This window comes from Poromitra crassiceps, assembly GCF_964638095.1.
Source record: "Poromitra crassiceps genome assembly, chromosome: 5".
In the NCBI taxonomy this organism is placed as follows: Eukaryota; Metazoa; Chordata; class Actinopteri; order Beryciformes; family Melamphaidae; genus Poromitra; species Poromitra crassiceps.
The window spans coordinates 46,004,838-46,149,016 of NC_139642.1; the positions used below are offsets into that span (position 1 = coordinate 46,004,838).

At 44.7% G+C, this 144,179-nt stretch overlaps 1 protein-coding gene across 1 annotated transcript; it reads left to right on the forward strand.

Moving 5' to 3' along the window:
• Nucleotides 1–31,540: 31,540 nt before the first annotated feature.
• dph1 (diphthamide biosynthesis 1) lies at nucleotides 31,541–114,821 on the forward strand (the record flags this gene model as incomplete). The annotated part of the gene is made up of 12 exons (XM_083637786.1): nucleotides 31,541–31,592; nucleotides 32,701–32,850; nucleotides 47,150–47,213; nucleotides 82,244–82,365; nucleotides 92,452–92,606; nucleotides 94,088–94,209; nucleotides 97,504–97,572; nucleotides 98,267–98,423; nucleotides 101,970–102,070; nucleotides 109,524–109,602; nucleotides 112,455–112,589; nucleotides 114,009–114,821. 12 exons carry the CDS (start codon nucleotides 31,541–31,543, stop codon nucleotides 114,087–114,089), a joined length of 1,287 nt encoding a protein of 428 aa, XP_083493912.1. The 3' UTR covers nucleotides 114,090–114,821.
• Nucleotides 114,822–144,179: the final 29,358 nt, after the last annotated feature.

Genomic DNA, 144,179 nt, shown 5'->3' on the forward strand with positions numbered 1-144,179 from the left:
TCAGCTATAGAAATACAGCTGAAAGGCTTCTTTAGCCATCCATGTCTCTCTCTCCCTATCTTTCTGAGCCACTCTCTGTGAGGATCCCTCTCATGTTTTCTGCACTGCCCTAATAGAGTGTACATCAAACCAGTGGCACATTAAAAGGCCTACAACCCAATGCGTGTGGACATAAAGATCCCTCCTTTTACTGAGCAGTTTGATCCTTCTCAGGCGGCACGTATTACATTACTGTAATGTTCTCCCACAGACCAGAGACGAAAGAACGCCAGACCCATGTTCTGTACTAACTGGTGTGTCATCCGTGCATCAGCCAGAGAGAGAGAGAGAGAGAGAGACACAGAGAGACAGAGGGAGAGAGAGAGAGACTGAGGTGAGGGTACTCAGATATATGGTAACACTGCATGCATTTTTCATCTGCCAGCAGCTGTTTCCATAACCTTTTCTCGGGGCAGCCACTGCGGTTTCTGCAGTGCCAGAGAGTCATTGGCACGTCCACCTTGGCGGCCATGGGAATGTGAACGTGTGTGTGAGAGCAGATCGAGGCGGCGGGGACGTTGGCGAGGGGCACAGGTCAGCTGCGGGGGGACGCGTGCCTTCATCTCTTGGGTCTTGGCTTATGTTTGAGAAGACAACGGGCGTGTGTGTAATGGTGAAAGGCTGTCCCTGGCAAGAGACGGGATCTTTATCCCTGGAGGAACGGCCCAGCCCTCGCTGCCAATTTGGGAAAGAAAAAGATCCCCCCCCCCCCTCCTCCTTTTTTCCTCCCCCGCGCAACGTACCCTGACCCGAATACAGATTGAGACGAATAATACTCGCCCTGTGAGGAGGGCAGACACGACTTTTTGAGCATTCATCATCTAAAATCTCTCTCTCTCTCTTTCTCTCTCCCTCTCTCTCTCTCTCTCTCTCTCGCCCCTTCAAGGTGAGATTTTGGGCGTGAGGACTGCAGAATGATGCTCCAGCTTGTGAAACCAAGTGAGAAAGCAGGAGGGGAGAGAAAAACAAGCAAATGTGACTGCGCAGTTGAGCGCTGCAGCCCCAGATTCACAATCATACTGGGAATCACAACACTTTTTAATAATTCAGGATGAATAGAGGAGAGAAAATTCTGCAGCAAGCAAGGCAGCCAAGGAAATGACGAGGGGGAAAATAATCCAATGTCTCTCCATATAACATCTCACGGGCTGGAGATACATCCAAACAGCTGCTACACCTTTACGGTATATTACAAACTAGAAGATTGTTTTCTCTGTTGTTCTGCTGGTTATTGATGGCACAGTATCACTCACATCTACTCCACTGACGTCTTTATTTTCATTGCACAGCTATCATGGACGACCCCTCCCACCCAGGTCATGAACTCTTTGAGGCCCTCCCCCTTGGCAGAAGACTGATGTCTGGCAGTACCAGAACCACTCGTCACAGGGACAGTTTCTACCCAACTGCCATCCGCATGTTCAACTAGACACAAAAGCCCCCACAAATAAGGACTTTATCACTCCCCCCCGCCCCGCCCCCGATGCCCCCTGAGCACAGCCAGCTTGGTAACAGACCGGGTTCCCCCCAATGACATTATCCTATCCCCCCCCCCCCCCCCCCCCCCATCCCCCATCATATGCCACTTTAAATGACTTTATATTTTGTGGTTGTTTTTCTGTGTTGCTTTGTCTTCTACTATTGACGTGACCGCTATGCTGCATACCTGCACCAAGTCAAATTCCTCATTTGTAATCTATTGAAGTCAACCTTGAATCTTGAATGCTTAAGGATGGAGGCTGTTCTTAAAATTGAGTGCCAATTACAGTGAAGACATCTAGTCAAACAGCCCAACGTGGGTGGGTAAGTTGGACCAATACCTAAGGACTAGGCTAAATGAGATTTTGTACAATTGTCTTGGCTCGATTTTTCAATTTGTCAGGGCAGCTGTACGTTTCTCTCACAATACTTTTCCTTTTAGCGTGGAGTTAAATTCTAATTGAATTTGTTCACAAATGAATCAATTCATTTGGTGTTCTACTCTAACCGACGCTGGCCCAAACCACATGTCATTAAGTTCCACCATTCTTAACGTCTCACCACTGGCAAGAAGGTAGTGAGTGAAAAAAGAAACAACATTTGCCAATTAGTCTGAGCCCATGTGATTTTGCCACTCACAATAACGATTTTGCCGCTAACAATTCCAATTCACATTAATTATTCATTTTGAGGCCGCGCACACAGTTGTCCCTGCCAGGAGGGCTTGAAAGAGAGGAACTGCTGCGGTGAGATTTAATCGTGTGTGTTGACGCTGTCCTATTTCAAATACCACTTAGCAAGCCACTGTCCTGTGTCCTGGCCTTCTACTTAACAAGCCACTGTCCTGTGTCCTGTCTTTCTACTTAGCAAGCCACTGTCCTGTGTCCTGGCCTTCTACTTAGCAAGCCACTGTCCTGTGTCCTGGCCTTCTACTTAGCAAGCCACTGTCCTGTGTCCTGGCCTTCTACTTAGCAAGCCACTGTCCTGTGTCCTGTCTTTCTACTTAGCAAGCCACTGTCCTGTGTCCTGTCTTTCTACTTAGCAAGCCACTGTCCTGTGTCCTGTCTTTCTACTTAGCAAGCCACTGTCCTGTGTCCTGTCTTTCTACTTAGCAAGCCACTGTCCTGTGTCCTGGCCTTCTACTTAGCAAGCCACTGTCCTGTGTCCTGTCTTTACTTAGCAAGCCACTGTCCTGTGTCCTGGCCTTCTACTTAGCAAGCCACTGTCCTGTGTCCTGTCTTTCTACTTAGCAAGCCACTGTCCTGTGTCCTGTCTTTCTACTTAGCAAGCCACTGTCCTGTGTCCTGTCTTTCTACTTAGCAAGCCACTGTCCTGTGTCCTGTCTTTCTACTTAGCAAGCCACTGTCCTGTGTCCTGTCTTTCTACTTAGCAAGCCACTGTCCTGTGACCTGTCTTTCTACTTAACAAGCCACTGTCCTGTGTCCTGTCTTTACTTAGCAAGCCACTGTCCTGTGTCCTGTCTTTCTACTTAACAAGCCACTGTCCTGTGTCCTGTCTTTCTACTTAACAAGCCACTGTCCTGTGACCTGTCTTTCTACTTAACAAGCCACTGTCCTGTGTCCTGTCTTTACTTAGCAAGCCACTGTCCTGTGTCCTGTCTTTCTACTTAGCAAGCCACTGTCCTGTGTCCTGTCTTTCTACTTAGCAAGCCACTGTCCTGTGACCTGTCTTTCTACTTAACAAGCCACTGTCCTGTGTCCTGTCTTTACTTAGCAAGCCACTGTCCTGTGTCCTGTCTTTCTACTTAACAAGCCACGGTCCTGTGTCCTCTCTTTACTTAGCAAGCCACTGTCCTGTGTCCTGGCTTTCTACTTAACAAGCCACTGTCCTGTGTCCTGTCTTTCTACTTAACAAGCCACTGTCCTGTGTCCTGTCTTTACTTAGCAAGCCACTGTCCTGTGTCCTGTCTTTCTACTTAACAAGCCACTGTCCTGTGTCCTGTCTTTCTACTTAACAAGCCACTGTCCTGTGTCCTGTCTTTACTTAGCAAACCACTGCCCTGTGTCCTGTCTTTCTACTTAGCAAGCCACTGTCCTGTGTCCTGTCTTTACTTAGCAAGCCACTGTCCTGTGTCCTGTCTTTCTACTTAACAAGCCACTGTCCTGTGTCCTGTCTTTACTTAGCAAACCACTGCCCTGTGTCCTGTCTTTACTTAGCAAGCCACTGTCCTGTGTCCTGTCTTTCTACTTAACAAGCCACTGTCCTGTGTCCTGTCTTTCTACTTAGCAAGCCACTGTCCTGTGTCCTGTCTTTCTACTTAACAAGCCACTGTCCTGTGTCCTGTCTTTCTACTTAACAAGCCACTGTCCTGTGTCCTGTCTTTACTTAGCAAACCACTGCCCTGTGTCCTGTCTTTCTACTTAGCAAGCCACTGTCCTGTGTCCTGTCTTTACTTAGCAAGCCACTGTCCTGTGTCCTGTCTTTCTACTTAACAAGCCACTGTCCTGTGTCCTGTCTTTACTTAGCAAACCACTGCCCTGTGTCCTGTCTTTACTTAGCAAGCCACTGTCCTGTGTCCTGTCTTTCTACTTAACAAGCCACTGTCCTGTGTCCTGTCTTTCTACTTAGCAAGCCACTGTCCTGTGTCCTGTCTTTCTACTTAACAAGCCACTGTCCTGTGTCCTGTCTTTCTACTTAGCAAGCCACTGTCCTGTGTCCTGTCTTTCTACTTAACAAGCCACTGTCCTGTGTCCTGTCTTTACTTAGCAAACCACTGCCCTGTGTCCTGTCTTTCTACTTAGCAAGCCACTGTCCTGTGTCCTGTCTTTCTACTTAACAAGCCACTGTCCTGTGTCCTGTCTTTACTTAACAAGCCACTGTCCTGTGTCCTGTCTTTCTACTTAACAAGCCACTGTCCTGTGTCCTGTCTTTCTACTTAGCAAGCCACTGTCCTGTGTCCTGTCTTTACTTAGCAAGCCACTGTCCTGTGTCCTGTCTTTCTACTTAACAAGCCACTGTCCTGTGTCCTGTCTTTACTTAGCAAGCCACTGTCCTGTGTCCTGTCTTTACTTAGCAAGCCACTGTCCTGTGTCCTGTCTTTACTTAGCAAGCCACTGTCCTGTGTCCTCTCTTTACTTAGCAAGCCACTGTCCTGTGTCCTCTCTTTACTTAGCAAGCCACTGTCCTGTGTCCTGTCTTTCTACTTAGCAAGCCACTGTCCTGTGTCCTCTCTTTACTTAGCAAGCCACTGTCCTGTGTCCTGTCTTTCTACTTAACAAGCCACTGTCCTGTGTCCTGTCTTTCTACTTAGCAAACCACTGTCCTGTGTCCTGTCTTTACTTAGCAAGCCACTGTCCTGTGTCCTCTCTTTACTTAGCAAGCCACTGTCCTGTGTCCTGTCTTTCTACTTAACAAGCCACTGTCCTGTGTCCTGTCTTTCTACTTAGCAAACCACTGTCCTGTGTCCTCTCTTTACTTAGCAAGCCACTGTCCTGTGTCCTGTCTTTCTACTTAGCAAGCCACTGTCCTGTGTCCTGTCTTTACTTAGCAAGCCACTGTCCTGTGTCCTGTCTTTACTTAGCAAGCCACTGTCCTGTGTCCTGTCTTTACTTAGCAAGCCACTGTCCTGTGTCCTGTCTTTACTTAGCAAGCCACTGTCCTGTGTCCTGTCTTTACTTAGCAAGCCACTGTCCTGTGTCCTGTCTTTCTCACTGTGTGGAAAATGCTCTATAGGCCTCATCTATTAATACTGCAGCTGCAGTATAGATCGTCTCATCTTGAATGTACCAGTCTTTGTTTTTGGAACAAAGTTTTTCTGATTTACCCCCATTTTCTCCCAATTGTACTTGGCCAATTCCCCCTGCTGTCCCGGTCGTTGCTCCACCCCCTCTGCTGATCTGGGGAGAGCCGTAGACTAGCACATGCTTCCTCCTTCCTACATGTGCAGTCGCCCAGGCGCTTCTTTCCCCCTGACAGCGAGGTGTTTCACCAGCAGGACGTAGCGCGTGGGAGGATCATGCTATTCAAGGGGCCCCTGACTGACCAGAGGAGGCGACCAGCAGACCGGCTTCCCACCCGCAGACACGGCCAGTTGTGCCTGTATGGACGCCCGTCCAAACCAGAGGTAACACTGGGGCTCGAACCCGTGTCCCTCGTGTTGATAGGCAGGGAATCTACCGCTGCACTACCCAGACGCCCTGTAACTGTCTTTGTTGACACAATATGTTCGATATGCCTTGTTGCCTACGTAGCTGCTGAGGGCAGATGTTGATGATGGCTCCTAATTCTCTGTTTTGTAATTGTATTGTGTCTGCTGCAGAATGTGTCTGTCTGTGTCGTGCTGCCAGCATTCATATTTCCCTGTGAACAGTGAACACCCCACTGCGTCTGCAGCAGCACTGTTCTTTCGGAGGCTGAGTTTGTTTGTGGGTCAAGTCTAGCCTCATAAATCTGCATTTGCGTGAAGCAGAGCCACCAAAGCTTTACTATAAGAGGCGCTGGATGAGACTGACACAAACACATTGGCCCATTGTTTATATGCTCATTTGTTTTCAAGTACGCCTTGGTTATTGTTGTGACTGGAGATGAGCTGGAGCTCCGGGAGTGTTTACAGGGCTGCAGGGGATGCTGGGTTGCAGGGCTGGGGCTTAAGAGGTCATGACCTTTATGTTCAGACACACTCTCCAGGGAGTACCGCCTCTACCTAGCCTAGGTCTAAATGCAAATGCTTGCTAACACACACATATTAATATATACACGTATTCACTTCCAGGTGTTGTCTCTCGCTCTTTCTCTCTCTTGCACATATACAAAACACACGCACGGACGTGCACACACACACACACACACACACACACACACACACACACACACACACACACACACACACACACACCTTAGACGTGTCTTATTAATCATAAGGCAAAGGAGATAGAGAGTTTTTAATACACATAGCAGGACAGTGTTGCTTATCTAAATATGGGCCTAGTTTGTCTACAGAGGCATGGGGAAATACCCTTCCATAGGTATGCAAAACTTTGCACACATTGTTCAAATCAAAAGAAATATCTGGATGTTCGGGTAGTACAGCAGTAGATTCCCTGCCTACCAAACGAGGGTCGCGGGTTCGAGCCCTGGTGTTACCTCCGGCTTGGGCGGGCATCCATACATGCACAATTGGCCGTGTCTGCGGGTGGGAAGGCGGATTAGGGGGATGTTCTGGTCACTGCACTAGTGCCTCCTCTGGTCCCACCCGCTCTTCCAGAAACTCCTCGCTGTCAGGTGAAAAGAAGTGGCTGGTGACTGCACATGTATCGGAGGAAGCATGTGCCGTCTACAACTTTCCCCAGATCGGCAGAAGGGGGGGAGCAACCTGGACAGAAGAGGGAATTGGCCAAGTAGCCTACATGTGGGGGAATGTCTAAGAATCATTAATTGAAGGAATGTGTGCAATTTGAATACAAATTATGGCTTTTTTGGTTGGATTTTTCAGGTCTCTTTCTAATCAGCAGGACTTGATATAATCGTTCTTTATTAATTATCCCTGTGCATTTGATATTTTACACTGATTTACATCAGAGACTGAGAACAAAGAGCAAAACTGACACTTGAAAGAGATATCTTTACACCCAACATTTTTGCTTTCTCTTGTTGATCTTCATTTTAGATTAGCTAAATTGCATTCTAGCAGCGCACTCTTCAGGAGAGTAATCAGTGTTGTTATTACAACAGATAAGCTGTAATGCTGACACTATGAGACCTGGTGTAGTGGTAATTAACTTTACCACTATTCCTTCAGAAGTTGTAGGTGTCATAGTTGATTGCTCTATTGCTGACAAAAATGTGTTATTGTAAGTCGCTTTGGATAAAAGCGTCTGCCAAATGACGTAATGTAATGTAAATGTAAATGTAAATGCAGAGATGAGTAAATTATAAATTATCCAATGTGGGTCATTCCCCCTCATTGATTGATAGTTGATCTGAAAATAGATGAGTAAAATCTCAGCCTCATTTCAGAGGTGGGTCAACTGAGTTTACTTGGGTTTACCCACCCCTGTAAGAAACAGACTTACTATTTTTACAATTTTTCTTCTGCCATATGTCAACTTCAACTTCTGTTTTATTTTAGCTCTGGAGAATTTGTTGGGACACAGAGGTACCTAACTCAGCTACACTCCAGGCTAGATCACAAAATAATCAAGTATCCATTTTGACAAGAGGTTTTCTGCAAACATGCATATTGTCTGGTGTGACAAGGCAGCACGCTAAAGGGGACATCTTAATATAACCCGCCATCTTCCCTCAGTCAGCACGCTTTCCACTTGAAGGATAAGCTGACTGAAGGTGTACGAAAAACACTGTCAAAACTTTGAACATGTAAAAGTGCCGCTGACCACAAAAGCAAGACTAAAAACAGCGACAGCCAAGCAAGTCGCAGTCGTCAGTTGTGCCGCATTTTATTTCAAAAAGCAAGCTTGGTGTCAAATGAGAAAAGAGAAACAAAGGGCAGCGGTGCCGTAAAAGGCTCGAGGAGCGAGTTTGTGACCGGAAGGTCGTCGGTTCAATCCCCTGGACTGGCAGGATAAATCTAGGAGGAGAAAGTGGAAAAGCAGCGCTTGGCCCTCCCTCATTACCACCACTGAGGTGGCCTTGAGGAAGGCCCTTAAGGTCCGAGCAGTATACAGTGAGCTACAGTCATGAAGTTAGTAAGTATCGCCATAGAATGGACGCCAATGGTACACCCGTTCAAAATAACCAAAAACACGCATCTGATAGCGGCAAAATACATGCTTCGGGTACTCACCACGAGATGAAATATAAATCCATAGTTACAAGAAACGTCATTTTCGGAGTAAATCCCCACATCGAGTTACTTCCTTGTTTGCCTGTAAAGAGCGCTTCCGCTGTACCTGGCAGCCATGTTTATAAAGTAATTCCGGCTATGTATTTACCTTAAAAAAAGATAATTCCTCTGCATTTGGATTGATATTTCATCGCGTGGTGAGTACCCAAAGCACAACATGTATTTTGGCGCTATCAGATGTGTGTTTTTGGTTATTTTGAACGGGTGTACCATTGGTGTCGATTATATGGTGATAACTAACTTCACTACTGTAGCTCACTGTATACTGCGCGGACAGTGACGGTAAGGCAAAACTCCCGAAAAAGTGGCGTATCCCTTTAACCCCAAGCGCTCTAGTGGAGCTGATCAGTGGCCAGCAGAGAGTGTGGTTGTACTGGAAATTTCAATGTGATTACCCTGGTTAAATAAAGGTGGATGATGATGATGATGATGATGATGATGATACCCTTACAGAAAAACCACATGAAGTTCACTTGTGAAAAATCACATGTGATCATGTTAAATTTCACATGTGGAACACATGTGCAACATGTGCTTTGCCTATGGGAAGCATGTGGTTTTGGAAGGTTTTCACATGTGAAATGTGTGAAACCCATGTAAATTCCCATGTGATTACATGTGAAACCTATGTGATTACATGTTAAACCCATGTAAATGTTGTTTTCCACATGTGAAAATGTTCCAAAACCACACGCTTCCCATGGGTTTCACATGTGTACCACCTGTTTTCACATGTTTTCACATTGGTGAAACATGTGGACACAACCTCGTGTGTTTTTTCTGTAAGGGTAATAATAATAAAGACTATTACAAACTGATCACATAAATGAGAAAACAACTACTATGTATCATTATTATTAATGATGATATATCATCATATCCTTAGGGAGGATTGTGTGAGCCATCATGAGTAGATGAGATCCAGGAAATACTGTAACACTGTACAGAGAGAGAAAGCTGAAGCCTCTTACTTTTCCACAAGTGTGTGCACTTGCTACGTGGGAGGCATCGAGCTGGAGAGTGCTCAGATGCAACAATAACAGAGTGATTCTCTGAGAGGGAGAGGGAGAGAAAGAGTGTGAGACAGAGAGACAGTGTGTGTGTGTGTGTGTGTGTGTGTGTGTGTGTGTGTGTGTGTGTGTGTGTGTGTGTGCGTGCGTGCGTGCGTGCGTGCGCGCACCTGCAGCCAGATCACCCCAGCTGCTCCCACACAGCGCCAAGAGCTATTCCAATCAGCAGGATAATAGTGGCATCATCGCATGGTTTCGTAAGCCTGGGAACCCCAGGCACAGACTGGGTAAATGTATGCACTCTCACAGTCACAAACAAATGCTGTGTTTTTGGCGCGGCCTGTGGTGAGGGGGCCCCTGACAGCTTGAGCTGTGGGCTCCTTCTCACTGCCACATCAAATAGTGTGTACTGTGTGGAGACTTTGGGACAAGGATGATGTTTAGATCATAAACAAGGTGTGAAATTTGAACACAGTGTGCTGAAGTGTTCTCCCTGCAAAGGGGAAGGAACTGATGCATCTTTCCCCAGCACATCCTCGCTTACTGTCCACATGTCTGTCTGTCTGTCTGTATATCTGTCTTTCTTTTTCTTTCTTACTTATTTTCACAGACACACACACACACACACACACACACACACACACACACACACACACACACACACACACACACACGTATGTAATGTACACGGCCAAACGATAGACACCCAATGCACCGGATGACGCATGTCATATTTCTGTTTTTTTTTTCTGTTTGAGTGATCATATCTGTAATCCCGACTAGACATATCATTACAAATATCACACCTTTACAGCAATCTTGCTACAGTGCACCACAAGGTTCTCGCAGCACTGTCTATTTGTTTGAGAGGAATTATTTGGAATTATACATAACATGAGTTAGTTCCGGCCGAGCAAAGTGATTGGACAAGAGGCATTTCATGCACGCTGATATACAGTATAAAAGCATGGGACGCTTCACTGTGTGTGTATCACTCCGCTTCACAGCTGTTCTAATGTAAGCCTTTGTTCACATCATAGGCAGAACATAGGCAGAACTCAAGCTTGAGGCAGGCTCAAGCTAAACTGACGCTTAACCGGTCACACCAGGAACAGTCTCTTTTCCCCAGCGTCTTGCTCGGCACGCCTTGAACCCACCCACAACTCCCATTGAATTCATGTCTGGCAGCTTCAAGCTTCATGCGTCACGCCTGGAATATAGGACTGAATAGCTGAACGATTGCTTCAGCGCGGCTTCAGCGCGGCTTCAGCGCGGCTTCAGCCGCCCGCAATATGCAATGAGCTAAGCAGATTGAAAACGTTAGCTCAGCTGTGGGGACGCCAGCACTGCCTTGGCGCACAAGCGCACAACTTTCTCTAACGCTCCCAACTTTCTCTATACACGCTCTGCATGCGCACACGCCGGCCAAAAATCACTATTAGTCTACTTGATGAAAAGCTTTGTTTATACTACAACTGTTGTATAAAAGCAATATCACACTCTAGGTCATGCTGTTCCTGGATATCAGCAAGGTTCTACGACTGAATCCAGCTGTGCTGACATACAGTAGGCCGACAGCATCACTCCCTCTTGTGTGATATTGCATAAATAGTCGATCTTTTGAGCTACCTGATAGAAGCACTGAATGGCATTGTACAGTACCCAAGTGTTATATTAGTGAGGCCTTTTCAGCATGGCTTTCTCACATTTTTGAGGAAGAGAATAGGCTGCAGCTGCCACTGCAGGGCTGCTACAGATGCACAGTTCTGTTAGATGGGGGTCTCCTGCCTCCTGCCTCCTACTGTGGCATCTTCTATAATATTGTATTCTTACCAAATCAGGCATAGAGAGGACGGTTGAAGATGAGAAACCTATGCAATAGTTATACAAGAGAGAATCTTGGCCTGGAAAGTAACGGCACAGAGCCAGAGAGTGAGTGTGTGTGTGTGTGTGTGTGTGTGTGTGTGTGTGTGTGTGTGTGTGTGTGTGTGTGTGTGTGTGTGTGTGTGTGTGTGTGTGTGTGTGTGTGTGTGTGTGTGTGTGTGTGTGTGTGTGTGTGTGTGTGTGTGTGTGTGTGTGTGTGTGTGTGTGCGCGTGTGTGTGTGTAACAGCGATTGTAGCCTATTTGCTCATGTGTGCACACCTATAATGTATGTCCCTTGAAAAAGATGGATGGCTTTACCTATGGTTTTATCGTCAGTCTCAGGGGTCAATGTGCTTTTGGCGTCTATCAATGTCAACACCTCCGGCACATATATACTCCCCCCCGTCATCATGACAGCTCGCTCCACTCTCCCTTTCTCTCTCTCTCTCTCTCTCTCCACCCTCCCTCCTCTGCTTTCTCCCTCTCCACCAATTCCAACAACTCTTTGTACTTGCTTCCCCCCCCCCCCCCTAACCCTTTGATCAGTGTGGCACAGCCTCCTCCTCAGCCACACAGTCTGTGAATGTGTTTAGAAGGAGACTCCACTGGCAGGCGTCATACTTGACGTACCTTCAAAGTGTGCCTTTTCTCTATTCTCCGGAGAGTGTGAAACTTGAGGGTGTGCAAAATGGATGCAAGTAGTGAATAGCCCTGTGAGACCACATGCCACCAGCTGCAGTACTGTATGGCCATAAGGACAATAACGCTATAGCACAGGTCTCCGCTAATGTTGCTACAATGAGAGACAGCGGGGTTAAAACGCATCACGTCCAGCGTGAGGGTGCGCGTGTGCACCATGGTGATACAGAGCCTGGGGGTGTCTCGGATTGGTTGACTGGCTGATCCACCACGCAGCTACACCAACGCTTGGAACTGGAAAGTGGCTCCAGAGGATGTCCTGCGCTCGGCTCCGAAACCCCTCAGTGGCTCCAGAGGATGTTCTGCGCTCGCCTCCCTAACCCTCAGTAGCTGTTAACCTCCCCATCCGTCAGTGAACAGAGCAGGCGTGACACAAAGAACCTGCTTCTTCCATTAGAGACCCGACAGAGCCTAATGCCTCGACTTCTCTCTCCCTGCCTCTCTTCCTCTCTCGCTGTTCCAATATAATGAAGTCTTCGAGCTCGTTCTGCACCTATGAAGCCAGCAACCAAACAAAATGTGTAATCATTCAGTTTTGTTTTGTCCCGTCACCTTCTTCCCAGCTGCCTCCTTTGTTCTTCCCATGACGCCTCTCTTCTTTGAGGAACGAGGGGGACTTACACATTGTAGTGTGTGAATTAGCACACAGACACACAGCGATAAAAGACCAGTTCTTATTACGGCCTAAAACGCATGAGCACACTTGTGGGAATATAGCGCTGCGTAAATGAGCTCCACACACACGCACACGCACACGCACACGCACACGCACACGCACACACACACACACACACACACACACACACACACACACACACACACACACACACACACACACACACACACACACACACACACACACACACACACACACACACACACACACACACACACACACACAGTCTTTTCCGGGCTGTTGTTTAGCTCTTTTAAATAATTGACAAGGTTGTGCTAGTGAAGACAGGGACAAATCTGCCGAGTTAATATCCCGGCCAGAGGAGTTTTTAAGCACCAAACGCTATCAATCCCTCCCGCGTAGAATTGTTACCGCCATGGCAGTTCATAAATCTGATGTAACCCCGGCTCAGCGCTATATAACAAGCACATTCGGCCAACATGTTGTGTTTATTGTTTCTCTGTCGAGCTGGCGGAGGTTGACACCGGCTGTATGTCCCCCTCTAGATTACGTTCCATTGACAAACAACACTTTAACGTCGAAGGCTAGGGGACATATTAACCTGATTGCCGTGAGGGCAGACTGCAGTGAGCTGTTTCGACCACCCGGGGAAACACACGCTTGTAGTTTCAGTAAGGGTTGGAGCTGTCAGTGCACGGGCACGCATGGCTTACACACTGATCTTATATTGGGACTGTTGGGGCAGAGCCGTGGCAGTGTTCCCTGTCAGGCTGAGGCGTCTCTGTGTTTCTCACTCTCCCTCGGGACCGGAGCAGTGCGTGATTGAGGCCTTGACTGGAGGAGCAGCTATACGAGACACAGCATACCTGCTAGCGACTATCTATTAGTCTGACACTTTTTTCTTTCTTTCTCGCTTCTCCTTCCTTTTTTTATCTCGAGGCATGGCAGGATGCGGCTTTCTCTTCAAGGTCTCCTGCCAGCAGCAGCAGCAGCAGATGGGTGGAAACCTCTCTCAGGGATAAAAACGGCACCGAGCGTTCCCCCCCTTGTGCTCCGTTAACAATCCCAAACGCAATCTACTCCTGCACTGCCGAGACGAAAATCCATATCTGTAGGTGTCATTCAAACCGCCTTACGTACACGTCGCCTTTAGACCACAATGTGGTGATATTATGTCCATGCATTGCACATGGTCCCTAGTGACGGGTATGAACAATAACGACAAATCCTCCTCAGGGTAGATAAGAAGAACAGCTATCTTATCTTCCCAACGTGAAAGCTAGCGCAGCTTTTACCAGCTAGCGCAAGGTGCGATGGAAAGCATTTCATTAGAATGCACGACTGAAGCCAGCTGCACGACCACGGTGATTTGAATGTAAAACAACTCGCTACCAGCCTCGCTACTCCTAACGCACCTCTCTACCTCATCCATCCTGTAAAGCAGGGTGTCCCCAGAGTCGCACCTCTTGTCCAAGAAAACAGCTACAACCCGCCGAGCATCAGTTAAGGAGCCTGGGGTTGCACAAAACCAACATACCCCACACAGTCAGGCTGCACACAATCCAATTCAGCATACCGGTCCGGTCCAGTGAGGGCCCGGCTCTGTACTCTTTACCAACTGGAATAATTAACACCCTTATCCGCGGCGCACAAAACAACACCTGGCACCTCCATTGTGAGTTTGATGCCCCGCCGTTTATGATGCCAAGGTCTTAATGGCTAGAATGGCTTCTATTAGTGAGGGCCAACACCGAAGAGCAGTGACTTGTTAGAGAAGGAAAACAACATGGAGAAAATGTCAAGGACTTCACCCTCATTCAGAAATACAGAAAGAGTGAGTGTAGGAGTGCTTTTCTGTACCAGAAATAGATTTCAATTCCAAGGTATGGCTGTTAAACGCAGGTCACTTTTACTCAGGCAGATGTGTGAAAATAGAGTGTATAAATGAAACTGCTAATTCCATCTCATCCCCATTGTATGAGCCTTAATGAGGTCACAACATGGTGCTGCTGCTGTAAATGACTGGATTTAAGACCACTCGAAGACAATGGCGAAGGATTTGCATACAAAAAGATATGTGATTGTAGAAAAGACATTGGCCCATATTCTGTAATTACAACTCCATCTGTCTCGGTCCTGCTTTTTAAAAAGAACAACTCTAAACTCTGTGTTGGCTTCCACACTAAAGCCTCGTGTCCTCCTCAAGCCATTATACAAGACAACATCTGGTGCCAAGCAGCCCTGCATGTCATCATTTCACTCTTGAAATATTTAACACAGTATGGAAATACTGTTCTTACTGCATTCCGACAATATAGTGAATATAATAATTCTGAATATGAGATGAAAAGTCCAAACTAATGTAGTTTCAGTAGTGTCTTTTTCATCAGTTGGACACCAGCCCAGCAGGATTACAATGACACTCCACAATTAATCATCCGTTGTCATTCTAGAGCCAATCTTCCCAGGTGGGGAAGGGAAGGCTTTGAGTGCTGCTGTAGCTCGCTCTGCAATATCACAGTCCACTTTGTACACATACTGTAGCATTGCAGAGTGGCATTCATCTTCACAGGTCACAGATCATCATTTAGCTGAGCCCTGACTGTCCGTGTAAAAGTCACTGCCCAAGCCCCGCCAGAGGTACGAGCACAGATAAGCATTTTCTGTGATCAGATTGCAATCGGAATTAGCGCTTGGCCACATTAACCTGATTTAATTTACACCTGGTATTAATATGTGCCTCCAGTGTCCACATTGAGATCTGATTGCAATTGCATCAGGGAAGCTCCATCGTGTCGAGCGGCAGAAAAACACTGGTGACTGCTGTTGTGTGTGGATTGAGAGGACGCATTGCATTCAATGTGGTCACAATGTGTCCTTGACCACCTCCGGAGGTGGTTTGGCCAATCAGATCGCAATCCGTCCTCAATGTGTCTTGGGGGCCTTTCAAGTGGTCCGGCACTATCTGATTGCAATCTGATCACAGAAAAGGCATGTTAGTGGCAGGTGTAAATGCCCTCATTAAGGGCGGGGAGGAGCAGGGCACCTCTAGTGGAGCTGTCTGTGCAGCAGGAGGGCCAAAGACACAAGCCCTGGAAATGGAAGGATGATTATTGTTTCTTTCCCTCCACCATATTCCCTACTGAATGTTTTTAATTTCACCCGGCCTCCACAGCAGAGACTTTCATTTAGAAGCATCTTTAAACCTGCATTACAAGTGATACTCTGGAGAATGAATCCTATTGTTTTCCCGTCAAACATCTCGGAGTAAATTAGTTCTAAATGTGACATAGATGGAGTGTGAGATTAATTTGAGGCATAATAGACAAGATGAATCAATACTGGGAGTTGCAATCAGTTCAAAGCTAATGTCACGCAGGAGACCGTGTGCGTGTGCGTGTGCATGTGCGCGCGCGCCTGTCTGTGTGCGCGCGTCTGTGTGCCTGTGCAGTACATGCCTGTGCTCGTGAGTGTGCACTGCATACAGACCCAAATGTGTGCATAAAAAAAATCTGTGCTCGTCTCCAATAACAAAATATATTTCAAGGTGAACAACTGCTTTCTTAACCTCTGCTCCATCTTGCCGTGAAGTGCCACTCCATCTTGAGGACTGGCTAAGTCTCAATGACAAAAGGGCAGATGCCCAGGTGCTGCTGTGGCTGAAGTGCTGTCCTCAGCACACAAAGCCAATGTCGCCTGGGGAGGACGGCTCAGGCACGGAAGGGGGAGAGCTGTCAGAGTAACAGGAGAGCACCTGGGATTACTGTCAACAGTCTCCTGGACTGTCTCCCTCCACACACACACACACACACACACACACACACACACACACACACACACACACACACACACACACACACACACACACACACACACACACACACACACACACACACACACACACACACACACACACACACACACACACACACACACACACACACCTCCGCCCCTGCCTCCGTCGTGTCCCCTAAGATCTATGGCGTTGTCATTGACATTGACCTTTAAACTCCAATTAGCCACTTAATCAGAAATTAATTATTAATATTAGAAAAACCAACAGGGCTTAGGTTGTTTGTCTCTTCCAGCTCATTATCATCTGCTAATGACCATCCATCCCTGCATCTCATTTGCACACCAAAGGGGAGGAGACGGCATTTGCGGAAGCATCGGGTACTTCTTTTTAAAGGGCAAACTCAGATTGACACATTTTTCCATGCGTGTTCTGTCATTTTCCCTTCTAACGAACTGTTAGAATGTCCTGTGGATTCAATTAGTCATCCTAATGTGTCGTCAGACTGCATTTATACGCCTATTTCACATGCCACCCAAAGCAGCCATTTTGTGTCTAAAGGCAGCAACTAAAACAGGTGCAAGCAAGACATTGATTAGAGCCCCGGGACTGGACCCATTTAGGCGTTTCAGTCCCGCGGCTCTAATCAATGCCTTGATTGCACCTGCTTTACTTCCTGCCTTTAGACGCAAAATGGCTGATTTGCATGGGATGTGAAATAAGCTAATTAGAGTCCTGAGCTGCATAAGCGCACAACATGCGCCTCTGAACTCAGAGCCTTCGTGGCCTATTTCAGTGTGAAATGGTTGACAGGGAAGTGTGAAAATGGCTGCCAGAAAAAGAAGAAGAAGAAGAAAGTTGATGGCAAAAAAGTGACATGCACACCAGTCAGAGTTGTCTTCTCCACACACTGACTCGTTAATTATTTTGTCATCTTCTGTTAAGCGTCACGTGGTGGAAGAGTGCCGTCGGCTTCCATGGTAACAACACCGCAGACTATTGGCCACTAAATAAATGGCTTTTGGATTTGAGCGGTCTCTTTTGGATAAATACGATGTTTGGCATCATGCACTGACAGAGCCAGAGGAGGATTGCATAGCAGTGTAATAAATGGGACTCAGCAATCCAATAATTGGTAATGTTCTGTCAATTACCCATGATGCACTGTTTTCTAGGCTAGATCTGCAGACTACAAATAGGCCAATCAGTTTGTTCACAAGTTTTTTGGTTGCCTTATCCAATTACATCAGAGTTTATGCAAAACGGTGCACCAATTAAAAAGGGTGTGAGTGGGTGAATGTGTTTGCTTGTGAATTTCAGTTTACTCTTGGTCTAATTCATCTGTATCTGCCTGATGTTTCGATTAGAAGATTCCACCATTTCAAATGGGATGTGTTCAAAGTCTTCAAATTTACATTTTAAAATGAGACAGGAGGAGAAACATTGTCCTCCCCTCATATTTGCTTTCTATTTTTCCAGGCGGCTTAGAACGATTTAGGGGATCAGTTAGAGGTTTTTTATATATTGCTGCTCTCCTCTGCATGATCCTCTTCTTCTCTCCAAACATGTTCTCCTCCAAGCTCTCAGTCATCATCTGTCCACACTGCCTCTCATCCTAAGGCAAACACAAGTCAAAGCAAAAAGTACAACAATACAGAGTTGGCAGGCAGAAGCATGACAGTGTGAGAGGATTAGAGAGATGATCATCTTTTCTGTTCAAACAGAACTCGAGCTGGATTTATGCTGGCTGAAAATGGTAACATGTGACAGATGGGTATAGAGTACCGCAGGGATGACGTATTTTTGTAGGCTTTATCCAGAAATAGATTTTTTTATCCCATTTTTAATCCACGTTTGGGCTCATTTTAATTTATTTATCCTGGTTGCTGCTCCACCCTCTGCCAATCTGGGGAGAGCCGAAACTGGCTCCATGCTTCCTCCGAGACATGGGCAGTATAGCCAGCCGCTTCTTTTCACCTGACAGGGGAAGCTTCACCGGTAGGACATAGCACGTGGGAGGATCACGCTATTCCAACGAGTTCCCCTCCCTCCGAACAGGCGCCCCTAACGACCAGAGGAGGCACCACATCAGCGACCAGGATATTGCATGTTTTGGTGTGGGGTTCCTATATGAAGGAAACCCCCAGGGGGCATGGGGAGAACATGCAAACTCCACACAGAAAGGCCCTTTTTTGACGACCCCACCCGGCGGCGGGCACTCGAGGACATGCGGACGGGCCACCATTTGGTTCTTCAGTGGAAAATTCTATGGGGTTTTAGAATGGGTATTTCACTTAAATGCAAAAATAAGGTCTGTGTTTAACACAAGTTTAGGGGAACGCGAATTTGGGTTCAGCATGATATTCTTCACAAACGTGAATAACTTTTATGCCTTTTGAAGCATTTTATAAAAATTGTGTTTAAAAAAAAATCATTTACGTTCCAAAAGTCATAAAAGTTAGTCACGTTTGTGAAGATTATCATGCTGAACCCAAATTTGCACTCCCATAAACTTTTGTTAACCACATACCTTATTTTATGCATTTCAGTGAAACCCCCATGTTAAATCCCATAGACTTTTCCTCTCAAGAACCCAGAAGTATACTTCCGGACTCATTCCTGCGGCTCTCTACATGCTCTTGTGCAAATTCATATAGTGATATCAAATCACTTGCATGGGGATGCCTTAAAGAGCATGGTGCAGGTTGAAGACCACATTGCATTAATATGTGGGAGGCGTATAGCAATGGGATTTGGCGGGGCGGGGGGGACGTTAAATCACACATACAGTAGATGCATCTAGACAAAAAAAATTGTAAACTGCAGGGGGCACTGTTCCTGCAATGGAACTGCACACCTGTGTTGTTATAGGGATCCAAACTAGTCACCTTTAAGTGACAGTTACCTTTTTCATCTGGAAATAGAAGGATTTCGAGTGGTTTTATGTTTTGCCCTGGTATCATATCTGTCATCTTTTTCACTATCCAGGACTTTTGCACATGCGGCAAAGAACCACGGGTCGGATTCGAACCCAAGTCGGCCGAGCGAAGGACTAGGCCTTTGTGGTACGCGCTCTACCAGGTGAGCCACCGGGACACTGCTGCTGTATCTTGTTTGATAACGAGAAATTCAAAGTACCTAAAACTTCACTCCTATATTATTGCATGTCTAATTACTGTAGGGCTGCAGCTGATTATCTTCATTATCGATTCATCTACTGATTATGTTTTCAATTAATTGATTAGTCATTTAGTCTATGAAATTCCATCACAAGTTCCCATAGCTAAAAGGTGATTATTAAAATGTCTTACTTATCAGACAAGCAGACAAGCTGACAAGATATGAAACAGAGAAAAGCAGCAAATCTTGACACTTAATTTATCAAAATTATAATTGATTAATTATAAGGGCAGGGTTGACTAATCGATTAATCAACTAATTGTTTCAGCATCTTTTGGGTGAAAACATCTCCCTCCAGTATTTTGATATTATGGAGAGCAGTGTTGGCTGAAGGCACCGACACTCACCAACCCTGAGAGACGCCTCAACAAGTGAGAGAGCTGGCAGGCTGCAGAGCGGGGGCCACAGGCGTTTCCTAGCTGCCTTCAATGTCTTTCACCAGAGAGCTTTAATATAGAGACACCCCACTACAGGCTCCGCCAATAATAGGAAATGGTGATCTTCCGGTCTCCTAAATGGGCATGTCATCAGCTTGTGACTTCACTGGCTAACCAGTCTCCTAAGGCAATGGCAGACGTGGAAGTGGGTGGAAACCGGTGGCACACATACAGGAAGTGACTGGATTGTTCTTGTTGTTTTTTGTGTGTGTGGGGGGGGTGTCTCTATCTATATTAAAGGTCTCTGGTTTCACTGAACTCATTAGCGTAATGGCAAAGTTCTCTCCAACAAGGCTACTGTATGAGCAATACACTAAATCTCAAAGATGGGGACTTGAGACTCGTCCTTAGGACTTTTTTGGCGCATTAACATTAAGGAAATAACTACTGATGATAATGTCAACTAATCAATGCTGATACTCTATGCTAATAGATAAGGATAATTACATGCTTTGAATTCCTTAGTTTTAGCCATGCAGTGTTCTAAGAATCAGTGTCTGCTTAGAATCTAAGCGAACCGGATGGCATCCAGCACTAGCAGATGACAGAACGCTCATCCAGAAGAGATGAGACTTGACTTGGACTTGGACTTGTGACCAAAGATTTGAGACTTGACTTAGACTTGTGACTTGACTTGGACTTGTGACTGGACTTGCCCCTCAAAGACTTGAGACTTGACTTGGACTCTAGCTCAAAGACATGCGACTTGACTTGAACTTGCAAGACACCTGGACATGTCGGCATGTGTGGGAACGCCCACAAAATGTTATACGGCTGGCGCGCGAGTGGGGTAAAACCGCCCATATATCTCAATGGGCTGACTCACCAAAGGAAGGTGCTGCGGCTCTAACTACAGTTTTGGGGATTCTAGAGCAGAACACAAGACGTCTATTCAGATGTGCGTTTACTGGGGTGGTTGAATCCCTGATTGTGGCTGACTGGGCTGGGCTATCAGCTAAATTCTAACTTTGCAGAATGGATAGAACGGGGGATTTATCCCACACTGACCACACCCCCAGCCAGGCTGAGCCAGCTAACCAGCTATGACGAGACATCGCCTCAACCTATAGGTACAGTTACAACTGATTTACAAAACATTATATAAATGCTATGCTACAATATTTGATAAATGCTCAGAACAATAATCTCTGCATATTTTCAATTCATTAGCATTCATAATGTGACTCAGTGTGTGCAATTATAAAGCTTGCATGATCTGCAATGTTCTTACAATCCCTTTTGTTCTGTCAAAGCTAAATTTCATTATGGAATGCTCATCATGTTAAATGAAGTCAATGCCAGTGCGTTTCTCAATTAGGCTTATCTTGCAAGTCTGACTCTTGTGAAAATCATTGTTTGTGTGTGTGTGTGTGTGTGTGTGTGTGTGTGTGTGTGTGTGTGTGTGTGTGTGTGTGTGTGAGTGTGAGTGTGTATGCGTGTGTGTGTGTGTGTGTGTGTGTGTGTGTGTGCGCGTGCGTGCGTGCGTGCGTGCTCGTGCGTGTGTTTATGTTTGTGTGAGGGGGCAGTGGGTACTCATTTCTAATTCGGTATGTATGTGAGATGCATACTGTGCTATGTGCATTTGTGTGGATGATTGGTTGTGTGCAAACAAATGTACAAAACAAAAAGGTAGCAAAAAGTTCATAAAAAGCCATAGCTGAACCTCCAAATGAGCCTGGATGCGGCAGCAAATACAGCACGTCACAGCATGGACAATTACAGCACGTCACAGCATGGACAATTACAGCACGTCACAGCATGCAAGATTCAGCGGACATCTCTTCCTCTCGACATAAGAGCTATTCTGACACAGCATCCCCTATGACACATCATCCCCAGCTCTACAGTATGGCTGACTGGGTTTGGGAAAGAGAGGAATAGTGAGAGAGAGAGAGAGAGAGAGAGAGAAATGGACAGAAGACAGAGATAGAGTGACATGAATGATTGCATGTAGGCCTATGCCGCCGCCTATAATATGCCCCCCACACACATACGCACAAAACCGCATGCGCACGCGCACACACACACACGCGCACACACACACACACACACACACACACACACACACACACACACACACACACACACACACACAGACACACACACACACACACACACATCGGAAATGCGCATATTGTTGTCAGAAACCAGATACAAGCACAAGCAGAATGACAAGCACCGTTCTGACTCACTGTTCAAACAGTGATAGGCTATATTGTAGAAGGATCACGCAGGCACATCAGCATTTGAACACAGCGTAGCGTAGCTAATGCTCCACATGTCTAGACAGAACATACTATTTGTGCATGATATGCAGGAGCACCACGCCTTGGCCAGTGTCAGAGCAACGACCAACCTGTTCAAACTCACTACACAGAATAGAGCATCAGCCATCGAGTGGCTCTCAGAAAAAATATGAACCAAAAGGCCATGATGAAATTCCCTATCCACTCCATTAACACGGTAATTAAACACAGCTATAGCCACGACGTGAAGCCAACCTGAGAGTGAGCGTCAGCATTCTTTGTGTTGTGAATGGTGGACGTGTCACACTAAATGGTCCGGAGGAATCAGCCAGCCTCTCTGGAAGGTGTTATTTTAGGTGCAAAAAAAGAAAAAGGAAAAAAATATGCAAATCCACCAGAGAACTTCTGCACTGTTCCTGCCAATACTGATGCATCTCTGCCTCACTATTATAGACATGACATGCTGGCATATACTGAGCATGTTGGCAGGCCAGTGAAATCTATACTTTGAAGTCATTTGTCTTGAATTAAGTGATTTTCTGCCGGACACTGTGCAAAACAGACGACCGACTCCCATTCAAACACCCTGGACAGAGCAGGGATAGAACATGTTTGAGTACACAGTCCTCGTACCAGCTCCCCATTTAGCCCTGGATATACAGTAAGTGGGAAATGTATGTTTGCTGTGGGAAGTCCTCCCTCTTGTGGCTCTCTCTCTGCTACATTATCAATAGCAATATAGCTGACGAGCATGTCCATTAGCCTGACACCACACAGACTGACTGTTGTGTTCATACATTAAACACCATCTGCTGGAAGTCTTGTCTTGACTAAGTTTCCTGCAAAATCCAAATAGCCTAACGGGGTTCTTGTATTGCCTAATCATTTCTGAGAAGCTGTCAGGACGCAGGTTTTGACAATATCCTGTAAGATGTTTTGGCAATGAGCGCTCATCACCATGGCATTTCATCTCGCCTGTTGGAACAGTATGATAATCGATCTGTGGCAGCCAGAAAACATGTTGTTTGTCTCTGCCCCGGAGGCACACAGCAGAAACACACACACATAAAAAACAGATGGTTTTTCACATCTAGACAGAATACATACAAATACAACACAGTTATATACATTTTAGATTCATGTTGTGTGTGTGTGTGTGTGGGGGGGGGGGGGGACACATCACATTGTGGCATTGTCAACATTAATCAAGCATGTGAATTGTAAATTGATATTGCATAAGCCTGTACAAAAAAAAAAAAGTTTGCTCTAACTCATGAAAAACCAATGTGAAAGGTGCACCCTAATTTAATGGTTCTAGTGGGGTGCAGGGGCCTCCAGGCGTCCCTAAGGGGCCTCCAGGGGCCCCCAGTAAAATGAGGGAGAGTTTAATTAGGCTACACTATTAGTTCACTGCTGTATTCATTTTACTATTCTGATCAGAGGTTTTGTTCTCATTTTACCTACCACACCTACAGTAGGCTATGCAGCCTAGCCTATTAAATCAGAACTGCGACCATCACCAATATAGATGCGACCATCTATATTCGTGGGTCCTTGGTAGGCAATATTAAAAGTTTGAGAAGCCATAGACAAATGTATGGGGTGTTAAAGGTTTTCAGCTTAGTGAATAGCCACCCGAGGACAACCTTGTGAACTGCGGTTTATTGGTCCCATCTCCATTACATCCCCATGTAGGCTAGCTAAGACACACAGCAAAGTGTAATGTAATACTTTGAGAGATAGCCTTGTGACCCGGCGGGTACAACTCATAAACTGCAGTGCGGCATCAGCTGTTAATATCAAATACCCCCCCCCCCCCCCACCACCACCACCACCACCACCACCACCCATCCATCCCTACCTCCCGGATTTCTTTACAGAGATGTATATATTTTATTCACAGCGCTGCGTATCGAGTGCGTGTTGTGCAAATTCAAAATGCACTTCATTGGCGCATCGCCTGCAATAACACATCTAGGGGCAACGTGGTACATGTGTAAAAATAACAGTTTCATAGTCATAAAAGTAGCCAGCATGCATACATTAAATAGAAAAGTCCTAGCAATGTTTACCACACTATTGGCGCGTCGCTATCAATAGCCTAATTCGTGTTATTAAAGTTGAGAATCCTTACCCCTTTTGAACATTTTGTCGGCCTAAGTGTATTTCGTCTTCGGTCCTCTGAGAATCATCTATTCTTATATTCCAGACTTGAACTTGGGCGCGTTTTTGAAGTTGATCCGCTTTCGTGGGTCGTCTTGTGAATGTCAATTGTCGCTCCTCTGGCTTTTCTGGAGATCCACTCTGCAATGTTGAGCTGCGCTACAGACTGCCGTGGGTTTGATAAACATTGACAACAAACAATATCGCCCTTTTCCACAAAGTCTGGGTGACATTAGTCGGATCTGGGAAATTAAGCGACATGCATTGCGAGACAGATGCAGTGAAATCATCCCCTCGTCGCGAAATAATGTCGCCTAATAACTCCAGTAACGTTATGTGATGAGCACAAACCCGCTTCGTTCAACCGTTGACAGCCAACATTTAGGCTGCTCCTCGGACGCCGATGATAAAAAGAGCTGCAAAAAAATCAGTCCTGGTGACAAGTCGACGGTGAACCCGCACACGGTCAGTCTCCAAAAAACACACACTGGTGTTTTAAAATGTCAAATAGCCGAAAAGCATTCTCTCGGTGGTTCAGAGCCGTTCAAAACGCACCATATTCGTTGAAATCTCTAATTAACAAAGTTATTTTGATTCACATTCCGCCTCTGATGTCGAATTATAAACGCAGTCTTCAAATCCTCCTTAATAATGCAGACTTTGCCTTCGGCTTCCAGAATCCTGTTTTCAGCGCTTCCCTCTCCACTTGTATTTCATTTTTCTTTTTTATATTTATCTGATCTTGTCTGTAGCTATGGATCTGCTCTCCACCTGCAGAGGTTGTGGACTTTGATCATGATGCGCTCAGGGAGGGAAAACGTGTGTGGATTGCCTCAGCTCCTCCACCGGGCAGCATGCTCTATCTCTGACTGCTGTCCCTCTCTGTGGTAGCCTACCCAAGCCTCTCTATAGCCTACTTCCCTCTTGCCATTGACACTTGAGTCTTAATATTGGATGACAAAATACAGGCCGAGCAAGCAGTCTTACCAAGATAGTGATAGGCTACTGCCTCATTCTGCAGCCATGTAGGCTACTTGCTTAAAAACCAAAGACACTCAAATAGGCTATTTATAGTATTCCCATGACATCACAAGCATTTTCCTACCATTATGGCGCTACAATACACACATCTCATTGGCTGGTTATGTCACTTGATTGTAATCACCTGTTAATTGATTACAATCACCTGCTATTTTCCTACCAAGATGGCCGTGTGGTGATGTAACAGAATACTATCAATAGGCTACTTCTGAAGAGATACTGCCTATGCATTATTATATCTCTCTCTCTCTCTCTCTCTCACACACACACACACACACACAGTGGCGTAGGGACGTCATGAGGGGCCCTAGGCCCCAGTGCAAGCAATTTTGACAGGGCCCTACTCGCTAGTTACGAAGTACAAACACGCAAGCAGCGTGCATAGCGTGGGCACACACACATTAAAGGCTTCACATACTTCCGCGTCAAACCCCTCGGCAAATGCGCCGAGGGGTGCGCCTCGGCCCGCGAGCCTCCCGGCGCAGCCTGCGTGCAGCTCCTCAAAAATGTGATGGAGATAACAGGAGAGAGTGAAAGCTATTACCAAGTATATGCATTACATTCTCTCCTTCCATGGGCTAACTTCTAGTCACACACTTCACTCATTTTGCTGGGGACTCTCCTGCGACCCCTCGTCAAGCTGACGTTAGAGTATATAGGACTAGCTGCTGCCGGCAAGGCTACAAGTCAAGGCGGACCCAGAAGTATATTTAAGCCTTTAGGCATATAGCCTATATATATATTTTACCAGCATGTGTTGGATTTTACAGTTGAATGAGTTACTTCAGTTATGGTGCTTTCTCACTGGGGGCGCAGGAGCGGAACCGAACACACTTGTCCTCAAATTGACCCCAGGTGCGGTTCGTTTCATGAGTGTGAACGTTGCGTTCCGTGTCCGGGGGCGGAACAGCGTACTGTGACAGGGTCCACTTGAAAAGTTGGTCTGGGGAACACTTTGGCGTGCCCGGGGATGGAACACTTGCGAATGTGAACGCCAACCTTACCGAACCACAGGAGGATACACTCCAGGCATAGTTGATGACGCAAGTGTACTCTGCAAGTGTTCCATTCCGTTCCCGAACACGAAATACATTTTGTAATGTGAAAGCTGACCAGCGGGGGAGAGAGGAGGGGGGCAATCGTACTCGGGCACGGAACGGAACGAAAGCAATCGTTCCCAGTGAGAAAGCACCCTTAGACTATGGTATGGGGAAAATAGAGAGGTCATAGAGCAAGCAAGCTATCAGAACCATGGACAGCACTGTGACACCCAGTAACAGACAGTAAAGATAAGCAGAGGAGCTGTCTCCTTCAATGTGGTTCTGAAATGACTGCTGACTTTAACATGTTTAATGTTGATGAATGTTGATTTTACGTTGAATAACTTAAGCATCATTTTGTTATAGATTGCTACTGACTATTTTACAAGAACACAGGCGTGTTTCTGGGGAGGTAATTTGAGTCATTTGCAAGGGCCTGCTCTCTCCAGGGGCCCCTCTACTCCAGGGGTACAGTATGCCCCTGCACGCACGGCACGCACACACACACACACACACACACACACACACACACACACACACACACACACACACACACACACACACACACACACACACACACACACACACACACACACAGACACACACACACACACACACAGATTCACTCACTCACTCACTCACTCACTCACTCACTAACAAGACTACTCACTCACTTTTAAAGCCCCTTAGTTTAGCGTTCGGCAAACAAAACACGTGCGCCAACGCACCACATTTTCTCCGTCAGTCATTCACTCACTCAGTCAGTCAGTCAGTCAGTCAGTCATAATGTCACGGAAAGGACACTTATCTGGAAAGGACACTTATTTTGGGGTCGCTTGGTTTTTGTTTCCCAACGGGGTGGTGTTTTAATCGTGTTCACCCCCGCCCACTTGCAGCGCTGCGTGAACTACAACGAGCGCACCCACACACACACACACACACACACACAAACAGCGGACTGGACTGGAGCTGGATCCGCGACCGAAAGATAGAGAGGGAGGGGAAAGAGAGAGAGGTGGGAGTGATGTTGCTATCTGAAGTGGGGTTTCAGGTTACAACAGAGAGAAAGAGAGACAGAGAGAGACTACAGACCTAACTACACAACATTGTTAAAACACTTTGTCCTATTGTGGTCATTCATTCAGTGTTTACCCCAATCCCAATACATGGACATGCCATGAACAGTTGTCATGAACACATTACGTTATACATTTATGAGGTTATAAACTTACAATTATATGGGAAAACAAAACAACTTATGCTTAGAATAGTGCAGACGGTGAGCGACTTCAAACTGGATCAGCTGGTGCCCCTGCCACGCTTATTTTGGTGAATTTTTAATGTGAAAATTAATCGATAACTTCATTCTCATACAATGTAGTGTCACCAAAATCACCTCACACATCAATTTGGAAACAGATTATTTGGGTTGTTGTTTTTTTGGCTGATCCCAAAAAATAACCACCCCTCCGCCCCCCCCCCCCCCACACACACTGTATTATACTTACTTGAATATTGGTGGCATGTGTCCTTTATCTCACCCTGTTAGATCTTTGCGTTCATAATTAGACACTGTACAAGAAGTACCACCAATTGAATGGAATAAAATTTGCCACGATTTGGCCTCATGCCATCCGTGCCGGTACCCCATCTAGCCACATCCCAGGTAAGCCTGCCCCCGCAGTTGCTACACGGCGCACGTGGTCCTGGGCCGAATTTGCCCTTGTTGACTTATAGGCAGCATTTCTACATGTTAACCTCAAGTTTTGGAACTTTGACCATGTTTAGCCATAGATATCTGACATCATAACAGTAGGGTGGAGACTGGAGATGATGCGCCATGGCTGCAGTTATGGAAATCACCCGCTCCACAGGCTCCCAAAATCGCGACTGACAGACAGACAGACACTGCCCACCCACCCACCTAGGCGCCATCGTGCAACTGTGCGTCATCGGCTCATACTACATCGGGGTTGCTTGAGTGACATCGCTGATGACATCACAACTGCCTAAGTGACATCCAGTTGAGCAGTTGGTCAAGTGACAACACTGATGACATCACAACAATTGCTCGAGTGACATCACTGATGACATCACAATCGTGACCCACACACACAGCCAACCACTTAGCCAATTTTAATTAAGATATTAGTTGTGTCTCTCTAATATGATACACTGGTTTGAATATGCAGTAAACCATTTAGAAATTACAAAAAAAATTTTTTTATGTATTTAAAATACACAAAATACAAGGTATGAAAGTAGTTTGATACAAATGACATCTTTCTGGGTCCAGCCAAATACAAATGACAAAATACACAAATGTATTTGAAATACATGTGTAAGCTATTTTTGTGGAGGTGCTATAATTTAGGTTTACGTTCTGGACAGCTATGCACTGTATTGTAACGAAGTGGGTATTCGTCCAAGGAACTGGAGACTTGAAGTTGGTACAGGCTTTTTATTCTTGTCTTCACAATACACGCTCCTAGCAGCTAGCTTCGCTGCTAGCTCTAAACCACCCGGTCAGCTCGCCCACCCTGGCCTGACTGGCCTCCGCCCCGGCCGCTGGTCACATATATCCCCTTCCCCCTAGGAACACACCCACACATATCAGTTCCTAGCCAAGCAAGGAAACACCCCAATACACGTAATTACCCGATACGTTACACATCCCCCACACAAATTTAATGTCGCTTCCACGCGACATGCACAACCCACACACATCCCCCTGTACCAAAACACACCCAACACAATATTTTTTTCCCATCACCACATCAAATTCTAATTCCCCAACAAACAGTCTTTTCTTTTCAGCACCCCCGTCATAATGTCCAGTTTTTCATTAGGTACTCCGTAATGTCTAGTTTTCCATTAGGTACCCCCATAATGTCTAGTTTCCCATTAGGCACTCCATAATGTCTAGTTTTCATTATTTCCTTTCTTTTTCACACATTTAAATTCAACCCACATTTCCCACATTTAGTCCCTTTTAAACCCCATTTCCATCCCCCCTTTTCCCAGCTTCACCAATTCCCCTGAAGCACTCTTTTCGGTCCCCCCTTTTTGTTTGTTCCAGTAGCAAATGCACGAACGAGCACCGGATCGACATCCTCGTCCTCCGGTCTCCACTCGCGCCCGTCGACTCTCCAGCTGACCCTGGCGTCGTCCTCCCGGCCTCGCACTCGCTCGTTTTTCCGTCCCCCTCCTCCAGGGTTGAGGACAGCAGAGCGAACACCACCGGCGTCGATCTTCCCCTCGGCTCTCCGCTCGTTTTTCCGTCCCCCTCCTCCAGGGTTGAGGACAGCAGAGCGAACACCACCGGCGTCGATCTTCCCCTCGGCTCTCCGCAGTGCAACGTTAGGGGGTGTATAGCGGTTAGGCTGGGCCGGTTCCCCCGGCGGTAACCCCTCTCGCTCACTCGGAGACACGAGCGTCGCTCTCCCGACTGTAACAACGCTGCAGACGATGTCCCTCTGGCTGTTCCCCTGCAGCACCGTTCTCCTATCCGTCACCACGTTCTCTTCTCCCCGGCTGCTCACGCTCTTCCCAGCCTGCGTCTCACCTCCGGCCTCCACACTCTCAGTGCAGTCCCTGGCCAAGTGCTCCGGTGACTGGCAAGTCCAGCAGAGTCTCACCTGTCTGCCGCCTGCACGTCTCTCTTCTCCCGCTGTCCCCCGATCTCCGACAGCCTCTGGACACTCTCTGGCTAGATGTCCGATCGCGCTACATGCCCAGCAGGCTCCCTGCTGTCCATGTCGTTGTCCCGCATACCCGGTCCGTCTCCCGGAACCGCATCCGCACCACCTCGCCACGTGGCCCGGCTCTCTGCAGGTCCAACACAGTCTCTTCCGTGGCTCTTCCGGCCGCTCTCCCCGCTGCATTACCTCCGCGCTCATCAAGTCCACCCGCTGCATGACTTCTCGCAGCGCCCGCATCACCTCTACTGCCCAGGCAGGAGTCTCTTGCACCAGCCGTCCGACCTCTCTCAACACACGGGCCTCCATGCCCGCCAGCATCGAGCTGATCCCCGCCGTCAGCTCTCCTTTCCTCCCGTTCACCGATGGCCATTCTCCGGAGATACTTGATTCTCCGCGCACCATCGCACGTGGTTTTAGCAGCTAGCAGTTAGCACCCCTGGTAGCTAACTTACTAGCGCTAGTTTCTAGAGCCAAAAAGCCGCACCACCCGTCTCTTTTGCCGTTCCTTCTCACCCTCTCCCCTCTCGGCCGAATCAGAGGCGTTACCGCTTTACTGTCTGGCACCAATGTAACGAAGTGGGTATTCGTCCAAGGAACTGGAGACTTGAAGTTGGTACAGGCTTTTTATTCTTGTCTTCACAATACACGCTCCTAGCAGCTAGCTTCGCTGCTAGCTCTAAACCACCCGGTCAGCTCGCCCACCCTGGCCTGACTGGCCTCCGCCCCGGCCGCTGGTCACATATATCCCCTTCCCCCTAGGAACACACCCACACATATCAGTTCCTAGCCAAGCACGGAAACACCCCAATACACGTAATTACCCGATACGTTACAGTATGTTGAAGGCAGGAAACGGAAGTGTGTTGTGTTGTTGGCGCGGGCTTGACCATTTGTGCTAGACCCAGAAGAGAAAATAATAAGGCTGACCGCTGACGTCTCGAGCTGAGATTGTTCAAGAGTGGAGTTGCCTCCGTTTATTGTTTTGTATATCAAAGTATAGGCGCAGCAGTGCATAGCTGTCCAGAACGTAAACCTAAATTATAGCACCTCCATACAAATAGCTTACACATGTATTTAAAATACTGCCCATCTCTGACAGTTGGCATCACTGTCATAAAGGTGAGGCTACACTACTTGACTCTCTGCCAACAATGCCCACAAGGAAGGAAGGGACTTTACATTTCTGATTTCTTATGGACAACACTGGCAGACACTACAGGAAATAAGCTATGTTTCAAACTGTTCCCTAGCAACACATTTCCGTGAAAACCTACCATACTTCACGTTATCTCAGTGGTCCGTTCGCTTGCATCGGTGCTCGATTCCCTCCCTCCACTGTTCTCTTCACTCGATTGGCTTTGCCTTTGTATTTCTCACGTGTTTAAAACATGGCAGCGCCGCAGAGTGAAACGCAGATTGTCTCTGCCAAAAAGACCAAAGGTAAGTGGTAAACCTCGAATAACGTTACAGCATATTTAATCTGAGACACACAGAGATGGATTTAACGTTATAATGACAAGTTTCGTCCGCAGCATGCTGCGACTAGCTATAACGTTACTGGGACGGTTATTCAACACAACATGACTGCTCAGGCTAGGATGCTACTGTCAGAGTGAACACATAGCGATTAAGCTATGCATTGTCACGTTAGGTAACTAATTAAAATGATCAATTACTAAAATCTCTAACTATGTTTGCATGCAGAATAATGCTCTAAACGCATGTATTGTTGTTAACTACGGTAAGCAACTAACGCGAGCTTTAACTCAACCGTGTAAAGCTAATTACAAAAGTTATGAAACTGAACGGCGTTCAGTTTGATAACGTTTTCGAAATGTTACGAAACCTGTGAGGAAATGTTATGAAACCTGTGTCCTTGGGCCTATTTCTGTCTACTCTGTTTAAGTGCTGTAAATAGAGACAGTTAACTGGGATCGTTTTCTTGTTTTGAAATCATTCATCTTGGCAGCTGTCAATTATAGCCTAGTTATGATGGCAACGTGTAGCTTAGCTAATGTAGCTCAAGTTAAAGGGAGTTTCTTGACTTTACAGACAGAAATTCACATGATGTTCCATTGCAGGCTGTCCGTTATTACATACTGAAATTAACACAAGGAATTCATGCCCACACTTTTAAGATGCCTCCTAGCTTGAGAAGATTCCACACACAGCAAGTAGTCATCACTTTGCCAACTTGTGTCAATCTGACAAGTAGTCAGTCATGATGTACAGTAACCTAATCCTACTAACTATGTAATGTTATATCAAGACAGATTAGTGTTGGTAAATACAAAACGTGTTGTGAGAAAATAAATTGGTGCTGGCTAGCATATTTCCTTATCATTTCCCACTTCTTGAATTGTAGATAGCTACAAGTAGACACTTTTTGTTTATGTACTTATCATGTGTCCATGTGCATGATTGTGTGCCAAGTATGACAGCTTTGGTTGTAGTCTCTTGACGTAGGTCTGTCAGGTCATGCTCCATCCACTTTACCTACCTACATTGCCTTTGTAACAACAACTGAATCATTTAACTTTCCCTTCAGTGCGGGGACCACGGCGGGTAGCCAATCAAATTCCAGATGAAATCCTGCACGACCCAGAGTTACAGGAGGCGATCAAAGCCTTGCCTTCAAATTACAACTTTGAGATCCACAAGACGGTTTGGCGGGTGAGACAAGCAAATGCCAAGAGAGGTGAGCTCAGTTCTGTACAACACATGATTCATTCAGCATATGATTAAATTGATGAGGCATCATCAGATTCAGGAAGAAAACTGTTTCAGTCTAGAGCAGGTCAGTCAGAGCATAATCTGTTATTGACAGAGATGTGTTTTATCATGCATTCAACTTCATTCAGCATATGATTAAATTGATGTCAGAGGCATCATCAGATTCAGGAAGAAAACTGTTTCAGTCAGCATAATCTGTTATTGACAGAGATGTAAGTTTTATCATGCATGCATTCATACTGCACTGCACAATATGCACATACATGCATGCATATACAACAGCAGCTTGATGGGTCACTATTTCTGATGGGACTGGAGACTCTCAGACTTTCATCCACATAGTCTTCTCTCAATCACAAAGTTTTTAACAGGCAAATCAAGTATTTTTTCATCTGATTTAAGCAGCATGATTATTGCACACTGCACAGGTCTGCCTATGGGCTGGTCATAATAAAAGGCCACTCTAAAATGTGCAGTTTATCTTGAAAAAAGGCATTTATTCAGCATTGAACTATGGATCTCACATACATGACTAGGGCTACAGACAGATATACATTTTTTCAAGACCAGTCAGTATCTGGTGATAAAACGGTGCATTTTAGAGTGGCCTTTTTGTCATAATGGTGGTATGGTGAGGACCCAAATGTAGACAGCGACACGGAAGCAGATTGCACTATTGAATAATTATTGCACATGAAGTTATTGCACATCACTGTATTGCACAGTTTAGATGTACATTATAAAATAATATGGGTTATGAAGTTGCTGACAGGTAAAGTAACAGCATGAAAACATTTCAGCGTCCTTGTTAACAGGTGAGACCCATCACACTAGCTGCACGCCACGCTACCCTGAAGCGACGCTGCATGCGTTTCTGGTCTATTTTTCGCAAGCAGCCAGGCATGAAGTCAGTGTAAGTTGTGAGCGAGGGCAGGGCAGCACCGGGCAAAACAGAGCGAGGTGTGGACAAAACAGTGATTCTGGTGTGAATGACAAGGCTCCTGCTCAAAGCTCGTGTGAAGCGCTGCTCCTGAGATGTCTGTGGTGTGAACCAAGCGTAAGTCTGAGGCTAGTCTATTGACTCAGAGTGTCTGAAGGCTGCTTTATGCTCACCATGCCGTGAAGGGCGCGGGGGTGGAGCGAGGGCCGGGCGCGTCAAATGACGTAAATTTGTTGGGCGTGGTTGGGTGCTACCTCCGTAGGGCGCCCACCGTGTACCTGAAGATTTTTCTCACAGCGCGACCTCCGCACGGCTTCTCTCCAAACATGGCCGCTTTCAAGCCACTGAGCCCTGAACACTGGGCTGTGTTTTCACCACATTTCTTGACCCATGTGGTAGGCTAAACTTTGATTTGCAACTGTTCATTTTTAGTCATTTCACCAAGTAAATGTGTTGTGTTGAGAGCATGATTGAGAGAGATTAAAAGCAGCACCGAGTAGGCTATCAGGGCTGAGAACTGAAACGGCTATTCAGTAAAAACAAGTTTGGTGATTCATTCATGTGCTGATGTGCGGTCGTTTGAGAGTGAAAGCGCACTCAGTACTGCACATAATAGCGTTTCATTGCGACTTTTTCACGGGCTGTTCTCACTATTACCATTATACAATACATGCTGATCACTTGGCTGATCACTTCTGAGTATAAAAGCATCTGCCCCAGCGCCAGGTCCGCACGGTGACTCGCGGAGACTCGCGGAGCTCCACCCCACGGAGCTCCACCCCACGGAGCTCCACCCCACGGAGCTTGCTCGAGTATAATGAGCCCTTGACACTCTGAGGGAGGAGTTAAAGAGTTTGATGGCCACAGGCAAGAATGACTTCCTGTGGTGCTCTGTGGTGCATCTTGGAGGAATGAGTCTTGCTCTGAAAGTGCTCCTGTGCTTGGTGGGGAGACGTCCAGGATGACCCTGTAGCTTGGGCAGCACCCTCCTCTCTGACTGTACACTCAGACCACTGCTTGTTGCCGGTCCTCAGCAGTCCTCACCAGGGGGTGAGTTGTTCAGACAGCACTGCAGATACCAAGTTCGGTTCTGGCTAATATATCAAGTTTGTAGTTTCCGTGGAAAAACTAAATTTTCTCATCTTGATTTTGAAAAAAGATTTCACAATTGAAGTCAGCGTGACTTGTACATGCTAGTCAGCCAATGAGTCACCCAGTGACATTTTGAGAGATTGTTGTTACGTGACTGAAATGTAGAAGCCACAACTACTGCAGTAGAGGCTTCAGTGTTTTTAGCCCAGTCCAGTTTATTGTCAATGTACAATCCAAGGTACTTGGATTACTTAGTTATGTTAGACTACTGAAACTATTAAAACGGCATAAAGTGCCATATTAAGAGTTTTCTCTGCTCCTTCAGTGCCGAAATGCATTCAGAGGATGGTCAAAATGATCATTGTTGGAGGTAAATTATCATACAAATACGATAATTATCGTATGTCTGGTGTTTTGGAAAGTTTTCTGCTGTACACATTGACTGTTATTATTATTACAGTAAGTACAGTATCCCAAGTGTCGTCACAGGTGTTATCTGCACAGATGGCTGCACTTTATGCAGTTTTAATAGTTTCAGTAGTCTAACATAACTAAGGGTATAGTATTTGCTCCAATTAAGTCTTCGGTTGTTGCTTCTCCTTCTATTTCCACCCTTGAAGGTACCCCCATTGAGTTTATTGAGACCTATAAGTATCTCGGCATCTGGCTGGACAAGAACCTGGATTTTAAACACCATGTCGATGTCCTAGTCAAGAAACTCAAATTCACAATTGGTTTCTTTTACAGAGTAAACGCGTGTTTTTCTCCCTCCTCCCGCCAACAGCTGGTTACGGCCTTATTTCTGTCACAGCTGGACTATGGTGACATAGTCTATAGATTTGCTTGTCCCACTGCCCTGGCTAAGCTTGACCCTCTCTACCATGCTGCTCTGAGATTTATTACTAACTCAGCATATAGGACGCACCACTGCACGCTCTACTCTTTGGTTGCTTGGTCCTCACTTGCTACACGCAGGTTGCAACACTGGTACATCTTTATTTATAAGGCTATTCTTGACAAGCTTCCACCCTACATCTGCTCTAAGTTCGTACTGATTCAGAGTTCTGTGAATCTCAGATCCAGCGCTTGGGTGCGCTTTAGAGTGCCACCCGCGCGGACTGATGTAAGCAGGTGGGATCTCTTTTTTACTTTGGCCCTTGGTCCTGGAATGACCTTCAAACCCGCCTTAAACTTGCCTCTCTGGTCTCTTTATATAGTTTTAAACAAAAACTAGCTGAGGTCCTTGCCACCTGCTGCTCCTGCTTTGAGGTGTAGCACTCTCTTCTTGACTTTTTACTAGCTGTCTCTCATGTTGATGAGGCATGCTTTTGATTGTACTGTTTTATTGCATTGGTCTTTTAGATCATTTCTATTCATCTTAAATTTTCTCCATTTTGAGTTGATGGTGGTCAAATGACAGAAATTTTTGTATATGTATTTGTACTTGTGTATTTTGTACGACGTGAAACGTGCTTTTGCCCTCTTGGCCAGATCACCCTTGAAAAAGAGACCTCGGTCTCCATGGGTTTTTACTTTCTGGTTAAATAAAGGTTTGATTGATTTTTACATGTGCATTATAATGCCACCTTTTTCTCCATATTTCTGCCCTGGGGTTAATTTTATTTTTGCTTTTTTGCGGGTATTTTCATAAGAATCTTGAGTCCTAACTGACCCACCTGTCAATCACAGCAACAGATGTGTACACGTCGGAAACAAATTTCTGAAAAATCGACCTTGGTCCGGAAAAAAATCAAACGCCGCAATAACACTCAGCGAAACTTTGCCGTTGGTATGCACGTGCATTGACTGATTCGGACTAGGTTCGGAAAATATTATTGACGTGCGAATTAATCGCACGAAAAAACCGCTCCCCATGTGTAAGGACGTTTACTCCCTTTCTAATGGAAATGTCAAAAAGCAGTCTTTCACTGTTTCATGTTGTGGGAGTGGAATATGCAGATGGCATGGCAACAGAATGGAATGATTTTTTCGATGTCCCAGTGGGCAGCTTGTGGTGTACCACAGCCTGTGATGTTTTCATTAGAGCTGATCGTCTCTCTGTGAACTCAGCTCACCTCATCACCTCTGCTCCTCTCTGCCCCCCTCCATCCCTTTGTGTCCATCTGCTTCTTTGTCAGCCTTTGAACTCCTCTTGAATATCAGACACTTTATTTCTGAAACAGTGGACTGAGTAACAAGCCGCACTGTTTGATTTTGTCTGCCTAGCCTCTGTTGTTGAGTGTATATTGCCTCCGCCCATGGAGATGGGCGGGGGTGATGTTCTTGTCCCATTCCGTCTGTCTGTCTGTCTGTCAGCTAGTGTTGTCACGATACTAGGGCTGCTCGATAAATCGATTTTGAATCGTAATCAAATGAATTAGTTAGGACGATGTTAAAAAAATGAAAATCGTAAAATCGATTTTTTAAACTAAGGTAATTACGTTACGGCGGGGCGGCTCTCTGTCATGTACGCGTGCTGTAGCAGCACGCGTACATGACACTATTCGTCCATTCTCCCCGCTGTAAAGTCTCTCTGGAGGCTGTGACTACTGCTGGCTACTAAAGACAGCAGCAATGAACTTATTTCAACCTCTCCAAAAAGCACAGTGTGTGAGCACTGAGCAGTGTGTTGCACTGCGGGGCGGGCTGTGCAAGATAACGATTACCACAACACACACGCGCGCGCACGAACAAAGACGTTATCACTGGACGCTGAAATGTTGCCTTTAGTTCACATAACAACATTGAGGCCACCGAGTAACGTTAGGACTCCCCTCCAAAAGGGCAAATCCACCAGTGTCAAGTGACTGCAGGTTAGCAAGCAACAGCCAGGAAGTTAGGCATAGCAAGTTAGGCTAAAACAGGAATTTGGGTTGTTCTGCCTTCAGAGTAAAAGTGTAATTTGTCACTTATGAAAAAAAGAGGGAAAAAAGAGCTCTGCAAGGCAACATATGTTTAGAGAAGTATAATAGTATAAAAAAAATCGAGTTTTGAGAGAAAAAATCGTCAATTTAATGCGATACTACCAGCCAAAGTATCATGATACCAGGTAGTATCATGAATACTGCAGTGTATTTACCTACACAAATTATAATGTATTATAAATATGGCATGCTTCACATTGTCATTCCTAGCGTGCCTCGCTTGCATGCACACTTTGCGTGCTCGCCTGCTTAACTGCGCACGCGGGAACCCCAAGTTTATCCTGCTTTGACAAAATGGGTGCTGTGAAAAGGATCTATTTTACTGCAGGCTTTCATAATCTGTGCCCCAGAGCTGGCCATGTTGTTGTTGTTGCAATTTCTTTGCTCCCAACAGATGTTGATAAAAGTAATAGATTACTTAATGCCCTTTTAAAACGTTTTGAACATGAAGACATCCAGTAACCCGCCTCTAGCCACCTCTCAGAATTTCTTATTCAATGTCAACTGTACACGTTGACCTTGTTTTTCCATCTCATTTCTCTTTCGTTCCTGCTGTTATATAAACTGTGTAACGGCTCCTTTCTCACCAGAGTTGTTCAGCCTTGCACATTGAATGACAGAATTGCACTTGCAAAAATTGAACAAAGGCAACTCGACATAGGGAGATAGGGCCAAAAGAGACAAAAAGCAAGACAGCCTTGAGTGTCTTGAGTAACCTTGAATCCATGAAAGTTTTTCCCTGGAGGGATAGTGAAATGCCCGGGGAGCTGTTCTGTCTTCCAAGGTCTTCCCACAAGTACACTTCAAGTAATCAAAAGGTTAGCACAGCTGTAATTTCCCTTTTAGATGTTTCCTTGAGCTGTATTTATTACAATAAGCAACAAGAGCATTTCATTCGTTCTTTTAGTTTCTCTGAATTATCCACATGGTACCTTTCAGTTGCAGAGGGTGTGGGGGAAAGTGCAGTAATCTTAATAATGTAACCACAAAATTCCTAACTCAAAATTCCTAGAATACATTTTAAATTGAGGATTGTTGGTTTATGGCTCATGATTAGGGATTCAGATGAGGCTCTTTTGTTATTGTCCGTGTTCAACTGGAAACTTACAAACAAATTGGTGAAATGATCTTGTGACCTAACATCCAGTATGACCTGTTTTGGAACTACTTTTTGCAGTAACTAGTAATCTAACTAATTACTTTTTACAATTTAGTAACTCTATTACAGTTACTGAAATAGTAACTGGGCTAGTTACTAGTTACTTTAGGACATGAGAATAACGGACAACTTCAGGGGATTATCTGGTTGCTGATCCTCAGACCTAGTCCAGGGAGAGAAGCCACCTCCCTGCCCGGCAGAAATGCTCCACATGCTGCAGCCAGAGCCCCAGAGGCTAAGGACCTTGAGTAGGCTATAAGCCCCAGAGGCTAATGACCTTGAGTAGGCTATAAGCCCCAGAGGCTAATGACCTTGAGTAGGCTATAAGCCCCAGAGGCTAATGACCTTGAGTAGGCTATAAGCCCCAGAGGCTAATGACCTTGATTAGGCTATAATCCCCAGAGGCTAATGACCTTGAGTAGGCTATAAGCCTCAGAGGCTAATGACCCTGAGTAGGCTATATGCCCCGGAGGCTAATTACCTTGAGTAGGCTATAAGCCCCAGAGGCTAATGACCTTGAGTAGGCTATAAGCCCCAGAAGCTAGTGACCTTGAGTAGGCTATGAGCCTCCCTAATAAGTGAATGTTCAAGAATCCCATGCAGGTGCAATGATAGATACAATTTGACAGTATGTCTTGTCCCACACTGTCCCACAGCAACACTAAAATAATGTGTGCAATGTGTGCATTAATATGACAATCGAAGCATACTTTTTAAAGTAAAGCAAAAGTTACTTTCCCTAGTAACTAATTACTTTGAAGTAAATAGTAACTTTAAAGGAATTAAATTACTTTTTGAGAGAAGTAACTAGTAACTGTACTTACCAATTTTCAGTAACTTGCCCAACACTGAGTATGACACATAAAGACAGGGTAATTACACTGAGTGAAGATCAAATGGTGTTCTACGCAGTGTTTCCCCTAGAAAAATGTTCAGGCCTGGAGGGATTTCGAAACGTCCACCGACCGCAACGGTGGGGGCCCTCGCTGGCGACGCTAATCTTTTAGCTAACCAGTTTGCATCTATGTTTGCAATGGCATCCCAAGTATCATCATACTATTATGGGATGCGATGCGAACAGTTGTATTATGGGATGTGCGTTTCCCAGGCAACGACACACGTTGACACATTTTGGAACAGTGCTGCACGCTGGCACAATGCTCCTAAAAGCAAAATGCTTATTGTTTTTGACTGATTTGGCATCTTCTATTACTGTAAGCACCAGTAATAGTATGCCATAAAGGTTTACTGAGATTTTGGGGAAAAAAAAAAAAAAAAATGCAATTTCTTTCTGGCCTGGCGGGCCCGCCAGGCCTGTAGAATGGTAGGGGAAACACTGGTTCTACGTTAGCAACATAAAGCCTCATAGGAGGGGAGGCATTTGACCTTTCATACAACATACCAGATTCACAAAGAATAAAGTTTTTCATGGCTGGTAGCACCACTCCACCCCCCATTCTGAAACAGACCTTTTCTGAATTCACACACTTCTAACACATAGTCTCTATGGGCATCTCGCTGACAGCGGAACTATTCCTCTCTCATCCACAAGTGCAGAAGGACTCCTTGACTGGCAGCTCAAGACAGCCTTTTCTCATCTGTCTGTACATGATGTACAAGACATGACGGTAGTGAGAGTGTAGGCTGCCAGTCTAAAATTTAAGCAGATTATAATCAATATCTACAGACATACTTAAAGCATGTTGTGTCCAAGCTTTGTAAAGATCAATGGTGATACACATGTGTGGACATGCATGCGTGGCATTGTGATAGGCGTGACATATAACAACATCAGTAGTGGTCAGTATTATTACATGACATTTCTCCTCGCATTTGAAAAGAATGGACCTCCCCTTATTTTTTGAGTTGCTGCTATCTGTATGAAATTACCCTGAAATAAACACTTTTCTAATTGGGACACTTAACATCCTCAGCATTCGTAAAGGAACAAGAATGTCATCAGAAACTTATGAAACATCGTAAGTTTGCTACAGCAAGTCATTTGAAATTTGAAATATCCTTCATGGAGCAGAGTTTCTGTTTCCGTTTTGACCTGTGTGATTGCACAACTGCTCATGTCGCCATTTCGCCATGTTGCCAGATGCGCAGCAACCAGCGCATTCATTTCATTCATTAATCTTGCTCGGAGGAAAAATGGAAATAGCAACCAACGTGTTATTTAAACGCTCAATTATTTATCTCCATTCAAGTTGGCAGAAGGCTAACTGGAAATTAGCCAGCTAGGCCGGACGGAAGTCTCTGGTGCGCATGGTGCAGGCTGCCGCAGGAACATCCCCGGGCAACAGCAGATTGAAACTCTGGTCTACTGCGGAATAGACCCCTTTCACAACAGCCATGTTGATGTGTCAAAGCAGGGTAAACACAGGTGTAACCAATAACATTAATGATGGTTCTACTTCTATTCCCTTTAGGTGTTCCAGTGCCAGGGCTCTCATTATGTTATCGCTTACACCTGTGTTTACCCTGCTTTGACACTCAAAATGGCTGTGACGAAAAGGGTCTATACTGAGAGAGGTCCTCTATGTGGCGCTGATGGGCTTAATCAGCCTTGTGGGAACTTGTTTGGAAAGGGCTTAAATGTAACAACAAGTTCACCCCAGCTTTAAAGGGACAGCTCACCCTAAAATCCAAAATACATATTTTTCCTCTCACCTGTAGTGCTATTTATCCATCTAGATTGTTTTGTGTTAGTATTCTGGGTTTTGGAGATATCAGCCGTAGAGATCTGCCTGCTCTCCAATACAGTGGAACTGGATGGCACTCGGCTTGTGGTGCTCAAAGCGCCAAAAAAAAAACAATTGGAAAAACTCTACAGCAATGTCTGTTTCCAGAAATCATGACCCAGTTACTCAAGATAATCTTGTGAGCAGATTTATGTAGGAACTATTTTCGACCGAACTACACCCGCTACCTATGCTGCTAGTTAAATGTAGGAACTAGCTAGCAGCTAGTGAGTGTAGTTTGGTCGAAATAAAATACTTCCTGGACATTGCTGTTGAGTTTTTCCAATTGTATTTTTTTGGCTCTTTGAGCACCACATGCCGAGCTCCATCCAGTTCCATTGTATTGGAGAGAAGGCAGAAACTCTGCAGCCGATATCTCCAAAACCCAGAATACTAACACAAAACAATCTAGATGGATAAATAGCACTACAGGTGAGAGGAAAAATATGTATTTTGGATTTTCGGGTCAGCTGTCCCTTTAAGGTGATGTGCTCTTTGAGGCATTTGTGCACTTACAAAGGTACAAGTACATTACCCCACACACGCACACCCAAACACGCATTTGACTCACCTTTAGCCGAGGGAAGCAGGGGGAGACAGCTCTTTGCCTCTGTCAGCTGCAGCCGCGCTGTGCTCCCAAACCTTTCTCTGCTAATAAACTCGCCCTTTCCTCAGTAATGACCTGTCTCTCTCTGTCTGCACGAGCGCCTGCTGATCCCCTAACCTTTCCTCAGGAAGAAATGTCCTCACTCCAACTCTTCCTACTCCTCCATCTATCAGTCCATCTCCTCAGCGTCCTCCCTCGTGCTCCCTGGCCTCCTTGTCTGTTCTGGCTTTTATTGTTGAATGCCAGCAGCACCGGGCATTGAAGTCCTGAAATTGTTTCAAGCCTAGCCATGTGAAAATGTTTGTGTGCTGAATTTAATGTCCCTGAATTGCAAGTGTCCACTGAGGCATTGATGGATTTATTGAGGTAAGGTGTGACAGTGAGAAAATGTCATGGTTGATTCATTGAAACAAAGCCGACCTGTCCCCAGGCGCTGGGCCCAGCTGTATGTGTCCTACTGTGTGGCAAAGCCTCCACACTGCATGTGTGTATTAAGTGTACCCCACTAGTCCATCTGATGGATATTTCCTACATTCGCGTATGGGCCGTTTCGACATTTTTTGAGTAAATGGTCTGAAATTAAGGCTAGGTATTTTTTGGGGGGTATTTGACAAAAATCAATCATATCTATCATCTTTCTACCATCCTAAGACCTTGTTTCAAAAGTACACCTCAATTTACTGTTAGTCCATCTGATGGACCCATTGACTTCCATTGAAAACACTCTATTGGTACTCCCAGCAAAGTTTTACAAAATTAATTTATTTCATTTGTTTCAGCGGGCATCCTGGACCAAATACCTTGAAATTTGACCTTAATATCTAACCTTGGAGTTGGTAGAAAATTTGGGGGAGTTACATGGTCTCAAAGTCCATTGCATAGTTGTCCCATTGGAAAAAAAACAAAAAATTTTTTTGACTCCCAGCAAATTTTTCAAAAAATCATTATTTCCTTGATGTTACACATCTCACCTTGACTCAAGCGGTTAAAATTGTAGTTTCTACTGTGTTTGGCTATTTCCCTATATTCCCCCAGTTTTGGCATAGCAATCAATTCCATACAGTTTACATGAAATGTAAAAAAAACTGATTCCTATGCCAAAGATGGGAAAATATTAGAAAACTGAATTTGACAGTCCACACTACTGATTTGAAGCCTTTAGACCAGGATGGATGCTGGACTAAAGCTCATTTGTGTGTTTGGGGAAAATGGCTGGTAGTCCAAAACATGCGCTTTTTGGATTTTTGGCTCAAAATATGAAAAATATTATTTTTACAAAAAATACAAAAACCCACTGATGATGTCACAATGTCTGTGAAATCATCAGTAATGTCATCAGTGACATATTGACCAAAATCATCTCATGACATCACTGATGATGTCATAGGCTAGTGATGTCATAGGTATTGTGACATCATTCCTGCCAATCTTTGACACTAGGCATCTTGCAGTGGTGACTTTTGTAAAACACCCCCCCAACCTGCACATAATATCAGACCCAAATCCAGTTTGTCTTTTGAGGGGTTAGAGTAGAATCATTAAAAAGATAATGTGGAGGGAGGAGATGAGAGTAGAATCATTAAAAAGATAATGTGGCAACAGTCCAGGTGGACCCAATCCTTTCCTTATGTACAGTACACATGATGAACTTCTCAATCTACTGTTCCACCTGGTCCACATTTGTCTGTTCATAACTACAAAGACATATTGACAACGAAATCACCTCAACCATCAATGGTTCCATATATTAAAATACAATATTATTCCGAAGTGATATTTCACAGAAAAGGAGAAAAGTTCATCCCATCATTCAGTATTTTGTTGCTTTCAGTTGTACAAGCCCAAAAGGTCTCACAAGTTGCTTCCTCTGATATCCTTTGCCACAACTTACAACACCATGGCTTTCAGTGTATTAGGATTGTCATGTCTCGTTTGCACATAATGTAATACCATAGCATACTGTAATGAACCTTTTTTTATGTGGATGGCATTTTAATGTTCTGCAACTCTGTATTATAGTCTTATTTTTGTTCGTCCTAAATAGAAAGAACCACAGGGGCACTCCAGTCTATTTATGTGTGGTGTGTTGAATTTGGCAAAGTGTCTCATATTTGATATGTGCTCACATCTGAAAATGATTGATTTTCACAACATATATATTTGTAGCCATAGCATTGTAGCATATTTGTAGGTTGTTCATGTGGGAGGGTGAAGATAGCTCCGTACCACCTCTCAGGGTCGGTGCGCATCTGAATGAGAACATAGGTGGTTCTGTCAACAGTGGTTGGAGAGATACGTCGCTCTGAAGAATGTTTCAGTTGTGTTGTTGAATGATGTTTCTTATTTGAGATGCTTGTTGTTAAGTTTGTATTTTGATCTGTGGCTTATTGATGGATAGTGGTATGTAAGTCCCCATCATCTGTTTTTGTGATTTTCATATCTAGGAAATGTATTGCTGTATTCTAGAGATACAGATCAACTTTGTTATCCCGCATGGGGAAATTCATTTGGTCCAGTGTTCCAGACATAAAAACATCCATAGAGTCCATGATGCAGACAATGGATAAACATAAGACAACATAGCTCTTCACTATCCGTATTCTGTGCCAAAATATTTGATTGGTACTTCTAAGGCCTATAAAACTCTAACTCCTCAGGCGGAGGCAGAACTCGCCATCTTCGCTGCTCGGAATCCTCTCTGCTCCTCCCTATGGCTGTGCAACAGTCTCTGACACGGGATGACTGTCACTCATTCTGAAAGAGTGGAAGTCCCCCTCTCCAACTTCTTTTCAGCTGTGGCTGATGGACATGGTCTCAGTTATACATATGGAGAGACTCAGGTTCCTGAGGACCAACTCACTTAAGACATTTTCAACTATCTGGGACCCGTTTCTGGCCTACTTCGACGTGGTTGGGGGCGACGGGTGATTCGCCCAGCTGATTTCTCGTGGGCCCCTTGCGTGTGATCCCATGCACAACATCTCTTACAAGCACATACGCACCTTACGTGGCTGGTAGCACCACGTTGTGGTGTTGGAACACTGATGATATATATGTGTGCTTTTTCGTTCTTTTCTTCTCCTGTGTTGGAGTCTGTTTTTGTTTTCATGTTCTGTTTTCATGTTGTTGAAAACTGAAAAAAACAAACATAATCCAACATAAAATATATACACTCACATTCACCAATAATAAAATAAAACATACAAATAAGACTAATAAAGTATAATAATAATAATAATAAATCAAGATAGTTTCTGGCTCTTTATTGGCATTGGCATTGTTCAAATATTTATGAAATTCAAGAACTACATGTTCTTCACATCTTCACACAATATTAGATTGTCTATGTAGGCTCCAAACCATTTTACTTTGTCCATGTAGGGGTTGGATGAGCTCCAAATGAATTTCTCCTCCACACTCTAGAAACAGGTTGGCATGGGAAGGGGTCACGCCCATTCCTGTGCCTCACGACGGTCTCTACAGCTGCTCCTGGAAGAGAAATACATTATTCACCAATGGCCATATTGGTGAATGATTAAAAAAAAATCTGCTAAATTATTTAGAGTTTGGATTGAAATTAATAGAAACATGAATTATCTTCAAAATAATTCTTGTTCATTAGAATGGTTGTGCAATTTTAAAATTGCAGGCCCAAATGAGAAAAATGTTCAATGAGAAAAATGTGGTTATGCCATCTGAGATATTTAACCATTTTTCTCCAGGTTTTCCCAAGGAGTGTGTGCCATTTCACAGCACCATTTAGTCCAATATCCCCTTCTCTTTCCCTCTACTCCTCTCTTTCATCCTTCTCAACCTAATCTCACCCATCTTCTCCTTCTCATCTTCACACTGTCTGCTTCCTGCTATGTTTTTCCCTGTCTGGTTGATCTCGACATCATCAATATCTTAGTAGTCTGTGATACCAAGATGTCATCATGTTTATTTGATGATCCGATGGAGGATGGACGTATGCTAAATCATAAGCCATAAGCCTAATATTTTATGAAATCCTTAAAAAACATTCTGATGCAAATCTAGTTTGAATTCAGACTGAGAAAACGGTATTATTCTGCAAGAGTATTCTGCAACATTTTTGCTCAGTCATGTTTTGTGGTTGCAGTTTGATACCAGCAAAATGTTGTTTTTCTAAACCCTGGCAATGAGTGATGAGTCTGTGTTTTTATGAGAGTATATTTCTATTTCCATTGATTCATCTCAGTTGGTCTCACCCTCCCAGTTCCAACTTGAAATGTCTCCTGTTGTCACCACATAACACCGTCCGTAGGACCAATACTTCATATTGTGGTTGCTTGATTCCCATTTCATAGCGATTCGATCCAATCCTCCACACTGAATTGATGCTGTTTGAGACATAGTTGTGTAACACATGGGGCTGTATTGGTATACGTCAGTACCAGAGAGAGTGTGACTCATATAATAACTCACATGGAGACATTGGCAGGCGTAGAGAAGAGAGACAGGTGGAGAAAGGCAGACTTTAATGGTTCTGTACAAGGCATGAGGTGTAAAGATAGAGCTGAAGTGATTGCTTTGGACTGTATTTCCTACAGCCCCATCACACTGTAAGATAAGCCAACAGTAATACTGGGGCGGAGGGCGAGATTGCCCTGAAATGTCACTCTTTGCTGTCCGTGAAGCACTCTGAACTAATAGCAGAAACTGTGTATGGCTGTGCTGTCCAGGATATATTAAATAACATGTTGCTGTCACTCTAAACGCTAGCATGTACGTTTTATCTGCTCACCCCCCCCCTTCCCCGCCTGTCTCCTCTCTCCAGTGGCCCTGCAGCTTCCAGAGGGCCTGCAGATGTTTGCCTGTGTCATCGCCGAAATCATTGAGAGGTGAGTGCAGCTCTGCATCTGAACGTGGGGGAAAGAGAGAGATTTTGCAGTGCGATTGCTGAAAGTTTTTCAGCTGTGAGGGAGCAGCAGGCGTCCTGTCTGTCTGTCTGTGAGTGAGCAGCAGGTGTCCTGGCTGTCTGTCTGTCTGTGAGTGAGTGAGCAGCAGGTATCCTGTCTGTCTGTCTGTCTGTGAGTGAGCAGCAGGTGTCCTGTCTGTCTGTGAGTGAGCAGCAGGCGTTCTGTCTGTCTGTGAGTGAGCAGCAGTGTCCTGTCTGTCTGTGAGTGAGTGAGCAGCAGGTGTCCTGTCTGTCTGTGAGTGAGCAGCAGGCGTTCTGTCTGTCTGTGAGTGAGCAGCAGGCATCCTGGCTGTCTGTCTGTCTGTCTGTGAGTGAGCAGCAGGTGTCCTGTCTGTCTGTGAGTGAGCACCAGGCGTTCTGTCTGTCTGTGAGTGAGCAGCAGGTGTCCTGTCTGTCTGTGAGTGAGCAGCAGGTGTCCTTTCTGTCTGTCTGTCTGTGAGCAGCAGGTGTCCTGTCTGTCTGTCTGTGAGTGAGCAGCAGGCGTCCTGTCTGTCTGTCTGTCTGTGAGTGAGTAGCAGGCATCCTGTCTGTCTGTCTGTCTGTCTGTCTGTCTGTCTGTGAGCAGCAGGCGTCCTGTCTGTCTGTCTGTCTGTGAGTGAGCAGCAGGCGTCCTGTCTGTCTGTCTGTCTGTCTGTCTGTCTGTCTGTGAGTGAGCAGCAGGCGTCCTGTCTGTCTGTCTGTCTGTCTGTCTGTCTGTGAGTGAGCAGCAGGCGTCCTGTCTGTCTGTCTGTCTGTGAGTGAGCAGCAGGCGTCCTTGCCAAAGTGAACTTCAGCTGCCGCGGCCACTCGGTGCTCATTAAGGGATCCAGAGTGTTATCATAAGTCCCTGCGTCGCTGCTATCAGGGCTTTAGCAGAAAATGAGACACGATTGCGCCGTATGAGGACAGAGCAGATATCACAGCTGCACTTGCTCGGGAAGAGACATTCTTCTTCTTAATTACGTCTTGTTTCAGTCTGCATAGACCCTAGTGCTCACCAACACTCCATCAAACTAACACAAAAATGAAGAAATGGCCTCGGCTAATGTGCTCCAGGCTTCATCATTTGTGGTTTATACATCAGGCTCTGGCCCACTGTGCTAAAGACACTTTGTCTATCAATTATCGGTAAGCAGAATAGTGCATTGTGGCAGGAAAAACCCTTCCTGATGGCCACTATGAAGTGCAAGACAAATCTCTGCGCGTTTTTCTATTTTTCTCCCTGGTTGTTTTCTCCATGGTCTCATTTCACCTTCAGTCGGCCCCTCTCTTGGGGGCACTGTCAGCTAAGTGTTTTCTCAAAGAAAATGGCCGCATCATTCAACATCCAGAGTGGATTCCTTTCATAGGTGTCTAGTCAATGCTAACCTGATTACCAGATGGACAGGATGAAGGATAGGATGGTGAAAGCTACCATAAGGATTTCAGGTTGGCCAGATATTTGATTTCACACAGGAAACTTGGATCACAACAGTTTGACCATACCATCATCCTGCGACGTGATCTACATGTTAACGCGACCGTTATGAGGACATGATCAAGGAGAACACCTCTGATTTCCCTCATTAGAAGGGATGCCTATCTTTCTTTGTTACCTCAACTTCTTCTCTCTTTACACCTCTGTCTCACTTTTGTGTTTTGTCCTTCATTTGCTCCGGTAGTATCACATCTCTAGCATTACCTCTTTATCTCTCCTCTTTATCTCCTCTTTACAGTCATTTATTCATCCTACTCGGTTTGTTTTATCGCTGCAGGGGGAGTTGAGGGAGTGAGGCAAAGGTTTGACACGCTGTCTCTGTCAGCCTGAGAGCCACTGTGTGCTACATGGGTTTTAACCCACACACCCGTACAGTTCACATTTATACAGTATAATTCCATCTAGCAGTCTTCTAAATCTTCCCCAATCTCTTCTAATGAGGCCAATTACTGTCTCCTAATTGCTTTTCTCACTGTCTTCATCACTCCGCCTCATATCAGTCTGACAGTCTGTCTCTGTATTTTCACCCTCATCACCATTCACACCACTACTCTCCCTCATATCGCAGTTGAGACCATGATTCCCATTTCCCACGGTTTTCCCCTCATGTTCTCCTGCTACATATTTCCCCTTTAGGCGTTCCGTTACTGCCTGTGCTCTCTAACTAACTACCATCATGCACCCCTTTCAAGTGATGCACACTCTGGGCCTTAGGGACATTTTTGTTCTCTAACAGTAAGAGTGCATGTATTCTTTTGTCTAATATTCTTTTTTTTTTTGTTAAATCTTGTAACCAACTCACTTCCTGATCAGAGATACCAAATAATGTTAACCCTTTAAATGCCAGTTGTTTACATAATGCCACTGTTGTTGTTTGTTGTTTTAATGGACATTAAACACATAGCGCATCGTTCATACGTTTGGATATTAAATTGTCTGCACGGCGCGTCTTTTCCTCGCATGAACATATAAAGCCATGCAACTCACCAGTCACACTGTGTGGTGGTGGGACTCACTACATAAACATATAAAGACATTGCAACTTATCAATCAGTGTGTGTAGTGGTGGGAATCACTACAGGATCCCACTGTGGGAGCCCTGGACTTGCACTACAAGATAGTCCACTCCCATCGCATCGAGGAGAGATAATCTGATGAGGATGTTAGAAATAGAAGCAACGTTTTCAATGCTTTTGGTGTCTATCTCAGGATCTTCAACCTGACATCCAGAATGCTGTTAGGATGTTGCGTCATGTATAGTTTTCAGCCCACCATCATTTGCAAGCGACTCGTCCGAGTTGACAGGGCTGAGGAAAGCTGCAGGCTGGCAGCACCAAGTTCAATGTAACAGCCAAAACACACCAGACGCCTATACTACGCTGAAGCAATGCTGAAGCAACACCGCACGCAGGCACTTTCATTTCGGATGCAATTTAATTTCAGCGTCCTTCTTAACAGGGGAGACTGCAGCGTGTTGCCTCGCCACGCCACGCTGAAGTGACGCTGCACGCGTGCTGCAGCGATAGCTTCGGCGTCTGGTCTATTTTTCACGCGAGCCGTGAGTAGTGCCCTGACGCGCTGCTTCTGAAATGTTTTTTTTGGTATGAACCAAGTTACCGCACAAATCGCCAATGTGTTCCATCCCACACACATAGATTTGAGAATTTATATGAACAAAGTCACTCGTAACCTTGGATGACTTAGGCTGATAGCGAAGTATACTGCCATTAGGATATATAACCTTGCAGGTTCATGAAATTCCGAGAAATCTGGTGGTAATCCAGGATTCATAGAATCGCATTTGAATCACATTTACTTGAGTAACTCTCATTCTGTTTCATCCTTTCTGGCCACCAGAGGCAGTGTGTAACGCTCTATCTGACCACCAGAGGCAGTGTGTAACGCTCTATCCAGTGTGTCTGTAGTATCTGGCAGATGTGCATGGCGAAGCCCAAGAGGCCACGCTGCAAATGGCATTCAAGAGTACCGCTCTCACAGCTGAGTGGAAACACTCCTGGTGGAGGACTGCCCAAAATAAGAAGTTGGTCCGTCTGATAGCATAAGTGCAGTAACCACTAGGCATACAGTAGTGGATTGATGAGGCATGGAATTCATACACATGCTTTGCTTTGCTGATGTGATGGCATATGGTGAAAGGCAGTTTTAGTTGACAGCCCCTTCAGGTCTGCCCGCAGTAGCGGCTCAAACACAAAATTTTAACTCCCAATTGGAGTATTCCTGGTAAAACTTGACATGAAAATCTAGCAAATGGGCACACAGCAGTCCCTTATAAAGGCTCATTTATACTCCATTTTCATACGAAAATAAATGCGTCCGTTTCAAACGGTGTAATCGTCACTGCCCACATACTTCCATGCGTCTTTCACGTTGGTATCATGTTAAGCAATACATCCACCAGTGGGCAGTAGAGAGTCAAATGTATGAGTGTGTGTGGGGTTTTGCTCCGTTTCATGCGTATCCGTAAGCTTTCAGATGACGGACAGAAAACGCATGAAATGAACGCAGAGTACGGACAGAAGGCTCTGTCCGTCTCCGTCTCCGTCTTTAACGTAGAGTATAATTGGGCCTTAACATGGATGTACTGTAGCTGGGTATTGGAGGGGAGGGGTCAGAAAGAGTGAATGCCAGTGCCCTCTGTGTGTCAGGGCAGCATGCAGCTGACCTTGTGTGTCACGCTGCTTATGCTCAGAGATTTGCCAGAGCAGTCTGGAGGCTCTGCCATCACCACCACCACCACCACACGGCTCACTCAGGAGACATGGCTGACATCCATAACAGAATGGAGATGAAAGGGCTAAGCTGCACACAGAGTGAGGCGCTTCAGTGGGATGGACCGTTACATCTTAATGAGGCCAAGCTGCCCTGAATTATGGCCATACTGCAGTTAGGCCTAATCACCACCCCCCCACCCCCTCCGCCCCCATGCACATACACAGTCACAGTCACAGTGCACCACGCTCAAAGCCACAGACATGACATTTTTGTGCTTTCAGCCATGCTCTCTCTCTCTGTCTCAGTCTCTCTTTCTCTCTCACACACACACACACACACACACACACACACACACACACACACACACACACACACACACACACACACATAACCAAACATTAAAAAAAAATTACATGAAAAAAAAATTACAAAAAAAAAAAATTACAACTTCCTACAGGTTATAAACACATATTACAGTACTACTAGGGATACACAGATCGATCGATTTTCGTGATTTTTAGCCTAAATATGAGATCGGTAAAGATGAGATTTCTGATAATGCTTTCCATGTGCTGAATCTGATTACTAAAATTGATTGGTGACGCAAAACACGTGAGCCATTCTCTGCGGAGATGGTTGCATGTAAACACAGCTGAAGCATATCGGTGGTGTCATTACAAAGTGTGTGAGACGGACACAACACATCATGTCATCTGTAATGTATGCCAGGATTAAATAAGTTGTGGGAGAACTAGCCCTCTTTGTTAGCAGACACCCGAGCACGAGGGGACCACGGCTCGTCATGGTTTCACATTGTTTACTAGTCTAATAGGCACGCTGCTATACTGACAGCAGAAGTCCATCCATTACTGCCATTCTCCTCTCTCCCATTCTGCCCACGTCACGCCTCCTTCACCCTCTCAATGTTGACCGTGCCAGAGGAGTTCACAGAGACGTGAACTCTTGTTTCACAAGTAAACAGAAGGGAAAACGCCTTCAGAACAACAGAAAGAATCAGGAAGTTGTTCTGGCACTGGCAGGCATGTGATGCATGTGTTGTCATCGCACCATATGTTTTATTGCCTTTGATGGTGTGCCAGCTGTCTCCATCTAGCTTTGAATGATACTTTTATGAACTTCCTTCAAGATTCACTGCAGCTGCTGCTTTTGCCACAGTGGAGGGATACAGAGAGGGCAGAGAGGAGAATGTGTGGGGCTGCTACTCCATATGCCTAATCATATGGGGTGGCAGCCGCGCGTATACCATGGTCACTTGCCAAAGAAACAAAACAAGACCATTCATTTATATTTTCATGCGTTTTGCAATCAAAATCTAGTTTTCATAACCTTGGATATGAGTTGAGAACCGGAGACAAATGGTAAATGGTAAATGGCCTGCATTTATATAGCGCTTTTATCCAAAGCGCTTTACAATCAGTAGGTACATTCACCCATTCATACACCGATGGTGGCAGGCTACCATGCAGGGTGCTGGCACACCATCAGGAGCAATTTGGGGTTCAGTATCTTGCCCAAGGACACTTCGACATGCAGACTGGAGGAGCCGGGAATCGAACCACCGAACTCTTTCATCCAAAGCGATTAGTGACGACCCGCTCTACCTCCTGAGCTACAGCCGCCCCAAAGTAGTCCCCTTGGCTGCTCAAGATTTTCACAGGATGAAATAGGCTCAGACGAGCTAAATGAAGGAGAAAATGGCCGTCTAGTTCCTGTAACCTGTCAGAATTTCTAGCCCATAAACTAATAACTTGGCCAATTGTATGTAACATATCAAATAAAGCAAACGGTAATGTCTAAGAATGCAAAGACATGTAACTGGCTCGTTAAACTCTCATTCCGGGAATAATGTTAGCGTCTGCGGGTCTTCCCCGGCCCCTCTGACATTCCAGGCCGGCAGGTGGCACATTTGCCTCGGATTCTCCGCTCCTGTCCACACGGAAGCAGCTGGTTTGCCCTTGAGGTCTCGCGTGCTTCGCCGGCTCACAGACCCAGCTTCTTAAATGTGAATATTTTCTGGGTTATTTTCGTCTCTATGACAGTCAACTGAATATATCTGAGCTGTGGACAAAACAAGACATTTGAGGACATCATCTTGACCTCTGACATTTTCTAGACCAAACAACTAATCGATTAATCGAGAAAATAATCAGCAGATGAATGGACAATGAAAAGAATGGTTAGTTGCCGCCTTACTGTAGTTGAATGGAATGATGAAGTTGCTGAGCAAGGCCAAAGGGCTCCTGTTATTGTGGACGACAGATTAACAATTGTGAAAGAAACCTCTGCTTCCTTGCTGAATGGGACTCTTTTGATTGGAAAGCTTGGACACAATGAGCACCTGGGGCTGGCCTCTTGAAGCTGGCTGCCATGGATTTGTGGCCGCATCCACTACCCATTTACTCAGGAAGATAGGAATTTGTAGATGGAGATTAAAAGCAGTACCTCAATTAGCCAACAAGAAAAGCTAGTGGCTCTAGATCAATCATTCCCAAACACTGGGTCGGGACCTACAGGTGGGTCGCAGGAGATTTTATTTGGGTTGCCAAATCAATTTGCTGAATTTCTTCCATAGTCTTTTATTTAAAATGTGTATATTGTTTTGCTGGTGAGAGGAACAAAACGAGAGGCCTGTTAACTGCCTAATTGCACGTATTTTGTCTCATTTATAAAGTATTGTGCATGTTCATTATGTTTTCAATAACGCATGCATAAAGCAAAAGTTGTGATCTATCAAACGAATAAAAATAAAAGGTCAGGAATGTTCATTTATGCACAAGTTCGCTCTTCTTACGATTTATAGATAAGGCCTCTTGTGAATTGGGTCGCGATGCTTTGTCATTTTAAAAAAGTGGGTCCCTAGAAAAAAGTTTGGGAAACACTCGTGTAGCTGAAAATACCCACGAGCTGTGAATCACAGAGAGAGAGACACTTTGGTGACAGTCAGCAAATATAAATCCTGGGACCTCAGACTATACTGACGTCCACATTTCTGACTAATATGGACTCGCAAGTAGGACATGGAATCAAGCTTTCCCTCGTTTCTGAATAATGCTAAACCCGCTGAGCCGCCCCGGCTGGGGGCGTCGGCTCCTGCTCACCTCTCCGCTGTATAAATGTGAGGTTAATTATTATAATGGTCATTATTATATTATTGTATTGTATATAATGATGATAGGGATGGTATTATTATCATATTATTATAATTATAATGATATCGCTGTTACATCATGTATTTATTATTACCGACTGTCCTTTTTCTTTCTCTCTACCATGCATGCCACACTCCTTGATTCACACACAAACCTGTAATCTCTCTCTTATCTAATCTCTTATCATTATCATCACATACATCATCATCATACTGTGACGGCTTCATGTTATGTCTGTCCATTATGTCTATCTTGTTTATCTTCTCCCCGTCTCTTTTTTAGTAATACTATTTCACAAATGAATGAATGAATGAATAAGATAGACCAGTGACTACTGTACATGGACAGGGGTGCTCAACCAGCCTTGCCATACAAAATGCAGTGAAGAGTCAGGGATTTGCAATTTGTAATTTGGAAAATAGCCATTAAACGCAAGTGGACTACTTGCAAGAAATCCCTCCACCCCTTGATATTGAATCCACTGGACTGGTGGAAAGCCAACCAAGTAGGATCCCTGAGGCTGACGGCACTAACGCAGTGGTACCTCTTCACCCCAGAACCTCTGTCCCGTCAGAACTTCTTCCCTGCCACTTTTACTCTGAGGCTTTTGGACATGCTGATCTTTATGAGTAAAAATGTTAAGGCAAGGCCCAATCAATTAATCCCAACCAATTAGGTCAACAGTAGGCCTTTTTAAGTGGTGCAGCTGCTTCTATAAGTGACACGTGTGTCCCTCCGTTCTGGCACGGGATGTGGACCATTGAGCTAAATAAAAATGGAGAGAGGATTTCCATCTCCTCCCATATTGTCTATTGAAGCTAAAATCTTGTCAGATCAAGAGAACCAGATTCTGCGCAGTAGCTCCGTTGATTTAGAACCTCCGTGGGCTCCCCGCCCCTCTGAACTTTCTTATGTAGAGCTGCTGTTTCTAGAATGCGCGCAGTGCGTTGTGTATTTATATACAGTCTAGCTCTGTAAATATGGCACTTTAAGTTGTAATATTTTTTGTCTCGCCAAAAGTAACCAGGAAGATTCCCACTATGAGATCAGTTTATCAAAATGACGCCTGTACGAAAATCTGATTTTCGTTGTCGGAGATTTCAGACCTCCGGGCTGCTGCTGACTGCTGAGTGCTCTCAGCGCTCTCAGCCTGGGCCGGAAGTGGAGGCAGGCCTCACTCACTCACCCTCAGCCTCACTGGGGAGATTGCTGTGTAGCCTAATGTTTCCGTGGCATTTTGATTAACTTTATGATTGAATTCCTTTTGGAGCAAATGTTGGTTTTACAAATCTAACCTTGACGCTTTACGCTACGTTGTTATCTGGTAGGCTATAGTGTGGGTAGCGCAGCCTGTAACGTTCCATTTAATATAGCTCAGTGGTAACGTTAGCCTAGCTGCCTAGTCTCGTCTCTGTTAACGATATCCTTACAACAGCTAAGAAAGGAGCTTGTGAAGAACGAACATCCCCACAGTCAAAGCATTTCTCTGAGATATCCATATAAAAACGTTTGTTGCTTTAATACCAAAAATAAAACCTCTGTTTATGTGACGCTAACGGCTAACTCGTTAGCGTTTAGCTCATGGCTGGTGCTTGCGTAGTAGGCCCCATCTGACCCGGGATGGGAGTTAATGTTATAAACACATTTCCTGGCAGTTGGACAACCTGGTAAGTTCTGAAAGTATGTGTATATTATTGTGTTATTCCAGCTATCGTTATCGGTTGTTGTTATATTAAGCCGATAAATAATGAAAAACAGCTGACTAGCGAAAGCGGCTAACGCCATTGCTAGCCTGCATGTTAAAACCATTGTGTACCTATAACGTAGCTGGAGTAACTCATAAAACACATATTTTCTGAACTTACTTCAGTCCCCAACCAACGTTAATTCCTCGCGCACCTTTCTCAAAACAATGTTCTTTTTATTGCGGTCCATTGATGTCTGGTAGCCAGCACAGCCAACCCATGAGCCACCCGACCTCCAGGGAGCATTAGATAACATGAAGCCGTGTGTCTTGTCTATGACGATAGATCTATAATGTGCAGAGCCTGTCCAGCCAATGACGGCTTGAGACTGGCTGCCACAGCTGTCAATCATCCATTTTTATCCCTTTTTATATGTCAAATAACTACTTAAAAACAAACTGATCAGAAAAATGACCACTTGCACAGGCATTGACATGATAATAACTATCTAAAATGATACAAACCACCTTTGGAAAAAAAAATATCTGACGTATACTGTGATTATTTCGGTTGTGATTTTCCCATCCACTAACATGGGGAGGCGGGCCTTGTGACCTAATACTGGATTCAACCGCCAGAGCGGCGATCTAACATGCAGCGGCTTCACTGAACGGGACCAGGGCTACAGGCTTGATGTGGACGGGATTAAGCACGGGATGTCGGTATACCTAGGGCCCTCCCCCAGCTCCCCCGGTCGACACAGACACAAGCGTAGAGCGAGGGAGAGAACATTCCGTCTCGAGGTCGATAGCTGTTCAAAGCCGGTGAAACACGCACGCATGCAAACACACATGCACGGCTGCACACACACGCGCGCGCGCAGTTTAAGAAACAATTCACTTCCTCATGCGCGAGACTTTGCCACTCTATGGAGAGAGCGGCTCGAAAGACGCACGCGCGCACACACAGTGCCAGAGAGACGGGGGTGGAGGAGAAGGGTCGGACCTGCAAACCTGCACCGCTTCTTCAAATACCTGGATGTGATTTTTAATTTCCTTTTGGAGTTTGGAAACATTTCACTTTGACTAATATGAGAATGCAGCAGCGTTTCATGAGCCATAAAGGAACCACCTACATAGACTAATAATAGAACAAAACATCCTGTTTCAACAGAAATACACCAAATCAAGGACGTAAAGATGCCATTTCATGAGCTCTCTCTAACTACCTTTCAGCTCTGCTGCAGATATTTGTTTTCAGCTGTTCACTCAGTAGGGATTCCAGTATCTTAGGACATTTTCAAATTGGCTGTAATGATTTAAAAGGCGTGGATCCCCAGAGAACATAGGCAGATGTGGCAATATGGATCCCCAGAGAACATAGGCAGATGTGGCAATATGTGGAACTAATGTGATATTAAAATAGTGTGTCAAAGGTTGGGCAATAAACTGAGCTGCTAACTTTAGAAAAGATGTCTGTAGGTTATCAGGACATGCAGGCTTTCTGTGATACAGGTATTTAAGGGCTTTCTGGACCACTGAAACAGAAAGAAGTGTAAAGCAAAACGCCTCAGCAACAGTAACGTGACAGAATGTCAACATGGCAGAATTCAGTGCGGTCTGATCAGTGACAAGAGCTGGTGTGGAGGCGGTTGGTTCAGGGATGCCAGAACGTACTGTTGAATCATCCAAGCAAACAACTGTGATGGAAGATGCTCACTTGATAAACCCAATGACATACCTGCTCTCAACCTCCCCCCATTCATTTAACAACCAAATGAGGTATCTTCTGCACATGGGCCAAAGATAACAAAGTTTAGCTATAGTATATAGAAGATCCAGTGTATTGATAAATGGTATGCACACACACACACACACACACACACACACACACACACACACACACACACACACACACACACTCGCTTTAAAGGAATCCCAGCCACAGACCTGTACGGGTCCTTTTTCACAATAACCTGCTCCATCCATCAGAATAGACTCCCAATATATTGCTCACAACAGGTTGAATCATTTCCGTGGCAGCAGCGGCCACAGCCCACGACCTCCCAGGGTAAATGTCAACTCTAGCAGAGCCTGGTGTAGGAGCCATCCAGCGACTTCTTACCCTCACCTCGTCACTCCACTCACTGCGCCCACATCACAGCTGAGCTGTAGCTAGCAACAGCTCTGGGTGAGAGAGTGAATATGAGCGTGTGTGTTTTAGAGCTGTCACTTTTTCCAAAACTAAAGTTTGAACGAACTTTAATTGACCTGCAATTTGTTCGAATATATCCAAATTTAATTGGTTAATTTCGCTTGGTTGAAACCCAAAGTGACACAGCCTAAGAAGGTCCCGTTTTATAACGCTGTGAGTCGCGTTGAGGCTAGTGTTGTGATTGTCCGCTCCTGGCTTTGTTGTTGTCTGCATCAGCATCGACTGCCTCCATTTTGTCTTGTGTCTCTCATCAAACAACTTGTGTGAAGACATGTCAGGTGGTCAGGATAGGTCAAGCTGTTAGAGCGGAGCGCCCTCTGCTGGATCATCAAGGAATTACATTTTTTTTAAAAACTGCCTAAAAACGCCCCCCAATATTATTATTATTTTAATTCGGATGGGTCAATTACATATCGAACATCCCCCCCTCGCCCACATTCAAAGTTACATTCAAATTTCGATAAAAAAGTGACAGCTCTAGTGTGTATGTGTCTGCCGTGTGTATGCTGGCATGTATGTGCATGTTTATGTGCATGTTTATGTGCATGTTTTAGTCCATTATACTTGTGTTTGTGTGTCTGCCAGCCTTCTGTACTAGGCTGTGTTACACAAGTAGTTGACACTGGGCCCAGGGAGCAGCAGGTGTGAGTCAGTGCATGTCTGTACGTGAGATAGCTGGGGGCCTCCCAGTTCTCTCACACAGCCATGTGCTGTCTAATTAGCTGTCCTGCCAGCCATCCCCTCACTGCCCACCCAAAGCTTATGTTGAACTCCACAGTATGGCCCCGTGTCCACAGACAGCAGATCAGCAATATCAAAAATATGAATGCCCAGAGTGCGTCACAGATACAGCACACAGAGCGGACTCTGACAGCTAGTAGGTAACGTTCGCTAGCTAGCATATAAGCTAAATAGCAAGCTGACATCAACCCAGCAACATCATACAATTAATAATTCTCACCTGGAACCTCTCCTCCGCCATGTTTGTTGATCTTTTTAGTCACACCTCTTCCTCGATTTTGATTGGTCGGTCGAAAAAAGTGACATTGATGAGCAGCGCTCTCCTCCATAAGTTGAAGTGTTTTCTACTTGAGGCATCCAGAGCGCTCTGTCCTAAAACGCTAGTCGTCAAGAGCGGTGAAACGCCATGCGCGGTGGCGGGAAGAGGAGCGCTCCTAGCACGTCTTTACCATAGGAAATGAATTGCAGAAAGGCACTGGCAGCTCAGAAATGCTTTCTGTGGACACGACACCTATAACAGCATCCACCTAACATCATCTCATCATCACTGCAACCTTCCTAACGAAGACCTAATGCTGCCCATCCAAATCTTGTGTTGCTCTATATTAGGGATGTTCATCAATTATCGAAAATCGATAATTGATCGTTAAGGATTGGAATCGATCCTGTGGCATTTGGATCGATTTTTTTTAATTATATATATTTATTTTATTTTTTTGGGACTAGGTTTGGGTGGAATTCGTTCCTCCTCGCCCCACTCCATTGCACAGCCGACTAACGTGATGGAGCTTCATATAGTCTCTAGTTTTCTGGCTGGGCACGGGCCTTTGTGCCAACAAAACTGTTTTAAACATGGGAAATTCACACCGGCATGCGCCGGGGACAGCAGTGTTGGAGAGGAGACACATTGAAATAAAGAGTTCATTGAGGAGAACACGTTGTCTTTCGTATTTTCTGCCATAGGCATTCATTTTGTAAAAAAAAAAATAAAGTATTAATATGATCGATAATCGATAATTGATCGTTAACACATTGAGTGCCAGCCATTTTTTCAATCCTGTAGGTAAGTTGTGCCAGGTTTTTTTTTGAGGATTCTGGCTCATTTTACAAGAGCCGAGGATTATTTTCTGTTAAGAATTCGTGAACACCAATCATCTAAAAATAACTAATAGAATGTGTGCTTTCTCTGTCTAAAAGAGTTAGTTTGCAGAGTTAGTAGTTATGTAGATATTAGCCGTTGAGTACAGCATGGTTTCAGAGATTTTCAGAGAGTTTGGAGATAAATGGATTTTTAGAACCACCTCACGTGCCTGTGATTATGGGTGCCCTTGTCTCCCACTCTGTGCGCTCTCTCTCTCTCTCTCTCTCTCTCTCTCTCTCTCTCTCTCTCTCTCTCTCTCTCTCTCTCTCTCTCTCTCTCTCTCTCTCTCTCTCTCTCTCTCTCTCTCTCTCTCCTCTCTCTCTCTCTCTCTCTCTCTCTCTCTCTCTCTCTCTCAGAGAGAGAGAGAGTGTGTGTGTGTCTCCAAACTCCTCCCTCCGTCTGTGCTGCGGAGTGCTCTGCTGCTGGGAGTTTGAGCAGCGAGTTAGAGCAGCCTCTCTCCCTGGCAGCGAGTGTGGATAGGTCTCACTGTCTCTTGGGTTTGATAGCCCCGATGAAGCCCCGTGCGACTCTAGGCTTTATGCTGCTCACCCAGTCCATTTCTGGAACCCCCCACCGCAGCAGCGCGAAGCGTCCCCGCCTACAGTATGAGAATGAGGCTCGTTCGTTTCTGACTGTAAAATCGCCAAGCCATTTCCGCGGGAGGCGGCTGCTTTTGGTCCACGGGTCCCGTGGCTGTGGCTTTCTCTCTGTCTCTGTCTGGAGAGAACTGTCGCCACTTAGTGGTCGGTAAAATAGATTATACACATTCTCTTGCTCCAATAGTGATATAAAAGACGTAAAAGGGGTTGATTGATGTCCCACCGTCAAAAAAAAAAAATGTTTATGTAAGACGAGATAGCTCGTCTATGGCACTTAACCGTTGGATTATGTAAGACGAGATATCTCGGCTATGGCACTCAACGTGTTAATTTTCACCAATTATCGATTTTGGAAAATTTTCAAAATGAACATCCCTACTCTATATCACCTCCCACTATCTGCCTAGATATTTGACATGAGATATTATGTCAAGAGTCAGGAAGAAGAAAGCACAAGGCAAGCACTCGTGCAGCTTCAGACTCTCATTAGCAGTATCTGAAGTTGGAGCAGGGACTGGTCTTCTTCTCCTTGTTATGAGGTGATACTGCTGCAGCGGTGGAGAAGTAGCTCACTCAGGATGTAGTCGTGTCAAGTGAACCAGCCATACATGTGTGTCTCCCACACGAGGCCCGGGAGCCCCACACACACCACCCAATACCTACAGAATCTGTTAATCCTATTTCTCGTCTAGACAGACATCTTGTCCAGACAGGACATCCTGATAGGTGATGTGATGACATTGGGTGTAATTTCCAAGGTGCTATCTGCCAATGTGATATCTTGGCAGATAGCACCTTGGAAATAGCTTGAGTTGTCATGAAAATGCAATTGTCTCTCTTTAGGGCTATAAGAAAAAGGTACTGGCTGCACGTCTGGGTGACCTAGACAAGACGGGACAAGCCAGTTTTGGGGCTGATTGTGTTTAGTAGGCCAAAGGTTTGCCCTTTGACCCCCCAAATGCACAGAGGGGAAGGGTTTAGGGAGTGGCCACACTGATACGTGGTGTCTCCCTGTCTGCCTTCATTTCTCTGTTCACTTCCATTCATTTTCAAGACAGCTGTCCGTCTGTCTGTGGAGCACTGAGGAAGCGAAGCGTACGTATCCAGCAAAATTGCATACGTTTTAATGCACAGAAAGTTCAAGAGGACTGAACTTTTTCTGGATGGACGGATGGTCGGATAGTCACCAGTACATCAATCTGGTCATTCAGTGGCATTTTATTGCCACATAAGTAACGTAGCGCACAGAGCTAACAGCAAGCTGACACCAGCTTTCTTCTTCTCTCGGTTTATAGGCGGGTCGCCGACGCCTTCAAGGTGCTTACCACCACCTGCTGTACAAGTAGGTTACTTGTACATGCAACGGACATAAATCTATCCGTTCTGTCCATTTTCTGACAGATCAGTGTGGCCACAGCCTAAGGCCTTGGCCACACTGATCCGTCAGAAAATGGACAGAACAGATAGACGGATAGATTTATGTCCGTTGCATGTACAAGTAACCTACTTGTACAGCAGGTGGCGGTAAGCACCTTGAAGGTGGCAGCGACCCGCCTATAAACCGAGAGAAGAAGAAAGCTGGCGTCAGCTAGCTGTTAGCTCTGTGCGCTACGTTACTTATGTGGCAATAAAATGCCACCGAATGACCAGATTAGATGGTGAAATCAGACGGTGACACTGACTATCACGTTGTACAACAGCGGGATGGTGTACACAGCATTAATTATAGCCTCCTTCACTGCCTCGGCCGCCATCTTCTTTGAAAAGTTGAAACAAATCTCGGAACGCCTCCTCTCGAGACCTCGACTCTGATTGGCTAAACGGACAGTGACTATCCGACCATCCGATACGTCCAGAAAAAGTTCATCCCTCTTCAACTTTCTGTCCATCAAAACGTATGCAAATTTTCTGGATACGTACGCTTCTGAGTGCTCCACGGACAGTCGGACAGCTGTCATTGAAAATGAATGGAAGTGAACAGAGAAATGAACGCACACGGACAGACACCACGGATCAGTGTGGCCAAGGCCTTACAGTCCCTCTTTCCCTCCTCCACTCTTTCTCCAACAGCACCACTCAGACCAGGCTTCATCATTCTCACTTTGCATAGCTCGTTCCCAGGCACATGCCCACGTAATTGCACTCCTGCAGAGATGTGCGATATTATGCACTGCCTGGAAAAAAGACCGTATTGGAAGAATACGGACATATGGCCGTGTTCCTGAAAATGAGCTCACGGCTTTTAAGATGTCCTCTCACAGTAATTGCACTGACGTTGCTACTGTATCGTTCTGAAAGCACATAAATGTAGAGTTGAGCCATCTGCAACTGTGAGAATAATAGAAAAAGGCGTGAGTGTGAAAATGTCACTGCAGCTGTTTTGCAGAAACATTGATAACTAACTGCAATATTGGAGTATTTCACACAGTGCTTGTAAGACAACATGGATGATTATGAACACGATCCAATAAATGGGCAGAGAAAGGCAATCCATTTTCAAACATGAAACGGCAGCTAAACTCATCTCTCACCTATAACCCCTATAACAGAAAGGAGAGTGAGGAGCAGCCATCCTGTAACAGAAAGGAGAGTGAGGAGCAGCCATCCTGTAACAGAAAGGAAAGTGAGGAGCAGCCATCCTGTAACAGAAAGGAGAGTGAGGAGCAGCCATCCTGTAACAGAAAGGAGAGTGAGGAGCAGCCATCCTGTAACAGAAAGGAGAGTGAGGAGCAGCCATCCTGTAACAGAAAGGAAGAGTGAGGAGCAGTCATCCTGTAACAGAAAGGAGAGTGAGGAGCAGCCATCCTGTAACAGAAAGGAGAGTGAGGAGCAGCCATCCTGTAACAGAAAGGAGAGTGAGGAGCAGCCATCCTGTAACAGAAAGGAGAGTGAGGAGCAGCCATCCTGTAACAGAAAGGAGAGTGAGCAGCAGCCATCCTGTAACAGAAAGGAGAGTGAGGAGCAGCCATCCTGTAACAGAAAGGAGAGTGAGAGGCAGCCATCCTGTAACAGAAAGGAGAGTGAGGAGCAGCCATCCTGTAACAGAAAGGAGAGTGAGCAGCAGCCATCCTGTAACAGAAAGGAGAGTGAGCAGCAGCCATCCTGTAACAGAAAGGAGAGTGAGCAGCAGCCATCCTGTAACAGAAAGGAGAGTGAGGAGCAGCCATCCTGTAACAGAAAGGAGAGTGAGCAGCAGCCATCCTGTAACAGAAAGGAGAGTGAGGAGCAGTCATGTGGGCTTAGCAACGATTTGGTGGGAGTACGAATGAAGAGTTTTAAAGGCACCAGGAGCCGTCCAGAACCTGGAGTTCCTAAATATTAGCAGTGATGTCATGATATATGGTAACATAAAGAAATGAAGACAAGGAGCATAGGGAGACAGGAAAGGTGTTAAAAGTCTTGAACGCGGAAAATGAAGAGAGGGGAGGAAGTGCCAAATGACAGCTAAGTGACAGATGACGGAAGGTGGCCTTAGGTGTGATTGAAAGTGGGACTAGATGGATGTAACCTCATCAATTGCTACAGCAAAAGCTCTTTGTCCTTTTTCTTTTTTCATCCAGATTTTCTCCCATTTTCTCCCCTATTGTACTTGGCCATTTCCCCCTGCTGTCCCGGTCGTTGCTCCACCCCCTCTGCCGATCTGACTCGCACATGCTTCCTCCGATACATGTGCAGGCCCCGGCTGCTTCTTCGGCGAGGAGTTTCACCAGCAGGACATAGCGCATGGGAGATTCACGCTATTCAACCCAGTTCCCCTTCCCCCCAAACAGGCACCAGAGGAGGCACTAGTGCAGCGACCAGGACTCATACGCCCCACCGGCTTGCCACCCGCAGACATGGCCAATAGGCCCTTTTCACCCAACCCTATTTCACAGCAACCGTTTTGAGGTGGTAAAGCAGGAACTCCACCTCAATTCCTTTGAGGGGTTCCAGTGCCAGGGTCGTCATTAATGTTATTGGTTACACCTGTGTTACGTCCTGCCTAGTCTCGACGGCGACGCCAGACCCATGAGAGTCCTTACGCTGATACACTACATTACTGCATGCTGCAGATCTCACTCTGGGTCTGGGACACTTTACCTCAGAGGGCTGGTTATGGGAGGGAACCGTTCACTTGGCCAGTCATATGTCAGTGATGGCTTCAGTCCTCTCCAATCAGTAACGACTTTGCGATCAGACAACACGGGAGGCGCAGCCCATTTGCTCTCTCATCGGTGCTACGACCTGTCACACATTCAATTTCAACCCCGCCTTCAAAACCAGCAGTGGCTGTTAACTGGCACACACTCACTTATGTAGTATGGGGAGCGCAGCGATTCAACGTAATATTTGAGTCTGGGGAGAGACTACTTCCTGCCTTACCACCTCAAAACAGTTGCTGCGAAAAGGCCCTAGTGTGTCTGTAGGAACGTCTGACCAAGCCCGAAGTACCACTGCCGGGAATTGAACCCGGGTCTCCACGGTGGTAGGGCGAGTGCTTTTACTTCTACACTACCCAGATTTCCCAAAAGCTCTTTTAGTTCTAACGTTGTCTCAGAGTGGTGTTTTTTTTTGTCATAGAGATTTTGTCTGGGAGGGCAGTGATGTGTAGTAAGTGTATCTGAAGGAAATAATGTGTTGTCCAATTTGGAATGTACAAATGCATCGTGTACACAGGCTTGTGTCCAAATGGGCTTGCTCGTGTTTTGTACTGTCTGTAAACTTGTTTTACATTTCCCTTTCTGGCTCATTTGTGTCTCACAGCTGATCAACTTTAATTAAAAGTACTTTCTAAAATTGCATTTGTATCCGGGGCATTCCAGAAGCCCCGTGGCTGTGATTAATTGATGGGAGGCTAAACAGAAGGTGAATGCGTGGTTTGGCACCCGTGGAAGCCTTAGTGTGCCGCTCTTGTCACTGCACAATAGCATTTAATAGCCCCATTATCTGTCTTGTACAGTCCCTCATGCTGATTCCTCTCTTTATATCCTCCTCACACGTCTGATAACCGCTGCGTCAGACTCGCTTTCCTCTATTATTTTAGGAGATCCCCAGAGATTAGCTATGTTCCTGGTTGTAGTCCTAGCCTTGCCTCCTAGAGCAGTATCAGCACAATATCAGACTCTTATAATAACTGTTGTTGCCATGTCTCTCTCTCTCTCCTTTTTTGAATGGGGGGGTGTTTAGTAAATTGGATTGCAGCTCTTCTAAGCATGCTCTGCTGTGCTGTGCTCTGCTGTGCTGTGCTGTGCAGTTCACGGCTGTGTCTTGATAAAGCTGTAGGCTTTTCCATAATGACCCAGGCTCAGCCTTTGGAACACATTCTATGGGGAGTAGATGAGATACGCTCACAGACATATATTAGTGACAATGTTGTTTTTCAGGGAGTTAAAGGATGGCTTTACCGCTAATCAACCTACTTTGTATCATTAATAATCTGGGTGATATAAGCACATGGGAAGTGTTTACCTCACAGAGATCTCCCATTTCCTCCTCTGGCAAAGCACTCCGTTCTGACGCGTTTTACGGCACAACGGAGCTGCGGAAGTTCTGCTGGAGAGGCAGAATCTGCTCCGAGGGCGGCTGTTATTGTTTATTTTCATTTTTTAAGTATGCGCGCACATCCATGGAGAATCGCATGGAGAGCCTTAACGAGCCGTAATGACTTGCACCTGGCGGGGGCGGAGTTTCTGCAGACAGGAGCAGGAGCATTTTTCTCTGTGAGGTAAACTGAGAGAGAAGGTAAAACACACTGCCCATTAGGGGTGGGGGAAAAAATTGATTCACCTAAGTATCGCGATTTTTAATGTCAGGATTTTTTGAATCGATCTTTTATTCCAGAATCGATAATCGCAAAAAAAAAATTTTTTTGTTTTTTTTTGTTTTTGGGTGCTTGCAGTCAGGCCACTCACTGAACAGCAGGCCAGGCGCCGCCTACTGGTTTACTAGTGGTTTTATTACTTTATTAGTTAGTCTGAAGTAATAATTACACTTCAGGGTTAAAGTGGGTGCATCTCATTGTAAAATTGGACTTCAAATGGCCCAAATCTGGCTTCAAACGGCCCAAATTGGGCTTCAAACGGCCCAAATTTCACGCGCGTCGGCCCATATCGGCCTGGCCTGCTTGGTATCTAATGCCCGGCCTGAATTATGATCCCAGTCCGCCCCTGTTTTTAACTATATCGCCCAGCCCTACTCATGATATATTATACAGTCTCTAGTGTATGATTCAACTTTTCCCATGTTCTAATCTAGTGTAAAAAAGCAAACAAACTGAAAAAAATAAACAAAAATTGCAATAAATCGTAATATCGAATCGCAATAATCGTAGAATCGCAATACTTAAGAATCGCAATATAAATCGAATCGGCACCCAAGAATCGTGATAGTATCGAATCGGGAGATAAGTGAATCGCCACAGCCCTACTGCCCATGTGCTTACATTACCGAGATGATACAAAGTGGGTTAATTACCGGTAAAACCATCCTTTTAAAGGATTAATTAATGGTATTACTGAAAACAATACATCTGTCTAAGCATCACCCCGTCATCTCATGTCTCTCTGTTTGCACTGCTCAGTCAGTGCTGGCACATATTCAATGACAGATTGTCATATTTTAGAGGGGTTTTGTCTTCAAACTTTCTCTGGTGAAAACGGGGGCCTGGGATTCTTGTGTCAGTTTGACGGCAAAGAGAGAGAGGAAGAAATATAGAAAGCGAGTGGGAAGAAGTAGATAACATTTAATCCTCCTGCCCAGTGCCCCTTGGCAAATATCTTTTTGGAAGTGAGTACTTTGTCATTTCTGTCTTATACAGGATGTGCAGGAAGCAGATTAGAGATATCACATTTGTTAATATTACAAATCCGCCAGCAAACAGCTCGTCTATCTTACATACGTACCTACCTAGTCCCCTGCTCAGTCATCCTCATTTTCTCTCTCCTTTTGTCGATCTCATGCCCCCTTCTCTCTCTCTCTCTCTCTCTCTCTCTCTCTCTCTCTCTCTCTCCTCCCCCTGTCTAATGCTTTTTAACTCACTCCCCCCATTGCTCTTTTGTTCGCCTACTATAATCATCTCCCTTTGTAACATCAGCTCTTCCAGGGGGGACCTTCATTTTGCAGCGCTCCTTCTTCGATCAGTTTTTCCTCCCCACTAGCTTAGACTCAATTGGTTTATGGAGGAAATAATGAGAGTTCATCTCTGCTGCGTTTCCCCGCTGCCTTGGGGAGAAGCCTCTACTCCTGCGCCGATCTGCTCTCTCCCGCAGTCCCGTGCCAAAGCCCACTCAGCACGGGCGGACGGGGGGCTCGCGTCTGAAATGTCATGAAATGAAGGATGAGAGCCTTCACCAGGTGCAGGAAATAAAGATTTCACACCCACACATATTTTGTGTAAGGAAGGCGAGCATGTGCCTGTGCACTTGTATGTGTCTGTGCACTTGTATGTGTCTGTGCACTTGTATGTCTCTGTGTGTGTGTGTGTGTGTATGTGTGTGTGTGTGTATGTGTGTGTGTGTGTTCGTGCGTGCGTGTGTGTGTGTGTGTGTGTGTGTATGTGTGTGTGTGTGTGTGTATGTGTGTGTGTGTGTGTGTGTGTGTGTGTGTGTGTGTGTGTGTGTGTTCGTGCGTGCGTCCGTTCTATGTTGCTGCTGGTAAAAGAAGTATCCCACATTATGCTAATTTCAGATGTCAACCCACAGTGTATCAGTGGGCTGACCTGCCTGTCAGCCGTTTTCCTGTGAGACCAGCAATACCCCTGCTATTATTAGACCTGTGAGGGGAAAGTCTGACTTGGTAGCACAGTCATAGGGTTGGATAACCTACTGTACAGTAGAGCTGAACAACTATTAGGGGTGGTGGGGGGGATCTAAATATGAATTTCTGCAATTTCCAAATCACAGAGGCTGCAATTAATTGTCGAAAATAGACTTCTTAAAGAAGTTATTCTAGTGTTGCAGGTCCATGGATCAAGTTCAGTATTGGTGAAAACTTTTCATCATACTCAAACTCAGTAAATCCTGCACAGTGACATCTTTTTTTTTTTGTTTCTTATGCAAAATAAAAACAAGAACTTACAAGAATTGCAATATTCAGTCCAGCCCAATTAGTTTTGTGAATAATGTTCAGCGTAATAGCATCACATGATTTAAATCTATTACACAGTGATAATGAACTGAAGCTTGACGTTAAAGAATTATATTGTAAATCCAGAAAAATCGCAATTAGATATTTCCCCCCACACCGTTCTGCCCTACAGTGTACTACAGTCCACTGCGATGATAGATGTCTGTGTTGTACTGTAGCTGTGCGTTTTAGAACAATGCATTTAGTCTGATGAACCCTGATGTCCTCCTTCCTGCAAATGTGTTTTTCCTCAACCAAAGTACATCTCAGCTGGACACTGTTCAATTTGGAGATTTATGTTTCATGTTCAAATATGTAGGTAATGTATGAAATCCCCAAGAATTGAGCAACATGGCCATTTTTCATGCTGAAATTCTCAATTTGTCTCTCATTTATTTCCTTTTCGCTGCACATGGACTTGCGTGGACACACACACACACACACACACACACACACACACACACACACACACACACACACACACACACACACACACACACAGAGGCAATCCCAGACAGTAATCCCAGCTGTGTCTGTGTGTTGTCTGGCAAACAGCTGTAAGATTCTTAGATTCTTGCCGTTCATAAATCACCATGATAGCAATAGTTCCATATAAAAGCTTCATAATCATAAATCACGAGGTTCTATATAAGAGCTCAGCACAAGGATCTGGCAGGATTCATTTGCTGTGAAAATGTTTCAGACACTTCAAATCTGGGTCTTTTGTGACTAGTACATCTGAAGTTGTTGATCTGAAGACGGTTCATAGGTCTGAGATTCAGTGTCTTTAAGTGACATTTAAGTGAGGATGAGACATTCAGTTCAGTAATAGAACATTTGAGGAATGAATATAGACGGCTGGGAAATTCAAACTTCAAATAAAAAATACTCTACGTAGCATTTTCCTCACAAACATACATCATATGCCATATTCCCATCCCTAAATGCGTCATGCAGGTGCATATTTCAGTCTGCTCACAGTCAGTGAGTGTTCGCACTCATCAGCACAGTGAGACATGACAGAATTCATATGAGAGCCTCTGACTAGTTCAGCCATCCAGAGTACAGTAGCAGTAGCCTGGCCCTGGACCAGTGCTTTTCTATCCCAGTGTTTTTCAACCAATGTGCCGCTGCAGTTTGGCGGCTCATTAGTGTGCTGTGAGAGATCATCAGGTGTGTCATGGGAAATTGTCCAATTTCACTTGATTGGTCCATAAAAATTAATGTCAAGTTGCGCCAAACCAAATAATGGATTTCATACAGCTCTGGTTGAGTGCTACCACGCGATTAGTAGCCTAAGGGCAGGGACACACCAGAAATGGAAGCGTCGAGCAGGAGCCTGGCCATTCACACCAGAAGCGCTCTGTTTTGCTCCACGCCTCGCTATGTTTTGATGCAGGTAGACACGGTGTAGGAAAATAAAATAAAAATTTGGGGGGCAACTTTTGGGGGCATTTACAAAATTGTGGGGGCACTTAAAAAAAGTAATTAGTTAGGGGTGCACCGATCACGTTTTTTGCCACCGATCACCGATTGCCGATCACCTATGAGAAATATCTGCCCAATCGATCATCGACCGATCACCGATTACCGATTACCGATCACCGATATATATATATATACGCCCTGGGGTGTCCGTAAAAACACGAGGCAGGAGACAGATGGGAGTTCAACCGTTTAGTTGTCAGTTCTCTTCAGTACAGTACAGCAGTATAGGCTCTTTACAGCATTATGACAGGAATAGTAGGATTGTGTGTGGTCTGGAAAAAGGAGGCAATAAAATATACAAACAGGTCAGTAACCAAGCTTGCTGTTATATAGGCCAATTATAGTGATAATTAACAACTAATAATATATAAATGATAATTAGGTAAACTGTAAGTCAGTTACTCTTAAACACCAGTCTTGAACCATGACTAAAGCCAAAGAGCTCCCACTCATAGAACCGGGGTTATGCACAATAACCGTCATACATTGGGATCCGCATCGAACGAACATCAAAACGACCTGCCCATCGAGGCCGAGTTACAGTGTTATAATTAGCAGCACTATGAGTGCGATCTACATAATGGTGACAGGGTTACATGACGGGAGAAACAACAGAATCACAAGCTACACACGAGCTAAACTCCATCTGAGTAGTGGCATTAATTAGCGCAACAGACAATCAAACCGCAAGTGCACGCCAAACGTTATTGCAATGATTGCAGGTAGATCGATCTAAAACCAAAAGGGAATGCAATACAGGAATATTAACATAATAATGACTTACTGGTTGGTCATATACGCACACATGGAAGAAGGGGATTAGAACATGTTCAACTGTCCAAAGAAAGGAAGAAAGTCCGTCTGAACGGAGCGCACATCCACATACTCAGCCGCACACTTTCGCTTCCTTCAAAGTGCCCGCGGGAACATCAATGCTTGCGTGGAAATTGTCTGTGTGTGCGCGTGCACTACCCCGACTACCACAGTACCACCGTGTCAATCTGGGACTTTAATACACACGGACTTAACAGCATGCAAATGCCTCGGTAGGCGGGAGGACTGGAGGTAACTTCTCTCTGCTGAGTCTGCTCTAATCACCAGCTGATTTGTGTGATTCAAAGACGCAAGGGGTGTGTTGACAGTCTGGTGCGGTGTGTGCATGGAGGTGAGTACACTGATGAAAGCAAAGCGTGTGCTTTGCAACACAATGATATAAACGTTAGAGTAGGGCTGCACGATATATCGTTTACACATCGACATTGCGATGTGCGCATGCGCGATAGTCACATCGCAGGACGTGCGATGTCAAAAGCAAATTAACTCGTCATGTTGCTTGATAAACTCTCACTTTAGGGGTAGCCTACTGAGTGAAATGCAGGCTCTCTCAAAGGAGAGAGACGCCCCGCTACTGTACTCACTCATTTAGTGCTTAGCTTCAACACAACAAACATGCACAGAGACCTAAATTGAATTATCTTTTGCTTATGTTGCGTTGCTGACAGACAGTAGCCCGTCTGTAAACGATGTGGTTGCGGAGGCGGACTTGTCCACAGTTTGCAGCGCACTCGCATACAGCAGGCTGGCTGCTGTAACTCAACATGTCCGTGGAGTGGAGATATTTACTCTTGAAACACCAAAAAGCAAGACCGCAACTTATGACACGAAGGCTGATTACTGAGAAGTTGTCCGTGTTATCACTGTGGCTGTCTCTCCCCTTCAAGTCTCTGATGTTGCATCACATGATAGCAGTAACGTTACGGTAGAGTTAATCATACATAGCGACTTATTTACACAAAACATGTCAGTGAAAATAAAAAGAGAAGAGACATATCTGGGCAATTAAATGTATATTTATTACTTTTCACGAATGAATTGTTTGTCACCGGTCGGCTGCATGTGAATCCTCGTCTCTCTGTACTGCCAGCCTTGCGCTCAAAAACCGGAACTCCGCAGATGCGGAGTGTACCACTTGGTCGTTTCTGGAGGGGGTTTCCGGGGGGTCAGACCAAGTGTGTAAAGTGGCAGGGGTGTTTCATTGTTGATTTATTGAAACGTTAGAAGAACGAAAGAAGTTGAAAGCAGTGATTATAATCAATGAAATCTAATGTTTTTCTGCAAATAGCATCATTGGGAGGTAGATTCTGGCACTCAATATTAGGGGTGGGCAATATATCAATTGTATATCAATATTGTGATATGAGACTATATGGTCTTAGATGTTGGATATGGTAATATGGTGATACAGCATACATGTTGTCTTTCCCTGGTTTTAAAGGCTGCATTACACTAAGTGAAGTGTAGGCTAGTGACATTTTAAAGTAGAATGTCATAACTTACTCACTTTTTCATGTATGTAGCCTAAGTCATGGAAATCCATTGGTCAAAATGTGTATGCACCCTGATAGATGACGCTCTGAGGCCTACAGTATAGGCGACAGCCCAGTGGTTGAGAAACATTAAAATACCTAATTTCCCCTCCAAAATCAGATGGACTCCTCTACAAAATCATCCCAATCATTCTAGAAGTATTCTTTTCTTTAAAATAGAGCTATTCTGGTAATCTGGTGAAAATCTGTATTTTTTCATATCGCAATATATATCGCAGGGGCAGGGAATATCGCAATGTCAGTTTTTTCCAATATCGTGCAGCCCTACGTTAGAGCACAAATATGAAAGTTAAACGATTGACATTGAAGACATGAAAATGGGCTGCCTCATGTTTCTCACGTGCAGCATGATCGGCTATGCGATCGGCAACATTAAAGGAATATCGGAAACAGCAGATCACATATTTGAGGTCCAAATCGGCCGATACAGATTGCGTGCCGATCGATCGGTGCACCCCTATAATTAGTGCATACTGATACTGTTGCTAAAGCTCAATGCAGTAGTTCCCAACTTCAGGGTCGTGAGTAGTTGTTGTTGGAATCTTTGTTGTTAAACAACAAAGATGGATAAATATTTGAAGAGGAAAATTAGACTGTGGACTTGATCCTCCTGCTCAAAGCCCTTCCAGACATAACCCAGATGAAGAGCCCACTACAAGTGGGGGTCAAAAGAAAGCGAAAACGCTGAGCTCGCGGCAATGACTATGATGCCACTATGTTTCATTTAGTAACATTTGGGATGGTGGGATTGGCGTGGGATTTTTTTCAATGTCAAAAGTGAACCATGGCACAAACAAGGTTGAAAAACACTGTTCTATCTTACAGGCACTGTACCGTGCAGTTAATTACATTCACCTTGCATCCCAGGTGTAAATAGTCCCCATGATAAGATGGCTAGAATAGAATCAGACCTAGCAAGCTTCTAGGTCCCAAAGACTGTGATTGCCTAGATGTTAGAGAAGTCGGCATGTGATTAGAGGGTCACCAGTTTGAATCCCCAGGCTGGTTGGGAAATTGTGGGTGGGGATGTTAAGGTGCCCTTGAGCAAGGCACTTAACTCAGTCGAAACTGCTCCAGTGGAGCTGCTCACTGGTCACCAGTAGAAGACTGGTTGTCCTCCTGTCCTGTGCAGCTCACAGATATTATGAATGTGTGGATCTGTTTGAATTGTGAAGCAGGGTGTTGCTGGAAAGAGCAACCCTGCTCAGTCAGTCTAGTATTTAGTATTTATTATTTACAAAGTAAAAATCATTTAGCTGCAGTTCCCCCTATACAGCTGGAAAATGTCATCCACTACTAGAAAAAATGGAAATACAATGACAATTCATCATATACATATTGTTCAGCCTGCCCCAACATAATACAATACTATAATTGTAATTATTGCAAATACAGCATCATTGACCATCATTGACAAATCCCATACTTAAACTGCAACACCTACTGAAGTGATCCTGGAATGTAACACCTACTGAAGTGATGCTGGAATGTAACACCTACTGAAGTGATCCTGGAATGTAACACCTACTGAAGTGATGCTGGAATGTAACACCTACTGAAGTGATGCTGGAATGCAACACCTACTGAAGTGATGCTGGAATGTAACACCTACTGAAGTGATGCTGGAATGTAACACCTACTGAAGTGATCCTGGAATGTAACACCTACTGAAGTGATCCTGGAATGTAACACCTACTGAAGTGATCCTGGAATGTAACACCTGCTGAAGTGATCCTGGAATGTAACACCTACTGAAGTGATCCTGGAATGTAACACCTACTGAAGTGATGCTGGAATGTAACACCTACTGAAGTGATGCTGGAATGCAACACCTACTGAAGTGATGCTGGAATGTAACACCTACTGAAGTGATGCTGGAATGTAACACCTACTGAAGTGATCCTGGAATGTAACACCTGCTGAAGTGATCCTGGAATGTAACACCTGCTGAAGTGATCCTGGAATGCAACACCTGCTGAAGTGATCCTGGAATGGGCCCAGGAGTCAAGCTGAGTCTCTGAACCAAAAACCAAACTAAACAACCAAAGCAGCGCTGCAATCCCTCAGGCAACGGCTATTCAAGCAAACTGTTAGTTAAAGGACAGTCTATTCAAAGTGGTGATCTGTGTGTGCTGATGCACAGCTTGGGATACAGTAGAGACATTTGTCATGTGATGTGTGTGCTGCAATGTTCCCTAACTGGAAAACCCTGGTGCCAACAGCCCCCTTCCTGTGCTAGCATGATGAAATGTCTGTTAAAAGTCAGACAAAGATTTCGTTTCTAGAGGACAGCAGGAAGTGGATCAATCGAATTCTATTCCGGCCCTGCCACTCCTGGACAATACTAATCTACTCACATGACATATCAATAACTTACCTGCTGCAATCTGTTGGTGCTTATTCCATTAACAAGCAATCATCTGGCTGTTTGTTTGTTTGTGTGTGTGTGTGTGTGCGCGCCACCACAGTGGTTTTTATAACAAATAGGCTAGTCAAATCAGTGAGCGATGGATCACATATATTGAGCTGCATGCTAAAGAGCTAATTAACAAGGACTGTTATTAAGTTCATGAGCTTTTCCCACATCTTAATTACATCTTAATCACATTGCGGCTGCAATGGTTGAGCTGGATAGCCTGAGATGGGGCAAAACCAAAGCTGACAGGCTGAGGAAAGCACGGAAGCCATTGAGACTAGAGAGGAAAAGGATGGAGTGGAGGAGAGGAGGGATTGAAAAAGAGTGGCGTTTATATGTATGCCTTGGGAATGTTAGGCGTTGGGAATGTCAGGCTTAGTCAGTGTGATACCCTGAGATCTCTCACAGACATTTCAATCATCCTCACCTTGGATCAGTGCACCGGCTATATTACAGTTAATCCCAGCTAGGGCATAATTGAGAAAATGAGGCTCATCTGGTGGATCAGACTACCGCCAACATCCTCTCTCTCTCTCTCTCTCTGTCTCTCTCTCTCTCTCTCTCTCTTTCTTTCTCTCTCTCTCGTCCTTGCTCCCTATCTTTCCCTCCCAGTGGGATATGGGACTCTGCATTTCCCAGTAATTACTCTGCTCCAGTCCCAGTAGCAGCATGTCTCATATGGGCCTCCTAATCAGATTCCCCACATTTATTACGGGGAAAATTTCGGGATACTCACTCACTGGAAATAATGAGATGTGGCCTGCCAATGAGATAGCGTGATAATAGCGTTTCTGGCAGATAGATGGTTGATTAGATACAATCATCTTCTGCAGTGCTGTATGTATTTTGCATTGTAGATGCTGCTGCTTGCGTGGTGGATGATGGTGACTTGCAGGGTGCACTGTTGTTGCGCTCTGCATTCTGGTGGGCAGGCTGTGTATTTTTAGCTGGAGGAGTGATGCACATTTATGCAACTCCCAACTAAGTCAGTCGACTGCCACAAAGGAACACACACCTCAAACTAACCTAGTTAGGGATGGGAATTGATACGATTTTCTATCTAAGTCATAGATACTAGGGGTGTCAAAAATGCTCGATTATAATATGCATTGCGATGCGGACGTGCACGATTCTGCATCGATTCACAAATGTAAAAAATCGATTATTAAAAAAAAAGAAATAATAATAATACAAACATAATACAATGCAATTCCAAATGCACTTTTATTTTAAAAGTAGCCACACAGTGAGAAAAAAGAAAGTGAGAAAAAATAAATCATGTATTGCGGAAAAAAGTGATGCATCGATTTAAGATGCATCGAGATGCATCGATAATCGTACTCGAATCGAATTGTAGCCCTCTGAATCGTAATCGAATCGTGAGGCCAGTGAAGATTCACAGCCCTAATAGATACAGTCAATGTCTCGTCATAGACGCTGGGGTAGCTGGCCGGAGGCATGGTTAGGGTGGCGGACGTAAATCCTCCCGTTCTCCCCATTCAGCATAGTTAGCGTTTAGCTGCTAGCCCAGCCCAGGCAGACACAATCGGCCATTGAACCACCGCAGTAAACGCACATCTGAACTAGGGGTGTCAAAAATAATCGATTATAAGATGCATCGCGATGCGGACGTGCACGATTCTGCATCGATTCACAAATGTCAAAAATCGATTATTAAAAAAAAAATATATATATATATATATAGATAATCAAATAAAATATAATGGAAGTACATGCAGTTGTTTATTTTAATTATGGATCATAATACAATGCAATTCCAAATGCACTTTTATTTTAAAAAAGTAGCCACACAGTGAGAAAAAAGAAAGTGAGAAAAAATAAATCATGTATTGCGGAAAAAAAGTGATGCATCGATTTAAGATGCATCGAGATGCATCGATAATCGTAATCGAATCGAATCGTAGCCCTTTGAATCGTAATCGAATCGTGAGGCCAGTGAAGATTCACAGCCCTAATCTGAACAGACGTCTATGTGCATGCAGGCCCGTATCTAGGGCGAGGTTACTCGGTGGGCAATTGAAAATTTTGGGGGGCAATGAAAATAGCCATACCAAAAAAAACTCGCCAAAAATGTGCCTAACTTTGGAACATTATTGCCGACAAGCTAGTAAGCCATACAGTAGCTGGTACCAGGTCCGTTTTTAGCCTGTTACCTCTTTGGCGGTAGGTTGCCCAAAGGTTCTCGGTTTGGGGATGGGGATTAAGTTGCATTATATTCTAACACTAAACTGTTCCACTAGGTGTCCACATTGTGCTGTGGGTAACCTAAGTATGAACTTTCACTCAGGGGACAGGCCAATGTTTACAAAACTCCTATTATTAACACTATTTGCAAACTAACTATGTACATACAAACTAACTAACAAACTAACTATTTACAAAACTGTTATTATATTCACAAGACTTTTAGTCTTAAAAGTGAAAAGAAAACAACTTTGAAAGCAGATTTATTTACCATAAAACTTAAAAACATCCTTCATCCATAATTTCAATAATCAACTCCATAACAGTTATTTTCATTGGATGACCTTATTTCTCAAATCAAATTTAAAGACTAGTGCAGTGAGACTTAACCATAGCTAAAAACTATTTGCCATTTAGCCTTCAAACCTATATTTACAAGACTTTTCGTCTTATTCAAACTCAAACTGAAATTAAAACTTTGAAAGCAGATTGACTTCGTTACCCTAAAAAATAAATAACAATCCTTCATCCATAGTTTAAAATAATCAACTCCATAATATTCTTTTCATTGGATGAGCTTATTTCTCAAATCAAATTAAAGCTATAGCTACTGTTAGGTGCCCTAAACTAACTAACCCAGTGGTCTCCAACCTTCGGGTCGCGACCCTAAGTGGGGTCGCCTGGAATTCAAAAAGGGAGATTCATTATTATAATTTTTTTGGGTGGGCAAGATTAATTTTTGTGTGGGCATAGCCCACCCCTGACCCCCTCTAGATCCGGCCCTGTGTGCATGCTCTAGAATCCCCAATCCTGTAGTGTAGAGAGCCGCAGCACCGTCCTTTGGTGAGTCAGCCCATTGAGATATATGGGGGGTTTTACTATGCTAGCCATAACATTTTGTGGGCGTTCCCACACAGACCGACTGTATCTCTGAGGCCATTTACACCTGACGTTAACATGCGTTTTCTGCCATCAGATTGCAATCAGATTGTACTTGACCACATTAACCTGATTCCATTTACACCTGGCGTTAACATGCATTTTCTGCCATCAGATTGCAATCTGGTGGCAGAAATGGTTGTCCTCTCAATCCGCATACAGTTGCTGTATCCAGATTGAGAGGACACATTGCATTTACACTTGTGTTCAATGTGTACATAATGTGTCCCTGACCACCTCCGGAGGTGGTTTGGCCGATCAGATTGCAATCCTTCTTCAATGCGTTTTGGGGGTGTTTACACCTGTACTTTCAAGTGATAAAACACAATCTGATTGCAATCTGATCACAGAAAACGCATCTTACCGCCAGGTGTAAATGGCCTCATCTATTATCTATTCTGCTTTTCGGTCCGATTCTTTATCCGTTAGTTTATTGATTCCTGATCAATTTTCTGCGTGCAAAAAAAGTCTGCCTACACAGGTTTTCAGTGTCAAAGCAGCAGTTTCATTATGTCTTAAGTCTCTGCCTAATAATATCTGAAAATGTTCAAATCGATTACAATGCTCCTTTTCTTAAAAGGAGATAACATGTTTCAACATATTGCTGGTGGTCCCACCTCAAAATGACTAAGCCACGCCTTCTTCCTCTCTGCCGTGACTCCGTGCAAGTTTTCCAGCAGCGTCGACGCCGAGTTTGACATGAATGATGATGACGCATACGTTTTTGCAATGTGCATCATGTGCACATCATAAAACATGAAAACAGAAAAACATGCCGGCATCAATAAAATGATTGATCACCTCAGAGGCATACAGTAGCAGTTCTGAGTAATTTGACAATTTGGAAGCGGTTCTAAACTGTTTCGGTTCTCGATTCCCATAGCTAAACCTAGTGATGATAACATGATTTAACCCATTATCACCTGCCTAGTGTATGTTGCATGCACACAATACACACAGACACACACACTTGCTCAAGCACGTGCACACACGCAAACGTGCCCGTGCACACTCTCTCTCTCTCACACACTCACACACACACACACACACACACACACACACACACACACACACACACACACACACACACACACACACACACACACACACACACACACAATCAAGACCTTGACAAGAGGGCAGATAATTAAATCAAATCTCCCAGGGCAAATATTTATTTATTTACCAGATGAATTGCTCTGTTCGTCTGTCACGTTTTCCTGCGCTCAGCTGGCCTATACTGTGGCACATGTGAGCAGCCATTAGAGAAGAGACAGGGACAGAGAGAGAGACAGAGAGAGAGAGAGACATGGACAAGCATAGACACCACAGAAGAAAACCAGACGATGATGGTGAGCACGCAGCAAATGAGGGATTACAGCAGAGAGAAATGAGGGAGGAAAGTTTGAATGGGAACCTCGACTGAACCTCCTTTTGTCAAGAGTTGAAGCATGAGGGGCTCCCAGACAGATGGACAGACAGACAGAGTGGATGTGGGTTGATAAATGGGGCAGCAGGGGGCACATTACTAAAGAGTCTGTTGGTTGATACAGATGCTGTTCTGTTCTGTCTGCAGCCGCCTGTTTATCACTTCCCTCCTCTCCCTAAGCCCTCTCTCCTTGGTATACTAGCCGCTCTGTCTAGCCTCAATCTGTCAGAATACAGAAACAAATACCTGGCAACAACCGCCATTTACACCCGCCCCCCCTCGTCTTCCCCCATCGTGCATCAGGCCTCGATTCATTTGCCCCTCCCTCCCCGTTACTCTCTCTGCCTTCATTCATTTTAGTTCGCCTTTATGGCTTTACTTAGCATTTTATTTGCCGAGAAAGGGCGATAAAAAGAAAGAGCTCCTTTTTCTCTAGCGAGATTGGCTATTCATTGTAACAGATCTAGGTCCACAGAAGCCTGTGTGTCATTTGGTAGCTCTCCACTTGCAAAGGCCATGAGCTTTCTATCACAGCCTCAAAGTGGAACATTAGGCCCCCATGGTCTGTGCCACCCTCTCAGCCTACTTGTGGCACAGCGTGTCTAGCCTCAATATTTTATTCTAATGCTGCAAACACCCAGTGGCCCTCATTTATAATAAAGGCATAACTTTGGTTTGAGAAGGGGTGGGGGGGGAGACGCACATTAAAACAGGGAGTCTGGTTGGGGGGGGGGGGGGGCGGGACTGGGGTTTTGGGGATTTAATCATTTTTGACCACTCGAGAATTGATGAAAATATTCAGAAATCCCTCCAAAATACATTAAAACACCAAGCCCTTGAAGAATACCATAGAAAGATTCATGCTGTGATTTGGTATCAAAGGATTGCGTTTTTCGGCGATTGGGTGGCGTGCACGTCTACAGGCCGGTCAGATTTTGGTCCAGAAATCGCCCAAACAGCGCTAAGAGGAGGCCAATTAGAGCAGTAGCTCGTTAGCATAAAAAGCTGCTTATGTAAAACTACCTGTTTTATTGTACAGTAGGTGGGAAACAAATAGTGGGAAATGAAACGATTTTTACTGAAAAACAAAAACAACTTAACGGATGTATTTTATAGACAACATTATATAAAATTGTTGAAAAAGCAGATGACAAGACCCCCACCAACTCTAACTCCTGCTTCTGCCGTTGTCTAGTCTATCTCTAGCCAGATTGACTGGTGGTGGTGGCCCATTGACCGTCAGGGCAGTAACTAGCAGCCTGCCAGCCTGTGCTGTAGTGGGGCCATTGACAGTCAGGGCAGTAACTAGCAGCCTGCCAGCCTGTGCTGTAGTGGGGCCATTGACAGTCAGGGCAGTAACTAGCAGCCTGCCAGCCTGTGCTGTAGTGGGGCCATTGACAGTCAGGGCAGTAACTAGCAGCCTGCCAGCCTGTGCTGTAGTGGGGCCATTGACAGTCAGGGCAGTAACTAGCAGCTTGTGCTGTAGTGGGGCCATTGACAGTCAGGGCAGTAACTAGCAGCTTGTGCTGTAGTGGGGCCATTGACAGTCAGTGCAGTAACTAGCAGCCTGTGCTGTAGTGGGACCATTGACAGTCAGTGCAGTAACTAGCAGCCTGTGCTGTAGTGGGGCCATTGACAGTCAGGGCAGTAACTAGCAGCCTGTGCTGTAGCGGGGCATTGACAGTCAGGGCAGTAACTAGCAGCCTGTGCTGTAGCGGGGCATTGACAGTCAGGGCAGTAACTAGCAGCCTGTGCTGTAGCGGGGCATTGACAGTCAGGGCAGTAACTAGCAGCCTGTGCTGTAGCGGGGCATTGACAGTCAGGGCAGTAACTAGCAGCCTGTGCTGTAGTGGGGCATTGACAGTCAGGGCAGTAACTAGCAGCCTGTGCTGTAGCGGGGCCATTGACAGTCAGGGCAGTAACTAGCAGCCTGTGCTGTAGTGGGGCATTGACAGTCAGGGCAGTAACTAGCAGCCTGTGCTGTAGTGGGGCCATTGGCTGTCGCTCATAGCAGCATGTCACCCTGAGACACAGTGTGAGTGAGTCATTGACTGATGTCCTGTCAGCTCCTGTATAATGTACTGTGTCTGCAGCGCGTGGCCAGGGATTGATCGTACTCAACTCTATCATAATCACAGCACACCCGGCGCGCTGTCTTATTGACCGGCATGATAGCGATTAGCAGGAGGTGCATACAGTACGCATTGTGACTGCACTGATTACTGTCTCTGTGTGCGCACCTCCCAGGTTCACAGAGGCCGACACTATTGTGATGGGGGACGTGACGTACGGAGCCTGCTGTGTGGACGACTTCACCGCCCGAGCCCTGGGAGCCGATTTGATGGTGCACTATGGCCACAGTTGTCTCAGTGAGTCTCTGTCTGTCTGTCTGTTTGTGTGTCTGTCTGTTTGTGTGTCTGTCTGTCTCTCTCTGTCTCTGTTTGTGTGTCTGTCTATCTCTCTCTGTCTCTGTTTGTGTGTCTGTCTGTCTCTCTCTGTCTCTGTTTGTGTGTCTGTCTATCTCTCTCTGTCTCTGTGTGTCTGTCTATCTCTCTCTGTCTCTGTTTGTGTGTCTGTCTATCTCTCTCTGTCTCTGTTTGTGTGTCTGTCTATCTCTCTCTGTCTCTGTTTGTCACTTTTCATGTTTGTCTGTCTCAGTGTTTCTCTGTATCTCTCTCTGCATCTGCACACAAGTACACATTCACCACCACACAGAGAAACATGTGAGGCGAGCAAGCAGCAAGGAGTTGGACCCTCTTGAGAGTGGGCTGTATTGAAAAGGAAGACAGAGCGCACACAGGCAGACGACAGACGGAGCTATCGATCGCGTGCAGGCTTAACTAGTTAGTACGGCGTGCCTAGCTCTAGCACGGACGGCATATCAGACCTTTTGGAGTCTGGACAGCACATTTAGCCAGCAGATCAATGGGCAACATGCATTAGAGCTGTCCTTTGAAAACCTCCAGCAGCTCTTGAGGACCTTCACCCTCGCCCCCGCTGTCTGTTGCTGGACATGTGGGAGGAAATGCTAAATCAATAGTTTTGATATATCCCTGCCAGCGCAACCTCACCTCTCCCAAATACCAGAAATGACCCACAGAATATTAATACGTTCATTGGACAACTCTCTAGTTGTGTTGGTGTGCTTGTGTGTGTGTGTGTGTGTGTGTGTGTGTGTGTGTGTGTGTGTGTGTGTGTGTGTGTGTGTGTGTGTGTGTGTGTGTGTGTGTGCGTGCGTGTCTATACACACCTGTTGTGTGTGTTTGTGTGAGCATGTGCGTGTTTGCAAAAGAACAAACATGGTACAAATTATTCACTTACATGCTCAAGGAGTACCCGATAAAACCAAAGACACGTAAGCAAGACGCACACTGAGATCAATACCAGTCCCATCTTAAGAATAGCATTTGCCATAATGAAATCAAATCAGTGCTAAGCCTCTAAATTGTCTCTGAATTATGAAGGCCACAGAGTCTTCGTTTTTGGGCATTTTTTAGTTGACAGGACAGTAGTTAGACAGGAGAGATAGGAGAGAGAGAGAGAGAGAGAGACAGAGAGAGAGAGAGAGAGAGAGAGAGAGAGAGAGAGAGAGAGAGAGAGAGAGAGAGAGAGAGGACATAGACCAGAACTGCATCGCGTCTTCAAGCGCCCAGCTCCAAGGCCGCGCCCCTTTTTAGGGGAAACCCACCATAGTAAACGACGGTACAAGAAGCCGAAACCACTTCAAACAAACTATTTAAAACGGTTTAATTTGATAGAGATATGCCGAAGAGTTGCTGTGTTGTTATAGTTTCACTAACAATAAAAATAAAAAAAAAACTGGTCTGCGATAGGGTAGGCGACGGCGTGACACCGTCAATGTGGACGATGCATGTAACCTGGTGGAAACTGGATACAGCGTTCATATAAGGCAAGTACCTCGTGTCGATGTATCTTGCGCATTCTATGGCCGGCCGAGTTGAAATATATTGTCATGTCATGGTGTCTTTGGGTCATTTATAAAGGAAATGAATTCTGTTATTTTTCTATAGATGTTTTGGGTACTGCTATTTTACATTGAAGTCAACGCGAGTGGCTTGTGTTATCCCCCAAAAAGGGGCGCGGCCTTGACGCTTTGGATGTGCAGTTCTGGTCTATGTGGCAAAGGGCCAGGGGTCGCGGGAAGGACTAAAGGCTGACTTATGGTAGAGCGCTCATCATCTTTGATAAGTGTCACTCGACAGAAAATAAAGAGCCAGGCGACGTTTGTAATTTATGTCCCCTGTTTGAGTGCTGTCTTTGTATTGGCTCATTGATTGATATACCTCCCACCCCTAGTAGCCAATGACAGACTGTTTTGTGTACTGGGAGGCTTTTTTAACCACTTGTCTTTGTGCCATTACTGTTTGACTCTGATGAAACGTTAGTCACTGCACCTTATTAAAATAACTTTCCAGTGAATCGAGTGCTCCAGGATCCTCTTTATACTACTGTTGTTATACTGTCCTGTTCTGAGAGCACCGACCTCCCTCTGTGGAGGGGCTGAAGCGCAAGAGACTCCTTCTACATTTGTAATTTATGCTTTGGCGAAAGATTTCAGTCGTCTCTCTCCATGGTAACCAGACATCTTCCAGGCGGCTTGTTTAGTTAGCCTACATAATGTAGGCTATTACCAATTATAATGTGGTCTACATTATAATAATACAGTAATAATAATAATAATAATAATAATGCATTCAATTCATATAGCGCTTTTCTAAGTCTCAAAGTCGCCTTACACACAATAAAATAATTTAATAGGTACAAAATAGAATAAGAACATAACAATAAAACAATATATAATATATATGTATCCATTGTTTTTTATTTTCTCTTCTTTTATTTTCCGGTATCTGAGCCTGTTCTGTCCTGTTTGTGTATTGTAAAAAAAAAGAAGAGAGAGAGCATTTTGATAATGGAGGGATTTAATTAAATTGATTTAATTGAACAGGAAGTGGTCAGTGCGACATTGAACCAAACAAGGGCGCTACAGGGTGAATATGTTTTGATCCAACAAATGCGCGACATGGACGAGGAGATGCACTTTCGGTATTTTTGGATGTCTGTTGTCTGCCAATCATTTTGATGATCTAGTCAACTGCATCCAGCGGCCCTATCTTGCTCATGCCGGGGCACACAAAACGTCAGCCGTTGTGTCAAAGATGCTTGCCGTGACTACCCAGTCACATTTCTTGATCAAATATGATGTGTCCGCGACATAACAAACTTCTCCAGGTGCTCGACTCGAAAAGAAAGTGTTGAGATTGAGAGAGACTTTTTTAAGATCAAAGGTATCGCCCGACCTACCACAAATCAGCTGTAAGCCTTTATGGCACCCACTCTACCAGATGAGCCCTGGGTCTTTGTGTTTGAGTGCCAGTCCAAGTATGTGTCTTACTGACCTTCATCAGTCACTTCTGAGGACATCTTGACTGCACTGCAGACTCCACAGTGTAGAGATTATGCTGGGTAACACTGAGTGCGTTTACATGCAGACAATAAACGGATAACTGAGAATAATCAGTTTATGGCAATAATCTGATTTCTGCGTTTACATGCACTTTAATAATCCGACAATAGGAAAAACCCGGGTTTACATGATTCAGTCAATTAGTCGGATTTCTCTCCAGAAGGCAGCGGTAATTCCGCAATAAAACAACAAAAGAAGTTGCAAAATGCAAAATCACATTTTCATTACTTCTTGTCTGGCTCAGAGGATGGTTTAGGTGAAAATTAGTTTGTATCTCGTTGTCGGGAGGCGTCGCTTTGGAAGTGTGAATCTGTCATATATTTCCAACTTTACCAAGCGCACAGAGACAGGCAGGCGACTGAAGCACGTCAAATAACATGAACGATACAGATCTTGACCCAACTGAATTTAAATAGCTGTCAGAAAACTGAGAGAATTAAGGTCTTTAGTGGCGGATAACTTGTGTTTTGAACAGCTGAGTAGGCTACGTTTTGTTCGTATAAATCTTTTTAATCCGTCATCTGAAAAAACCCGTCACACACAGATCACGGCTTGCACACTGAGTCCAATGCGTTTTATTAATGCGTCGTTCTATTCGCAATTCAAGACAAATATTCGTCATCTCCTGTATCCACATTACAACATAGCAGTGCAGCAACGGGGAGGCAGCAGGTCGGGAAACGCCTGTTGCAGGAGCTCCGTGCTGCTCACCATCATCTCATCAAGCCGGCTGTGGTGCGCCATGGCCGGGGAGAAGAAGCAGAAAGGGGCCAGTGAGTGAGTGAGTGAGCAGCGCGCGTCTCCAGCTGCCTCTCTCTCCCGCAACGTGTACATGCGCAGATGTATAAACCCGAAAGAAAGCTGGTTATGCTGTATACATGCAGAGAGAACACCGATTATTGCCCAGAAACCTAGGTGTGTTTATCGGTTTATTCATAACCCGTTTATGACCATAAACGGATAAAGATAATCGGTTTATGCTGTTTACATGACCACTTGAATAATCAGGTAACTCAGAAATCCGCTAATAAACAGTTTATTGGTGTGCATGTAAACGCACTCAATGAGTGCGTTTACATGCAGACAATAAACAGTTTATTAGCGGATTTCTGGAGTTACCTGATTATTCAAATGGTCATGTAAACAGCATAAACCGATAAGCTTTATCCGTTTATGGCCGTTATCGGGTTATGAATAAACCGATAAACATACCTAGGTTTTTGGCCAATAACCTGTCTTTTGAGTGCATGTATACAGCCTATCAGGTTTCTTGTGGGTTTATACATCTGCGCATGTACAAGTTGCATGTAAAAAGTTGAATTACCGCCGCCTTCTGGAGAGAAATCCGACTAATTGACTGAATCATGTAAACCCGGGTTTTTCCTATTGTCAGATTATTAAAGTGCATGTAAACGCAGAAATCAGATTATTGCCATAAACTGATTATTCACAGTTATCAGTTTATTGGTGTGCATGTAAACGCACTCACTGGCTGACATGGCAGCCCAGCCTCAGATGTTGTGAAACATCATGGCTACCCAGGACGTCAGACATCTGTGCCAGACTGACGTAAAGACACCATGCCCCCGCTCTCCCTTTATTTATTTTACCTTTCTTTCCCTCTCCCGCATCTTCTTTGGACCTGTTGTCATCTTTCCTTTTGTCATCAAAAAATGACTTATTGATTTATTGGATTAAAGATAAATCGTCATCAAAATCAATCGTGGTATTGGATAACTGCCCCACTTTTTGTGTAACCATCCCATAAATCACAATGGGCCTCATTCACAAAACTTATTGTACCTTTCCTTTCTTTCTTTTATTCTTGAAAGAAATGTTGCCCAAAAATAATGCGCAACAACTTTGTCTGTCTTTGTTTACACAGGTGTTAGTAAGCCAGTGTTATGCCCTTAGATATAACACGTACTGTATTAGATGAATGAAAACTTTGATGAGTCTTGTCCAGCTCATTGACTGGCTCTCTAATTGCAGTGGCTAAAGTGCTCTGAGGCTTCCACGCTAATGTGATCACAGAGCAGATCGATGCCACTTTACTCTGCCCTTTATGTTTTGGTAGAGTCTGTAAACACTTTACTCTGCCCTTTATGTTTTGGTAGAGCCTGTAAACACTTTACTCTGCCCTTTATGTTTTGGTAGTGTCTGTAAACACTTTACTTTGCCCTTTATGTTTTGGTAGAGCCTGTAAACACTTTACTCTGCCATTTATGTTTTGGTAGTGTCTGTAAACACTTTACTCTGCCCTTTATGTTTTGGTAGAGTCTGTAAACACTTTACTCTGCCATTTATGTTTTGGTAGTGTCTGTAAACACTTTACTCTGCCCTTTATGTTTTGGTAGAGCCTGTAAACACTTTACTTTGCCCTTTATGTTTTGGTAGAGTCTGTAAACACTTTACTCTGCCCTTTATGTTTTGGTAGAGCCTGTAAACACTTTACTCTGCCCTTTATGTTTTGGTAGAGCCTGTAAACACTTTACTTTGCCCTTTATGTTTTGGTAGAGTCTGTAAACACTTTACTCTGCCCTTTATGTTTTGGTAGTGTCTGTAAACACTTTACTTTGCCCTTTATGTTTTGGTAGAGTCTGTAAACACTTTACTCTGCCCTTTATGTTTTGGTAGAGCCTGTAAACACTTTACTCTGCCATTTATGTTTTGGTAGAGCCTGTAAACACTTTACTCTGCCCTTTATGTTTTGGTAGTGCCTGTAAACACTTTACTCTGCCCTTTATGTTTTGGTAGTGCCTGTAAACACTTTACTCTGCCTTTTATGTTTTGGTAGAGCCTGTAAACACTTTACTCTGCCCTTTATGTTTTGGTAGTGCCTGTAAACACTTTACTCTGCCTTTTATGTTTTGGTAGAGCCTGTAAACACTTTACTCTGCCCTTTATGTTTTGGTAGAGCCTGTAAACACTTTACTCTGCCCTTTATGTTTTGGTAGTGCCTGTAAACACTTTACTCTGCCCTTTATGTTTTGGTAGAGCCTGTAAACACTTTACTCTGCCCTTTATGTTTTGGTAGAGCCTGTAAACACTTTACTCTGCCCTTTATGTTTTGGTAGTGTCTGTAAACACTTTACTCTGCCCTTTATGTTTTGGTAGAGCCTGTAAACACTTTACTCTGCCCTTTATGTTTTGGTAGAGCCTGTAAACACTTTACTCTGCCCTTTATGTTTTGGTAGTGCCTGTAAACACTTTACTCTGCCCTTTATGTTTTGGTAGAGCCTGTAAACACTTTACTCTGCCCTTTATGTTTTGGTAGAGCCTGTAAACACTTTACTCTGCCCTTTATGTTTTGGTAGAGCCTGTAAACACTTTACTCTGAACTTTATGTTTTGGTAGTGTCTGTAAACACTTTACTCTGCCCTTTATGTTTTGGTAGAGCCTGTAAACACTTTACTCTGCCCTTTATGTTTTGGTAGAGCCTGTAAACACTTTACTCTGCCCTTTATGTTTTGGTAGTGCCTGTAAACACTTTACTCTGCCCTTCATGTTTTGGTAGAGCCTGTAAACACTTTACTCTGCCCTTTATGTTTTGGTAGAGCCTGTAAACACTTTACTCTGCCCTTTATGTTTTGGTAGAGCCTGTAAACACTTTACTCTGCCCTTTATGTTTTGGTAGTGCCTGTAAACACTTTACTCTGCCCTTTATGTTTTGGTAGTGTCTGTAAACACTTTACTCTGCCCTTTATGTTTTGGTAGAGCCTGTAAACACTTTACTCTGCCCTTTATGTTTTGGTAGTGTCTGTAAACACTTTACTCTGCCCTTTATGTTTTGGTAGAGCCTGTAAACACTTTACTCTGCCCTTTATGTTTTGGTAGAGCCTGTAAACACTTTACTCTGCCCTTTATGTTTTGGTAGAGCCTGTAAACACTTTACTCTGCCCTTTATGTTTTGGTAGTGTCTGTAAACACTTTACTCTGCCCTTTATGTTTGGGTAGTGTCTGTAAACACTTTACTCTGCCCTTTATGTTTTGGTAGAGCCTGTAAACACTTTACTCTGCCCTTTATGTTTTGGTAGAGCCTGTAAACACTTTACTCTGCCCTTTATGTTTTGGTAGAGCCTGTGAACACTTTACTCTGCCCTTTATGTTTTGGTAGAGCCTGTAAACACTTTACTCTGCCCTTTATGTTTTGGTAGAGCCTGTAAACACTTTACTCTGCCCTTTATGTTTTGGTAGTGTCTGTAAACACTTTACTTTGCCCTTTATGTTTTGGTAGAGCCTGTAAACACTTTACTCTGCCCTTTATGTTTTGGTAGTGTCTGTAAACACTTTACTCTGCCCTTTATGTTTTGGTAGTGTCTGTAAACACTTTACTCTGCCCTTTATGTTTTGGTAGTGTCTGTAAACACTTTACTCTGCCCTTTATGTTTTGGTAGTGTCTGTACACACTTTACTCTGCCCTTTATGTTTTGGTAGTGTCTGTAAACACTTTACTCTGCCCTTTATGTTTTGGTAGTGTCTGTAAACACTTTACTCTGCCCTTTATGTTTTGGTAGTGTCTGTAAACACTTTACTCTGCCCTTTATGTTTTGGTAGAGCCTGTAAACACTTTACTCTGCCCTTTATGTTTTGGTAGAGCCTGTAAACACTTTACTCTGCCCTTTATGTTTTGGTAGAGCCTTTAAACACTTTACTCTGCCCTTTATGTTTTGCTAGTGCCTTTAAAGAAGAAACACACAGCTCAGCTGTACAGTATGCCTCCCATGCCGCATGATGCCGGAGGTTCCCGGTTCGATCCCCAGCTGCGGGGGAATATGGCGGATGCATGGTACATAATGGAATATCAGAAGAGATTGTGAAAGCATTAGCAGTGATGTATGAGAACCCTACTTGTTTTCCTCAGAGCGTTGATGGCCCTAATGATTTTTTTTACAATGGCAGGCATCCTTCAGGGTGACGCCCTTGCTTCTTTCCTCTTTGTTATAGTGACTGCTTCCTCAGGCAATCATTAGACACCAACTGTTCCAAAGTTCGCACAGTAGTCAGAAGATCTAACTGTCAAAGCCAGAAGTGGCTGACTGACCTAGACTACACAGATGACATCACACTGACAGTTGAACTCATCCTCAGCTCAGGAGCTTTCAACCTCCCTTGAAGAGTCAGCAGCCAAAGTGGGCTTAATACTAATTGCCAAGAAGACAGAATGCCTGATTTTGAATGAAGAGTCGGATCATCCAGCCATCTGCGCCATGAACGGCACTGACATCAAGGAAATTGAAGACTTCAAATACCTTGGGTCATATGTAGTCAGCAGCAGAAAGGACTTACTGACAAGGAAAGGACAGGCCTGTAATAAATAACTGTACTGGACCAAGATCAACTTTTTCAAAGCCTGTGTGGAAAGCATCCTTTATGGCGCATAAACATGGACAATGAATAAAGAGCTGCAGGTTGGTCTTGATGGAGCGTGCACAAGTCTCCCGCGTGTCCAGAACCTTTGATGGAAGAACCATCCCACGAAAGCTCAGATTTAAGGTGGCATCCCTCCCATCTCAGTTGTTGTGACACAAATAAGAGTCCAGATGCACCAGATAATCTCAGATATTCTGCTCTGGAGACTTCCGTGCCCATCAAGACGAAGTAGACCACTCACGTGTCCAGATGTCTTGAGGACTCGGGACACTGGACTGACTGTGACTGAACTTGGGCTGGCAGTGAGCAACAGAAGCCAGCAGCAGCAACGTGCGTCTCAGATCTGGAAGGCACTCGAGAAGGATGATGATGATGATGAAGCGTCTATCCATCTTTCTTCAGCTCTTTCCCTTCCTTCTCTGCTGAGATGCCAGCCCATTCATCACAGCTAATTGACAACCCCCCCCCCCCCCAAACACACACACACACACATGCTCTCACCCCATGTCTTTTTCCAATCCTCTTTTCCATTCCGTATCTTTTTGAATATATTCAGTACATTATTAACCTCCACATCCTCCACAATTGAATTCCAGTGTGTTTTCCATCTTACTTTCATAGGGATTCTTCATTCCTCACTCCGTTTTCCATTCCACCTGCCTCTGATCCTTTGTCAAGATGTGTATCTTTCCCAGCCCCCCCCCCCCCCCCCCTATCTTCACCTTCTATATCCCCCCCTTATCACACTTTGCTCCCCTTATCTCATTCCTGCTTTCATCTACGCCATAAAGTGAGCTTCACTTGCTCAAAAACATCCGCACGATAATAGGCCATTTGTTTAATCATATAAAATAAATTGAAATGCTTGTGATCTGCAAATTGAATGTAACACAAGGAACCATAATTATGATGATCAACACCAACGATAATTCCTCTCCCTTACCCCCGGCCGTTCCCTGTCTTTTGTTGGTCCTGCTTTCCTTGGCCTCTCTCTCCTGTAGCTGCCTCTCCCAGCCAGGCCCGGCCGCGTGCTAAATGGCCTGTGAAATTAACAGCATTAATAGTAATCGCATGTGTCCCTCTCCTTCCCTAAATAATTGAGGTCTTTGCATTGGTTCCTGCGTGTGCTGGAGACTCACAGGGAATGAGTTTCAGTTATAGCACAAGGGTGCGTGAGTGTGCTGACTGCATGCAATGTACAGTGTGTACTGTGTGTCTTCCCATATAACTGTATCACTGAACACATGCTGCGAGTTAAAGTGTCAGGATGGAGCTACCATGAATAGTGTGTGTACTGTATATATATATATACATACACTCACAGAGTATATATACAGTGTGTGTACAGTGTATACAGTATATATATAGAAGCTACAACTTCCCTACATTAATTGTTAACTTATTTCTAAATCATCTTGTCTTGCGTATGTACACACACACACACACACACACACACACACATATATAGTGTACAATACTGTATATACTGTATACTGTATATACATAAAACACACACACACACACCCTGCAGGCGTACCTGGCACAACAGAGTGAATAATTCATCTATCTCTCTTATGTCTTTGTCTCCCTGCAGTCCCCATAGACTCCACAGCAGGCATTAAGATGCTGTATGTGTTTGTGGATATCCAGATGGACAATGCACACTTCCTGGACACGGTCAAGTTCAACTTTCCCCCTGGACAATCTCTGGCACTCGTCAGCACTATTCAGTTTGTGGCTGCACTGCAGGTGATGAAGGATTGTGTGTGTGTGTGTGTGTGTGTGTGTGTGCGTGTGTGCGTGTGTGCACAAATCTGTCAGGGGGGAGTGATTCCGTATCGTTACCTGGATGTATTATTTTCACTCATGCGTATTTTCACTTGTACTCAAGTATTTTCACCCACTGCCTCTACCTGAACACACTCACACAACACTGCCTCTACCTGAACACACTCACACAACACTGCCTCTACCTGAACACACTCACACAAACTTCTGTGTTGGTTACAAATATACCTTTTCCTCGGTGGTTGCACTTTCAGGAACGATCTCATGCTCCACGGATAAGTTTGGTTGAAGTGTGGGTTTGAGAAATCCAGCTGCACTTATTTTAGATTTGAAAGGTGCATTGAACTCTCAGTTCAACGTCGTGCTCGCTCAGCTCTGCTCTTTATATAAGCAGCAGCAGCAGCAGCTATGCTGCTAGCATGAAGCTTGTATACAGGCTGCTCTCTCACTTCAGTCTCTGCTCTATAACGTGCTGCTGCTACTTTGATATGCTGTGTGTAGGGCCAACACAAGCCCAGGCTTTCAGTAATGTAAGCAGTTATTTTTACACCATGCTCTGCCCGTGTGTCATATTTGGTGTGGGAGAGTTGTGTGTGCATTCATGTGTGTATATTGTATGTGTATTATGTATGTAGTTATGGGTGTGTGTGTGTGTGTGTGTGTGTGTGTGTGTGTGTGTGTGTGTGTGTGTGTGTGTGTGCATGCGTACGCCTCTTCCTGGCTCATGTAGGCTTGTGCAGGTCACACGATAACGTCTGGGGGAGTTGGAAGTTCACCCCGCACTCCCAATGTTCCGTCAACTTAAAAAAGCGCTCCATTTATCCTTCCACCTCCAGGCTCATTGTTTGCTCTCGCTCTCCTCCTCTCTCATCTCAAATGAAATGTAGGGGTTTGGAAAAGCTGCAGCTGCTCTTGAATCTCAGAGCTCGCCTCTGGAAAACATGTCTTTCTTGTATTGTTGTTGTTGTTGTTGTTGTTGTTGTTGTTGTAGTATTGCTCTTTATCTCTTGTGAAATATAAACACACCATGTGACTGACACTTTTAACCTTGATGCGTTGCACTTCCATGGATGCGTGCGTTGATGCATGGGTGGCTCCAGGGGATTCAAACCCCTGGGAACATTAGCACTGTTCATTCAGGAGCTATTCAGGGCCATGTGTTTACTTGACTGTATTCTTGTGTGACCTCCATCTCTTTGCATCCATGCCCTCTGCAAAGCCCTAATCTTTTCATCTCTCCTCCCTCGTTTTCCTTCTCTATAAATATTCTATCTATCCTGCCTCACCTTTACCCATTATCCTCACCTTTACCCATTATGTTGTGACTCCTCTCTCTCCGTTCCTTCCCTTCCCCTTCCCGGCCTTCTTTTCTCTACCTCCCTTCTCCCTCTCTCGGAGTCTCTTACCCTCTTCCCCTCTCCGTCTCGCCCTCCACACTGCAGGCTGTGAGTGCAGCCCTGAGGCCGGAGTACGAAGTGCTGGTGCCCCAATGTCGACCTCTGTCACCGGGAGAGATTTTGGGCTGCACCTCCCCTCGCCTGGAGCGCCACGTCAACGCCATCCTGTAAGAGAACCTGCTTTCTGCTGTCCTCCACATCACAGTCTCAGGCTCCGGGTTCTGTCCCGTCCCCCCCCCGTCCCCCCCATCCCAACACCCCTGTCTAGTTACCAGAGACACCCCACCAGCCCACACGCCTTCATCCAGCCACTATCCTGCGACAGCCACTATAATTACACTGTTACCTTGCCACTGCCATGGCCACCTATGTGACATGCAGAATATGCAAGGTGACAATCAGGCTCCTATTATATCCAGCCAGAAACAACCACATGCTGATCCAGAATGAGAAGGCTGCCTATAAATACCCTCACGCTGTGCGATGCCTAGACATGTGGGGCCGCTTCCGGGGTTTTCAAACCATCCACGAGCCATCCTCACGCTCAGCAGTTTTCCACACATTGAGGACATGTGCCCCGTTTGAAAAGGCAACCAAATAATGAGACCCACAGTGGGCAAGTTCAGAAGGTAGTGTTTGTACACATTTGTTTCAGCTTTGCGACGGGCTGTATTCAGGCAGAGATTTTAATTTCATACGATTATTTCCTCTAAGCCGATACAAGTAAGTCACTGGATCCAGGAGTTAATGGAGTGACTCCTCCTCAGTGTTTTTACATCAACATAAATGGATGCTCAGCCTGCCTGTACTGCGAGTGGCAGATTACTCTGGCATAGAAACAGGTTCAGCCAACACAAAACACCCCCGCAACCACTTTCTCTCTCTCTGTGTGTGTGTGTGTGTGTGTGTGTGTGTGTGTGTGTGTGTACGTACACATCTCCTGCTGCTCTTAAGTGGAACGACTCCCATCTCGGTGCATGTAGTCAGTTGAAATAACTCCCCAGTTATAATTATGCCTAGGCGGGGCGTCGCCCTGCCTGGCTGGTCCAGGCACAGCCCCACACTCCTTGTGCATGAGATGAGAACCTCCCAGTGTATGAGATTAGAACAGCTACATAAGGACAAGGCGTGGTATATGCATAAGCCAGGGCCTATGGGAGATGAAAGCTATGTGTCTACGTGGAAAGAAGGGCAAGGGTGAGGGTGTGTTTCACCTACTAATCCAATGCGGGTTGTCTTTGATGTGGGAGCTGGGGTGGGTAGTGGTGAGATAGGGCGGAGAATTGATTAGCTAGCTTGAGAGAATTTGTGCTCTCTCTCTCTCCGCTCTCTCTGCTCCCTTCCTATTCACCTTATGTTGCCCCGCCCACTTTTTCTCTGACCGAATTGTATTTGTTCTACCGGTTCGGCATTAGCCGGCCGGTTGCGTTGTAAACATTGATAAACTGTAAACTATGAATGAAGTTTGGCAACAATCAGCAGCTACGCTGCGACGAGTGTGGCCAACTTCAGTTACATGCTCATAGCGTTACTGCTGGGAGGAGCCGACGGCTCTACCCTGTCGGCATAACGTTAGTTATAAAAGCACGGCCGACAGTGTTTTCTCACTGCCAGTAGGGGTTGACAGATACTAGCTAGTCCGACCGGTCACAGCCAGTGCTCGTTAAAAATGTCCAAATAGGCGTTAATAAGCTGGTCACATATTTGGAATATATGTTACGTTCTCATCCGAAAAAATATTAAAACTTTATAACAGTTTGGTTGTTTTGCTTGAAAACAGCTTTTTGGCAAGTCTAAAAATGATAAAGGTGGGAGTACTACTGGGTCTAAAATGGAAGAACGATTACAAAATGACGTTATCCAGAAGCGTCCTGATATTGGAAAATGATAAGGTGAATAGGATAAGGCCCTTTCCTTCCAACAATACCCAACTGAATGCAAGAAGACAACTAACTAGAAACGGACATATCACATTTTGTTACTGGGTCCTCCAAAATTGACAGCTGCACTGTAGCTCAGTTGCAAAGTAACAGTTTCCCTCTATCACCTCACCTCCATTTAACTTAATGAAGTATCTAACATCAGGGCCTTGACACAAATGGCTGTCCATTATGTCTGCCAGGAGAGCGCACTGTTAATGCTTTTGAGACATTTAATACAATTTGAATACTGTTCTACAGTAGCAGCAGCTTTGCTTCCACTCTGCATGATTGCAGCTATCCCACTATCTTTAATAGCGCAATAAATTCATTTTGAACAATCCTACCTCATTTAAATTATGGACGACTCAGTCTAGCTTTGAACAGCAAGGACATTCTGTGAATGAGGAGTGGTGTATTAGGTCTCCTGATGCTTTTTATGAAAGGAGCTGGTCTTTCTCATTACTACGCTATAATGAAAAGAAGGATTCTTAAAGGCCGCAAAGTGCATTGAAAGCAGCCATCAGAAACGCTGAGTCTACGTTCTCTATCTGCAGCCTCTGCTCGGGCCCACTAATAGAGCGATATGAAGATGAGGATGTGAGGATGATGGGCTGTTGCATAACACAACAAAGCTTGGCGTTTGCTATTATAGCTAAGGCACTTTTACAAAGAACAATGGCTGGAATAAGAAAGACTGACACTAGAGAGAGAGAGAGAGAGAGAGAGAGAGGAGAGCGCAGCAGCCTCTGAGGCTGAGGAGCAGCAGGTGTATTGTGCGGCACATCATGACTACTGTTCATGGCCGTTCACTGTTTTTTTTGTTATGCACACACAGACAACAGTAAGACGTGTATGATAGACACACACACACACACACACACACACACACACACACACACACACACACACACACACACACCTAGCCTATATGGAAGCCCTCCCACAGCCTGTTCCAGTGGCTGCTCTAAACACTGGCCAATTAGTGGGTTTAATTGTGTGTCCTCTCCCCGGAGGCCTGCTAACACTGTACAGTAATGAGGAACGCAAGCAGACCTGAGCCCCTCACACAGCCAATAGCGGGGTTCCCCTCGGCCAGCCCCTGGGACAGGTGTACATGTTGTGGTATTTGTGTCTGCGCCGGTGTTTCCAGGCACCTACACGCCTCCGTATGCATGTGGTTTGTGAACTCTGACCCCACACGGGCCCCCAGTGCACCCCCCACGTACCCCCTGGGTTAATTGGGATGGCTTGGGTTGTGTGCGAGCAGCACGCTCCAATCGTTGGGGTCATGTTCCTGGACAGCAGAGACGGCTCAACCCACGCCTCAGGTCTTCTACCTGACAACCGTGTTCTTCTGGTCAAGGCCTCAACAGGGGGATGGATGAAAGGGAAGAGAGAGATGGGATTGGTGGCGTGGGTAGGAGGATATTGACCAATCGCTATTTTGTTTACATAGCAGGTACGTTTGCCTGGAGGGACTTGTTTTTATGCTCTGTTTCTTTTCTTCCCCTAACTGAGTTTGCTGTTGTTTTTCTCTAGTTACTTGGGAGATGGAAGATTTCACCTGGAGTCCATCATGATTGCCAACCCAGACATACCTGCCTACAGGTAAACAAAAAGGCATTCTTTGCCATCAAGTATTCTTGCTCTTCTCTATAATTTATGTATTGAAACTGTCTACTAAATGTTTACTGAAGTCTTTTTCAGCTGCTCATTTAACTGTGCTCGACATCATTACTGTGGTGTCGCTCACAGAAGAGGGAGAAAATGTTCAGATGCCTTTTTAATATCTAAATACCGTTTGGATTACTGAGATGCATGTTTGAGCGGAGGAAACGTTGATCATTATCATTATACCCATTGTATCATGGCTGTGGGATGCCAGGCCTATTCAAATTGAAACCCTCGCGATCTTCATCAGTCACCTCAACAATAATGATTGTGGGTGCCGCGATAACATTTTGTCAGGGTGAAGTAGTGTTTTGATGAGGTCTTGTTTGTATGCAAGTGAAATAGTGTTGTTATAGACATGCACTGCCGCACAGATCGCAGGTCTCTCTCATAAACAAGATTCTAATCTCAAGTGAATCCCTCGTACGGAAGAAAAAGAGATTACCGCCGGTGCTCTGAAATACCTAAATAACTACTCCTCCCGTCATACTTGATGGCGTTTCGTAATTGGATTTTCTCATCTTTTCTTTCGTTTACCTGAACAATAGATGCTGCTAATGTGCATAATATGGTGTGTCTGGTTTTGTCTATGCACACATTCCACCGTGTGTGTGTGTGTGTGTGTGTGTAGATATGACCCCTACAGTAAGGTGTTCTCGAGGGAGTACTATGACCACGAGGCCATGCGCGCCTCAAGGCGCCAGGCGATTGACAAGGCTTCTTCGGCTGAGAGATGGGGCCTAATCTTGGGCTCGCTGGGCCGTCAAGGTAGCCCCAAAGTCCTGGAGGTAAGAAGCTGCTCCACTTATGCCATGATTTGTAACATTTTCCTCTCGCCGTGAGTGTTTCTGACAAGCTACTGGCATGGCGGCGTGAAGCACTAATAGGACAAGCAGTCTCCTCTCCACACTCTGAGCTTGTTATTTCACAATTTCAATGTTGCAGCCAAACAAACCCAGCCTGGTCCAGCTGTTGGCCTCAAGCTTCGGTGTATTGAGAGTATGTAGGTCACTCTGTGTGTGTGCGTGCGTGTGTGCGTGTGTGTGTGTGCGCGTGTGTGTGTGCGTGTGTGTGTGCGTGTGCGTGTGCCTGTGTGTGCGTGTCTGTGTGTGTGTGTGCGTGTGTGTGTGTGTCATGGCCTTCATGAGTGCCAGCTAGTATGCGTTAGCATGCACAGGTCTGTCTGAGGGTCCCGATCGATGGACTACAAATCCGTCTCCAGTCAGTCCTCCCCTGCAGCTGCTCCTCCTGCTCCCCTCCTCTGCCCTCTCCCAATTCGTTCCTTTGTTCTTCATCCTGCGTTTGATGCGTTTTCCTCTCATGTGTTGGACTTTGTTTGGGAGACTTTGGCCCAATCCCAATTCTTTTCTTAACCCTCAATCTTAACCCTCAAGCTCAACCCTCAATCTTAGTAGCCCTCAAAACTAAGTGTTAAGGGCTATCTTGCGACTTTAAAATGGGACAGCCCTTAAAGGCAGATACGTCTTCAGACTGTGGGGGGCAGCAGTATGCCAAAGCTCCGTCCAGTCTGTCAATTCAAAAGGAGAGGAAAAAAGCATCCATACAAATATTTCCTATGTAGAAATTACGATAACCATTGTATTAGCTTAGTTTAATGTAATTTTATGGATTTCCGTTTTGGAATCCTAACAACAATTGTTGTTGCTAACTATCGATAGTATAGCCGTGCTGGTCAAGCCATATTATTATTATTATATTATAACATTGTTAACGTTGTTACGAAATGCCATAATTCTCGGTGGTAATGTCGTTGTTGAGTTGTTTTTATCAAGATACAGCCTACGTGTAATGCAACGCACCACAAAACAAGTGGGGCTAGAATGACCGTGCTTTCCTTGACTGCAGTGTTTAACTGCAGTCAAGCCAGCCCTCACGTCGGAAAGCACGGTCATTCTAGCACCCACTCGTTAGCAACAACATTGTTGTTAGGATTCCAAAACGGAAATCCATAAAATGAAATTAAACTAAGCTAATACAATGGTTATCGTAATTTTTACATCGCTATTAACAAGGAAATACTTAACTTTGTCGGGCTACTTTTTTCCTCCGTTCGCCGCCATCTTCCATCTGAATGGATCTAGCTGATGACACGCAAGGGATTCTGGGATCGCACTCACTGCCAAGGGTGGTACTGGAAAATCTTAAAAGTGAGGGCCGTATCACCCTCAAACTCGACCCTTAACTTAACACACTGAGAATCGGGACAGCACTAGCACTTCGCGGGAGTGCGCATTTTTGAGACTGAGGGTTAAGATTGAGGGTTAAGATAGGAATTGGGATTCACCCTTTGTCTTCCTCGGCTCATCCTCTATATTTAATTGGAATGCATGGAGGAAGAGGGAGAAAGAGACATCCACAGAGATCTCTGCATCTGTGACACCTCATCTTTACCTGTAGATGAGCTCGTTTCACAGCCAGCACACCAAAGTGTCGTGTGTCAGTCACCATGTCCAAGCCTGTATTGTTGCAGTGCTTCCGTTCTTGAATATCCAGACTTTGGCAGGGTCCAGAATTAACACCCGCCAAGTGCCAAATGCGGGTACATTTTGGGTTTGGCACATAATAAAAATTGGGTCACCCGCCAGCTGGCCGATAAATAATTTGGAATCACAGACTTAAGACCGGCTGAGACTAATGTGACCCTCGCTGTCCACCGTACCTATCGTGATGTCAGCGATTTATCGAGTCAAATCAAAACAGTGCTGAATGAAAACACGCAGGCAACAGCTTACTACTATTTTGTGCTTTCTACACAATGTCTAGAAACATCTGCGTTGTTACGTGTTAGTGGCGACACATTCTCGGTTTTAATTCACCACCACAAAGAAGAAAACACGAAGACAAAGAGAAAGATGAAGAGAAACGTAATGGAAGTCGGCGTTTTTGCGAGAGGGGGCGTCTGGACGAAGCAGGAGCGCCGAGATCCTGGCTGAAATACGATGATCAAACCCAGAGTATGACCTGCCGTGTTTGCCGCAAGCAATAGACCCTTTTCAAGGCGGCCATTTTGTGTCGAAAAGGCAGGGTAAGCAGAGGTGCAACACTAATGAGGGTTTCCAACTTCCATGATTGGAATTTGAAAACCCTCATTAGTGTGTTGCTTGCACCTGTGTTTACCCTGCCTTTTCAACACAAAATGGCCCCCGTGAAAAGGGTCTATTCATTTGTCCTCAGCACAACAACAATGAAACATCAAGGATCACCAAAAATCTAGGTGCCACCAACCAAAATGGCCTCGCTCAGGCCAACGTTACATGCTGCTTCCCTGTGCCCTTAACTGCTGTGAAGGCTCTGAGCACAATTACAGAACAAACAAATGAAACGTGTTTTGCACAGTTTTATGTCAAAATAATATTTTGGACAGTAAATCAGGATACATGCCATCGGCAAATGAGCCAAAAAGTTAACTTTGGACCCTGGACTTTGGAGATGAAGTCAGCATTGCTGTTAAGATGTCAACCAGAGAAAGAAAGAGAAGAAAGTGTGATTCGATTTTCCAGTGGCAGTAGAGGAAGGAAAAAGCTGGGATTTGAATACAGAGTCCCAGCAGCTCTCCCATGGCGATCTGTTGAGATTAGGAAGTGGAGTGTGTTAGATAACCTCTCAAGTAGCAGGACAGTCCTATCTCTGATAAGAGCACAGGCGTAGAAATGTCTCCTGATACTCCTAAGGGCAGTGGATATCAGCAAGGCTCTTTTATCTCAGCAAAGGGACCTTTAGTGGATCTTTTCACTGTTGCCAGGAAGGTAGCGAGATTTTGAAGTTGAGGTCCAGAGGGTGGACACACGTGATCATGTCCACACCTTTTACCTGCACCCCTTAACACACTCTTGGGCTGCCTCTTGCATCCCTGAGTAACACCTCAGGCCAAGTACCGAGGCCCACATCTTCAAAGGCACAGCTAGCATGGGAGTGGAGATCCTTGGAATTGGCTCACCAGCAGGATCTATTGATCGTATCGGACGGTGGGCTGTCCATGTCCACAGCCATGTTGGATGAGGTTCCCCTCGAGGAGAGCCGGAGGAATTGGTCATCCCAATGAGTGTGTGAACAGCAGTAGAACACAGACTTCTGAAGAACCCCTGTGTGTGTGTGTGTGTGTGTGTGTAGGTGTGTGTGTGTGTGTGTGTGTGTGTGTGTGTGTGTGTGTAAGCCATGAGCTCTGTGATTTGTAATTCATCTTTGGATTGTGTGCAGTCTCAGCTTTCACTCCTCGGGACAGAATTGTGTTGGATCTCTGGATGAGCGTCCTGGCTGTTGGTCTCTTTTCTCTACCGTCCTTCACCGGCTCACTAGTCGTTTTCTCCTTCCAGCACCTGGAGACCAAGCTGGAGGCACTAGGCCGGTCCTTCACTCGAGTGCTTCTGTCTGAGATTTTCCCAAGCAAGCTGGATCTGATGCCAGATGTGGACGCGTAAGTACAAAGACACTCCTACGCACCCAAACCACACCCCATTTGGTATTCCTTTAATCATACCTGCCTGACTGGTTCAAATACAATCCACAATCCACATTCAGCAGAGAAACCCTTGGTAACTTATTTTTCTCACTGCAGACTTACTTGACCTGCTGGTTTTTCTGGGTGGGCTTTCTGTGTCCACTTGCGATCACCTCAATTAGAGAATTGGAATTCCTGCAGTGTGACTGACGAGCATTACTTCACAAGCATTAAAACTGACATTGCACTTTCGCATTGCATTGTTTGTGATACAGTTTTGTTTATTTATCTTCCCCTGCATGAACCTGCGCATAACTTTTATGATCAATAGACAAGTAATGACCCTAAAAGTTGCAATCAAAAACAATTTAAATGTATTCTACGAGTGTCGTTGCACGCATAATTGGAGAGTCAGCAGAATGCATGAATGCACACTTTGTAACAAGGAGCTGACAAACAATAGTCTAAATAGCTTCATAAACATATTTGACATTCATGTCTTGGTGAGAGTCCATAATTTTGCTATCGTAGCAGAAACATATGGTCCAGCCTAATGAACTTAGATGCTTGAGACAATTTCCTTGGCTTTGGCTCACGGGTCATAGAAGAAAGGATTGCTGTGTATGTGAGTAATGTATGGAAGTGCTTACTGCTCACTACTGTTGCAATAAAGTCACAGAATAATACGGAGTGTGAAAATAGATTAGCATTGCCCTTGCTCCACGATGGGGATTGTTTTTAGGCTGTTACATTTTAGGCTCTACTGTACTTTCCATTTATCTTAACGTCAATCCAAAAGATAGGGAGGGCGTCCATACAGGCACAATTGGCTGTGTCTGCAGGTGGGAAGCCAGATTAAGGGTATCTGTCCTGGTCGCTGCATTAGCGCCTCCTCTGGTCGGTCGGGGCGCCTGTTCGGGGGGGAGGGGGGAATAGCGTGATCCTCCCACACCTGCTGGTGAAACTTCTCACTGTCAGGTGAAAAGAAGCAGCCAGCGACAGCGCGCGCGCACAGAAAATGGCTATCTAGTATCTACTGTAGGAGGCCATCTCAGGCTGAATAATGGAGTGGCCATTCAGTCTGAATATCAGGTCAGGGAGGTGATGAAATACACTTTGCCATCCATCCAACTGGCTGCTCATTAAATGATCATTCTGGTTATTTTCAGCATGGGCCTTATTTTCACAGCTTTTGCCATTATAACGGTTTTCAGTACATGATTGTGGTCCACATTTGGTCACTTATGACGCTGTACAGTAGATCTTTATGTAGCTTCAGTTCTCTGGCTGCTCTCCCAATACACACTCCCCTGGAGAAGCAAGCTCCCACCACCACTGGACCCAAAAAGCGAAGCATAAACACAACAATCTATTCTTGCATTATCATGGTAAACGGGGCCTAGGTGGAGCATGACCACAATGATCCTTTAACATCTTTCAAAAGCAAACTCTTTCACTTTCTCAAGTGACATGTCAACTGCTCAGTCTTCAAACTGCAGTTGCTCCGATTTCTCTGGCTTGCAGCCAGATGAAAGGAGGGGAAGACGAGTCAGTGAGACACTGATGGGCAGCCACGGCTCCAATCACACGTGCACGCATACAGTGCACACACACTCTCACACACACACACACACACACACACACACACACACACACACACACACACACACACAGACACACACACACACACACACACACACACACACTCACTCACTCACTCACTCACTCACTCACACACACACACACACACACACACTCACTCACTCACTCACTCACTCACTCACTCACTCACTCACTCTCTCTCACACACACACACACACACACAGACACACACACACACACACACACTCACTCACTCACTCACTCACACACACACACACACTCACTCACTCACTCACTCACACACACACACACACACACACACACTCCCTCAGATTGGCCTCTCACTGTGGCGTAATGAGAGGTGTGATGTGCGAAGGAGGAGTGGGTGAGAGAAGGACAGAAGGTCTGAGAGAGAGAGAGAAAGAGAGAGAGAGAGAGACATGCAGAGGTAGTTGAGGGGGTTGTGTTAGAAAGAGAGCTATCGCAGTAAAACCATTTTTCTTCTTTTCTTTTTATACCCTTCAGACTGAGGTATGAGTGCAACCCTGAATATGTACAGTAAAGTCAGGCACGATTCAACCCAACCAAAACAGACCCTCATCCCAGGCCAAAATCTATTCCAAAAGATCTATTTCAATAGCACTTCATGCTATCGATGAAATGTTAAGAAAAAAGTAAGTTGGAAAACAATTGGTGGCTGTGTATCTTTGAATGCAATGAAGTAAACATTGCATACTCATGTACCATGTGGCACCGATGCTATCGATACAGTCAGTCACGTTAGTTCCAGTAACGTGTGTACGTGGCCGTGGGGGAAAACAGGTGGATTTCCCCCACACTGACGCATTGACCACGCGTCTATGACGAGACACCGCCTGAATGTATTTTATAATGGGGGCGTTGTCCGTGTGAAAGGGTACCTCTGTCTGTGCCTTAATGAGTCTAAGATGGAGGTGAAGGTGGAAGTGGATGCTTGACAACCAGCAAAATATGATGATGATGGCAGAGACACAGTTCCAACATTGTTTACATAATTAGTCATGATAAGTAGCCATTCAGAGCGAGTTTGGACAGCAGCAGATGGCTGTTGGCTGCCAAGGAGCTAATAAAAGCAGTTAAGTCATTAAGAAAAACTACTGGCCCGATTTTCATGAAACTCCGTGGAAGGGGTGCAGCACGGGCCAAGGAAGAAGCCATTACATTTTGGAACGGATCCGGATCCGACTCACAAACCAGCATCATGAACTAGTAGCAATTGGCCTTGGCGGTGCTGCGCTCTCCGAGTGCCCTTCTAGTTTTTGTAGTGAGAGAAGCTCCATTTGTAAAGTGTTTGTATTTATCTAAATTATCTACTTTTTTGTGTGTGTGTGCCGCTAATCCCATTAGTTTGTAAGGAAGGACACAGGCATCCTACAGGAGGCTACAATAGACGGTACAAACAGTGCTAGGCTGTCCAAGCCTAGTGTCGAATCTGTCTAATGGCCCATTTCCACCGCTGGTATCAGCGCGGCCCCGCCCAGCTCGTCTCGCTTTTTTGTCTCATTCCACCGATCAAAAACATGGACAGCCCGGGTTGAGTCGGGGTTGAGTCGTGCTAGTTTTGGTCCCTGCTTTGTTGAGGTTCCAGCGCTGTGAACCCGGTACCATACCGTGACGTGACAATTGTTTTGAGAGAGAAAGTCAGCTCCTCGAGAAGCCCTTTGTAGTTGTGTGCTGCGTTGGCTCCGCTAGGCCAGAGGCGGGGGTTTAGTGAAGCCGCGGTCTTGCCTGGTGAGAGGCCGCCGGGGTAGAGGCTTCCCTTCTCCCTGTAGCGCAACTCCCGTCCCCCACGCAGTGCATGCATGTGAGTTTGAGTAACTACAAAGTGATATCCATTCTCCTAGCAGATTGTCACATTTGCCCATGTACACTGTAGGTCATTTAGAGGCACCAGTATTTCATAAACAGTTTAAAAGTTCTGTGTATGGATTTAATTTTAACGTTATACGTTATAGCCTACATAGCCCATAGCCTACTTCGGCTATGGGCGGAGGGCAGATATGCGGTCGCTATGACAACCAGGTGTGGGCGGAGGCGAGTAAACTTGCTATGGAAACAGTATATCAAGTAGAGACGAGTAAGACCAGATCGAGTAGAGCTGTACTGTGCTGTTATATGTGGTGGAAATGAGCCATATGTTGAAGGAGGGGGAGAGATAGAGGGTGGAGAGCTGGAAGAGAGAGTGAGAGGTGCTAGTGCTCAACGCTAGCCTACACAGTACACGGTACACGGCCCACCCCCAGTTTATAATTACATACACACGCGTGCATGCCCACACACACACACACACACACACACACACACACACACACACACACACACACACACACACACACACACACACACACACACACACACACACACAGTATAAAGAGAGAGAGAAACCATTAGCACATGCTACTTTAAAGCGTCTAATTAGGCTATCCCCAGGCTGGGTTTAAACCATTGTACAGTTTACATAAGTGTGTGTGCAGATGATCTCAACTAGACCGCAAAAACCCCACAATGCATTGTGGCCTTTTATTTTTATACGTGAATCTTCCCTTTCATAGAACCGAAATGCGCTTCCATGTTTTAATCAAATTCAAATGAATCAATTAAGTTTGCTGGTAAAGGTGAATGCATGCCGTTCTCCTCCCGTGTTGAAAGGTTAATTGATTTTGCGTGTTGCCGGTCAGGACTGTGAGTATAATTGAAGCACAGCCATGCAGGTAAAGGTCCCACTAACAGTGTCAGGGTGTAATGGGCCACAGAGGGTAATGTAGCGAGGCCAGGACTCAAGCTCTCATTGCATAACAACACTAGGAGTCTGTGATAGCTTGACATATCACAGCGTCGCCCTCCACAATCCTGCGCCTTTAGTGCCCCATGCCAGTGCTTCTCAAAGGGGGGGGTCCTTGAGGGGGTTGCAGGGGGTCCTCAACAAAAAGCGTGATCATTTATTTTCACTATAATTCCATTCCATAAGTAACACAATGACAGGATGTATGACCATTTTAGTCATGGGTTTCATACACAAAAATCAAATCACAAAAATCGTATCAGATGGGGGGCACCCTGGGAATCTTATCAAATTGGGGCTCCATGGTCTAATTTGTGTCAGTTTAGGAGTCCTCCATGTGGAACAAGTTTGAGAGCCACTGGTCTATGCTGCTGTGTCCTATCCCTCTTATCCTAGTGTCTCTCTTTCTCTGGAAGGAGTCTTCTCACCACAGGAGTGAAGAACTGGGGAGACACGATCCTCACCAACCCTCTATAATAATTGCTGCCTTAATTGCTAAAGAGTAGACATCACCAAGCCTCCACTTGCTCTCTGACTGTCCTTCATCAGATAGAAACACAGACATTTCAATCATCCTCACCTTGGATCAGTACACCAGCTATATTACACTTAATCCCAGCTAGGGAAGAACTGAGAAAATTAAGCTCATCGAGGATAAGACCACCGCCAACATCCTCCCCTCTCTCTCCCTCCCTCTCTCCCTCCCTCCCTATCTCTCTCTCTCTCTCCCTCCCTCCCTCTCTCTCTCTCTCTCTCTCTCTCCCTCCCTCCCTCTCTCTCTCTCTCCCTCCCTCTCCCTCTCCCTCTCTCTCTCTCTCCCCCTCCCTCTCTCTCTCTCTCTCTCGCTCTCTGCAGCATCTCTTGCTCTCTGGTGTAGGGTCTTTATGTTGGGCAGATCCAAAGCCAGATATTGGCTTGAAATTAAATTTGGACAGGCATGCTGCAGGCACTACCTGGCATGGCAGCGTGCATAAATGATACCGAGGTGTACCATTCAGTCTGTGTGCTAATATCATGAGCGGAGTCCCTTCTGGCACCACGGTGCCAGTCAGCTCTCTCCTCCTCAGGATGCTTGCTGTCCTTCACTCCGGCAGAGCCTTCCGTCTTTGCTGGCTCCTAAGGATGCTGTGGAGTGTGCGGTTGCTTATTATGCATCACCCTCCCTCTTACCACTCCCAGTGCTCCATTCAGACCTGCACATGCATAGATACAGCAGAGAGACACATACAGCTGTGTACAAGCACACAGACATGCAAGTAGCACAAACACGAGTGTACATGCTTGCACACACAACCCCCCCCCCCCCCCCACACACACACACACACACACACACACACACACACACAAACTGTCACTCTCTATAATTGGAGTCTTCAGAGCCTGTGTGTATGGGCTAAGGTCATTTTGATGCATGTGCATTGTATTGCTAAGCTAAAGAGCTCCGGTGTGTGAATAGCAGCAGATAGACCTAAAGGTCATATTTCAGCGTCCACCTTTCCATCTCAACTCAGCATCCAAACCACAGGTCTGATGAGACCAGTGCTGGCAAAATACCTCTGACTCAGCCGGCTCTCAAATTAGGAGGATGAAAGAACTCAAATATATAAATATATTTATTTGAAAATGAGAAAATGCCATGCGTTTGCCCTGAGGGGGGGGGGCGAATATTCAAGCAAGTCGAGCGAGACTCAACGGTACAATCAATTCTGCAGTTCAGAAACTGTGCCAGAGGAAATGAAGAATAGACAGATGGGGAATTTGATGCAGTAGTTTAGGCATTAAAGTTCTCAAGCGATTATTCTCATGGCTGGCTAGTGTTTTCTCTTCACGCTTGCCTGCGTGCCTAAGACGCCTATGCAGACAGCTTAAATAAATGTATTTGTATCGGCATTCAACTGAGATAAGTACATGTAGCATTATCCCCTGGGTTCTTCTATAGGCTGCAGCTCAAGTCATAGTTGTGGATCTTTGTGATGCGGCTCCATCATTAGTATTGGGGAGCAGGGAGGGTCCGCTCCTCACAGTGGAGTTGGAAGCCGTGGATAACATCGATCTGTGGAAGCTAACCTTCGTAGCCGCGGCCTCGTCCCCCTCGTCGTCTCCGTCCTCCCCCATTGTTCACTTCCCTCCAGCTGTTTGCGTCCACGCCCTCCTCCTCCCCCTCCCTCTCTCTCTCTCTCTCTCGTGCCCTGGCAACACCAAGACTTCCCTCCCTGCTGATCTCTCCCTCCTCTCCTCTCCTCCGCCCGCCTCTGTTCTCTCTGCTCTCGGTCATGTCTCTCTGTTTCTACTTCATCTCTTCCTCCCTATCGCCATCTATCTGTGTCCTTATCGCTCTCTCTTTCTTTCTCACACGTACCCTCCCCCCCACACCCAGACCCACCCACACCCACCCCTCTGTCTGCCAGCTATGTAGGCTAGCTCCGTGGAGACCGGGCTGGTGCAGCTTTTTTATTCGCACTCACCTAACCTCTTCCTTCCTTTTCTCGTCACGGCATTTCTCCTCTTTTCTCACCTCTCTTCACTTCCTTCCTTGTTGTTCTTCTGTTTGTGATGCCCCATTCCAACCCCCCCCCCCCCCCCCCTTCGCTGGCTGCCTATACGCATTCAGACAGTGTAGCACGCCCGTCTTTAGAGCTGTTGCAAATCAAGACAGATCTCTCCGACAGATGCTGGAGATCAGGTGGAGGAACCCACATTGCACCACGTCTCCATATGCAACGTGCAGCCGCACATGTGCCTCGCCTCTCTAATACCATCCCTGTCTCTCTCTCTCTCTCTGGCTGTCTCTCTCTCTCTCTCTCTCTCTGGCTGTCTCTCTGTTTTTCTTGCACACACTCATGAATATGCATATTCACTAGTGCACACTTTGTCGGCACACAGTATACTCTGTATCCCTTGATCCTCTGACACCTGTGCCGAAGCACTAAAAGGACTTCTCTCCCTCCGCCCCTCCCCTCTCTCTCTCTCTCTCCCTCCTCCCTTCCCTTGCCATCTCTCCTGCAGGTGGGTCCAGATCGCCTGTCCACGTCTCTCTATCGATTGGGGCACAGCCTTCTCCAAACCCCTGCTGTCTCCATACGAGGTAAACACGCGCCTTATTCGGCCAGATTGGCTGTCACTCTCTCATCAAAGGAGGACAAGCATGCATTGCACGTACACTCCCAAACACACAAATACACGCCGACCTTCGGTACGCGCTCGCTCACACAGAGCCCTTGACAGAAGCCCTGCCGGAGCAGCCACCAAGGTAAAGTAGAGCAGGATATGCAGACTGCTACAATTTTCAGTATGGCTAAAGTGGCGTCTCATGTTCAAACGGCTGGTGAATTACATAGCACTCATCAGGCCTGCTTGTCCTGGAGTAGTGCTCTGCTGGGCCTCTTAATTTCTCTCTCTCTCTCTCTCTGGCAGACAGCACACACACAGAGCTGCAGCACATGAGACTAGCTCCCCCTACTGGCTGCAGGACTGCACCGTCCCCCAGGCTTGTTTTTCTAATGGGGGAGAGATGGATCCGATAGCGACACGTACCAGATCCATATCAAAGCAAATGTTTGTTTGTGTTGCTACTGCCGCTGGGGCAGCGAGTGTGAAGACAGGCTTGCTTTGTGATAGGTTTGGCAGTAATGGGCTATTATCTGACTTGCCGGGTTGCACTTGATGTCAACTATTAATTCAATCAATCATTCTTTCCCGAAGATGTGCCAGTGATTTGAACCCTGATGAAATGGCTTCAAGGGAATTGCTGTCTTGAATATGAGGTCCCCGATATGAAATGCTTGATGTTGCCTACAATCTCTGTGTACACTATACCACTGATATTGCCTTAGAGAATGCACATATTTACAGAGTGCAGCCATTCAAAAATAATGATAGCATACATCGCATCTACTGTACTAAGTAAAATTGATCGTAATGCTTTTGGTCCAGGGCCTTGTCTTGTTTTGACTGAGGTCTACAAAGCAGAATTACACTCAAGTCGTTTGGAGGCGATGGTGCTGAAGAATGGCACAAGAAAACAAACAAGTCAGAAATGTGCCCTGCTGTAATGGGGATAGTGGCAATGTGTTTCCATATAAGGGCCTTTGTAGTAGAGCTCGCTCTGCACTCCGTGGCAGCTAGTTGCTAACGATATCTGCACTTTTAAATGATTTGCATCTACGTGTGTGTGTGTGTGTGTAGCCGCGATGCATCTTAATACACCACCCCGCCCATCTCTTCCCTATTAATGCTCCACATCTTAATGCTACACATGTGGATGCACAGCGCTACAGTATACTCTGTGGCATTTAGACTGAAGATGAAGAGGAATGGAGATGGGAGAGTGGAGCCAGCAAAGAGGGGAGGGGGGGGCAGCGTTTATTTCTAGTGCGTCTCATGTTATATTTATAGTCAATAAGACACACTTGGCTCTGCTGTCAGAGCGGGGATTAGCAGCACAAGCTAGCCTCCACAGAGAGAGGCAGTGTGAGGGAGAGGGCTGAGGAGAGGGGGGCAAAGGGCAGAGAGAGAGAGAGAGAGAGAAATGAGCAATAGGAAGAGGAAGGGTGGGAGAGAAGAGGAGACAATCAAGTAGACTACCTAGAGAGGATGTTTAGTGGAAGGAAGGGAAATAACGAAGAGGATGAACACTTTATTCCAGTATCCAACATGCAATAAGCCTCAGAAGTATGTTTAAGAAGAAAGCCGTGGGATTTTAGTTGACTGTTTATGACATTTTTAATAGTTGGATATGCAACAGAGATGGAATTCTAATGTGTGTGGTTTTGTTTACCTTAGATAAAAACACGTGTGCATAACACATGCAAACACAGACAGTACTGTATAAAAGAGTAAGTATTTTCTAGATTGCACAGCATGTAAACAATAGGTATTGTGCTGTACATTACCTGTGCTACATACATGCTGCTACACTGCAGAACAATACTCTACATCAGTAATCATGGAACAAAAGAAAAAAAACTTGAGGTCTAATACTTGTTTAGTGCAAGAAAATCCATATTCAATTGAATGTAGAGCTATCTAGTTATATGTAACGAACATTATGTCAAATCTCTTTTGCTATTTTGCTTTGATTAAAGATACAATATGTAGCTTTTTGGGAGAACGCTGCCTTGCATGTTATCCATGTTGGTAGCAGCTGACCATCCTCTCGTAAATAACCTAGCGGCAGCTACACACAAGTTGTGCAACAGCGATGAATTACATCCCTCTAGAAGAGAGATTTATGAGTTTCAAGGTGCTTTTTACCTACCTTTCTACCTAGCCTCCAGCTACAGTGCTGCAGCGGGGCAAAGCTGTGCTCTCTGATGATTGGTTTTCGCGTTTTATTTATTGATTTCCCTTGCTTCATTATTACATTTGAGTCATAATTCAATAATCCTCAAAAAGTATGGAGTTATGCATGTTAGGCCTTGGGATGCAAATAGAGTTTGAAAGAAGGAATGAATAATAGATGAGTGAATGTCATTCATTTGTTCATCTGTTCATCATTTTTCCCTCCATCAGTATCGATATATTCAGAGGCGCTAGTCTTCCATATGGGGTATTAGCTGCACTTATGTCATAGCACGATCATGCCAGTGTTGTTGTTCTCCGGCAACAGCTGTTGTGTCACGCAGTGCAGCCGCATAGGGATAACGTGACAACTGTGCCTATTAGCAAAGCAAGCTTAATATTATGACACCTGTCTTGTCTGCATCTAGTCAGTTTGTGTCTTCTTCTCATCATCATCTGCTGTTTTTGACTGCTGGATTGCCAAAAAAAACTGCATTTAAACAGCCCCAGCTAACGAGGACCAAGAGCAGAGCCACAGTCACATCACTGGGCTCATCTTTTTTCCTTTTTTACGTTTCTTTTTAAAGCCCCTTTCTTTTGACTTTGTAAGTGATTGGCTCTGTGTCTTTTCTATCTATGTCACTATCTTTCTCTCAGGCCGCTGTGGCTTTGCAGCAGGTGGGTTGGCAGGAAACCTACCCCATGGACTTCTACTCCAATCAGAGCCTGGGGCCATGGGCGCCCAACCACCCTGATAACCAACCAGCACGGCCCGCCCGCAGACAGACCCAGGTGAGTGGGGGCAAGGGCAGCAGAAAGAATGACTGACAGGGGCAATGCAGGGGAGGGGGGGGGGGGGTGGAGGGAAGGAGTGAAGCCACATAGTCACTGTGTGCCTTTCCTGGCTTTTATCAGAGCTCAGAGTGTCACCACACTGACACCCAGTGGCACAGCAGCAACACGGCAGCTATCTGGACATCTCCCTTTAGTGACAATAGTTGTGACCTTGACCTTGATGTCCAGCACAAGTGTTCTCATTTGTTTTAGAATGAAATGAGCATTGGGTAATATTTACAGCAGTTTATTGCTGCGTGGATGCACCCTACAGTAGGCAGATTACTACTAATCTGTCTGCGGTAGATCCTGTCACTATTCCATGGAGGGCTGCAACTGCATTAACACTTATTTATTTATGTATTTATTTATTTATTTAAAAGGATCCCCATTAGCTGATGCTTGTGGCACCAGCTACAAGCACCACCTGCTCAGCAGTTATCCCACTCGGCCTGCGGCCTCGTGGGATAACAGCTGATCAGGGGGATATATTTGGCACAACACACTGGCTCTCATGCTATATTGCTTAAATATACATCAGATATGTATAATATAACACATTTGCATTTTGGGTTGTTACTTGTTAAGTAACAACCTGTTAAGTAATGTGTTCTTAATGTGTTCTTAAATGGAATTTGAAAGAGGATTTATTGTTTGATTGACGTATGTGATGGGGGCAGCTTTTCCAGTGACTGATGGCACGATAGATGACTGTCTTTTTCAAGGCGTTTGATTTAGGGCGATGTAAGATGATTTGGTCGTCACCTGCTGTTCTGGTCAAGTGACTATGGATGTTCCTGCATTTGACAATGCAATCTGTCGATTATTTTCTTGACTAATCGATTAGTCGTTTGGTCTATAAAATGTCACAAAATGGTGAAATATGTTGATCACATTTTCCCCAAAGCCAAAGATGAGATCCTCAAACCATTTTTTTTAACTTGCTTATCCCTAACCGTAACAACCAACATCCTTAAAACAGAAATAAAAATGCAGTGAAATATATTTGAAGAGTTTATAGCATTTCTCGTTCCCTCGTCATCTCGACAGCAGCTCCGCCTTCTTCGGGCTGCAAGGTATTCTGGGTATGTACGTCACTTGGTAGAGATAGAAGCTCCTTAATATCTTCTTCTTTTCTCCTGACCAGCAGTCCACAACCCAAAGATAATCAGTTTACTGTCATAGAAGACTAAAGAAATCAGAAAATATTCACATTTAAGACGCTGGAACGAGATTTATAGTATTTATATTTTATTTTATTTTTTGCTTACAATAACTCGTTTATAAAAATAGACGTCGATTAGTTTTCGATTAATATCGATTAATCGTTGCAGCTCTAATTCCAAGTGTTAATACTCTCTCACTGCCTGTTTGCAGAAACCTGGCTCTGAGCCAGCCCTTCCTACCAAGCAGTGTGGACAGAACCAGTGCGCCCCCTGTGGCTGTCAAGCGGAATGACCCGTAACGGCCAGCGCTATCTCCGACTCGCCTCGTACCACTGCCTCTGTCAGGCTAACTACCGGAGTGAGGGCAGGCCAGAGTGGGCGTTTGTCCAGTCTATCAAGAGGCAACGATGAAGTCAGAGGGACTGCGAGCCCCTTTGAAAATGGATTACTAGCACTGAATATTTCATCATCCTATCGCACGGCAGATAAAAGCAAAGGTATTGCTCCTATTCACTTTTTCTGGATGCACGTTGAGCACAAAACAGACAAAATCAGGAGAATTGCTTGTGCGTGTTTGCACATGTTCGCGTGTGTCATATTCCCACGGAGGATCAGTCGTCTGCCACAGCACTAATAAAGGAGTTGATCCTCTGCAGGGAGATGTTTGTGTCTTTCTTCATACAGATGGTTTGGACAGAGAGAGAGCAGTGAGATGACCTTGAGCATGTTCTATGGAATTAAAGTGTTTGATAATGTGGGTGGCTTTAGGCAAATGCAATCCACTTGTCCCTGGATCGAGTGCTGGATGCTGTCTCTCCCTTCACGCCATATTTCAAACACAGACATACTACACACTTGATTTGATGTACAATAACCTTTCACAAGAATGTTCTTTCAGCTTGCCACTGAAATGTGGATATAAAAAAAACATGTATTCCAGTGGCGTCTGGGTAGTGTAGAGATAAAGTGATCGCCTACAGTATACCACCACGGAGACCCGGGTTCAATCCCCGGTAGCGGTACTTCCGGCTTGGTCAGACGTTCCTAGAGATACAATTGGCCGTGTCTGCGGGTGGGAAGCCGGTGAAGTGTATAACTGCACCTGAATTTAATAAGAAACCCGTAATACAAATCATATAACCCTGTTTCTCTTAATGCGTATCTCAACATTTCGCTAATCATGAAACAATAAAACGAATGATGTAACCTTGCCTCTTGTACCTGTGTTTTTAACCATACAGTACCAACACATGCGCTAAGGAGGCAGTCCTATGCTGAAATGATGAGTAGTTTGAGGCCCAGAGCTATGTGTTTGTGGATGCGTGCAGTGTTTTTGGATGTGTGCAGTGTTAGTGTGTTTGTGGATGCGTGCAGTGTTAGTGTGTTTGTGGATGCCTGCAGGGTTGGTGTCTTTGTGGATGCATGTAGTGTTAGTGTGTGTTTGTGGATGCGTGCAGTGTTAGTGCGTTTGTGGATGCGTGCAGTGTTTGTGTGTTTGTGGATGCGTGCAGTGTTAGTGTGTTTGTGGATGCATGCAGTGTTAGTGTGTTTGTGGATGCGTGCAGTGTTGGTGCGTTTGTGGATGCGTGTAGTGCTAGTGTGTTTGTGGATGCGTGTAGTGTTAGTGTGTTTGTGGATGCGTGCAGTGTTAGTGTGTTTGTGGATGCGTGTAGTGTTAGTCACGACTGCTCTCCATCCTCATTATTTATTGATGAGTAGTCTGTCAATAAAAACAACATTCATTGCTGTTTGGCAGCTACAACAGCCACTGACTGACAGCAGTGTGCTGTGGCCTCAGCTGAGCTGGGGAACCTGTCTCTTCCCAGGCATACTGTAGCACATTGCAGTGTATCCTCTGTGCTGATGATCCTCCATTTTAATTTATTTTATTTTATTTGTTTGCCCATGGTATAATCAAGAACACACGAAAGGAAACAAGTGGGTAATAAAAAGGATTGGGCAGATACAGACAAGAAAGCCGAATGGGCTTATAGGTCTCTTACCTAAGAAACTAAACCAATATTAACAACAATTACATCAAAGCATACAAATAAACAATTCCTTCCATGTTGAAAGCGATCTGCCTGGGCTTCTCTACTCAGATACTCCCTCTACTTGTCTCCACCATATCTCCTTGTTCTCATGATATGCGTCACATGACCCATGTGATGAAGGCTGGTTCAGAATAAATTACTGGCAAGCAGAGCTCTCACAGCTGAAGTGCTGTATGATCTTTTTGCCGCACAGTATCAGGAGAGAGGGAGAAGTCTTTCATTAGAGAATAAGCCCTCTTTTCCCTTCATCTTAAATATTCAAAGTTCTTTTTAATCCCAGAGTCTAAAGATTGATTGGCGTTAATTTTTTGAACAATGGCAAAAGACGACATTTAAAAAAATCTCCTAGCTGACAAGTAGACTAACCTGTCTATGTGATGGAGTTTGAGAATTTTGACCATTATTGCACACAATAGATGGTAGAAATTGGTTATTGGGAATAGTGGTGTAAATTTTAACATGGTTCAATTTTAACAGGTAAATTTTCTCTGTGAGCATCAGGTGTATAATGACTTGGTTAGGTCAGTTGTGTCCACTGCAGAGAATGGTCTCCTTGTAAAGAAAATATTTTTTTTTAATTAATTTTTCCATTCTGTCAATGTTTGAAGAAGTGCACATAATTGTACTTTATTGATTCCTGGCTTATTTGTTGTATTATTATTTTTTACTGTGTGAAATTACTGAGCATGAAGAGAGCTGCGCGCTTGACATCGGTCATAGTGATTCTTGCTTCTGGTGCGGCAGTCAGATAAGATACAGTAGCAAGCAGTGGAGGACTCGCACACAGAACTATAGACAAGACAAAGTCTTAAAAAATCAGGTCCATTTTATTGTAGGATCGGCACAAATTTGTGTCGATCCTACAATAAAATGGATCAGATTTTTTAAGACTTTGTCTTGTCTATAGTTCTGTGTGCGAGTCCTCCACTGCTTGCTACTGTGTGAAATAAAATAAAATAAAAAGTGAGTTAAAATGTGCCTGTAATGTTTCTCTGTCACACACCTCAGATCAATGTTTGAGGATCCCAAAAACAAACCGAAATTGAATCCATCTAGCAAATAAAGATGTTGACTGGTAAGCATGCCACTGCTGAAAGCTTTCGCAATCCTAATTATTGTGAAATATTCTTGTAATATCCAGTGTTTGAAATTTAAATGAATAATTAACACACAGTAGGTGTTTATGCTATTTGCTTTGGGCAGATCAAACATGTATGCATGAAGGTCAGATTCAGCGCACACAGTATTGTATGCTTCAATCACCTGAATGTGTTGTTATTATCCCCAGCTGCAGCCTATTGTAACACTCTAAGCTCCTTGGTCTTTATGCTTGACTGCTTGGTTTAATGCTATACAATGAACTCATTTACAAAAGCAGAATTCCTCTTGGTAGAGAAGACATAATTGTTACTGTCTGAAAGAAGAAATATACTGTCTGTCTGTCTGTCTAGCTTGCTCAGTCTGTAAATTATAGGAAAAAAAATTAGAGCACCCAACCCTCCTGAACTCAGTGAAAGTGGATTCCTGCGTGGATCTACTGTATTTCAAAGCATATTGTGCGTACTTGATTTGGCTCATGGAAGCAAACTAATAGGGGAGTTAGATCTGAAACCTAATGAGGCTCTGATCCGCAGACCTGTTTCGGCTCTGCCAGCCGCAGACAGGCAGCTCTGTGAGTCATTTCAACTCCAGTCATCCTGGCCTGTTTCCACATTCATTACTGGCTGTACCTCAGCGCCACTTTACCGACCACTAGGTGGCACTATTTGCATGCCTTGTTGGCAGTCCTGTGATGCATTCAACTCACACACTTTTCACTGTATGCTTAAGGCTATGTAGCGTATGGCAGCATGTGAGTGAGTGTGCATGGGGGAGTGCAAGTACCCAGTGTGCTTTTGTAGCTGGTGCGTGCAATTGTTTCCAGATGTTGCCTGGAATGTGACTCCACGCCCCTTCATCTTCCTTGGCATCCCTCCTCCCACCCCGGCCGTCACCCCAAATGTTTTTGCCATCGCACTTCCTCCGCCATCAGCACATGGTTTCCTGTCCCGAGGGCAGGGCCGGGCGCAGAGATTCAGGGGACAGGTTACGGCTGTTATGACAGTGTACATTGAATGGTCCTGGAGGCGTTGCTTAACATAACAGGTACTCAGGTTCCTTACATGTCAGTGATATAGATATGACTGCATGGTCAGCTGGTTGCCATTGGTGCCCAGCACTTGTTTGTGTAACCTACAGCAGCGGCCTTATATGACTCAACTGTCATCAGCTAATGCACTCAACAACCATCGCAAATCATCAAACATCCCAAGGACTCGATCGAATTACTGTAACCTCTTTTCAGCTCATATGAAATGTTTGGCTTCGGTTCCTGTTTACCTGCTACCTGCCAGTGAGGAAAACATGTCAGTACCCGTGATGTAAAATGCTGTTTGTTTCGCTGACTACGGGAAAGGCTGAGTCACAGCAGTCTCTCTCCCCTCCTCCTCCATTGTCAGTGAGTGACCCCATGTGTTCAGCACCTTCCTGCGTGTTGACTCAGAGCAGGTCCAATGCATGTTTACATTTAGGCCTACCCACTCACTGGGCAAATGCATTATCCCAAGCTTTTTATCACAGTCAAGCTTTGATTTGTCACCCATCTGTTTATTATTGTTGGAATATTTTCTGTCCAGAAATTAAGATCGGACCTGAATGCCAAAAAGAATGTTATTTGACAGAAGTTTTGACATTCTCTTTTACTGTATTCATCGTACCACAATGAAAATAAGCAGGAGAGGCGATTTGTTTCCCAACTTTGTTTTTGCGTCTTTCTTTCTTTCTTTCTTTCTTTCTTTCTTTCTTTCTTTCTTTCTTTCTTTCTTTCTTTCTTCTTTTATTTGTTTTCTATCAGAGGAGCTTTGAGTCTGTGTTTGACTTGAGGCAGCCGCATGTGACTGGGGCTGTGCTGGAGAAGGTGTGGCTATAGAGGACATGTACAGTATATAAGACCCAAAACCACCATACAAACCTCTCTCTCGCTCTACCACTCTTTCAGCCATTTCTATGAATTTCCTCTCTATTTGTATTTTGGAACGACGACAATGAAGGTTGACTTGGTTGAACTTGTCTGTACTTTCATCTGTTGAGGCATTCTGTAGGTGGGTGAGAAACGATTGAGGGGACCATCAAATAAATCAATGCTCAGCTCCTGGAATGCTGTTTGAAATATTTATGTGAGTGTGCTGTGGCAGTAATGAATACTTATGTGAGTGTGCTGTGGCAGTAATGAATACTTCTGTGAGTGTGCTGTGGCAGTAATGAATACTTCTGTGAGTGTGCTGTGGCAGTAATGAATACTTATGTGAGTGTGCTGTGGCAGTAATGAATACTTCTGTGAGTGTGCTGTGGCAGTAATGAATACTTCTGTGAGTGTGCTGTGGCAGTAATGAATACTTATGTGAGTGTGCTGTGGCAGTAATGAATACTTATGTGAGTGTGCTGTGGCAGTAATGAATACTTATGTGAGTGTGCTGTGGCAGTAATGAATACTTATGTGAGTGTGCTGTGGCAGTAATGAATACTTCTGTGAGTGTGCTGTGGCAGTAATGAATACTTCTGTGAGTGTGCTGTGGCAGTAATGAATACGTGAGTGGGCTGTGGCAGTAATGAATACTTATGTGAGTGTGCTGTGGCAGTAAGGAATACTTATGTGAGTGTGCTGTGGCAGTAATGAATACTTCTGTGAGTGTGCTGTGGCAGTAATGAATACTTATGTGAGTGTGCTGTGGCAGTAATGAATACTTCTGTGAGTGTGCTGTGGCAGTAATGAATATTTATGTGAGTGTGCTGTGGCAGTAATGAATACTTATGTGAGTGTGCTGTGGCAGTAATGAATACTTATGTGAGTGTGCTGTGGCAGTAATGAATACTTATGTGAGTGTGCTGTGGCAGTAATGAATACTTATGTGAGTGTGCTGTGGCAGTAATGAATACTTCTGTGAGTGTGCTGTGGCAGTAATGAATACTTATGTGAGTGTGCTGTGGCAGTAATGAATACTTATGTGAGTGTGCTGTGGCAGTAATGAATACTTATGTGAGTGTGCTGTGGCAGTAATGAATACTTCTGTGAGTGTGCTGTGGCAGTAATGAATACTTATGTGAGTGTGCTGTGGCAGTAATGAATACTTATGTGAGTGTGCTGTGGCAGTAATGAATACTTATGTGAGTGTGCTGTGGCAGTAATGAATACTTATGTGAGTGTGCTGTGGCAGTAATGAATACTTATGTGAGTGTGCTGTGGCAGTAATGAATACTTATGTGAGTGTGCTGTGGCAGTAATGAATGCTTATGTGAGTGTGCTGTGGCAGTAATGAATGGGAGATGTGCTGTGGCAGTAATGAATGGGAGATGTGCTGTGGCAGTACTGAATGGGAGATGTGCAATGTGTTGGTGGATGTTTGTGACTTCAATTTCAGATAAAGGGCCTGTGTCAGTCTACAGTACAAGCTGTTTCTGCCTGATTCGCACATTAACACTAAAAGGCTTCTGAAGTAGCATCTATCGAGGTCGTGTCGTTTTTACTTACAATTGTATTACCGACAGAAAACCTATCCATAGCCACGTCACATGACACAGCCATCTTAGTCCAAAAGGGAGATGAGTGTTATCATAGTGTGACCGTGAGTTAACTTGTGAGTTAACTCGTGGAGTTGAGTGTTGTCATAGTGTGACCGTGAGTTAACTCGTGAGTTAACTCGTGGAGATGAGTGTTATCATTGTGTGACCGTGAGTTAACTCGTGAGTTAACTCGTGGAGATGAGTGTTATCATTGTGTGACCGTGAGTTAACTCGTGAGCTAACTCGTGGAGTTGAGTGTTCTCATAGTGTGACCGTGAGTTAACTCGTGGAGTTGAGTGTTCTCATAGTGTGACCGTGAGTTAACTCGTGGAGTTGAGTGTTCTCATAGTGTGACCGTGAGTTAACTCGTGGAGTTGAGTGTTGTCATAGTGTGACCGTGAGTTAACTCGTGAGTTAACTCGTGGAGTTGAGTGTTGTCATAGTGTGACCGTGAGTTAACTCGTGAGTTAACTCGTGGAGTTGAGTGTTGTCATAGTGTGACCGTGAGTTAACTCGTGGAGTTGAGTGTTCTCATAGTGTGACCGTGAGTTAACTCATAGAGTTGAGTGTTATCATAGTGTGACCGTGAGTTAACTCGTAGAGTTGAGTGTTATCATAGCGTGACCGTGAGTTAACTCGTGAGTTAACTCGTGAAGTTGAGTGTTATCATAGTGTGACCGTGAGTTAACTCGTAGAGTTGAGTGTTATCATACTGTGACCGTGAGTTAACTCGTAGAGTTGAGTGTTATCATAGTGTGACCGTGAGTTAACTCGTAGAGTTGAGTGTTATCATAGTGTGACCGTGAGTTAACTCGTGAAGTTGAGTGTTCTCATAGTGTGACCGTGAGTTAACTCGTAGAGTTGAGTGTTATCATAGTGTGACCGTGAGCTAACTCGTGAAGTTGAGTGTTCTCATAGTGTGACCGTGAGTTAACGTGTGAGTTAACTCGTGGCTGCACTGGCAAGCCTGACAGGTCTTGGCTTCACTGATCTATTGTGTCCTGCTGCCACATCTGGCCACTTGGCATCAGGCCGAAAGACAAAGGAAGGACAGAAGAGACGTTTGGTACATAAAGAAAACGACAACAACAAAGAGTGCTGTTCTTTTTTAGATTAAGTGAGAACAATGATGCTGTGATATTGACCCAAGGTCCCAGTGTATATCTACACTACCTGTCAAATGTTTGAACACAGCACATTTGTCTTTATCTTTTGCTATTTTCCTAATTTTAGAATAATAGTAAAGACATCAAAATGACGACATAACACAAATGGAGTTATGTAGTGACCAAAACAAGTGTTAAACAAATCAGAACTATCTTTTATTTTAGATTATTTTAAAGTAGCTGCCCTTTGCTTTGATGGAAAGGCAGAGCCTTTGGGAAGAAATTCATTATTAATATAATTTACATGTGGGCATCAACTTCACTATTTTTATTTCTCAAAGAAATGCATTTCAAGCATTTGAGCAAAAGCCTTTAGATCAAAATGGTTTTAAGCGAATGAAAAACAGGTGTGTCCACATGTTTGACTAATAGTGTATATTCAAAGGTAGTACATTTCTCATTTAAAACAGAATAATTAGATTTGGCTTATTGAAATAAAACGCTAGTAAGGAATGGGATGTAAATGCATGTGTAATGTTTTCGTTATGAACTGTCGCTCCAGATCCCTGTGGAAATGTGAACAATAAATGATGCTGTCTAGAGGCTGCTTTTCGTCTGTGTGGGAAAGCAGCATGGGCGGCCGAACGGCAACATGAAGGACGGTTGTTCAGGTTGGATCAAAGAGTCTTGAGTGGGAAAAAAAAAAAAGTGGTGCAAAGAGATGACTAATTCTGTGTGGGAGGTCGACGTGTCGCTGATCATAATGGTCAACAGCCAGCACAGCACAGGGCCGTCGCCACATGGTCACCGTCTTCCTCCTCAACCAATCCCAGCACACGGCCTTCACCACATAGTCACTCTTCCTCCTCAACCATCCTCTAGGTCCCTGATCCACTATTTCTTATTAATTATTTTCTTTCTTTTCTCGCTCTGCCCCCCCCCCCCCCCCCCCATCCCATCCTTTCCCCCCAGTGGGACTGACAGCGTGGGAATAAACCTGTGAACTCCAGTTCTTGTGATTTTCATGTTCTACTTGATCTGAAGGCTTCCGCAGTGCTTTATAGGTAGAGAGAGGCTAATGATGCAATAAAGGTAAATCCGTTCAAAAGCCGTGATACATTCTCAAAAAGGTGGGGTTGTGAATCCGGAAAAACAGTCGTTTCTAAATTCCTGACAGGCTCACTTTTTGAAGATTCAACGTTTTGATATGACAGCTGTGTAATTTGTTTTCACAAACACAGTGAAACCACTATTCGACACAGGGTAACGTACTGTATTTGGATAGTCCACCTACAGAGAGTCTACAGAGGATTTGGAACATTTCAACAGCTTCTTAGTTGACATTCAACAATTCAGTTGTGTTGTGTTTGTAGATGTTTAACAGATTCTGTTTGCTTCCCATTCCACACACCTGAGTCTCATCACCTGGAGCTGCGAAATTATTCTGCGAAGGTATGTTCATGAATTGTCACATATTATTATACTCTATAGATAATATGTTAAACATCTACAGACGGTAGTAAAAAAAATATTGTGAGCTTGGAGATACACCGTTTACTCAGTTGTCAAAGAGAATCCCTAGTAGTAATGGGTACTGTCAGTTTGTGTAAGTGTCAGGGCATAAAACATGCACAAAACCAGAGTGCAGCAGAGTTTTCATACATGGAGGCACCAAAAGTGGCTGGTGTTTTTATTGTCTTTTATCCTATCAGAATGAAACTTTAGAAGTTCAAAGTGTATGTAACACGTTTGTTAGGATTTTGTTTTTATAAACTTTTTTTTTTAAGGGCATAACCACATTTATCCTATTTGCTACAATTGCAAAGGCTGTAATACTTTTTGTGGAGTATATCAAGGATGAACTGCCACATCCATTTTGACTGTAAAAGTTTCTTGTTATTCTGGAATATTTTATCATACATATAAACCTAAAAGCAAAAGATGTGGCTGTATTGCTTACGGAAATAAGAAGTGGAACACTTAGTATCTGGTTGCTTGAGATCAATTGATAAAAGTGCGTTATTTATAGGGCCCAGACAGTCATGCACTTAATCAGCTCTCTCCCATTTCTCTTTTCACTGGATGTTCTCATCTTGAGCAGGAAGTAAACAGTCGCAGTCTGTTTCATTCTCCCCCAGTACCTTCAAAACATCTATGAACGTCCTTCTCTTCATGTCTTTGTGCCTCTCTCCTCCCACTGTATCTTTGTACCTCTAATCAGTATTTACCTAGCATACTCTTAGGTTGCCAAAACCAAAATGAGTCCGAAACAAATACTAATCCTTTTCGTTGCCAAGTTGCTCCAGGATGATTAAATCACGTTAATTATAGCCAGCAGTGGTGTGGATTTCATGGTCTGGTCTCTGAGCAGTGAGTGTATGTGCTGCTGGAGAGGAGCTTCAGCATGCAGCCTCTTACAGTGCAAGAGACAATGGGCGCTCACCCACAGAGGGACCCCGCCACCTGGCGACGCTACACCTACACCATCAGCGTAAGCTATTGTGATGAGGCATCAGGTTCATTCTTTAAGGGAACAGTTCACCCACAAATGAAACTTCAGTCATCATCTACACTCACCCTCATGCCAGTTGAAACACAGGTAAAGTTTGTCCATATAACACAGGGAGGTTGCCAGCACAAGTCGAGAGAAAACTAGTCACCATTGACTTCAGTTGTACTGTATTGAACGTAATGCTGACTGGTTTTCTTCACCTGTTTTTGAACTGGCATGAGGGTGGGTCGAGGATGACAGAATCTTCATCTTTAGGTGAACTGTTCCTTTAAACCAGAGGATCCAGGTTCAAGCCCCCATGTCATCAAGCATCCACCCTGCTGAAGTGTCCTTTATCAATGAAGTTTCACAGTATTGTTGTTATGTTACTGTGTCAACAAAGACGAGTTTAGGATTAATTCATTTATTGATAGGAAATTATACATTATGTTAATTTAAACAGATACACCACTCAAAAGTAAAATAGTACAATTCAGGAATTCAAATGATGTACATTGTGATGAGTCTCATGTTTTGTAGGAAAATCAGACTGAATGGCAGGCACATACAGTACAGGTACTATATATACTGCTTTATTCTCAACTTGGCTCAATATCCCTGACAACTCGCTGTAGTCCCCTGCTGGTGAAAAAGTAAATGTCAGATTTGACAGAGGTTTTGGGCTATTCCTTCAGCTCTGGCCTGACAGGAGCTCCTGGCTCTGCTGTTATGACAAGCCTTCTTCAACACCCAGGATTCCCTTCATCTCAACCTCAGGGGTTCCTTCCTGCTCCAGGATATGTGTTTAATATTCCTTCTCAAATGTACAGCAGATATGTGCAGGCTTTTTGAACCATGCTCATGTTCTTCATCATCCAGACAGCACCGCTGACTTGGTTTCCGCTTTCTTGTACAGAAATCTCTTTTTGTTCGATTACAATGTGTTGTAGCCTACAACCTGCATTTCTTACTACCGGGATTGATTGAGGTTATTGACTGTGAAGTTACTTGATTAAAAATGTAAATAACAACAAAAATCACATAATGAAGATAAAGCAGTCATTTAGATGCATATAATTTAAGGACCTTTTTGGTGATCATTTGAAGATGATTTCTACCATCTGTTATTATGGAAATATAGGCTCATACTATGTTCTCTATAGTTGATAAAGAACTGCAGCAGGTATTTTCACAGTTCAAAGGTCACTGGTACAATGTGGTTTTGTCCACAGCTTCCACTTTTCGACACCGTGGTTCAGATGTGTGTTTGCCCCCTAGCGACCATGGCTGTAGACTGTTACCAGTGGTGCTGTTGCTACAGTAACAATCTAATGCCACGGTCACCATGGAGACAGCAGGAGAAATATGATTGGCTGTGGTAACTACTGACGTCCTCAGTGGTTTGGATGACGATGATGTAGCCTTCACCATTCAGTAGTGCTGACTTTCCAAAGGAAACTTCACAAAGTGCAGCCTCTTCCCCCTCATCTTATAGCTCTCACAATCACAAAGGTGAATGTCTTCTTACAGAGTAGAGGTTTGCCAGACGTCAGTAGCCATGACTGTAGACTGTTACTGTGCTTTGGAGGAGGTTTTAGCAGTAAGCAGTCTAGAGCCAAGGTATTGATGCACTGACAGGTAGAACAGGACACTTTCACGGAATTAAATCAGCATTAGACTGCAGAGAAAGAGAAAGCATCCAATGTTAGAGACACCATGGTTCTGCCCTTTGTTGAAGAATTAAATGTCCTCTATTACTGCATTACATAAGCAAATCTGTAAGAAGTAAGAGATGTACAGCTCTTTGTAGACCTATACTGTAGTTACCTGTCATATCTTTACAGTGCACTACACTGACATGAGTCAAATCAGACCATGTCATTACTCACAGTAGCTAGCATTGTGGCCGTTCCCACCGGACGTCTGAAGCCATGTGGCCAGACTGATGGTAACAGCCCACTTGTTGTGTTTGTAGTATCGATTTCCATGAGGATTATCTATGACTCAGCCACACAGGTTATGGACGGATGGTGGCACAGAGGGGGATTGGTAGCTTATGCAAGCTCAACTGAATAACCCCAGACTGATGACGTCAACAGTCAGGATATGTACTCAAGCACTGATCTGTGTTTACAAAGGCTTAGGTTTCAGGTGTTAGGTGTTTTGTATGAGGATTTGTGCAATTCCATGGCACTTTTTGAGGACTCTATAAAGGTGGGATTTGTCAAAGGCACAAGGTCTGACAGCCACAAAAGTTGCTAATAGATTGTTAATAGATTACTGCTGACTTGGACTTTGTTCTTGTTTTCTCTTTTTATGGGTAGAAAGTTACATCCATCACTATCAGCAACTATCAGTAGCCTACTAATTAATACTGTAGAATTAGTTACAGTTTGAGTTTATCATAATTAATAACTACATAAGTTTAGCTCTAAGCCATGCGAGAAGATACATCCAATCGTTGGGATCCTAAATCATTACACGTATTATACATATTTGTTTTGCCCAGGGAGAAAACGTGTTCTCTGTCGCTGTCTGTGGTGCTGAAAAGCAGCAACTGGCCGAGACACTGCCTGCCGTAAATATCTCCACAGATGCTCCTCTCTGTATAACTCGTGAATATGTTGGGTACAGGTCCCAAAATGATCGAACTGATCTGCAAGTGACAGAATAGAAGTTAGATGAATACAATGAAGGACCGTCTTCAGGGGTATAGGGAAGAAAATATTTTAGTGTGTGATCGGTTGTATTGTTTTCTGTAGCCTATAAATCAATTCCACTCGTCTTAAGGGCAGACATCAACGAAGTTGCTGTGTGTAAATCTGAAGAAGTGTCTTCTTTTCTTGTAGCCTATGACCGTGTTGTGTCAGTCCACCCTGGTGTGGGTCAACGCGTTCAGCACCGCGGACAGCGCCACATTCAGCTTCAGCTCATTGAACGCTCTTCAGAAGGGGCGTATTGCTAATCACGTTTGGCTATTCTCTGTATTGCTTTCTTTCGTCTTTAAAGTCCAGTGTCAAAGCAGCCCATGCAGATCTACTCTGCACAGCGAGGCGTTAAGCAGGCACAACACAGCAGAGACAATATAGCTTTTATCGAACCGCGCTCATTGTCATTCTGCTCGCTGCTCGCTGCCCTCTCCAGGCAGGAGTTACCTCGGGGAGATTTTATCAGCCCCCAGGCCTCTACCCTCTCTCTCTCCCTCCTACCGGAGCCACATCGCAGTGCAGGTTATGGATGTATACGCGCATAGACTCTACTTGCACTATGTCTTTAAAGCCCTCTGATGCGTGATTGGGAGTCGTCTGCATGTGCGCAGGAATGACGCAGAATTGACTTCATCTCAAGAACGCGTCACGATGTGAAATCAACATGGGGGGGGGGGGGGGGGTAAAAACACTGGCGAAGTATGGAGGATCTCTGCCTGCGAAAGCGAGGAATAATGGGTCAGTTTAATAAAAGTAGCCTATAGGTCTCGTCTCCACGGGTCCTGTCTAGACCTGACGGTTGTAAGCCTGCCTGTCTCATAATTTGCTCAACCTCCCACACCCCAATCAATACCAGAAGATAGTTTTCGGCTAGGCTATAGGCTAATATGTCCAAGAATCAAACCGTTCAGCACACAGGAGTCCCCCCCCCCCCCCCCCCTTCCCCCTCCGGGGGGGGGGGGGGGGGGGCATGTCGTGATTCGCTTATCTGCGGGGATGCAGTCTGGTTAACATGCAGTCAGCGTAGCCTACACCCTACTACCTTTTTCTAGCTGTCACTGCCCATGTGCGCCAAAGTGACTCACACTGCAGTAACTTCCAGCCTCTGTAATCTACCGTACATTCACGAAATGGCACGCAAAAGGAAATTATGTTACAGGAAAGAGTGAGCTACAGTAATTTAACAGCTAATGTTTTTTCTATCTACACGTGGATCACAACAACTACAGCATACTGCAATGAACTTGCGTGTAGAAATGTTCTAGATGACAAATTGGCATTGTATAGTGAAAAGAAAAACTTACCTCCCAACCGGTCCGCCCGGTTCACCTCAGCTGAGTTTGAAACTTGATCGAAATATTAAATAGGTATAAATAGGCCTACAACATAGTTTTACCGTTTCCCACCCCGTTAAAGAATTAGCTTGATGGCAGCAAACTTGTTAATATCTTTACAGTCACATCCTATCTAGCCTCACCGTCAGCATTATGTCTGCATTATTGTCGGCAAAAGCCTCTCTTTATTTCTTTCTTCTTTTTTCTCGCATTCCGTTCTTGCACCTCCGTGCCTCGTGAAATTCAGCGGGCTGTCCCGCTGATCTGCTCTTATAGACACCCCGTAGTACTAGCAACGGGGATGGGAGGGGACACTCATTCATTCAGAAGCATCACCTACATGGACGATGTACGTGGACTCCTACGTCACCGAGGAAATGTAGTCAACAAGAGGACGCTTTAATAGGGTTCCGTGGGGGGGGGGGGGGTGTTTAGCCTTTTATGAGGCAATGTTCCTGTTGTTTGTATTCAGCAGACAGGCTTCATTCAGACCAGGCAGTGACTTAATTTTTACCTCTGAAATTGCTTTGGATGTGTGTGGGTATCACATGCCTGTGTGTGCTGGAGTGAGAGATGACATGAGCAAGAATATTTTAAATGCTGTCATGGTCTACCTGACTTGTGTGCAGTGGTGGAAATGATCTATTGGCATGCGCAGTGCCCATTTGCTCAACTTTGCATCACTGATGACATCACAATGATGTCACAATGTCTATGACATCATCAGTGATGTCAAAATTGCTCGAGTGTAACCAAAAACCACAATCACTCGAGTGACATGTCACAATGCCTATGCCATCATCAATGCCTATGACATCATCAGTCATGTCATAAGATGATTTTGGTCAATAATGATGTCAATGATGACATCACTGATGATGTCATAGACATTGTGACATCATCAGTGGGACAAAAATTGAAACAAACTCAGCCGCTGCGCGGCCTCGCCCGCCCTGCAGCTCGACCTCTGTGCGGTCTCACTTGCTCTTATGAGCTGATGTCACAATGCCTATGACATCATCAGTGGAAATTGCCCACTTCCTCCCTTTTATAGATATAGATAGATAGATGGATTATATTATTACAGTTCCGTAAAAATCTCTTACAAAAGTTACATAAATAAGATTGCAAGCTCTACTGATTATTTCCCCTTGAACTTATTCATCACAGACTTGATGTCACATTGATCAAGTCAAGTCAACTTTATTTATATAGCACATTTACAAACAGCAGCAGCTGAACCAAAGTGCTTCACAGGCAAGGAGCAAATGAGGAGCACAAATATAAAGCAGGTAAAGTGCAGAAATACTAAGTAAAAAATGCAACACAATACAGGATATGATAGAGATTAAAAGGAGAGAAGAGAGAGAGAAGAAGATAAAAGGAACAAGAATAATAAAACAATTAAAAACAAAACAATAAAAATTGATATTGACAGTGCTTATTCAGCTTCATGTTCTCCTATTCTCTGCTCCTTTCATGCTGCCTTCTCTCCACTGCTCTGCTATCCACTGCATTGCAAGACATTTTTTAAGGGGAACCTGAGGAGGAATGCCGTCCCCCCTCTCGTTCTCACCGTTCCCTCTCAATGTTTCCTCTGGGAGGGAACTCCGTTCCCAGGCGTCCCCGCCCCCCCCCATTTCCACCACTGTGTGTATGTAACAGGTCTGTGCTGTGGGTCTGAGCCAAGTCGGTGGTTTAACTAAATTCCTCCTTCAAACCATCTAATGAGTGCCCTTCTCTCATCATCACAGAATAATTACAGGGATGAAACAGCTCATTGTCGTTCCCGGATCATCTCCGGGAGGCACCATGGAGCTGTGAGACTCCAAAGTATCTATATGGACTCTCTTTTGGATTTCTCAGCTAACCGTGGAGACCCGGGTTCAGCGGTACTTCCGACTTGGTCAGAGGTTCCTACAGACACAATTGGCCGTGTCTGCGGGTGGGAAGCCGGTGGGGCATGAGTTCTAGTCACTGCACTAGTGCCTCCTCTGGACGGTTGTGGTGCCTGTTTGGGACGAGGGGAACTAGTGGGGGGAATAGCGTGATCCTCCCACGCGCTACGTCCTGCAGGTGAAATCCCTCGATGCCAGGTGAAAAGAAGTGGCTGGCGACTGTAGTCTACATGTATCGGTGGAAGCATTTGCTAGTCTACAACTGTCCCCATTGGCAGAGAGGGGGTGGAGCAACGACCGGGACAGCAGGGGGAATTGGCCTGGGGGAGAAAATGGGAGAAAATCCGGGAACAAAGAGAAGCACTGGAGAACAAAAACCAATGTTATTTGGAATCTGTCTCGCCTGTAGCTATATACTGTATATAGCTGATCAGATCAAAATGAGTCACAAGCTTCTCTCTCGCTGTTGGCAGCATTTTGATGAGACTTTTTGAACCAAAGTGGTTTGATCTCTTTTTGGATATTGAACAGACTGGAGTCATCATTTGGGGAAAGCTGTGGTTAAGCTCAAAGTTCAATGGTGCTTCACAACCTTTTCTATCTCAAGGACCCCTAATTTAGTCCTCATTAGGGCCACAGACCACAGATTTGATGAGATTTCATCTCTTTGAGCCAAATCTGAGAATATTTTTATTTTTTAGATATGGTTTTGTCCAGAATTCCAATCTCTATTGTGTGTATCAGTTAGAGAGATAACGGAGAAACTCTGACCAAAACAGTATTTTCTTCTACATTTTCTAATTGTGTTAACTTGAAGTTTAATTCATACATTTTCTGGGGACCCCCAGACTCTATGTTGAGAACCACTGGCTTAAAATATGATAGGATCTGCATGAGAGATTTGAATGCCTTCAGGTTCCGTTTCACATGCATTGGGGCTGCCAAGAGAGGAGGTGGATTTGCATGATGATTCAGCATATAGAGACACAAAATAGAGTACCGCAGGGATGACGTGTTTTTGTAGGCCAAGCCAGAAGTTAACATCGAGCTGGGTTCCCTCGTCTGGAACTCAATGGGATTTTTGTATGGGGATTTTGGTCAAATACCTGAAATAATGTCTGTGGTTAACAAGTTTATGAAAGTGCAAACTGTGTTCAGCAAGATCTTCTTCACAAATGAACACCACTTTTATGATATATTTTTTGAACATAAATGTGAACATAAATGTGACCAAAAAATCAAGATTTTCAGAAAAGTGTTCAAAAATCATAAAATGGTCCTCATTTATTTGTGAAGACGATCTTGCTGAACAGAAAGGCCTCAGTTTCATAAAGGTCCAAGCTTCCAAGGCTAATCGAAAACACTCAAATACTCACATTTTCTTCTATCTTGGATATAATTGTATCTATAAGCATTCAGCATTGTGAACTTTTTTGTCACTCATGAGTACTCATGAATACATGTTTGAAAATAGTTTAGAGAATTAGAATGACAACACTGACAACACAATTTGAGAATACGGTACTTCCTTTGCAACATGCATCGTCAACATCTTTTGCCATAAAGGGAAGATTCATGACCTTGTTTCACTGTAGCTGCACATTGTGCAGTAGGAGTTAATGATAGGTGAGCAGACACAATTATATTCTGACTTGTAAATGAGATGAAGCCGTAACCAGTATAGGATAACATAATGATCACTGCTGATTTTTCAAGATGAAGATAATTAACCATAATGTACGGATCTTCACATTCTCACCCGTTCTTATTTCTCCATGTCTGCCACTTCTCTCTCGCTCTCTCTCTCTCTCTCTCTCTCTCTCTCTCTCTCCCCCTCACACATCCATCCGTCATTCTCATAGGTGGTATTCTTTGATTAGGCTACCTGCTGATTGCTGATTTCCTCTGTGTGTGTGTGTGTGTGTGTGTGTGTGTGAGTGAGAGAGAATGTGGATTAATGAGAAAAGTTCAGTAACGGAAGAGAGATGGGCCGAGAGACTGATGATTCACTTGCAGTGTAAGGAGGAGAGTGGCAAAAGGAGGAGGTAAATATCTGGGGGATAAAGAAAAGGAGTTGCACAGGATGGGCTGACAAACCAATGCTTTACAAGAGCATGACATCATCACAGAGGGACTTGATTCTTGACAAGTGGTTGTGGGGTTGACAGTAACATACTGGCTATAAATGTTGTTAGGGATGGGTACCGAACTTAGTACTTTTAAGGGTATCGACTGAATTGCATCGGTACTACTGAGTACCGATTCACGTAAAATGAATCGGTACCCAATTTCGGTATCTGAAAGCACATCTGGGAGAGAGAGAGAGAGAGAGAGAGAGAGAGAGAGGGTGAGACTACAAGAGCAATAACAATGTTGAAATTGAGAAGTTTGGACTTATTTTTACTACTGAAGTTACATTTTTATTATTACAGAGAGTAAAGTACCAAAAACAGGTACCGTTGGGTACTTGCACTGAATTACTGCATTACAGTACCGGTACCGGTTCAAATGTGAACGGTACCCAACCCAAGTTGTGTTGCAATCAGGAAGTCTCTGCCTTTTATCATAAGAATCCATTGGCATTTTGTGTACATATTCTCTATTTGGTTTTATTCAGAATCAGAATCACTTTTATTGCCACAGTATGCAAGTTACATACTGTATGAGGAATTTGTCTTGTCATGTCAATATACAGAGATAAAGAAGTAGGAAAGATAACTAAAAGACAATCACAGCATTGCAAGTGCAATCAAATCGAATATATACAATATGTACATCAGTGGAGGAGTGTTCCGTGGATAATACATATGAATTGAATTATAATAAATGTGAATTATTAATTATTATTTGCAGTACTGCATTTGAAGGAACACTGCGCGGCTTTTCAACCAGCTTTGTATCCTTACAAAATCAGTCGTACCCAGGGGCGGTTCTAGGCCTTTTTTGGGTGGGCTTTAGCCCACCCAAAAATAGTCTCAGCCCACCCAAAAAAATAGAGGCAAAAAAATCGTTTTTTTTTTTTTCCCCTCTCTCTCCAAATCCATGGTGGTCATTAGTAGCAGTTTCTGACTAGACTCAATGCGCTGTGTGCGTGTTTCCCCTCTCCCTCTATGTTCTTAGGGTGGGCTGAGACAAAGATGTAGGGGGGTTCAGCCCACCCGAAAAGTTTCTAGAACCGCGGCTGCGCAGGCGCTCCCTCCTCCATCTATCTGCCTAATCCCACATCACTTCACACAGGTCACACACACAGTACAGCAGCGAAGTGGTCCTCCACAGTCCACACAATTGTTCTCCCCACTCATGATCAATGAAACTGTGAGGTGAGCATTGAGCAGTCAGAGTCGTTAGTAGTTACTTAATTAGCGCATATTGATATGCAAATTAGCGCGTAACGTTGTTTCGTAGGCTAAACAAACCCTAACCCATATTAATTTCAACTAGTTGACTGCAAACTCCTGCTTTAGTGCTTACAGTATATTATTATCTTGTTGGAATATTATTCCAGCCAATAAGTTAGGAAGTTCCTTTTTGATTAAATTTTTTGATTGTTTTGCCTACAAAGCAAAATGTTACTTTACTTGAAACTCCCCTGAAGTGATTTTGGTATTATTTATGCAAGCATAATTCTACCATATAGTAACCTGTATGCAGAATATATATAGTATAATGTATATAGGGAAACAATTATTTTTTCATCGCTGTAAAACCACAGAACGGTAAAGAAGATATTGATGTGTGTAGTTCTTCATAGATCTAGTCTCTTCATTTTGATCTCAAAGTGCGCCAGTTTGATCCATTTTTACTTGAAACTGTACAAAATTTTCTTCCGGGGGGGCATGCCCCGGAGCCCCCTAGGGGTTCAGTGGTCCATGACCTTTGGGTGGGCTGAGCCCACCCAAAGCTCTGATGCTAAAACCGCCCCTGGTCGTACCTCCGAAAACTCTACACAGTTTTGCAGGCATTAATTTAGTTTGACAGTTATTGAGAGTTGATTTGAGTTAAGTTGTGGACCAGTCGTGTCATCCATGCACAAATTACATCACTGTCTGCAAAACTGTTTAGAGTTTTCGGATTTACTACTTATTTTGTAATGATACCAGGCTTGTTGAAAATCGGCAGTGTTCCTTTAACTGGTGTCAAGTGGTATTCATCGTCAAATGTTCATGATACATGGATATTCTCTATAAATATTTAAAATAGTGTTAGATAACCCTATGGCTATGCGATTTAACAAAAACAAATGGATTTCATTGAAGCCCACTGATGATTTGCAAGCATTAGCAAGTTTGTCTACAAGCTACCCCTTCACTCCTAGCCCTCCTTCCCCATGCTCATTAAATCCTAAAACACGTCTCTCTCGGGGGTAACGGGGAGTCATCTAGAAGACGGACCTAAAGACCTAAAGCACGTCTCTGTCAGGGGTATGCGGAGTCATCTAGACGACAGGACCTAAAGATGTGATGAGTTCTACAAACTAATGAGCCAAACATGAATAAGTCATATGGAATCAAAATAGGCGGTGGTCAGTTCTACTCACACAAACGCCTGATCCAGCCATCAGTGTTCTCGCAGGGGTATCATGAATTAAGTATGAAACAAGTCGTACGTCACACTGGGACTCGCACGCTCAATGCGCCTCGTGTTCTTATGCTGGTCTCTGTCTCTACCTCCTTTTCTCGCCCTTAGGCCATATTTCACAACTCCCCGCATCAGATCGGATCCTCTCTTTCTTACGTTGATACAGGAGCAGCATCTTCAGCACCACCCCCCCCCCCCCCCCCCCCCCTCGCCTTAACTTTAAGAAAAAAAAAATCCTCCAATGCAGCAATTGCATCTGTCAGGGACAGAGAAGTAGATAGCTAGAGAGAGGGGGGTGTTGGGGTGTAGGGATTGGGGATGCCACTTTGAAGTCCCGGGGATGTCTCTGTACACATAGTCTGATCCCTTGTGTCATTTTCACTCTGCAGTGCAAGTGATCCTCACCCCCTACACCCACCCACCATCACCGCCACGATCTCTTCTCCCTCCCCTCTCTCTGTCTCCATCTCGTTCCTCCTCTCTTCCCGTTCCATCTACATCTGTTCGTTTCTCCCCATGCGGGTGACACAAACCTCAGTTTGCAGACAGGGGCAGAGAGAGAAAGAGAGAGAGAGAGAGAGAGAAAGAGAGAGAGAGAGAGACACCCCACAGGGCTCATGCATTCACCTGCAGAGTGCTGCTCCGGCCCTACCTCTCTCTCCCCTCTCGCACAGCACTCATCAGTATTCTGCTTCTCTCCCTCACTCTCAGCCTCCCCCCCCCTCTCTCTCTCCCACTTCCTCACTCTTTCCTCCTCATCTCGCTCTTTCTCTCCCCCCCCCCCCCCTCTCCCTCTCTACCACAGCTGCATAGTTTTACATGCACTGAAGCGCAACATTGACAATGATTCAGCCTGGTTTCCAATCTGCAGCTTGTTAGAAGTGAGGGCCTGGAGCCATGTCAACAGTGTTGCCAGTGTACACTGTCGAAATAGGGAATTACATTTATTCTGCTCACTACAACAATGCAGCACAACTAACCCAAAGGTAACCTCCCCTCCGCTACTTATTTCACCTATCTCCTCCGAATTGTCGTACACATGTATTGTAAATAATTTTTTAAGTGTTCATTTGGTTACAGTATCCCGTTGACCTACGCTACACAGAAAACCCCTTCACTCTCATAACCACTGCCGATGAATCTTTCATCACACACCCCTCTCGTCAGCTCTCCTCACCCCGCCCTGGTGGAGAGCCGGTGTTAGTGGGTGAGAATTAATTAAACAGGATCACCCGAAGGCAGCCTGATTCCACCAGACGTGACTGTTCGTTCACCGGTACAGGTGTTGATCCCTAAATAAGGGCACTTAAGTGAATGCTTTTGAGTGGCTTTGTGTCTGCCCTGGTATCTGTCACCTTTTTTTCACTCTCAGTTTGTATCCCTAGTGAAGGCGCTGGACAACAGAGCATAACGCAGTTGCAGCCGAATTAAATGTGCCGAGCGACCAGCCGATGCAGTACAGCGCCTCGTGTTCACTTATTTCTTCATATTGTGGATGCTGTGCTGTCATACCTTTGCCCACATAGCTGTGCTCATCACTGGTGGTTCGAAAGAGCAGAGGGCTGTATAGACCAGGCGTCTGAGGATGAATCAGACACCCTTGGACAAACTCGTCAGTGTGTGACTCAGCCGATCACGATTTTTCACACCAATGAGTTTGGAGTCTAGCAGCACTGTGATCTTCTCCGCCAAACAGTTCAATAGTCCTGTCCTGAGTTAGAAAACCTGAGTTACTTGCCCTCTCCCATATAAATGTGTCTCACGTTTCAGGTAGTCAGGGTGTCTGTGGTAAGTTTGCAGCAGGAAAAGCTTTGGATCACGTCGTGCGTACGGGTGGTTAGAAGCTAAAGTGTGATGGAGAGAGGGAGAGATGGAAAGTGAAAACAGTGTGGCATCAGGGAGGGAAGGAAGTACGTCAGCCTTTCATATGTGCCTGTTCTCTGAGGGCCAGAGAGGAGAGAGGGATGTGTGTGTGAGTGTGTGCTCTGAATGTTATCCAGAATTATGATGGGGCTCAGTGACTGCCATGGACATTTCTTTAATCATTTCCAAGCACTCAAATTCTGCCTAGTGCCTCCGTATTCAAAACCACCAACCGTGTGCTTCTTAATCTGGCTGCCGTTTCGTCAAAGTTTCTCAGAGTCCCTAGACTCCACACTCTCGGCTCCTGAGGTACTACTGTAATACCCCCCCCCCCCCCCCCTCTCAGAAACACTTTGAATCTATATGGAAGGCCCCCCTGTTGGTGATAAACACACACTGCACGCTGTGGCCCCATTATGTATGATATTCAAAATATTTCATCATTACTCTTAGGAATGGATTAAAAATGCATCAGATGGAATGTAGCTGTAGCAGCAGCTCTCAGATGCAGCACGCTCATTCACGCTGATGGACCGCGGCCTCATACAGTAACTTAATGCGTCCGCTAAATCACACACAGCCTCCACCCGTCACATGGGCCACCGCGACGCCCTCGATATACCACCCTGGCCTCCACACCCCACCCCACCCCACCCCACCCCATCACATGCCTATCCATCCTTCCTTGAGCCGTCCACACACAGCACATGAGTCATACAGATGACTCACCCCCCCCCCCCCCCTCTCCTCTCCCCTCCCCTCCGCTCTCTCCCCCTCCCCCACACCCACAAGTGCACACGCTCGTACATCTTTCTATTATCTCCCCTGGCTATAACCTTGACAGAGAAACACAGAAAAAGGTGCTGCTGTTGTAAGACATAGACGCCTTATACCGCCTCCATATTTTACATAAGTGCCGCCCGGTGGACGCGGTCCAAAAATATTTGTGTTTTCAAATTTATACGTGAACATCACCCTTTTAATATAGCTTATTGGTCAAACACACTTTGTGACCGAGGGCTAATAGGTTTTCAAATCCCTGTCTTAAACTCGTTTGCGTACAAAGTGGTTTCTTCTTCTGATGTGCTGTAAGAGAAGAGAAGGACGCGAGTTCAAGCCCCCACACTGGGTGCTTCTTTTCCCTTCGCTGAGTGCTTCTTTTCGCTTCACAGATGTGCATGCGCCCACTGACAAAGTAATGCAGTAACTTGAAGTTACTTGGATTAGTAACTGTAATAATTCCATTTTGGAAATTGTAATCCATTACTTACATTACTAATTACTGGGGGGGGATTTAATTACAGTAACTAAGTTACTGTCCAACACTGTTCATGAGTTCATGACCTCTGATTTACCGGTTGAACTAATTCTAAAGCCCAAAGAGAACCTGACTCACAATCTTGGGGGCTTGGGTTCGAACCTCATCCTGAACAACTCTCGCATCCTGAACAACTCTTGTATTTATTTCTTAGGGTAGGGTGATGCTCACTAACATGGTAACTGATGAATCAGAATCAGAAACACTTTATTGCCAAATGCATCACAAGGATACACAGGAATTCATTCTGGTGAATCAGCACACTCGACAAGATACAAATAAACATACAGTACATACGTATAGGACAGTGAAGACAAGACACTCAGGACATGATAGAGCATATAGTTAGGTTACCAAAACCATAGTTTTGACTAAAAAACACAGCTATGCACTCATAAAAGCACTCATAAAAGCAATAAAATCACCAGAAACTAGGATAAAAAAAGATTAATTTATAGAAACGCAGGGATTAAAATAGTAAGATAAAGTAAACGACGGGGGGGGGGGGGGGGGGGGGGCAAGACCTCAGATGTGATTGGACTTGTTGAGGAGAGAGACAGCCCTCAGGAAGAAGCTGTTTAGGTGGCGTGTGGTTCTGGTTTTGATGGCACAGAACGCCTTCCTGATATTTTTTGAAGTTTAGTTTTTTGAACAAACAGTTACCAGGATGAGAGGGGTCAGAGACGATCCTCCCTGCCTGCTTCCTGACCCTGGCGGCATACAGCTCACTCAGTGACAGTTGCTGTTGTCCTGTCAGCTAATGGTATGGGTAATCATGAAGTAATGATGCAATCCCTAATAACAACTCAGTATGATGCTCTACTTTACTTGATGGGCCACAAAAACAGTAACTAATGGGGATCTAATCAGTAAATAATGATGCATTCCTAGTAGCCACTCAGTATGATGCATTACATTGCCTGAGATGACACAAAAATAGTAGCTAATTACATAAGGTTTCAGCCAAAGGTTTTTACAGAGGGAATTTTGGATATATATTTTTATCACTCCATAAATCAGAAAATACTGTCAACAGTCATTTAAAAAAAAATCGCCATGTTTGGAAAGTTTTGTGTAAGTTCTACTGAAGTGGAGATTTCTGGCTCAGAGTATGATAAATAGAAAACCCAATGAGTCCTCTATAAGTTTTAGCTCTTTCTGCAACTGCTGCGCCTGTTGCTTATTGCACTTTTTATACTCTTTTTTTAAAGTTTTGTTGTGATGCTTTTAAATGTCCATTTTATTCCTTCTTTTCGTTTATTTTCCTGTCAACCATTTTATGTGCTCAATGAAGTTGCTTAATGCACTTTTTATACTTTTTTTTTTAAAGTTTTGTTGTGATGCTTTTAAATGTCCATTTTACTCTCTTCTTTTCTTTTCTTTTCTTTTCCTGTCAACCATTTTATGTGAAGCACTTTGAATTGCCTCTGTGTATGAAATGTGCTATACAAATAAACTTGACTTGACTTGACTTTTCACCCTTTTCACCTGTGGTGTCTCGCCTTAAATATTCAATGTTCGTAAGAGATAAAAATTCAAATACATGTCTGATACTCTGATCCTTGATCTCTTGTCTGATTTAGACCAGTTCTCAACCTTTTTGAGCCGCGACCACCAAAAAACTTTAGGCTGGGGTTCGCAAGTCCCCATCCCACTGCTACCCAACCCAATGATAGTGTGCACGCATTCACACACTGATTTCACTCACTCACTGAAATTGTTTTTATAGTTTATATAGCTTTATAATGGATTAAACCGCTGGTATGGGATATTTAACCATCATGGGCGAAAAATAATTCCCCCCCCCCTTTTTTTCCCCTCTATTGACAATCATCCCGCGACCCCCCCCCCCCCCCCAAATAATTTCGCGACCCCCTGGGGGGTCCCGATCCCCAGGTTGAGAACCACTGATTTAGATGTCAGGATTTGACAAAATTCACCCATTACTGTCATGAAAGTAAATGGTCTGAAGGTCCGTTCAGTTCAGTTCACTTTATTTATACAGGAAGGGATAAAAATGACATTTCACATGTACATTTAACTGGCCTGACTCAGTTACAAACTGGTTTTCAGCAGGTTCCTGTTCTGCAGTACATTAAACAAAAAATAATTAATATACAAGAACATGTTCAATTTCACTACATACAATATTACAGACCTAACAAAAACAATTACATTTACAGACATTCATTTATTCATCAATACGAAAACAACAACAAAAATTAAAACCTAGGGGTGAGTCGGATCAGTGATTACAGGTGTTTTCTAGCATCAGATGTTGTTTGTAAGCTTTTTTGAAATGTGAGATAGAGGTTATTTCTCTGGTGTGAAATGGGATCTCGTTCCAAATTTTGGTGTATGTGTGGAAGAATGATCTTAGTCCATAATTATTTTTGTATGCCGGTACTGGTATGAGTGCATGTGAGATTGATCTAATGATGCATTCTTGTCTTGTGTTGTGTCTTCAGTAAAGCTGTAAGTGTTGGAGAAGAGTTGTTTCTGAGCATAAAATAAAACTTAATGGCTAGACTTTTTGTGTAGTTCTGAAAAGTTGGAGCAGAGGAGTGTGAGAGTGCAGTACAGTGGTGAGTCCAAGGTGGAAAGTTACCATGAATTTTATATGCTCTGTTATAGAGTCTTGCTATGGGTTCTATGGTTTCCTTTGTCGTGAGTGACCAGATTGGAAGACAGTAGGATATTGTTGAAAGAAAAATTGCATGTAGGTATGTATTTGAAACAGTGAGGGTGAGAAATGGTCTAATCTTACTGTAAACAAATAGTTTCTGATTTGCCTTTTTGACTAGGTTATTGATGTGATGTTTGTAGGTGAGGTGAGTATCAAGTGTTACTCCAAGGTATTTATAGGTGTCTGTTATGTTATGGTCTTTTCTGAGATAACATTTAGAATGTAGTCCCAAAATGGAGCTCTGTGGTATAGGTACATGTAGTAGTAGTAGTAGTAGTAGAAAACTTTAATGTCCTCCAAGGAGGCAATTTGTTGTACAGCTACTTGAGGACACAGACACATTAACATACACAAGAACATACACAACTCATAAAAATCATAAAATCATCTGTAGTGGTCAAAAAATACTACAAAAATACGCAATAATGCTGTGTATTAAAGTGCACGTGTTAGCAGCCCTGCATATTTAAAGTGCACGTGTTAGCAGCCCTGCATATTTAAAGTGCATATCTGATAACAATAAAACAACAAATAAAAACTTCAGCTTCCCTGAAACTCACATCTTATTTAGCTGGATGATTGACATGGGGATAAATGAATGTTTCGCTCTGTTGGTTCTGATCTTGGGGTATGTGTACCTCCGACCAGAAGGGAGTAGCTGAAACTCTGCTGACAGTGGATGGGTTTTGTCTGAGCAGACCTTGTCTGCCTTCACGGTCAGCCTAGTCAAGTACAGGTGGTACAGGTCAGCCTGCTGTTGCCCCATGATTTTTCCACAGATCTTAACAATCTTTCCCAATTTATTTTTGTGAGTAACTTTGGAATGTCCGTACCAGCATACAATACAATAACAAAGAATACTCTCAATAAAAGACTTATAAAAAAGAGTAAGAATTTTGTTATCAACGTTAAAAAAGCTCAATTTCCTAAGGAAATACAAGCGCTGTTGGCCCTTCTTAAAGATAGCATCCACGCATTGGTCCCAAGATAATTTGTGATCTATAATCAGACCAAGGTATTTATATTCTGTCACCACCTCAATCTCCTCTCCTTTGATCATGGATGGGGTGGATAGTGGAGGGTCTCGTCTGAAGTCAAAATTAACCTCTTTAGTCTTGGCTATGTTCAGAGTCAAATGTGAGGCCTCACACCATTTGACAAAGTCATTTAGAACTGGGCCGTGTTCAACTTCATCGTGTCCCAGTAGGCTGACCATGGCGGTATCATCCGCAAATTTAATTATATACTGTCCAGGGTAACTGCTACGACAACAATCTGTGTATAAAATATATAAAAAGGTTGACAGCACGCTGCCCTGTGGTGTGCCAATAGAGGTGAAACGCCAATAGAGGTGAAATGTGAAATGTGGTGACGGCCCAGCGGCTCTATTGGCCCAGCCAATAGAGGTGAAATGTGACATCCATAACATGGCCTCACCGACTTTACACACCTGTTTCCTGTTTGCCACCTTGGATTTAAATCAATTCACTACAATGTCTAAGGCCCACACATTTCAACTTCATGTCAATCGAAGGAAAAAAGCTTTTGCACACCTAGGCTCAACAGGTGCGTCGGAGAAGGGCAAAACCCGACACAGTACCAGAATAAACTCCTGCACACTGATTCTGATGAAGGTTCTGATGAAGGTTCTGATGAAGGTCTCACGACCGAAACGTTATTCTGATTCAACTTTTTATTGCATGTGGAGACAGTGTGCGGGAGTTTATTCTGTAACTTCATGTCAATCACAATGACCTTTAAGCCTACGGCACAGTGGTGTGGCCATCCAGCCTCATGGCACCATGTCCGCTCCCACCACCCACATCCCCCTACAGTAGCCACACCCCCTACCCACCCCTTGAATCCTGACTCTCTAGGACCTACTGTACCTAGTCTCGCAGTAGCCAGCCATAGATAGATATCTACGTTTGGGGCACAACTCGTGAAAAGTGGTCAAGGACCGCCCCCTAAGACAAAAACAAAATGCGTGACAGACATATGAATTGACGACCCATGGACGGTGTGATTTAACTCGCAGGGCGGTACATTTTCAATGATGCACCAATGCACGCAGAGAGCCGGACTTCCATAACGGCCCAGCCAATCAGATTTTACCATAGGAATTCCTACAGCAAACCCCGGAAATGCTGACTTTACAATTACATCAATTCATCAATTTGAGGTCATGTTTCCGCTAGTCTACGTCTGGTGCACACCTCTTGAAAAGTGGTCAAGGACCGCCCCTAAGACGAAACAAAATGTGTGACAGGCACATGAATTGACCAACCACAGACGGCGTGACACAACTTGTAGGGCGGTACATTTTTAACAATGCACGCAGAGAGCCAGCCAATCAGATTGATTTGTGATTCAGACCCTGCATCGCTGGAAGCGGGCTGACGTTGCGTGAGACTATGTTTTTGCCTGTTTACCTGTTTGTCTGTTTTTCCACAAGAATATCTGAAAAAGTTATGAATGGATTTGAACGAAACTTTGTGGAAAAGTAGGTCATGGGTCATCTTAGAACTATTTAAATTTCCACGCCTGCTGGCCCAAAGGGGGCATGTCAATGGGCATGGCCAACCACAAAAACATGCCTAACTTCCAAAAGGATTCACATAAATTATAAAACCACAAAACTAGACTGGTGGTGATGATAATGGAGGTTAAGGGGCGTCTGTGGTTCACGAGGTAGAGGGGGTCGTCCACCAATCAGAAGGTCAGGGGTTCGATCCACCGGCTCCTCCAGTCCGCATGTCAAAGTGTCCTTGGTGAGATACTGAACCCCAGGGCGTCTGGCTAGTGCAGCGGTACCTTCATTCCCTACCAACACGAGCGTCGCAGGTTCGAACTCCCATGTTACCACCGGCTTGGCCGGGTTTGTGGAGAGATGATGGAGCTGAACCATGTGAGGAAGTCCGCAAAAAAATACAAATATAAAATAAAAATAAAAATCATATGACAAATTAAAACGCTGCTATTGGATTCCCTGGGTCCTGCCTCTATTTTGAAAGTATTACATCATAATTGAAGATGTATTGTGTGAATGTAAAAGGCCAAAAATGTGTATGTTGCCTAGAAGCAACACTGTACCATAGAGGGATATAAGCAGTTTCTCATCTACTTTTCGGCATTCAGGTGCATTAGATGCAGCCCTCTTCTTAGGGCTGTGCGATATGGACCAAAAGTCATATCTCAGTATTTATAGGCTGAATGGCGATACACAATACAGTATATCAGTATTTTTTACAAAGTGGGCTAAATGTTCAGTTGTAAGTCAAAGCCACATGTCAGCTCTAACGGTCAAACTCATAATTTTGTGAATCTGAATGCAGTATTTCATTCTGCTCTTGCTTCAAACTGTACATGTCATTATTCATGCTTTCATCAATTAATCCAATGTCGGCACCACTTGCATTGCACACAAGTGGAACATCTCTTTGACAGCCTTATTACTGTATAGGTATGATCTGATATGTTTCAGCATTTAATATGGACAAGCTGATCACAGATGCAACATGCAACGGCTTTTGAATGTGATCTCAGAGTCTTACTACAATTTGGGCATAGTTGTTTGGTTTGTTTTGGACTGTCAAACTCGGGCTCCCTCGGATCCTCTGACACTGCTGCTCACACTGCGCCGTCCCCCGCCTATGGGCATGGCCTGGAACTCTCTCCCTGCTTGAACTCATTTCACCAATAGATGTCAGTATTGGTCTGACAAAATCTTGGTGACAGCCACAGACT